The sequence below is a fragment of the Anomalospiza imberbis genome, chromosome 9 (assembly GCF_031753505.1).
Source record: "Anomalospiza imberbis isolate Cuckoo-Finch-1a 21T00152 chromosome 9, ASM3175350v1, whole genome shotgun sequence".
NCBI classification, from domain to species: domain Eukaryota; kingdom Metazoa; phylum Chordata; class Aves; order Passeriformes; family Viduidae; genus Anomalospiza; species Anomalospiza imberbis.
In genome coordinates, this window is record NC_089689.1 from 30,428,235 (window position 1) to 30,542,746 (window position 114,512).

Sequence of the window (114,512 nt, forward strand, 5' to 3'; positions counted from 1 at the left end):
GACGCCGCGCGGGGATTGGCCGCCAGCAAGGGCGCCGCCGATTGGTCGGCGCGCGGCGCGCGGGCCGCGCCGTGCTCGCGGCCGCAGCCCCGGGCCGTGCCCGGCCCCGGTTCGGGTCCCGCCCCCGCCCCGTGTCACCGAACCGGCGCTGCCCGCGCCCGCCGCGACACCGCCCCGCCGGCGGCTCGGCCTTCCCGCGGGGGATTCACCCCTGAGTCAGCAAAGTCGCGCCCGCCGGTTCTTTCGGCGCCGCCCGCGGGGACCGTGTGAGGGTCGGGGATGCGGCTCCTCGGAGGAGGCGCCGGGCGTGCGTGAGCCGCGCGGCTCTGCAGGGGCACGGCGGAGGCGTTCCGCCCCGGCCGGGGCCGCGGTGTCCTCGCTGTGACACGGCCGCGATGCCCGGCGGGCGCGCCGGGCGCTGCCCCGCGCCGGCCCGGGGACGGCGCTGAGCCGGGCAGGTGAGGCACCGGGGCTGCAGGGAGGACACGGTCAACCGCCGCTGGTCCTGGATCTTTGTTCTGGTTTGTCGGGGCGGTGTTTCGGGTGTTACGTGTAACCTAGGGCTGTTACTGTGTCCCCCAAGAGCCTCGCGCCCAGCAAGAGCCCCCGTGCCCCGCGGAGCCCCCGTTCGCCTCACGGCCGATGAGACACCCCCCGCGCCTCTGCGGCTCCCCGCGTGAGTACGGCGGCCGCGGCCGGGCCGGAGGGGGGGGAGCGGCAGCGCGGAGCGGGGCGATGATCCGGGCCGGGAGCACTCGGGGCCGTGAGGGGCCGCGGCGAGCGGGAGGCTCCGCGGCGAGCGGGAGGCTCCGCGGCGAGCGGGAGGCTCCGCGGCGAGCGGGAGGCTCCGCACCGGCCGGGGCGCGGCCCGGGCAGGGAATGGGCTCGCAGGGGGCGTGGCCTCCGCCTGATTGCCAGCTGGGGGGCGCGGCTTGTTCCTTGAGTGACGCTTGGGGGCGTGGCTTGCGCCGAATGACATATATGGGCATGAGGGGCCGCGGCGGCCGCGCCTCGGCGCGGTGGGGGCGTGGCCTTGCGTTCTGAGTGACAGGCGGGGCTGGTGGCATCGGTGACAGAGGAGGGGGCGTGGCCTGTGCGCTGAGTGGCAGGCGGTGGGGAGCGGTGTGCGCTTTGATTGACGTGTAAGGAGGTGGCCTTAGACTTTGAGTGACAGATGGTGCCTTGCCTGTGCATTGAGTGACAGGCGAGGGCGTGGCCCATCCCCAAGTGACAGGAGGGGGGGCGTGTCCTCCACCCTGACTGACAGGTTGGGCCAACACTATATGACATACGAGGGGGCGTGTCCTTCCGTTGACTGACAGGGTTTGTGGGCGTGGCCTCCCCTGACTGACAGCCGCCGCACGCGCCCTGCCCGCTTCCCGCGGTGCGCGGTGACGTCGTGCGTAACGTGGCCACGCCCCTCCCGCCCCGCCGCCGCTCCCGGTCCCGTCCCCGCGGCTCCCGCCGCTCCCACCGGGACCCGGCGGCGCTTCCCGGCGATGTGACCCTTTCCCGGGAATACCAGCGATCATGGCTGAGGTGAGAGCGGCGCGGGCCTGCCCGGGAACTTGTTGCGCGGGGCCGCAAGTTTGTTGTGGGGACCGGAGGCCCGCGGGCACCGGCGGTCCCGCCCGCTCCCCTCAGGGGCCGTTCGGGGCCGTCCCGGGGGCTGAAGGCCCCTGAGGGGAGCGGGCGGGACCGAGCGCGGCGCCTCCCTGTTTTTATAGGACCGCATATGCCAAAGCATCGCTTTATTTCCTTTAAATATCTTTTTTTTTTAAATCGTTAAAACAAAGGGGAATTGCTTAAAAGGTAGCCCGGGAGAGCTGCCTGGAATTCCCAGGGGGTGGGGGGGTTATTTGGGGATAATGGGAGTTACGTTGTGGGATGTAATGTGATAATGATAGGGAAATAATGGGGAAATGGAAAAAAGCCTCTTTATCGCAGGGTTGGGTTGGTGGGGGGTGGATTTGCCCGTCCCAATAGGATCGGCTCTTTCCCTTTTAGGAGGGGAATTGGGACTGACGAGTGGCTATTCCGTGAAGTTTTCCTCGAATTATCCCCAGATCCCAATCTCGAGGCTGTTTGCTGCTCCAGCAGTATTGACAAATGTGTTGGGAATGAAAATTTGAAAAGTATGCTTGGGAAAAGTAAAATCTGTGGGACAGGTGTTGCTCCCCGGGCAAGCTGGAAGTGTCAAGATCAGATTTTACAGATGAAGCTTCTCCCCTTGAAATTCCTGAATTATATGGGGCTTTTCCCTTAAATTATTTTCACTTTTCCTTCCAACCCAAACCTTTAATGGAGTAGTCTTCCTGTTGTTGGGACAACACGTCCTGAGCTAATCTTGGAAGTCCTAAGAACCTGCCTGGGTGGTTTTGTACCTCCAGAGGGAATCACAGGTCTGATCCCAAAAAACGTGGGTATGAAGCCCACTTCTACAAAGCTGGAGACACAGCGGGGCCTTTGCTGCGGGCAGAGTATTCGGGACGTTTGGTGGAGTTTTTGTCCGTTTTTTGGGGAATTAACCCCGATATCCCGTGCCCATCCCAGTGTTCCGCGGGCTCCGTGTCCTGTGGGGCTGAGCTGGGATCACCTCCTGCTCGCTGTCACACCAGGTCACAGCAGTGCCAGCCCCCAGGGCAGCGAGATCCCGCCGGGGTGTGGGGCTGGGCGCCTCTGGCTTTTCCCCTGTGCACGTTGTTCCTGTGGCTGAGGCCTCTGCCGGGTGGCAGTCTCGGTGTCACACTCAGGGGTTTAATCCTGGCTTTTTTGGAGGTGAATTCCTTGTCCTGCTTGGGGTGAAGGGGCAGGGGGAGCGTTTGATCCGCCTGTGGATGAGTTCAGGAGCAGCAGCACCTCGGGTTCATCCCCAGGCAACTGTTGCATGGAGAAACAGTAATAATTTTTAAAAATTGATACTCTGAGTGATTTAAGGTCCTGGATACACTTCCCAGTTCAGTTTGTGTCCCTGCCCCTGGCAAAGAGTTGGAGCTGGATGGTCTTTAGGGTTCCTTCCAGCCCAAACCATCCCAGGATTTAATGAATTTAAGAAATACATAGGGAACAGAGTGGGAATTCTCCTTAGCATGGCATTTCCTCGTAGGTCTGGTGTCAGCCACCAGCCTGGAGGAACTGCAGATGACCAAAATATGGATGGGAAGGTGGCAGACCGATGCCTCTTTCCCCTCCTTCTGTCCCGGTGGAGAACCTCGTGCTGACTGTTCTGAAGGGGTGCACAGGAGCTCATCCTGCCCTCGGCAGCAATCCTAGAACGTTGTGTTGCAGAGGATCAGCGACAGGCACAGCCCTCCAAGCCCAGTGTAACTCTGAAACTTGTTGGGTTGCACAGGAAGGCTCTTCAGAAGGCAGGGCTGGAGGCCAGAAAATGAAACTAAATTCACCAAAAGTGCTGCTTCGCTTTTGCAGAAGCTATTTGAATACAGGACAGACAAAAGCGGGGGGGAAAAAGAGAGAGATTTTGAATATATATTAAATTTGGGATTAATAACCTGTGTTAGGGATCTTTTTACTTTTACCTGATTCCTTATATTCCAAGGTGTCAGAAGTTTGTTCCAGACATAAACTGGAAAGAAAATATCTCTAACTTAAGATCAGCTGAAGCTTTGTGACTGTTACAGTATCCTGCATTAAGCTGCTTAGGGGTGTTTTTGGTGGAGGGAATGCTGATACACGGAGATTTTCCTCCAAAATAAGTATTTTAATGCCTCCTGAGAAGAAAAGGTTGGGGCTGAAAAGCTTGGTTAGCAGCTGAAAGAGAATGGGTTTTGTTAATTCAGCTTTTAGAATGTTGGAGTGAAATGTAAGTGAGAGAATGAGATCTTCTGATCCCAAAACTGGAAGAGCTGGGGTCAGACTTTTGTGTTGAACAGAGGCAGCTCAGTACCTGCTGTAATTCCCAGAAGTGCCCAATTCCTGCTGTTCCTTTTGTTCCATGAAGGGATGCACCAGTCAAGTTGCTGCAGGATATCACTTGCCAGGATACTGAGCATGCAAAACTAAAGGGAACAAGATGAGGATTTGGGGTTTTTTGTTGTTGTTCACTGAATTAGGAGGAGTACCAGGGCTGCTGTGTGGGAAAGAGGGTGGGCATGTGTGGTCAGAGGTGAGGTGGGAGCATTGGGGACTAAATATCCCTGATTTTTGGTTGGCATAGCTTGGAATTAACTGCAGGCTGGTTTAGTTCTGGGTTGAGGGGGTCTGACAGGTCCTGAAAGGGGAGATCCTGCTCCTCCTGCTGCTTTTGTGTCATGTCCCTGAGCTTCCATGAGTAGATCAATCTCTGGCTGAGAACCTAAAAGCTTCCTGCAGGGCAAGCAGGGAAAGATCCCACAGGAGCTGGAAGGGGGCAGCAGGACCAGGCTGGGGACCAGCAGATCCCCAGGAGGCTCAGGGGCCCTTGTGGCTCTGCACAGCTCCTGACAGGAGGGGACAGCCGGGGGGTCGGGCTCTGCTCCAGGGAACAGGGACAGGAGGAGAGGGAACGGCCCCAGGCTGGGCCAGGGCAGGCTCAGGGTGGACATTGGGAAAATTCCTTCCTGGAAAGGTTCTCCAGCCCTGGCACAGCTGCCCAGGGCATGGTGGAGTCCCCATCCCTGGAGGGATTTAAAATCCATGTGGATGTGGCACCTGGGGACACGGGGCAGTCATGGCCTTGGGAGTGGTTGGAATGGATGGTCTTGGAGATGTTTTCCAACCTAAAGGATTCCGTGATCCCCTTCCCCGTGACTGATGCTGGAACATAATTCCTGTTTCTTCCAAACCTCCAGCAGAGAGCTGAGCAGCTCCTTGTGGTTCTCACCCAGAACCTCTGAGCTTCCTCAATTTTCTGACCTGCTGAAATAAGAACTTAAAGTTTTGCTTCCGCAGAGCGAATTTCTGAGGGGTTAAAATATCTGGACTGGCATTTTATGGTGTTGGGAAAGTATGGGAAAAAGCAGGAACTGTCTTGGAGCAGGACCTCTCTCTCTTGTGGTGTCAGTGCACAAATAAATGTCTCAGTCTAATTTCTTTGAGTGCACTTTAATGTTTTTAGGTTTCTGAAAGTTTAGTTGTTTTCAACCAAAAAATCGGTTTATTTAACATGGTGTGCTTTAAGAAGTCATCTATAAATTCCTATTGTCTGGGAAAATTTCCATTTTCCTCAATGTTCTGCTTCTTTCAACTGAAGAATTTTAAACTTTGGGAATATCACTGAATTCTGTTTTCATCTTTGGAACATTACTTTCTGATTTCTGTTTTGGAGCAGCTTCAGGACGGAATGCGGAAGGAATACGTGACCCGATAACTGTTCTTAGTAACCTTTTTACTTTCCTAGTGTTTTTATTGAGCTAAGGTGGTGTAGGAAGCGGCAGTAAAGTTCCCGCAGTCACTGATGTGTTTGCTAATTGAGCTGTTTGAACAGAGTTTTTGAGGTGCTCCTGGATACAAGGTCAAAATAGATTAAATCCGGGTTTCCTACTGATCTAAATCACCATTAAAATCAGGGACTGACAGCAGTCAATCGTATTTTTCCTGGTTTGATCTTAGCTGTAACTAACTGGGGGTTTTTGTGTCATTTTGAGCAGTGTTTGTAGAATCCTGCACTGAGGTATCAGTGAATCTAAAGGAGAGCTGGGAATTCTGGTTTTTCCCTTCCTCGGTGAGGGAATAGACCCTGAAGTGGTTGGTTATAGGCACTGCTTAGATTCCCTCAAGGGAATTGCAGGGAATACAGCGGCACTCTGCCTTTCTCATCTTTAAAAGAGGGTGGCCCCTTGAGTTCTTTTGTCATAATAAAAGAGTTTTGAGGATATTTTTTACTTGTGATAAAACATTGATGTTTGTGGGCTTCCAGTCAGGACTTCAAGTCCTTCCTGACGCAGCAGAGGGATTTAGGCAGACGCTGGAATTGTTGTAAAGTTGTTTCTTTTTGAGCCTTTTCCTGGCCAGAAGCCCCAGGCTGCATTGATATTTCCCTCCTAATCCATTCACGTCACAAATTGTCCATAGGAATGTTTCCTTGTGCTGCCTGGCATGTGACTGGGGCTGGTTGCTTCTGGAATTCTATAGCAGGATCCAATCACTCCATAAAATACCAGCTTTCTTAGCACGATATTTTAGATTATTACAGGAAGTAAAGGAAGATGCTGGAGTGAAAATAAATAGGAAACGGGGAAGTGTGGAACTGTGTCCTTCAGGTAGGGCAGGTGGAGTGCTGATTGCCTGTGGTGTGGTGCTCCAGAATTCTCTTGGATTGGGATGTTCTCCTGGGGAAGCTGCCGGGAGCATCATCTCCTGTCCCTCCAGCAGCTTCCTCAGCCTGGAGCACCAGCACTTCCCTGAGGGCCCGATCCCCTGGGAAGTGCCTGCCTGGTGGTTCTGCAGTGGCACCTTGGACAGAAGCCGTTGTCAGCATCCTGGAGTTCCCTGTCCCTTGCTGTGCCTCGGTGCCCCAGGAACTGCAGGGTGTGCAGAGCTCTGAGCTCCCCCTGGGAGGGATTTCAGGCTGGGATGGACCCGAGTCCTTCAGTGCAGGGATCCAAGGGGGATCAGCTGCTGTCCTGGCCCTCTGATGTCACTGTCACCTGTCTGTCCTGCCCTGTCCCTGCTGGAGACCTCAGAGCCCCTGGCAGGGCCTGAAGGGGCTCCAGGAGAGCTGGAGAGGGACTGGGGACAGGGCAGGGAGGGACAGGACACAGGGAATGGCTGTAAGCTGAAAGTGGGAAGATTTAGGAGGATATTGGAAAGGAATTCCTGGCTGGGAGGTGGGCAGGCCCTGGCACAGGCTGCCCAGAGCAGCAGTGGCTGCCCCTGGATCCCTGGGAGTGCCCAAGGCCAGGCTGGGCTTGGAGCAGCCTGGGACAGTGGGAGGTGTCCCTGCCATGGCAGGGGTGGCACTGGATGGGATTTAAGCTCTCCTCTCCAGGCTGAACACCCACAGCTCTCTCAGAAGTCTCAAAACTCAGCACTGTGGGATGATTTGGGGTGGAAGGCAGCTCAGGAGGTCTCTGGTGTGACCTTCTCTGCTCTCAGGTCTCCCAGGCTTGCTCGGGGCTGTCTCCAGCCTGGTCTTGTAGACTTCCAAAGAAAAAACACTGGGAAAAAGTCCTCTGGATACAGGGATCAAATCTCAGAAGGGAATGGCCAAGCCAGGGCAGCTTTGCTGGGGTAGAAGCTACAAGGCTTTGATGTTCACATTTGGGGTCTGTGGGTTCAAACACTGCACTTGATCCTTGTCTGCTGGAAGCGCAGGAATTTTCTCATGTAGCCACCAAAGTAAAAAAGTAAAAATCTATGGATGTAAAGGCTTCCATTTGAGGGATGTCACTGCAGTTTGGGCATTGCAAGTGCTCACATGTAGGACTGGAAAAGAGGACCACAAGTGTTTTTTTCTTTTTTCCTTGCTTCAATATATTGCTATTTTCTCCCCAAGATAAAAACGTGGCTTTTTAAAAATATATTTTAACACAAGTTAATTTGTAACACAACACACAGAGAGGGGCAGGCTGGGACTGTAGCCTTCCTCTTATGGAAAGGGACACATTCCCTCTGGAAAATGAGATGTTATTCCTTCTTTTATGCAGTTCTTTTCTCCAGGCCCAACTCACAGGAGAGTTTATTCACTTTGGGATATTTTCCTGTTGCAGAGTTCAAGACCTAAACAAATTGATGGGCTTGTCAGGCATATTGCTATCAATATAAAGAGAATTTAATTCTAATTTTTAATTGTTTTATGTAACACTCCAAGAGCTATTAAAGATAACTGAATCAATTTGGACAGGATGTGTATTTGTCTTGTAGACACTGCAGATTACTCTGCAAATTTTAAGATGTTTCATTATTCATCAGTTGTGTTAAACAGTGTGAAAGGTGTCAGCAAAGACAACAGTTTTGTGGGTAGGAGGGAAGCTGCAGTGTCCTGTTGCTTCTGTTTAGGTGGTTGTGCTGTAGGGGAAAGAAAGAAAGCTCAGTGCATCCCGCCTGGAGTATCCCAGTCCATTCCACCTGCTGGAATCAGACCTGGCTGTCTCCTGCCAGCATGCAGCACTGGGAATTGCCTGGAATAAACTGGGCAAGGCTGCTGCTTCCTGAACTAAGTAAACTGTCACAGTGCCAGCTCAGTGGGGTTGTGTCATTGCCATCCCAAATGATGGGATGAGACAGATGCCAGAGTCCAGGCAGATGTTTTAGGGGAATGCTGGGGGTGTTTCCAAGTCTGACACATCTCTGCTGCTTTTGCCTCTTGGCAGTCACAGGTGTCTGAGGGAGACTGGCCAGCTTCAGTCCATCTATTCCATATCCATTTATTCCACATCTGGGGAATGGATGGGATGGGATCTGTCCTGTCTATCCCATATCCACACCTGGGGAATGGCCTGGGTGGGATCTGTCCCATTGGATGGGATCTGTCCCATCTGTTCCTTATTCATACCTGGGGAATGGACTGGGTGGGATCTGTCCCATTGGATGGGATCTGTCCCATCTGTTCCATATCCACACCTGGGGAATGGACTGGGTGGGATCTGTCCCATTGGATGGGATCTGTCCCATCTGTTCCTTATTCATACCTGGGGAATGGACTGGGTGGGATCTGTCCCATTGGATGGGATCTGTCCCATTGGATGGGATCTGTCCCATCTGTTCCTTATTCATACCTGGGGAATGGACTGGGTGGGATCTGTCCCATTGGATGGGATCTGTCCCATCTGTTCCTTATTCATACCTGGGGAATGGACTGGGTGGGATCTGTCCCATCTATTCTATATCCATACCTAGGGAATGGATTGACTGGGATCTGTCCCATTGGATGGGATCTGTCCCATCTGTTCCTTATTCATACCTGGGGAATGGATTGACTGGGATCTGTCCCATTGGATGGGATCTGTCCCATTGGATGGGATCTGTCCCATCTGTTCCTTATCCATACCTGGGGAATGGATTGGATGGGATCTGTCCCATTGGATGGGATCTGTCCCATCTCTTCTGTATCCAGTCCTGGGGAATGGATTGGATGGGATCAGTCCCATCTATCCCATGTCCTATTGGATACGTACTGGAAATACACTGGATGTGACCTCGTGGCTGATTGTTGCTGCCACCATCCCTTGGAGGCACGGAATGGGAATGACCAAGCCTTGCAGGCGTTGTCTTGGAACAGCTCTTCAGCCACAGGATGCTCCTTCACCCTCTGTGCTGCCAGCCTGGCACTGAAGGGTTTTCCAGTTCTCCCTTTCCACAGCCTGTCCCTGTCCAGCCTCAAACTGGAGTTTGCAGCACAGCTGGCACTCGCAGAGGCCTGGGATAAAGTCAGGGAGAGGCTGGAAAAGTGGTGCCAGTCACCTTGGGGATGGTGTTGCTGAGCCAGCACTCCCCGGGGGCTGGGCTGGCACAGCTGGCACTGGAGTGGTGGCAAGAGGTCAGGGCTGCTTTTGGCAGCAGCTGGGCATTAATAAAGATGAGCTGAGTGTGACACTGCTCAGAGCTGGAAATAGAAGCAGGGAATGATTGGCAGCTCATCCCAGACTGGAAAGCCAGGAAATGCAGACAGGAGAATCCACAGGCAGGGCAGATGTCCCTGGCAAAGCCTGGGAGAAGGGGCAGAGAGCCAGAGGCAGCTTTTGGGGCTGGGTTTTGGAGCCATGGCCCCCTGAGCTCCCTTATCCCTGCTTTATGTCCTGTTTTTCCTCCTGCATCAAGGCCTTTCCCAGAGTTCCCTTCCCAGGCTGAAGCTGAGGTGGGTCAGCCCCTCGGGCATGGGCCAGCCAGAATTCCCCATGGATTACCACCAAATCAAGACTGGCACTACTGATTGATAAATCCATCAACTGCCTTGCAACTGAGACCTCCTCACAACTCCTCTGTTGCAGCAAAAATTATCCAGGGAAGCAGGGAATGTTTTGGAAAGAGTTTTTTATGGCAAAGTGAATGTTAATTTGTAGAAGAGGCTCCCAATAACAGCACATTGTAATGGCTTTAATAATGGCTTTTCCCTCATTCCATGAGGAATTTTCATTGTGGTTTGGGATTCCTTTAAAAAGCGTGTCCCTGGATTGAAGGAGAGCAGGGAATTTGTGCTCAGCTTCAAATGGGAATAATTTCTCTTGGACTGGGACTCACTGGCAGTGGAATCTGGGATATCCCTGGGCTGTGGAAAGGGGGATTTATACCTGGAGTTACATCAGAGCTAATGCTTTAATAATTTTAATTTAAGAGGAGTTCTAAAATGATATTTGCAGAATTTATTGTTTACTAAGGAAAACATTGTATCTCTCAAAATAAATTCTCCTCAGGCCTCTCCAGGCCTTTGAATCCAGCTCTGTTCCTTGGAGGGCAGAGTCATTGCTGGAATCATTTTCCATCCTGGAATTAAGGTTGGAAAAGATTTTTTAAGATCATGGAGTCCCTCCCATCAGTCCATGTCCCCAGGGGCCAGCTGCACCTGGTTTGGGACACTTCCAGGGGTGCTGATCCCAGCCCTTCCCTGGGCAGCTGCTCCAGTGGGTCACAGCCATGAGGAGAAGGGGAGGCTCTCCATGGCTTTTTCCCTGGCCTGGGAAGGTTGGATTCATTTGGTTTCCTGTGGGAATTGAATTTGTAGAGAAATGTTAAAGTTTGATACAAGGTTCACATAGTGTGTATTTGTATGCAAATCTTGGGATAAGAAATGTTGGTTTAGAAATGGAATAGGACAGACATTGTTGAGAGAGAAGTGGAATTAGAAAAAAGTTTTAAAGGGTGGTTTTGTTAAAAAGGTGAGATATTTTGGAGAAATAGAATTATGAAAGATGGATTGTAGTAGAATTTACAGGGGGTAATTTGAGATTATTGGTTTTAAGGTATTTTTAATATAGTGTGATTAAAGTTGGTAGGTTAAGAAGTGCTTATAGTGTATTGTAATTAGGAAATAGTTGGGTCACACTTTAAGATTTCTCTACAAATTAATTTCCCACCATTCCCAACAGCAGACACTGCTGCAATAATCACATCAAGACTTCATTAATTTGTATTAATGATGATGTATTGCGTTCTGTTAATTATCCAGGTTCATCAGACAAACAAAACACCAAATAAAGACCAGTCCAGGCTGGCTGATCCTGATACTCAGCTCCAGATCAGGAGTACTGGACTCTGGAATTTGTTAAGATAATCTTTGCAAATAAAGACTTTTTTTGGGTGTAGTGATTAGCAAAACTTCCCCTGGTGTTGTGCAACGATCTGCAAAAACGTTTGTGGTGTTTCCCCATTAATGTGAATTTGTGTGGGAATCCTGAGGGGCCCCAGGAGAGCTGGGGAGGGACTGGGGACAAGGGGACACAGGGAATGGCTCCTCACTGCCAGAGGGCAGGGATGGATGGGATGTTGGCAGGGAATTCAGTGTTTGTCTTCTGTACCTTCCTAATTCTGGGCACTTCTGGAGTTCATTTACACACTGGAGACTCCCGCAAAGGGAGGCAGACCTGTAAGGGAAATTACTCCCTAAGAAGGTCTCTTTCTTCTCACTTTGAGGAGCTTTTGATAGAAAAGAACTTCAAATCAGACAGAATTTTTCTGGTTTTATCTTTTGCTTTGCTGTGTCACTAGGCTGAGTTGAGAAGGAGGCAAGGAGAAGGAAAATCCAAGTTTTTCCTTGAGGACAGCATTATACATTAATTAATATAACAAAATCCACGGAGCCAAACAATATCTGAGTTTGCAGGAGGTGACAGGAGCACCGTGGGGAAAATTCAGTTTTCCTGCCTTGGAAATAAACATTTCATTACTGTGTGCCTGAAAAGAGTGGGAACATTTGCTTGAATTATCAAAACAAATGAGCTTTGAATGGCTGACATGCAAATTTCCCCCAGGAGGTTCAGGACTGGCACAGGGAAAGGATTTTATGGGAGAATTTTTTGTGGAGGTTATAAAGACCGGGTTGCCAAATTTTGGGCCAAAGAGGGCCTCTGGTACCTGGATTATTGGGGAATAATTTTCTTTCTCTCTCTCAAAAATAATATTTTCTAGTGGTGTTTTTTTGTTTTTTCCTCACTGCTGGGTTGGAGATTAAATTGATTTTTCCTTTATTCTGTAAGGAATTCTTATTATGATTTGGGATTCATTTTAAAAGCGTGTCCCTGAATTGAAGGAGAACAGAGAATTTGTGCTCAGCTTCCTCTTAAATAATTCCTTAATAATTCCTCTTAAATTAGGACTCACTGGCAGTGGAATCTGGGATATCCCTGGGTTGTGGAAAAGGGCATTTATACCTGCAGTTAGATGACAGCTAAAGTATTATTTACCTTGGTGCTTTATTTATAAATTTAATTATTATTTATAAATACATTTTTCTGAAGTGAGTTGTTCTGTATCAGCTAAATCATTTGATTTATACAGGTTCAACACAGCAAAAGTAATTTCCTTTCTTTTCTTTTTTTTAGCCTTCTGTTGAGTCTTCAAGCCCAGGTAAATATTTTTAATAATTTCCAAGGGTTTTGGCATCCTTTGAGTGGAAAAACTTCCCAGGAGTTCCTTCAGCTGGAATTTTTGTTGCCTCTTGAGATTTTATTTCTTTCAGAGAAATAATTAAGTGCTTCATAATTAAATTTTAGAGTCACTCCTCCCTGTCACACCCTCACTGTGGGGGCAAGGTTTGGAAAATGGAATTTAAATTGTCCAGGGAAAAAAGGGGAAAAATATGAGCAGGGTTGGGATGAAAAATCAGAAAAGGGGGAAAGAAAAGAGCAGGGTTGGGATTAAAAATCAGGAGAGAAGGGAAAATATGAGCAGGGTTGGGATGAAAAATCAGGAGAGAAGGGAAAATATGAGCAGGGTTGGGATGAAAAATCAGAAAAGGGGGAAAGAAAAGAGCAGGGTTGGGATTAAAAATCAGGAGAGAAGGGAAAATATGAGCAGGGTTGGGATTAAAAATCAGGAGAGAAGGGGAAATATGAGCAGGGTTGGGATTAAAAATCAAAAAAGGGGGAAAGAAAAGAGCAGGGTTGGGATGAAAAATTAGAAAAGGGGGAAAGAAAAGAGCAGGGTTGGGATTAAAAATCAGGAGAGAAGGGGAAATATGAGCAGGGTTGGGATGAAAAATCAGAAAAGGGGGAAAGAAAAGAGCAGGGTTGGGATGAAAAATCAGGAGAGAAGGGAAAATATGAGCAGGGTTGGGATTAAAAATCAGGAGAGAAGGGGAAATATGAGCAGGGTTGGGATGAAAAATCAGAAAAGGGGGAAAGAAAAGAGCAGGGTTGGGATTAAAAATCAGGAGAGAAGGGAAAATATGAGCAGGGTTGGGATTAAAAATCAGGAGAGAAGGGGAAATATGAGCAGGGTTGGGATTAAAAATCAAAAAAGGGGGAAAGAAAAGAGCAGGGTTGGGATGAAAAATTAGAAAAGGGGGAAAGAAAAGAGCAGGGTTGGGATTAAAAATCAGGAGAGAAGGGGAAATATGAGCAGGGTTGGGATGAAAAATCAGAAAAGGGGGAAAGAAAAGAGCAGGGTTGGGATGAAAAATCAGGAGAGAAGGGAAAATATGAGCAGGGTTGGGATTAAAAATCAGGAGAGAAGGGGAAATATGAGCAGGGTTGGGATGAAAAATCAGAAAAGGGGGAAAGAAAAGAGCAGGGTTGGGATTAAAAATCAGGAGAGAAGGGAAAATATGAGCAGGGTTGGGATTAAAAATCAGAAAAGGGGGAAAGAAAAGAGCAGGGTTGGGATGAAAAATCAGGAGAGAAGGGAAAATATGAGCAGGGTAGGGATTAAAAATCAGGAGAGAAGGGAAAATATGAGCAGGGTTGGGATGAAAAATCAGGAGAGAAGGGGAAATATGAGCAGGGTTGGGATGAAAAATCAGAAAAGGGGGAAAGAAAAGAGCAGGGTTGGGATGAAAAATCAGGAGAGAAGGGGAAATATGAGCAGGGTTGGGATGAAAAATCAGGAGAGAAGGGAAAATATGAGCAGGGTTGGGATGAAAAATTAGAAAAGGGGGAAAGAAAAGAGCAGGGTTGGGATGACAAATCAGCAATTGCTGAGAGACATCTGCCGAACGTTTCCTGCACTCACTGTCACCAAATGGAGCCCGAGCAGTGCGGGAGAACTCCTCCGAATGAGAATCTGCCGGGCTGGACGCTGGGCAGGGACGATGGCAAAGGCGCGTGATGTGCTGCAGCTGTGGGTGAGGAACGTGCCCACCGATAAACGAGCGGTGATTGCCTGGGGGCTTCTCTGGGAGCTCTTCACTTGGGAGTTTTTATTCGGGGTTTTGTTTTGTTTGGTGGGTTTTTATTTGTGAATTTTTATTTATTTTATTTGATGAGTTTTTATTTGTGAATTTTTATTTATTTTATTTGATGAGTTTTTATTTGTGAGTTTTTATTTCTTTTATTTGATGAGTTTATTTATTTTTATTTGGTGAGTTTTTATTTGGTGAGTTTTTATTTGGTGAGTTTTTATTTGGTGAGTTTTTATTTCTTTTATTTGATGAGTTTATTTATTTTTATTTGTGAATTTTTATTTGATGAGTTTTTATTCGGGGGTTTTTGTTTTGTTTGATGAGTTTTTATTTGTGAATTTTTATTTATTTTATTTGGTGAGTTTATTTATTTTTATTTGTGAGTTTTTATTTGTGAGTTTTTATTTGTGAGTTTTTATTCGGGGGTTTTTGTTTTGTTTGATGAGTTTTTATTTGTGAATTTTTATTTATTTTATTTGTGAGTTTTTATTTGTGAGTTTTTATTTCTTTTATTTGATGAGTTTATTTATTTTTATTTGTGAGTTTTTATTTGATGAGTTTTTATTTATTTTTATTTGTGAGTTTTTATTTAATTTTATTTGTGAGTTTTTATTTGATGAGTTTTTATTTGTGAGTTTTTATTTATTTTATTTGATGAGTTTATTTATTTTTATTCGTGAGTTTTTATTTGATGAGTTTTTATTTCTTTTTATTTGTGAGTTTTTATTTGTGAATTTTTATTTTATTTGATGAGTTTATTTATTTTTATTTGATGAGTTTTTATTTGGGAGTTTTTTGTTTTATTTGATGAGTTTCTATTTGTGAATATTTATTTTTATTTGATGCGTTTTTATTTGATGAGTTTTTATTTATTTTTATTTGTGAGTTTTTATTTAATTTTATTTGTGAGTTTTTATTTGTGAGTTTTTATTTGGGAGTTTTTTGTTTTATTTGATGAGTTTTTATTTGATGAGTTTTTATTTATTTTTATTTGTGAGTTTTTATTTAATTTTATTCGTGAGTTTTTATTTGTGAGTTTTTATTTGTGAGTTTTTTTGTTTTATTTGCTGAGTTTTTATTTGCGAGTTTTTATTTACTGAGCTTTTTTTTGTTTTTATTTGATGTGTTTTTATTTGTGAGTTTTTATTTGATGCATTTTTATTTGATGTGTTTTTATTTGATGTGTTTTTATTTGTGAGTTTTTATTTGTGAGTTTTTATTTGTTTTTATTTGTGAGTTTTTATTTGTGAGTTTTTATTTGTGAGTTTTTTTGTTTTATTTGATGAGTTTTTATTTGCTGAGCTTTTGTTTATTTTTATTTGATGCATTTTTATTTGTGAGTTTTAATTTGATGCATTTTTATTTGTGAGTTTTAATTTGATGCGTTTTTATTTGTTTTTATTTGATGCGTTTTTATTTGTTTTAATTTGATGCGTTTTTATTTGTGAGTTTTTATTTGATGCGTTTTTATTTGTGAGTTTTAATTTGATGCATTTTTATTTGTGAGTTTTTATTTGATGCGTTTTTATTTGTTTTTATTTGATGTGTTTTTATTTGTTTTTATTTGATGCGTTTTTATTTGTGAGTTTTAATTTGATGCGTTTTTATTTGTTTTTATTTGATGCGTTTTTATTTGTTTTAATTTGATGCGTTTTTATTTGTGAGTTTTTATTTGATGCATTTTTATTTGTGAGTTTTAATTTGATGCATTTTTATTTGTGAGTTTTTATTTGATGCGTTTTTATTTGTTTTTATTTGATGCGTTTTTATTTGTTTTTATTTGATGCGTTTTTATTTGTGAGTTTTTATTTGATGCGTTTTTATTTGTTTTTATTTGATGTGTTTTTATTTGTTTTTATTTGATGCGTTTTTATTTGTGAGTTTTAATTTGATGTGTTTTTATTTGTTCTTATTTGATGTGTTTTTATTTGTTCTTATTTGATGCGTTTTTATTTGTTTTTATTTGATGAGTTTTTATTTGTTTTTATTTGATGTGTTTTTATTTGCGAGTTCCTATTTGATGCGTTTTTATTTGCGAGTTCCTATTTGATGCGTTTTTATTTGCGAGTTCCTATTTGATGCGTTTTTATTTGCGAGTTCCTATTTGATGCGTTTTTATTTGCGAGTTCCTATTTGATGCGTTTTTGTGAGTTTTTATTTGATGCGTTTTTATTTGCGAGTTCCTATTTGATGCGTTTTTATTTGCGAGTTCCTATTTGATGCGTTTTTATTTGCGAGTTCCTATTTGATGCGTTTTTATTTGCGAGTTCCTATTTGATGCGTTTTTGTGAGTTTTTATTTGATGTGTTTTTATTTGCGAGTTCCTATTTGATGCGTTTTTATTTGCGAGTTCCTATTTGATGCGTTTTTATTTGCGAGTTCCTATTTGATGCGTTTTTATTTGCGAGTTCCTATCTGTGAGTTTTTGCTCTCTGTAGAGCTTGGTGAGGCAGGTTGTGATTACTGAAGGGTGAAGGGCCCGCAGACAGAACTTTCCAGGCTGTGCAGAAGGAGGGACCTGGTCCTTCCTGCCAGGATCTCCCCACAAAGGGAATTTCCCTGCACAGCCAGGCACAGACAGCGGAGCCAGGGACAAGAGCTGGAATTTTTGCTGACAGTTCTGCCTGGAGCCTCACCTAAAGAAACAGCTTGAAAAACCCAGCTGTGGGAGGCGTGGTGGAGCTAAAATGTTGCTGGGAATGTTCCCACCAGGAGGTTCAGCAGCATCTGATGACCATGAGTTTGACCCATCGGCTGATATGCTGGTGCACGACTTCGATGATGAGCGGACATTAGAAGAGGAGGAAATGATGGAAGGAGAAACCAACTTCAGATCTGAAATAGAGGATCTTAACAGGGTAGGTGGCCCGAAGGGATGCCAAACCACACCCACAAAACATGCAGGAATTTAAAAAAAAATCACCGCAAACCCTGTAATAAATAAATTGTAAAGAGGGGGGGAAAGGCTGAATAAATTTACCAGGAATTTGGGAAAAGAAATGCTACATAAATATTAATAATGTGCTTGGTTAGTGGCTTTTTGCATCTACGGGATGTGAATTTTAGAACTAATGTGAATTAAAATATCATCTGACTGAACTGTATTCCAGCTGCACCTGAGTGGTGCTTGTAGATTCTTATTTTAAAACAAGACCCCTCATAATTCACATTTCTTGTGCATTTTGATACAGATATCTGTCTACTAGTGGAGCACTCAGGAACAGCCTCATTTAAAGGAAGATGCAGAGGAAATGATGTCCAAACCCTATTTAGCATGAATGATTATGCCAATAGCACTTTAAATTAATTTGGTGCATTTAATCAATATTTCCAGTGTAAATGCTAATTTCCTTCTGGTTCTGCTGTCACTTCTGCATTGTCTTCAGTTATTTCTCAGGCAGGAATAATATTCTTAAATTACCAAGAAGGTTCATTATAAATGCAAAGTACTTTAGATCCTGTCTGTGGCCTTGTTGGCCTCCAGAACAGATCATTAATGATTCACAGATGAATATTTGATGTACAAATCCTGTTTAGCTTAAGTGATTCTGCCAATAGGACTTGAAATTAATTTGCTCCATTTAATCTGTATTTCCAGTGGAAATGATCTTTTTTTTTTTAATCTGCTAATTTCTAGGTTGATACTCAATGGCAAACATAAAGATAAATGAATAGTTGGTGAATGTAAATGTGCTTCATGTAGGTTAAATGAGGAATGGAGCTCCACATGTCTCTCATGTGGGGTTTAAAATGAAAATTGGCTTTTTTCCCTTCATATTTCGTGTAACTTTCTCACCACATTACAACCCTTCCGTTTATCCCCTCATATCCAGTGGTTACCTCTAGCTGTGGGTAAATAACAGATAGATATATTCATTTTTAACCTTTTCCATTTTTGCAATGCCTTGAAGCAATGAAGAAATCCCAGTTTTTGTTTTCTCTTGGGGAGTTGCTGGTCCCTGGAGCTCCTGGAATTGCAATGGTCTATTTGAAGTTAAGAGGCTTAACCTGAGAAAATATTATAAATACAAACCTCCTTTGCTGGGTAACACAGGGTCAGCGATATTCCTGTTCCATAATTCCTTAAAAACTACAAATTGCAGTCCAATTTTTCATTTTTAATTCTCAGCTCTATGGGGTAGGAGTGCGTAAAGGCAGGATATTCCTTTCTGAAATGTCCTGGAGAACATTTGGATGCATCAAATATGATTTTTCTGCTAGCTCTACTGCCAGGTTTAATTACGAGCACAGGCCTTTCATCTTGTCTGTGTCAGTAAAATATTAATTCCCCACCAAGTGACACGATGGGGACCAGGGGCTCAACATTAATTCCATGGTTTTTGTATGACTGGGTGTAAAGCTTAACAAAGAGTAGGGGAACGAGAGGTGGAATGGCTTAGTTTTTGAAATGAAATGAAATGAAATGAAATGAAATGAAATGAAATAAAATAATAAAATAAAATCACAGATAAGATGGGCTGATAAACCCTGTCACTCTTGTTTTTACAGAGCACAACCAACTCCCCTTTTGTCATTGGGATTATTGGGATGTTTCCAGAAATTAGATCAGTGCAGGCCCTTAGGATAGGAAGTCTAAGGTCAGCCAATAACTAAAAATATCTGATTATCAGCCAACATGTGCATTACATACTAAGAAAAAACTATTTAGAGCAAGCACACAACTCCAAATAATAAAAACAGGATTTGATGCTTTGAGAGAGAATTTTTAAATGATCCCTGAGAATTTCTGCTCTGAAAAATCTTAGGGATGATTGTCCTGAAGGCTGGACACTGAGGATTAAAAGTAATAAAGGAATTAATTAGCAGAGCCAGCAGTGTTATTAATAGTATTTATTAATAAAATTTAATTTAAAGTATTTATTAATAGTATGTATTAGTAATTTTTCTTAATAAAGGTGAGAGTTTGGGAGCCTGTGTTGTACTTGAATTAATTTGAGGACTTACAGTATAAATTGAAATATCTCCTCAGAATGGACCAGATTTTAACAATTTTTAAATAAATTTTTTTAAGGTTTTAGCAGATTTGTTTCCAGCTGGGGGTGGCTTTGGAACTAAGCAGCTTCAAATAAATGGGAAATAAAAATTCCTGCTGTCCTGCCCTGGGTATCAGGGATCCCTCACCCCATCCAAGCTCTCGGAAAAAGGAGAGGTCAGGGACTCTGAGAGGAGCCTTTTGGGTGGAATTTTATATTCCAGAATTGTGGAACTCTGTGGAATTGTCCCTGGAGCACAACTTCCCCTGAAAGGTGGAATTCCATGTTCCAGCCAGGTGTTGTGATTGAGCAGAATTCTGGGAGTCACTCAGGAATTGCTGCTACACACGTCTCGCCCATTTTCCCACCAGTTTGTACTAAACACCACCATTTTCCAGCTGGTTTTGGGCAGCGCAGGGAATACCAATGAATATTCCAGTATTTGCTCTGGGTGCTGAAGGTGTTTGATAAAACCAAACCCTTTTAATGAGCTTGATGGCCCCTTGGAGATCCTCTTGGGGTGGGAGTTCTGCTGCAAATAAATCAAGGATTAGGAAATAAATTACCCAGCAGAAGAAAAAACCCACATTTTCCTTAGGAGCCCAGACTTCCCGTTTTGCCAGTCCATCCCTTTTGGGATGGCCATTCTTGCTGTGGGTGCCCTGGTCCCTGTGGTTTGTGGGGAAGTGCTCACCTTCATGCTGCAGAGCAATTCCTGTGAAACATCCCTGTTAATTCCCAGTTTTTGTTTGGATTTTGCCCAGGAAAGCAACGTGCCCTTCCAGGAGATCCTGTTGGGGTGGGAGGTCTGCTGCAAATAAATCAAGGATTGGGCAGTAAATTGTCCTGCTCAAAAACCCCACACATTTTTCTCAGGAGCCCAAGCTTCCAGTTTTGACAGTCCATCCCTTTTGGGATTGCCATTCTTGGTGTGGGTGCCCTGATCCCTGTGGTTTGTGGAGAGCCTTGATGCTGTGGAGGAATTCCTGTGGAAATATCCCTGTGAAATCCCAGGGTTTTTGCCCAGGAAAGCAACATGCCCATCCAGGAGATCCTGTTGGGGTGGGAGTTCTGCTGCAAATAAATCAAGGATTGGGAAATAAATTACCCAGCAGAAGAAAAAACCCACATTTTCCTTAGGAGCCCAGACTTCCCATTTTGCCGGTCCATCCCTTTTGGGATGGCCATTCTTGCTGTGGGTGCCCTGGTCCCTGTGGTTTGTGGGGAAGAGCTCACCTTCATGCTGCAGAGCAATTCCTGTGAAACATCCCTGTTAATTCCCAGTTTTTGTTTGGATTTTGCCCAGGAAAGCAACGTGCCCTTCCAGGAGATCCTGTTGGGGTGGGAGGTCTGCTGCAAATAAATCAAGGATTGGGCAGTAAATTGTCCTGCTCAAAAACCCCACACATTTTTCTCAGGAGCCCAAGCTTCCAGTTTTGACAGTCCATCCCTTTTGGGATTGCCATTCTTGGTGTGGGTGCCCTGATCCCTGTGGTTTGTGGAGAGCCTTGATGCTGTGGAGGAATTCCTGTGGAAATATCCCTGTGAAATCTCAGGGTTTTTGCCCAGGAAAGCAACATGCCCATCCAGGAGATCCTCTTGGGGTGGGAGTTCTGCTGCAAATAAATCAAGGATTAGGAAATAAATTACCCAGCAGAAGAAAAAACCCACATTTTCCTTAGGAGCCCAGACTTCCCGTTTTGCCAGTCCATCCCTTTTGGGATGGCCATTCTTGCTGTGGGTGCCCTGGTCCCTGTGGTTTGTGGGGAAGAGCTCACCTTCATGCTGCAGAGCAATTCCTGTGAAACATCCCTGTTAATTCCCAGTTTTTATTTGGATTTTGCCCAGGAAAGCAACGTGCTCATCCAGGAGATCCTGTTGGGGTGGGAGGTCTGCTGGAAATAAATCAAGGATTGGGAAATAAACTATCCTGCAGGAAAAAAGCCCCACATTTTCCTTAGGAGCCCGAACTTCCCATTTTGCCAGTCCACAGTGGCCGTTCTTGGTGTGGGTGCCCTGATCCCTGTGGTTTGGTGAGAACCTTGGTGCTGCAGAGCAGTTCCTGTGGGATATCCCAGTTAACTGGCAGTTTTTGTTGGGATTTGCCCAGGAAAGTGACATGCCCATCCAGGAGCTGCTGAGCCGCTACGGCTACGATGGCACCGTGCCCCTGCAGGAGGAGGAGGAGGAGGAGGAGGAAGAAGAGGAGGAGGAGGAGGGAGAAGATGATGATGATGTCGATAACGATGACAACAGCGGCTGCAGTGGGGAAAACAAGGTAAATGTGTGCTCGTTTGCATATGTAAATTTGTGATTTGCATACCCACACTAGTCAGTGGCCCAGGTCGTGACAGAGCTATACTAAGGTTTATTCTTTATTACCAATCTGTATTTCTCTTAATTGCTCTTACTTCCATCTCTCTCATCCCAAACAGAGGCAATTGAAAATCCCTGGATGCAGCATCATGTGAGGGATGGGAATTGTCCTTCAGAGCCTCAGCACTGACATTTTAAATGCCTGCAGACACCTTTAGAGATACAGCTGAACACTTACTTGGAGTAGAAAAGCTGATTATTGAAACTGCACAAGTGTGGAGTTGGATTAAATGTGGCTCTGAGTCTTGGAAATCCTGCAAGTTTTCCAGCTTGAGCCTTTTAAATTGTATTTTTCCAGCCTGGTTGTACTTGAATTAACTGAACCTAATGCTTCAAGTATCTTTGCCAAATGTTTAGTTTTGAGCTTAGCATCTTCAAACTCCTTTTCTGTGTTCTCTTCAAATAGTTTTCTGATTTTGAAAGAGATTTTTCTACTTGGAATGTGGAGTCCTGTCATGGGCACAGCTGCTGCATCCTGGATTCCATTAAGATACAAACCCCTAGGAATTGTCAGGGACACAAAAGCTGAGGCATTAGAGGATGTTTCATTTCCTAATGTGGCTTTAAAAGAGATCCATTCTGGGCTTTTGGTACCTTTACCTATTTGGGAATCCCTGGAATGGCACCCAGGGATGAGGAATGGCACATCTGAGTCAGGAACTGAAGTTCCTGGGATTTACAAGCTGCCTTGGCAGGTGCTGGAGAAGATTGTTCTTTGTGGGGGTTGAACAGTTCAGAAGGAAGATCCAGAGTGAGATTGGAGCAGGAAAGGTTCAGGGGAGGGGGAGAAGCTTATGTAACATGAAGGCTGCAGGGAGAATTCTTTCAGGAGAATTTCCTCATGGAAAGGGTGGTCAGGCTTTGCACGGGGCTGGAGTGTCCAGGGAACCTCTGGACGTGACACTTGGTGCTCTGGGCTGGTGACAGGGTGGGGATGGGTCCCAGCTTGGACTGGGTGATCCTGGAGGGCTTTTCCAACCTCGGTAATCCTGTGCAGAATCAAACCGAGGCGCAAATGTTCGTTTTGTTGAGCTTGGTGCTGCTCCTGAAGTGCCACTTCCTCCTGTGCCCTCACTGCTCGGTCCCCTCCTGGCACAAATGGCATCCTGGATGTCCTCGGGGCTCTCAGCAGCTGACTGCAGGCGCTGCCTGTGCTGTCCCTGTGTCCCCCACAGGAGACACCCCTGTCCCCTGCAGGGGACAGTGCAGGGCTGGCACCTCCTGCCCCTCAGCAGCACTGGCCCAGCTCACCCCAGTTCAGCCCTGCACTGGGAGCAAGGACCCCCCAGTCCCATCCCAGTTCACCCCAGTTCAGCCCAGTGCTGGGAGCAAGGACCCCCCAGTCCCAGCCCAGCTCACCCCAGTTCAGCCCGGCCCAGTGCTGGGAGCAGGCACCCCCCAGTCCCATCCCAGCTCACTCCAGTTCACCCCAGTGCTGGGAGCAGGCACGCCCCAGTCCCATCCCAGTTCACACCAGTTCAGCCCTGCACTGGGAGCAAGGACCCCCCAGTCCCATCCCAGCTCACTCCAGTTCACCCCAGTGCTGGGAGCAGCCTCCCAGTCCCATCCCAGCTCACCCCAGTTCAGCCTGCACTGGGAGCAGCCTCCCAGTCCATCCCAGTTCACCCCAGTTCAGCCCAGCACTGGGAGCAGCCTCCCAGTCCCATCCCAGCTCACACCAGTTCAGCCCTGCACTGGGAGCAAGGATCCCCCAGTCCCATCCCAGTTCACACCAGTTCAGCCCAGCACTGGGAGCAAGGATCCCCCAGTCCCATCCCAGCTCACCCCAGTTCAGCCCAGCACTGGGAGCAAGGATCCCCCAGTCGCAGCCCATCTCACCCCAGTTCAGCCCAGCACTGGGAGCAAGGATCCCCCAGTCCCATCCCAGCTCACCCCAGTTCAGCCCAGCCTGCACTGGGAGCAGGCACCCCCCAGTCCCATCCCAGCTCACCCCAGTTCAGCCCTGCACTGGGAGCAGCCTCCCAGTCCCATCCCAGTTCACCCCAGTTCAGCCTGCACTGGGAGCAGCCTCCCAGTCCCATCCCAGTTCACCCCAGTTCAGCCTGCACTGGGAGCAGCCTCCCAGTCCCATCCCAGTTCACCCCAGTTCAGCCCAGCACTGGGAGCAGGCACCCCCCCAGTCCATCCCAGCTCACCCCAGTTCAGCCCAGCGCTGGGAGCAAGGATCCCCCAGTCCCATCCCAGTTCACCCCAGTTCAGCCTGCACTGGGAGCAAGGACCCCCCAGTCCCATCCCAGTTCACCCCAGTTCAGCCTGCACTGGGAGCAAGGACCCCCCAGTCCCATCCCAGTTCACCCCAGTTCAGCCCAGCCTGCACTGGGAGCAAGGATCCCCCAGTCCCATCCCAGCTCACCCCAGTTCAGCCCAGCACTGGGAGCAAGGATCCCCCAGTCCCATCCCAGCTCACCCCAGTTCAGCCCAGCACTGGGAGCAAGGATCCCCCAGTCCATCCCAGTTCAGCCCAGTGCTGGGAGCAGGCACCCCCCAGTCCCATCCCAGTTCACCCCAGTTCAGCCCAGCACTGGGAGCAAGGACCCCCCAGTCCCATCCCAGTTCACACCAGTTCAGCCCTGCACTGGGAGCAGCCTCCCAGTCCATCCCAGCTCACCCCAGTTCAGCCTGCACTGGGAGCAGCCTCCCAGTCCATCCCAGTTCACCCCAGTTCAGCCTGCACTGGGAGCAGGCACCCCCCAGTCCCATCCCAGCTCACACCAGTTCAGCCCAGCCTGCACTGGGAGCAGCCTCCCAGTCCATCCCAGCTCACCCCAGTTCAGCCCAGTGCTGGGAGCAGGCACCCCCCAGTCCCATCCCAGTTCACACCAGTTCAGCCCGGCACTGGGAGCAAGGACCCCCCAGTCCCATCCCAGTTCACCCCAGTTCAGCCCAGCCTGCACTGGGAGCAGGCACCCCCCAGTCCCATCCCAGCTCACCCCAGTTCAGCCCTGCACTGGGAGCAGCCTCCCAGTCCATCCCAGTTCACCCCAGTTCAGCCCAGCACTGGGAGCAGCCTCCCAGTCCCATCCCAGCTCACCCCAGTTCAGCCTGCACTGGGAGCAGCCTCCCAGTCCCATCCCAGTTCACCCCAGTTCAGCCTGCACTGGGAGCAGGCACCCCCCAGTCCCATCCCAGTTCACCCCAGTTCAGCCCAGCACTGGGAGCAGCCTCCCAGTCCCATCCCAGCTCACCCCAGTTCAGCCCAGCCTGCACTGGGAGCAGCCTCCCAGTCCCATCCCAGCTCACCCCAGTTCAGCCTGCACTGGGAGCAGCCTCCCAGTCCCATCCCAGTTCACCCCAGTTCAGCCTGCACTGGGAGCAGGCACCCCCCAGTCCCATCCCAGCTCACCCCAGTTCAGCCTGCACTGGGAGCAGCCTCCCAGTCCCATCCCAGTTCACACCAGTTCAGCCCAGCCTGCACTGGGAGCAGCCTCCCAGTCCATCCCAGCTCACCCCAGTTCAGCCTGCACTGGGAGCAGCCTCCCAGTCCATCCCAGTTCACCCCAGTTCAGCCTGCACTGGGAGCAAGGATCCCCCAGTCCATCCCAGCTCACCCCAGTTCAGCCTGCACTGGGAGCAGCCTCCCAGTCCCATCCCAGTTCACCCCAGTTCAGCCTGCACTGGGAGCAGCCTCCCAGTCCCATCCCAGTTCACCCCAGTTCAGCCTGCACTGGGAGCAGCCTCCCAGTCCCATCCCAGTTCACCCCAGTTCAGCCTGCACTGGGAGCAGCCTCCCAGTCCCATCCCAGTTCACCCCAGTTCAGCCTGCACTGGGAGCAGCCTCCCAGTCCCATCCCAGTTCACCCCAGTTCAGCCTGCACTGGGAGCAGCCTCCCAGTCCCATCCCAGTTCACCCCAGTTCAGCCTGCACTGGGAGCAGCCTCCCAGTCCATCCCAGTTCACCCCAGTTCAGCCTGCACTGGGAGCAAGGACCCCCCAGTCCCATCCCAGTTCACCCCAGTTCAGCCCAGCCTGCACTGGGAGCAAGGATCCCCCAGTCCCATCCCAGCTCACCCCAGTTCAGCCCAGTGCTGGGAGCAGGCACCCCCCAGTCCATCCCAGTTCACCCCAGTTCAGCCCAGCACTGGGAGCAGCCTCCCAGTCCATCCCAGCTCACCCCAGTTCAGCCTGCACTGGGAGCAGCCTCCCAGTCCCATCCCAGTTCACCCCAGTTCAGCCTGCACTGGGAGCAGCCTCCCAGTCCCATCCCAGTTCACCCCAGTTCAGCCTGCACTGGGAGCAGCCTCCCAGTCCATCCCGGTTGGGTTTTAGGGCCCTGGGCTGTGCCGGGCTCTGAGCTGCGGGTGCTGCAGGCTGTGGGGGTGGAATTACTGTGGACTCATTGAGGCTCTCCTGCTCCATCTCTGCTCAGCCCATTTAGCTCCCTGCACTTAGCTGGTTTCTATTTTTGACCTGCTCTAAGCTGCACATGTGAGCGTGCTCTGGTGGCTGCTGGAGGTGCACGGCCATGTGCGCTGGGCCTGGTGCTCCAAACAGCCACCGTGTGTCCAGCAGAAAACACCAAATGTGCAAACAGCAGCCTTGGGAGCACAGAAAATCCATTTTAAAAAAATATTTGTAATTTTCATTTTCTCTGCCTGAAGTAATTCCTGTAGTTGTGGTGGTTTGTCTACAAATTAAGGAATTTATTTGGATTTTTGGCTCAATGTACTGAGACAACCCCGTTCTTCCTGTGGGGTTGAACCACTCTGTTCACATGGATTTTTATGGCAGGTGCCATTTCCATCTAAATCCCATCTAAATCCCCCCACCTTTTTATTGAAAATTCCTAAGAAAGGGCTTTGGAGACCAAAGGAAAATTTCATTGAAATGAAATTCAATAAAAACCACGAGGATTAAAAAAAGCAAAGTTTAAGATTTCATTTGGGTTCATATTTCTGATTCTTTACAGTCTGGCCGTTCTATTGATCTGCTCAAAAACAACCTCAGAGTATGTTTACGCATTAAAATGTTACTAATAAAGGAATTTATTCTAATAAAGGAATTTATTCCTATTTTTGGTCTTGACTCAATGTACTGAGCCAGGCCTGCTGTTCCTGTGGGGTTGAACCACTCAATTCATATGGATTTTTATGGCAGGTACCATTTCCATCTAAATCCCTCCCCTTTTTATTGAAAATTTCTAAGAAAGGATTTTAAGACCAAAGTAAAATTTTATTGAAATGAAATTCAATAAAAACCACGAGAATTTTAAAAAGCAAGGATTTAATTTTTACCTGCTTAAAAAACAACGTCAAAATATGTTCACACATTAAAAAGTTACATTTGTGGTGGCTCAGCCTGGACAAACCACAAATAAAAGAGATCTGGGGTTCATCTGTTGATAAAATACTGCTAAAATCAGATTTTTCACTGCCAGGGATACCTGATTTTTTTTTCCCTAATTGATTTTGGTTTGCTGCTGTGGCAGGAGGAGACCATCAAGGATTCCTCAGGGCAGGAAGATGAGACCCAATCCTCCAACGATGACCCAGCCCCGTCTGTTGCTTCTCAAGACCCCCAGGAGATCATTCGCCCTCGGCGCTGTAAATATTTTGATACCAGTAAGTCCAGTTTAATCAGCCCCAACATCTGTGCCAGAAATGCATTTTGAGCCCTAAAAATACTGAGTTTTCCTCTTCATGGCACTGCTGTTGATGAGAATTATGCTGAAAACAAAGAAGGAAAGTCCTGGTTTTAGCTGAGGGCTGAAGCTGCTCTGCTGGTCTGTGGAAGGACAGGAGATAATCTCTGATTTTACAAGAAAGGAGGAGATCTGGCGGGAAATTGACACATTGAAATTGAAAATTGAAGTTTTACAGGTTAAAATTAATTGGTGTGCTCTGGTTATTTGCCAAAGGCTGGGCTCTGTCCTCCTCCGAAGGAGCTCAGAGTCCACCTGAAGGGAAAAATCAACTGAAATTCCCTGCAAATAAAACACAGATTTCCCCAGGAATAGAAAAGCAATAAAATCTGGGAAAGGCCGAGAACTGCTAACCCTGAAATAGTGGAACAGGGAGGGCTCACAAAGAAGAAAATTTGCTTCAAGAATTCCAGTTTTGGTCCTGTTGCCAGCACTGAACTGATCACTTTCATTCTTGTGTTGTTTACAAACTGATTTTGCATCCACTGAACTCTGATTTCCCTGGAGTCTCCCCTGGTGGGATCTGACCCTTTTGGGCTGCTTGGGACAGCAGATATTTTATCTTTCTTCAATAAACCTGGCTGTTGCTATTTGAATTGCTTCTGTTCTGTGTTTGAACAAATAAAAGGTTCCTCACCATACCTTACACTTGATAATTATTAGTTATGAAGCTGTAAATATGCAGGTTTTAATTTGTGGTTTATTTAAATCCAAAATTGCCAAGGAACCTTTAAATTTAAATGAACAATTGTCAAGTGTGTAGCTGTGCAGAGAATTGCAAATATCTTCAATAAATTCCTATTTTTAAGCACAGAATTAACTTAATTGGAGTGTATTGCATTAGATTTGGGTTTTTTTACAGCTTTCAGCTGTGTATAAAATATAATTTAACGTATAAATAACTTTAATGCTGCTGTATCACATCCTGTACAGAAACCAGCATCTTGTGAAAGGCAGCTGGCCTATACCATAAAGAGCTTAACATTCCTGCCAGTCCTTATCCCAAATAATCTCCTGGAAGTGCTGCAGGGCATCCCAGGCTCCTAAATCCCAGGAGGAAACACTCTCAGATTTCTGCTGAGATCTACCTGAAATTCCCTGGAAAAGAACAGCAGCAACTAAGCCAGGAGCTGATGGAAAAGGAGTTGAAACCCACAAAAATATTCCCACAAATTTAGAATAAACTTGGATGGGAATCCTTCAAAGCTGAGGGGAAAGAAATTTGAATTTAGGAACAAAATTTAGGGATGTTTTTATTTATGTCTTAATTTCTCAGAGCCTGCCTTGTATCTTAATCCAAATGTGGGTGGGTCATTTTTTAATCTTGTCACTGCTGAGCCATGAATGTTGTCCCCAAAAGTGTCCCTGAGATAAGGGGGGAGGGAGGGAGGAAGCAGGGCTGAGGCTGCTGGGCTCTGCCAGCCCTGCTCCTCTGGGCTCAAATGTCTGCAAAATTCCTTGCAGATAGTGAAATAGAGGAGGAATCTGAAGAAGATGAAGATTATATTCCCTCAGAAGACTGGAAAAAGGTAAATATGCAGCCCACATTTCATGAATAATTAATTAATCTGTTACTGGGTAACTCTGAGCTCTGTGGAGCACCTAAATCCTCTGCAGTTTTTTCCTCATAAATAGGAGAGTTTTGGTAATGAGAAGTCTTTAAATCCTCCCCAAACAGTCAAAAATCCATTTCCATATAGTTGCCTTCAATTTTGAGCCTGTTAATTGCATTTTTAGATTTTAAATAATGAAAGTTTTAAGAGGGGAGGAAAAAAGATGTGGTCATGCTCCTGTTTGCTAACAAAAAATCTCAGGGTGGCTTCTCTTCTTTTTATTCCAATCAGGAAATCATGGTGGGCTCTATGTTCCAAGCTGAAATTCCAGCTGGCACCTGCAAATACAAAGAGAATGAAAAAGGTGAGATTTGACCATTTATTGCTGTTTGGGATTAATGTCTGATTAGGAGAAAGGAAAGATTGGATTGATGTCATGTGTCTTAATCAATGAGTGACAATTAGAGCCACCATCATCAAATTAGAGCTCATCCTGTGCTTCAGCAGAGCTGGAGGAAGAGGAAAAGAAGGATTTTATTCTTGGCCTGGTGCCTCTTGAACCCTTGGATTCTGATTTAGTGATCCACACAAGCTGCAGCCTCTTCACTTATGGATTTCTTTCATGTAAAATGAAACAGCTAATGCAGAAATTGTACTGCTAGAACTGGATTATCACATTAAAAAGGGCAAAATTGTACCAGCAGCTTTGGTTTTGACATTTTGTGCCTCTTCAGTCAGGAGTAAGAAGTTCTGCTTTTGTGGATTTTTTATTCCCCAGCAATTTTTCCCCTCATCCCAAGCAGAGGCTTTGGCTGGATGCTGTCAGAAAAAGCAGGTCCAGTTTAAACCCAGCTGGGAACAGAAAAAGGAAACTTTCCTGCTCATTCAGCCCACTCCTAAGGATTTGCTCACACTGCAGGTCAATGAGAATGGATTTCTTTGTAGTTTGGTGGAATGTAATTTTTAAATAACCACCACAAAGCCTGGAGCCTTCCTAGAATCCAAGTTTTTGCTGAAATATCTCATTGGCCAAGGAGGTGGTGGATTCCCCTGGCTCCCTGGAAGCTCCCAGGCCAGGCTGGACAGGGCTTGGAGCACCCTGGGACAGTGGAACTCCCTCCTCCCCGTGGAATCCATGGAACTGGATGATTTTTAAGCTCCCTTCCAACCCAAACCATTCCAGGATTCTCTGAGGGTTCCTAGAACTCTTTTGTTTCTTGAGTGAGCAGCCAAACATCAGCTGAGTTGGAAGCTCTGAAACAAAACCCCAGAAAACTCCTGGGAGCTGTTCCCAAAGCGTGTCCTGGGCGAAATGAAGCTGCTTTCTTTGCAAGACATTTCATCATTCTTTACCACTTTTGGGGGTTTATTTGTATTTATCTCCATGATAAATTACTTTTTCCAAGTAGACACTGATCTCTGAACCCCCTGAGCTTCCCCCACACCTCCCTTCCTGTGCTGGCTGTGCTTTCCCAAGCATTCCTCTTGGAATGAGTGCTCAAATTCCTTCCTTGCTGCTCTTCCTCAGGTTGTTGGAGCCCTCAGACAAGGTCTGGATATTTTCCTACTTTAATAGCCAGAATTTCACTTTATTTTGCTACAGGCCAAAGCCTGGCTCTTCCAAAATAAAACTCTCCCAAAATAATCAGGGGATATCTCACTTGGCCCACATTTCTCCTTTAATTTCAGTTTACTGTGGCTTCCCTGCCCTCAAACTCCTGCGAAAGCTCTGGAAAAGGTGGAGCTTAGAATTCTGGAGCTGCAGGATGAGTTCTATAATCCAGAACCCAGCTCATGCCAGGATTTGAAGGCAAAGTCCAAAACCCAAGTCGTTTGGATTTCTGCATCCATGAGGTTTTACCTGCTTCCCAGATTAATGGTGCTCCCGTGATCTCCCAAGGTTGATCAGAGACAATAATTACCTTTATAATGATTTCCTTTGATTATAATGATGTCATTTTCTTGTGCTCTCCCTGGGGTTTATCCAGTGTATGAAAATGATGACCAGCTGCTCTGGAATCCTGACTTTTTACCAGAGGATAAAGTCATAGAATTCCTCAACGAAGCCTCGAGGCGCACGGGAGAGGAGAAGGGCCTGGATGCAATTCCTGAGGGCTCCCACATTAAAGACAATGAGCAGGTATAAAAAAATAACCACAATATGCAGTTTATTTTCTAGAATTAATCATCTTCTTTTTTTTTTTTTTTAATTTTTTAATTTTACTCCCAAGAGGTGAAATTGGGTTTGAAGTTTTATTGTTCCTTGTGGAAATAGAGATTTGATGAGGATTTTACCTCTCAGAGAATATTAAACTGTTAACTTGGGCTTAATGTTGCTTTATATAAAAGAAATTTATCATAGAAAATAAGTAAGATCTTTATATATATATATGTATATAAATCTGTATGAATTAATTCTCTCAGGGACAGAATTTTTCAATGATAAACTTCTTTATGAATGCACACTTAATTTTTTCTTCATACCCAAAAGAAAACCCTACACATCAATTTTACAAATGTGTGTAGTGGATGAAAAAGCTTCCCAAAAAATCCTCCATGTGTTTTACAAATGCGTGCGGTGGATGGAAGAGGTGCAGTGCTCTGCTTGGGTATTTCCTTGGTCTGTAAAGAGAGATTTGGAGATGTGAGCTGGTTCTAGGCGGCACTGCGTTCCTCCCGAGGGTTTCTGTAACCTGAAGGGGTGTCCGGGCTTTCCTGGCGTGCTGCTGTGGCAGGCCTGGCGCGCTCGTGCAGTGGTGACTGTGTGCCTTTTCCTCTGGGCAGGCGCTCTACGAGCTGGTGAAGTGCAGTTTTGACACCGAGGAGTCCTTGCGGAGGCTGAGGTTTAACGTCAAAGCGGCCAGAGGTGAGCGTGCCCTGAGAAGGAGCTTCAGCTCCTCATTTCCATTTGCTTTCCCAGCCAGCCGTTGGGATTTGCTGTCAGCAGGCTGGGCAGGTGGAGTCACGCTTCGCTGAAACGCAGCCTCGGTGAATGTCTCCTTGTTCTCCGGGAGGATGGAATTGGCAGATGTGGAAATTCCCTTCCTGGCCATATTTGATACAAATGTCTGGGCCTTCAAACTGGGAATTACCTCTTAACTCAGCTGGGCTTTTTTCAGGTACTTTATTGTGCTCTTCTAGACCTCTCAGTCATCAGAGTGAATATAACAAACACGAGACATGAAATAATCCTAAATAAAGGAGCAAATAAAACTTCTGTTCTACAAAAATAACATTAAAAACACTGATTCAATTCCAAATGAATTAATTCTAAATAAAGGAGAAAATTAATTTTTTTAACAGAGTGTAGCATTAAAAATCCTGATACATAAAATGAATTAATTTTAAATAAGGGAGCAAATTAATTTTTTTATTTTACAGAGTGTAGCATTAAAAACCCTGATATGTAAAATGAAATAATCCTAAATAAAGAAGCAAATAAACCTTTTCTTTTACAAAGTATAACATTACAAATCCTGCTACATAAAATGAATTAATTCTAAATAAAGGAGCAAATTAACCTTTTATTTCACAAAGTATAAGGTTAAAAACCCTGATACATTAAATGAAATAATCCTAAATAAAGGAGCAAATGACCTGTTATTTTACAAAATACAGTATTTAAAACCCTGATACAGAGAATGAAATAATTCTCAATAAAGGAGCAAATTAACCTTTTATTTTACAGAGTATAAAGTTACAAACCCTGCTAAATAAAATGAATTCATTCTTAACAAAGGAGAAAATTAATTTTTTAATTTACAGAGTGTAGCATTTAAAACCCTAATATATAAAATGAAATAATCCTAAATAAAGGAGCAAATTAACTTTTATTTTACAAAATATAATATTTAAAACCCTGCTACATAAAATGAATTAATTCTAAATAAAGGAGCAAATTAACTTTCTATTTTACAAAATATAGCATTAAAAACCCTGATACAGAAAATGAAACAATTCTCAATAAAGGAGCAAATTAACCTTTTATTTTACAGAATATAAAGTTACAAACCCTGCTACACAAAATGAATTAATTCTAAAGAAAGGAGAAATTAAAATAATATCTAAATAAAGAAGATTTTTTTTAATTTTACAGAGTGTAGCATTTAAAACCCTGATATGTACAATGAAATAATCCTTAATAAAAGAGCAACGCCGCAGGGCAGGGATGATCCAGTAAATGAGATTATTTTGCTCTCCCACTGTTTTATTTACTGGTGAGCTGAGGGATCAGTGGGGCCAGATCAGATTTTGTTTACAGCAGTCCCCACAAACCAGCTGCTCCTGTGCCCAGCCTTGTCCTTCAAAGGGAGAATTCCCATTTTTCTACCAAAGAGTGAAATTCCTGGGGCTGGCTCCTATGGAGAAAGGACCCAGATCTTTTCTGTCCCTTCAGCTGCCTTTTAGTGGCTTTTTTAATTAACTCTTTTCTTTACTGCTTTTATTTTTGATTTTCCTGCAGAAGAGTTGTCTGTTTGGACAGAAGAGGAATGCAGGAACTTTGAGCAAGGGCTGAAAGTCTATGGCAAGGATTTCCACGTGATTCAGGCAAATAAGGTAAACTTCAAGTGCAATTCCCACTTTTTACATTTTAAAACAAAGTAATTACAAATAAATTTTGTCCTTCATAAAGAAATGGACAAAATTATTTCATTTTTGCTGTAGAATCACAGAATCCTGGAATGCTTTGGGTTGGAAGGGACCTTAAGGATCCCATGGGCAGGGACAGTTCCACTCTCCCAGCTTGCTCCAGCCTGGCCTTGAACCCTTCCAGGGTTGGATCCAGGGAGGAATTTTTCCTCCTCAATTTTTCCCCAATACTTTCATCCAGACTGGTTTCTCAAAGCCCAGCATTTGTAACTGGAAGTGCAGAAACCCTGCAGAAATCCTGTGGGAAGAGCTGCTTCCCTGGAGCCTGACTCTGCACACCCCTGGAATTTTCCTTCCTTCCTTCCTCCCATGAGATCTCCAATATTTTTACAAGCACCCTTAACTTCCCTCTCACTTTTGAAATGTTACACCAAGAATTTCCACTCTTCCAAGCGGCTTTGACTTGGAACTTCACGCTCTTTGCTACAAATGCTGGATGGTTTTTTTGGACCAGAAATGCCTTGAGACTGACCCAGAGTTGCTTGGCTCCGCTGCCAGGTGCGGACCCGCTCCGTGGGGGAATGTGTGGCTTTTTACTACATGTGGAAAAAGTCGGAACGTTACGATTTCTTCGCTCAGCAGACCCGGTTTGGGAAGAAGAAGTACAACCTGCACCCTGGGGTCACGTAAGATGTGCCTGATTTCATCATTCTGGGGTTCAGTCTTTATTTTATCCTGCTCTCAGCTGGAAAATCCGGGATTCAGAGCCTAATGTGCAGCAGGAAAACAGCCAAAGTGTAAAAAAAAAAAGTCATAAGTGTGTATAAATAATGTGTAAAATACATTTATTTGGGGTAAGGCCAACACTTTGCACTGAGGGGCACTTTGAGTTTTGTTAGAATTCGATTGGTTTACTTTTAAATGTTAATAGGTTTTTCCTTTAAATGCCTGTTTTAATTAAATATATTTTCTACAAAAGCATGAATCCCAAGTTCCAGGTGGAATTTGTGGTGCATTGTTTGTCCATCATTCTGGCCAGCACAACACCAAATCCCAGGGGATTTTGGGCTCTCCAAAGCTCTTTTGCCATTCCCATCCTTGCTGAGGAAAGAGGGAATGTGTGAGCAGAGCTGCCCTCCCAGCTTGTTCTGCTGCCCTTCATTCCAAAGCTCTGATTTGCCAGTCCCACTCTTTCCACTGCCTCCTGCCAAGCTTTTTACTATTATTTTCATTCCTCATTTCTTCCTGGCTCCTCTGTTCGTCCTTCTTTGGAATATTATTGTTTCTCCAAACATTTCAGAGCTCTGGGAGTTGCCATCAGGGACTTTGTGGGTGCTACAGAGAGTTTCTTACCTGGCAGGAACTGCCTGGCTCCCCCTTTCCTTCCATCTCTTGGTGGGTTTTTCCCCCCTATTTTCCATTTTCCCCCCATTTTCCATTTTCCCCTATTATCCATTTCCCCCCCTATTTTCCATTTCCCCCCCTATTTTCCTTTCCCCCCCCCCCCCGTTTTCCATTTCCTCCTATTTTCCATTTTCCCCCTCTTTTCCATTTTCCCCTATTTTCCATTTCCCCCCTATTTTCCATTTTCCCCTATTTTCCATTTTCCCCTATTTTCCATTTCCCCCCTATTTTCCATTTCCCCCCTATTTTCCATTTCCTCCTATTTTCCATTTCCCCCCTATTTTCCATTTCCCCCCTATTTTCCATTTCCCCCCTATTTTTCATTTCCCCCCTATTTTCCATTTCCCCCCTATTTTCCATTTTCCCCCTATTTTCCATTTCCCCTATTTTCCATTTTCCCCCTCTTTTCCATTTTCCCTTATTTTCCATTTCTCCCCCTATTTTCCATTTTCCCCTATTTTCCATTTTCCCCTATTTTCCATTTCCCCTATTTTCCATTTCTCCCCCTATTTTCCATTTCCCCCCTATTTTCCATTTCCCCCCTATTTTCCATTTTCCCCCTATTTTCCATTCCCCCCTGTTTTCCATTTTCCCCTATTTTCCATTTCCTCCTATTTTCCATTTCCCCCCTATTTTCCATTTCCCCCCTATTTTCCATTTCCCCCCTATTTTCCATTTCCCCCCTATTTTCCATTTTCCCCTATTTTCCATTCCCCCCTATTTTCCATTCCCCCCTATTTTCCATTTCCCCCCCTATTTTCCATTTTCCCCCCCCCCCCCCCGTTTTTCCATTTCCTCCTATTTTCCATTTCCCCCCTATTTTCCATTTTCCCCTATTTTCCATTTTCCCCTATTTTCCATTTTTCCCCAAATTAGACGTTTTTGGTGTCTCTTCCTGCTGTTGGGTGCAGCAGCAGTGGCATTAAGGATTGGACTTGTCTGTTCTTGAATGATTTTGCAGGTAAATTCAGGGAATTCAGGGTGGAATTCCAGGATAATTACGTGTCAGGAGAAGTTTCTGGGGTTATTCCAGCCTTCCCACCACATCCAAGGGTTTCCTCCACCAGCTCCCTTTGCTTCCATCTTCATTCCTGCCCTAAACGGGAGCTCTGGAATAAATGGCACAGCTGGGAATGTCTTGGGCTCTGGAGTCTTTCACTCGGTTTTAGCTGGACCCCTTTGGGGTTCTTGTGCACAAATGGGATTTATATTTAGTGGAACGGTTTGGTATTGGTGGCTCAGCAAATTCCAAGGGTTTAGTGCCTGAAGGGATCCCCTGGAAGCACAGGGCAGACATCAAGGGTTTGGAATCATGGAGTGGTTTGGGTTGGGAGGGAGCTCAAGCCCATCCAGTGGGCAGGCATGGGGGACAGAGGACACTGCCAGGCTGCTCCCAGCCCCATCCAGCCTGGCCCTGGACACTCACAGGGACCCAGGGGCAGCCACAGCTGCTCCGGGAATTCCATCGCAGGGAGCAGTTCCTTCCCAGCCCCATCCATCCCTGGCCTGTCAGTGGAAAGCCTTTCCACGGCTGCAGTGCGTGCAGGAGCATGCAGCTCCTGTCCCTCCTGGGGGTGGGTGTGTGTCACAGGGAATCCTTGGATCCTCGGGGTGTGTGTCTGTGTGTCTGTGTGTCTGTGTGTCACAGGGATTCCATGGATCCTCGGGGTGTGTGTCTGTGTGTCTGTGTGTCTGTGTGTCTGTGTGTCACAGGGAATCCATGGATCCTCGGGGTGTGTGTCTGTGTGTCTGTGTGTCTGTGTGTCTGTGTGTCACAGGGAATCCATGGATCCTCGGGGTGTGTGTCTGTGTGTCACAGGGAATCCTTGGATCCTCGGGGTGTGTGTCTGTGTGTCCTGCAGGGATTCCATGGATCCTCTGGGTGTGTGTCTGTGTGTCTGTGTGTCTGTGTGTCTGTGTGTCACAGGGAATCCTTGGATCCTCGGGGTGTGTGTCTGTGTGTCTGTGTGTCTGAGTGTCACAGGGAATCCTTGGATCCTCGGGGTGTGTGTCTGTGTGTCTGTGTGTCTGTGTGTCACAGGGAATCCATGGATCCTCGGGGTGTGTGTCTGTGTGTCACAGGGAATCCTTGGATCCTCGGGGTGTGTGTCTGTGTGTCCTGCAGGGATTCCATGGATCCTCTGGGTGTGTGTCTGTGTGTCTGTGTGTCTGTGTGTCTGTGTGTCACAGGGAATCCTTGGATCCTCGGGGTGTGTGTCTGTGTGTCTGTGTGTCTGAGTGTCACAGGGAATCCTTGGATCCTCGGGGTGTGTGTCTGTGTGTCTGTGTGTCTGTGTGTCACAGGGAATCCATGGATCCTCGGGGTGTGTGTCTGTGTGTCACAGGGAATCCTTGGATCCTCGGGGTGTGTGTCTGTGTGTCCTGCAGGGATTCCATGGATCCTCTGGGTGTGTGTCTGTGTGTCTGTGTGTCACAGGGAATCCTTGGATCCTCGGGGTGTGTGTCTGTGTGTCTGTGTGTCTGTGTGTCCCGCAGGGATTCCATGGATCCTCTGTGTGTGTGTCTGTGTGTCTGTGTGTCCCGCAGGGATTCCATGGATCCTCGGGGTGTGTGTCTGTGTGTCCCACAGGGATTCCATGGATCCTCTGGGTGTGTGTCTGTGTGTCCCGCTGGGATATCATGGCTGTGTCTGTCTGTCTGTCCCGCAGGGATTCCATGGATCCTGTCCCAGCTCTGTGTCTGTGTGTCCCGCTGGGATATCATGGCTGTGTCTGTCTGTCTGTCCCGCAGGGATTCCATGGATGGGTCCCAGCTCTGTGTCTGTGTGTCCCGCAGGGATCCCATGGCTGTGTCTGTCTGTCTGTCCTGCAGGGATTCCATGGATCCTGTCCCAGCTCTGTGTCTGTCTGTCCCGCAGGGATCCCATGGCTGTGTCTGTCTGTCTGTCCCGCAGGGATTCCATGGCTGTGTCTGTCTGTCTGTCCCGCAGGGATCCCATGGCTGTGTCTGTCTGTCTGTCCCGCAGGGATCCCATGGATGTGTCTGTCTGTCCCGCAGGGATTCCATGGCTGTGTCCCAGCTCTGTGTCTGTGTGTCCCGCAGGGATCCCATGGATGTGTCTGTCTGTCTGTCCCGCAGGGATTCCATGGCTGTGTCCCAGCTCTGTGTCTGTGTGTCCCGCAGGGATCCCATGGCTGAGTCTGTCTGTCTGTCCCGCAGGGATCCCATGGCTGTGTCCCAGCTCTGTGTCTGTGTGTCCCGCAGGGATCCCATGGATGTGTCTGTCTGTCTGTCCCGCAGGGATTCCATGGCTGTGTCCCAGCTCTGTGTCTGTGTGTCCCGCAGGGATCCCATGGCTGTGTCTGTCTGTCTGTCCCGCAGGGATTACATGGACCGCCTCCTGGACGAGAGCGAGAGCGCCGCCTCCAGCCGGGCCCCGTCGCCGCCGCCCACGGCCTCCAACAGCAGCGCCAGCCAGTCCGAGAGGGACGAGAGCACCTCCAGCGGCGCCCAGAACGGTGAGGGCGCCTGGCTGCCCCTGGCCCGCCATCCCGGGCTGCCTTGGCCCGGAGAGCCCATCCCTGCCGTGCCAGGGACGCCTCCCGCCATCCCGGGCTGCCTTGGCCCGGAGAGCCCATCCCTGCCGTGCCAGGGACGCCTCCCGCCATCCCGGGCTGCCTTGGCCCGGAGAGCCCATCCCTGCCGTGCCAGGGACGCCTCCCGCCATCCCAGGCTGCCTTGGCCCGGAGAGCCCATCCCTGCCGTGCCAGGGACGCCTCCCGCCATCCCGGGCTGCCTTGGCCCGGAGAGCCCATCCCTGCCGTGCCAGGGACGCCTCCCGCCATCCCGGGCTGCCTTGGCCCGGAGAGCCCATCCCTGCCGTGCCAGGGACGCCTCCCGCCATCCCGGGCTGCTCCGAGCCAGCCTCGGGCACTGCCAGGCATGGAGCAGCCCCAGCTGCTCTGGGAATTCCATCCCAGCCCCTCCCCACCCTCCCAGGCTGGTCCTGTTCCTCTTTCCCCATATCCCATCTGTCCCTGGCCTTTTGCCAGTTTAATGCCATTCCCTGTGTCCTGTCCCAAGTCGCTCTCCTGGAGCCCCTTTAGGTCCTGGAAATGGCTCTGAGCTCTCCCAAAGCCTGCTCTTCTCCAGGTGAGCACCCCCGGAGACAAGCAGCCTATTTCAAGTTAAAACTGGTTTTTAAAAGCCCCTCCATGTTTGCATTTAGGCAGGGGCCTTGTCTGGAAGAGAAATCCCCCCTGGAATTTCCTGTTAACTGAGGTTTGTGAGTTCCCGTGTGCCCCGTGCCACGCGGAGATGGAATTCCAGTGCTGTGGGGAGTCCTGAGCAGGGCACTGAGCCCCTGGGCTGGGAGCTGGGCTCAGGGGAGCTCCTGCTGCTCCTCAGGAGCTGTTCCTGAGGGCTGGGAAGGGAGCTGGGGATGGGAGAGGAGCCAGGAAGCCAAGCCGAGGGAGGAGCTGGGGACTCACTCAGCCTGGAAATCACCTGGAAGCTGCACAGAGTGCCCAGGTGAGGAGAGCCCACCTGCAGCCCCTGCATCCTGGGATTCCAGGACATCCTCTGCTCCTTTTAAATACTTCCATGAACTCCCTGTGCCCTTTGTGTGCACATCAGTCGCGCACTGAGGAGAAGGAGAAAAACTCTGGATTTTGAATGCATTTTGAGTTCAGTCTCTGCTTTCCTGAGGCAGCCCAGGCTGTTGTGCTGCTGCTGAGCTTTGCTGATGGGGTTTCTCTCCAACCCAGGTGTCTCTGCCAACGGCCCAGGGGAGGTGCCAGGGAAGGAGGAGGCAAAGCTGGAGGGACTGCACGTCAATGGACCCTGCAGTGGGAAGAAAACACCTCACACAGAGCTGGATACAAACGGCTATGAACCCGAAAACCTCTCCAGTGAGCCCAAACTTGCTCATTCAGCCTCAAGGAACGAGCCTGAGCTGGAAGAAAAGAGTGAGAGACCTCTGAAAAGAAGAAGAATTAACAGCAGTGGGAAGGAGAGCCCGGGTGCTTCAGAGTTCTTCCAGGAAACCAACTCCCACGGGAAGCTGGAGGAGCTGGAAACTTTGGATGACTGAGTGCTGGGAGCTGATTTTATTCCTTGGAGTAAATTCTGGGTGTCTAAAATTTTCAGGGTTGATGGGTTACCTTCCAAAGTCCAGTTCCATAAACAATCTGAGCTTTTTTTTGTTGTTGTTTCCTGAGACCTTGTAGTTGGCTCTAAAGATCCGATGATTTGGTTTTCTTCAGTGCTGAAAAGCAGCAGGAGAATGTTGAATTTCTCAGAGCTGGCAGCTGCAGTTCTGGGATAAAAGGCTCTTAAATTTTTAAGGAACAAAGCAGCGAGTTGCTGCAAAAATATTCCCAGCCTGATACATTAAAGAATGTGTTAATACAGCATTTAATGTATAAAACAGCATTTAATCAGTGCACAAGTGAACAAAGCATTTGGGGCTTTGCAGGAAGTTAAAATAAAACAGGAAAAGCCAAGACAGAGCAGGCACAGAGACTTCCACTCCTGCTGGAGAGAGGAAAATGTCATCCCATCACTAAGGAACCCTCATGAATCCTGAAAGTTATGAGCACAACTATTTTTATATATAGAAGTTTTAAAAGGTAAATAAATAAACCAGGTCAGGTTTGTCTATGTAAAATTGTTGACATCAATGATGTCTTTCCATATTCTTTATCTGGGCTAAAGAAATACATTCTGTATTTTTCCAGATTTCTTTGTAGCCTTTGCAAGATTTTTACAGTACTTATGTCTTGATTGAACTGTCCTTTCTTAAAACAAAAGCTTGTATAATTTTCTTACCTTGTACAGTTGGTAAACTTTTATGAGAGAGTTGATACCCTGAGTCTAATGTCAGCTTCCTTTTATTTTGCTGAAGTCTTTTCTAAAAAAAAAACCAACAAAAAAAACCCCAAACCAAACCAAACCAATGTGGTTAAAAATCAATCACCAACGTGTTAATTTTCTTCCCAGAAACTGGTAAATAATTAACATAAGAATGGTTAGGAGGCATTTGATTTTGGAAACGTGTTTTCTTTTTTCCTTGTTTTATGGCAAATAATGATGTTGAAGTTTTTGTTCAGCGTGCTGCTTGCATTGCAGACATTTCCTTGCTTTCTTTCTCCCTCTGTTTGGAACTCAGAGAAATTTCACGGCAGTCAAATTCTCGAGCTGACTGAACCTTCTTCGGGTTCAGCTGCTCCATCGTGCCCTGGTTTGCTGTCAGCCTGGGCCCTGCCAGGTTTCAGGGAGCACAGCAGGGGCTGGGCTGAGGCTGGACTGGCTGGAAAAGCAGCTGGCAGCTGCTGCTGGCTGGAATTCCTGAGCAGCACAGGATGGCTGCAGTGGGAGCAGCACACACGGGCACAGGTTGCACCTGATGATCCCAAAGGTCTTTTCCAGCCTAGAAAACCCTGGGATTCTGTGCTGCTGCACAGGGACACGCTCCCCTGGAGAAGGGAGAGCGGGAATTTCAGATTGAGCTGCGGAGAACTAATTCCAGTGTGAAAACCAAAAATTCCTCCTAAGTAAATGGGCACAGGGTGATGCTCACCCCGCCAGCAGCACCTCTGAAAAGTTGTGGGTGTAGGAGTTACACCCAGCAATCAGGAACGTTTGGAATCCCAATTCATTTCGGTTTGTTTGGTTGTTTTCTTCAGCCCAGCTCCACTTCTGCTCTGTTAAAATCCAGGAAAATTGTTGATTTGTGTCACTGCTAACCCTGGGTCCTCCTCCTCCTCCTCACAGGTGTGCTGTTCATCCTTCATTGGTTGTTTTCTCTGCAGGTTTGTGCTCTTTATGGTTCCAGTTGAACGGAATGGTTTGAAATGGATGTTTCAACCCAAACCCCACTGCTGAGGGCTTGGGCTGATTTGGTTTCTTCTCCACTGAACTTTCCTTGGACTTTGTGATCAGCAACGAGCCAAGCCTCGGGATGAGGATGGGTTATGGATGCAGGAACCCTGGGGAATGATCAGCTCTGCCTGCCAGCCCTGCTCCTGGAGAGCCTCTGGGTGAGGCTCGTTAATTAAGGCCTGTGTTAATTAAGGAATGCAGTGAGTAATGCCTGAGGCAGAGGTTGCTGTTAACTCTTCCCCTCTGGTTATGAGCAGAACCTCAAAGACGGTTCCACACAAGCAGAATCCTATTTTCAGTTTTATTTTGATGCTCTTTGGTTTTGGTTGAAAGTTGGAAATACTTCCAAAAATCCATAGGAAAGTTTCCAAACTAATTGTCTCAGGCTCATGTGAAATCCAGCACTGTGTATATTTTCAGGAATGTTGCTTTGTTTTTTATCTTTCCTTATTTTTTTTTTTTGTGATACTTAGAAGAGACCTGACATTCCATAATCCACTATGTAATGCTCAGCTAGACTTTAAGAATATTTAATTCTAATTTACCTTTTGTTTATGCTGGTGTTTTATACAATACTTTGTTCATGTTTCAAACTGCAGCCACTGTAACTCGATGAGTCATTGCACTACTAAAGCTATTGAAAATCCTGGAAATCGCCTAACTTTGCTTTCATTTTCCAAGCCTTCTGTACAGTTGGGAGCCCAGTCCAACAGGAAATCCTTGGGCTTCCCAAAGGGTTCAGTGTGCTATAAAATCCCCCTACACACAAACCCTACAGAGTAGTTTGATACATTTTTTCCACACAGTATTTTGCACTGTCAGTAATTCCCTCCTCTTACTCCCCTTCTCCGTCTGCAATTCTGGAAAAGCTTATTAAAATATTTTTAAACTTACTGTCTGCATCCAAAATTCCTGACTTTCTTTGCTCCAGAGGGGAGGAATATTCCCTCTCAGAGGATGGGAGAGCAGTGACTGTTACTCTGCAGTGAAACCCATGGAAACAAAACCCATTTTTCTGGATCAACTTCCAGCTGTTTCCTTCACTCCCCAGAATGTTTCCCAAATCCCTTCTCAAGGAATATTCAAAGCTGGAAACCCAGAATCGCCCCACCCTCACCCTGCTGGGACTGGGGGCTGTGAAGAGCCCCCCAAATCCCTGATTTATCCACCCCAGCATTCCCATCCTCTCCAGCCAGGGAAGAGGCAGGAGCAGCTTTGGTTCATTGGTTTATTGGAAGCAAATACAAAAATACAGAGGCACATAAATCCTTTCTGCTCTCATTCCCCACATCCACAGCCTGCCACACATTCAGATTTTCATCACTAAAATGCTCATTTTGTAAATAGATTCTCTATAGAAAACATTTTTTTTAATCAATTAATAGCATAGAAAATACTGTTAGAGGAATTCTTGGCTTTCCCAGTGTTTAGGATCCAGCAGGATCCCAGCATGGACAAAATAAGCTTTAAAAATCCTTCCCTGTCAGGACTGCAAATCTAACCAGTAGATTCAAAACCAAACAGAAAATCATAAAAACCCCTCTGGCAGAATCGCCCTCCTGCCTGTGACCTCAGCACGGCGGGGTCGGAGCACACGGGGGAGGAAAAAGGGATTTGGGAATGCTGCAGCAAGGGCCAGGAGCTGGGTACTGGGAACCAGCACAGAACCAGAACCAGAACCAGTACAGGGACCAGGACAGAACCAGTACAAAACCATCACAGGGACCAGCAACCCCATCTGGGCTGGGACTGGGGGGCTTCTGCACGCCAGGAAGGGTTTGTGACCCTCCCTCTGCCGGACAAAGCCGAGCTTTTACTGGAATTTTGGGAGACAAAATAACCAGGGATTTCTTTTTTACTGTGCTCAGAGGGGCAATGTGCTGAGGGGCTGCTCCAGGACACCCCAACTGCCCCTTGTCGCTACAGTCACCACAAAATCCCACAAAAGAAGGGGGAATTGTGGCTCTGGAATTGCTCCAGGAGCGGGATGTTGGAGCAGGCAGCAGCTGACACTCTCCACACCTTCCCCAGCACACCAGGCTGGAGCTGCACCCTCACAGAAAATCTCCTTCCCCTCCAAAAACTCCCGGTAAACTCCAACAAATGCAGCTTTGCCCAACAGCAGTTCCAGTTTAAGCAAGTATCTCCTGAAAAACCCCACTGTCAGTGTCTAGAGAAGCTGTGAGGGTACAAAAATCTCTAAACACATTACTTTACTAAAAGTTTTTTTTTTAACCAAGCTTAAAAACAATTCTTTTAAAACCAAAAGACAAACCAAGGAGACCTGGAAAGAGGTGCCGGGTAAGACAGCCTTTAAAAATCACTGGACACTGGCCAGTGTGGGTCACAAACCCAGGGTGATTCATTCCATGGAAAACAAGAATTAGGGGGCCCCCTGTACTTGCCCAAAAAGAAGATTTAAGTCCTTGTGCCTCTTCCAGGGGTGGGAGCTGCAGCCCCTGCAGATTCCCTGGATGGGCTGTGATCCCAGGGCTTCTCCCTGGTGGATCTCCCCAGTAAGGGCAGCAGCTTTCCCAAAGCCACGGCTGGATCCAAGGGAGGCTGCAGAGCTCAGCAGGGGCAGGAAAACCCTTCCTGCTGGGAACGTCGCCAAGCCTCAAAGACAGAGGTGGATGCAGGGCTCTGATAAACCCAGGGGGGCAAACCCAGCTTGAAAAGTGGGTCAATGGACCAAACAAACAGAAAATAAACTGAAAACAGCTAAAAATTAAGTCCAGAGAGCAGTGAACATTCACCCAGGAGGTCTTGGCCCAGCCCAGGAGCAGCTCCCAGGGAACCCCTCGGCATTCCCGTGTTCCAGAGGGAGCAGGCTGGGCACGGAGCCGGTCCCAGCCTTCCACCCCGCTGGGATGAGCAGATCCAGGGACCCCAGGGAGCAGATCCAGCCAGGGCCACCCCTGGGGGCAGAACTGCCAGCCCCCGCCCTGCCCGTGCCCACCTCCGCTGCCAACTCCCAGCTTGATTAGAAACCCGTTAATTCCTCCCGATCAGGCTTAATTAGGCTCATCCTTCCCCGTGCAGGCTGGATGGATCTCCCCAAGGATTTGTGAAGGCAGCAATCTCAGCTGTGCAAATCAAGAGCAGCCCGTGGCTCCCGGGTCGCTGCCCACGTTCTGCCCGCGTCAGGCGAGCAGAAGAGGTCGGCTCCCAAGAAAAGCCTCTCCCTGCTCACACCGAGCTCTTCCCCTTAATATCCATCTTGCTGCCAGCATCCGACTCCTTGCTCATCTGCTCCTCGGTGAAGGTGATGTAGGAGTACACCAGGCTTCCAGCAATACTGCAAGAGATTCAGGGAACACGTGGGCAACGAGCCTGGCTCCTGGATCAGCCACACAGCCAGGAAAAGCCAGAGCCACGGCACAAGGATCTGCTGGCAGCATCCATCCCATTCCCACGAGAATTCCCAGCTTTCCTCCTAAACCCAGCTGTTTTAATTCCAGATCTGTTCCACAAGGATCTGCTGGCAGCATCCATCCCATTCCCACGAGAATTCCCAGCTTCCCTCCTAAACCCAGCTGTTTTAATTCCAGCTCTGTTCCACAAGGATCTGCTGGCAGCATCCATCCCATTCCCACGAGAATTCCCAGCTTCCCTCCTAAACCCAGCTGTTTTAATTCCAGATCTGTTCCACCCCCAAAGGGATCCTGCAGGAGGACAGGAGCGACCCCCACAACACAGCCCAGAAAGGAGACTTTTCCAAAAGATGAATAATAAAAAACACCAGGTGAAATAATCCCCAAAATTCTTCTTTTGCTGCCTTAATTCCATGACTCTGCTTGGTAACTCGGGGAAATTCAATTTTCCTGCTAAAATACCCCTGTGGATTCTCCTGGCTTTAAAAAAAAAACAAGTTTGGGAACATCCCACAAAGCCTAAGCACAAAACCCAAGCACAAGCACAAAACAACCAAGAACAATATCCCAAATCCATGGGGTTTTTTTGGGGGATAAAAATCCATTAAATCTGTAAAATCGTTTTGGTTTCACCCCAGTTTTCACCGACAAGTCATAAATAAACCTCTGCTCTTACCTGATATTTAGACCAATGAAGTTCATCCATGTAAAAATATAATCTCCTCCAAAAAACATCCCAATATAGGTTATTAAAATATTCTGCAAAGGAACAAGATGGGAGGAACAAACAGCCTGAGACAAGGGAATTGTATGGAAAATGGAATTTATGGAAAAGGAAATGCAGGGGGTGGAACATGAAGGGTTAATGCAATTCCCAAGGGATAACTGAGGGGTTTTTTTGGGGAGCAGGGAATGCCACTCACCTTAATGCAGCCAACTATTGTAGTTGTAAGAGCCGAGTTGTACTGAGTGCAAAGAACCGTGGAATACATCAAAATAAACCTGTGGAGAAGAGCCAACGTCAGGGACAACAGCTTGGGAACCACCTCAGGCCACCACCCTGGCCTTGGAAGGGGTCCCTGCCCTTCAGGCAACGAGGAGAGCCTGAGGTGGCTCCCAAGCCAAAGCACTCCAGGATGCCAGGGTCCATTCCCATCCTTGTTTTCCCACGTTTCCAGCTAAACCCGCACTTGGAGGAGGGTGGGAGATAATTCCACCCACCAGAGCTCTCAGGGATGGTCTCCCCAGCAGGACTGAGGATTTATGATGGCTTTTAAATAACACCGGGGCACCACAATTCCCAGTTTCTGGGATGGAGATGCCCTCCCTGCTCCCAGCCCAGCAGCCCAGTCCTTACCCCATCACACAGGACAGCGTGAACTGCACGAGGAAGAACGCGTCTGCCCAGCCCTGGTACTCCACTGCCTGCAGGAACAGCAGCTTTAGAGCCTTGGGAAGCACAGAATTCCCAGCAAGACAAGGAACAACCCCCCCCAGCATCGGCTGCCACCTCACAGCAGGAAAAACCAACCTAATTCCAAGCCTGGAATGACATCCCGAGGCTGGGGGTCCCACTGGCAGCACCTCCAGCCTCAGCACTCAGCTCAGCCCTTCTGGAAAAAGCAGGGAATGAGTGTCACAAGCCAGAGGGCTCAGGAGAGGCATCTCCCAGCTGGCTGTTCCCCAGAATTGGATCATTCCGGAATCCACTCCCTGCAAACCACAACACTCATCCCAAGGGAGCTGTGACCTCTGGAGATGCTGCCGAGAGTGGATGAGGCAGCCTGGATTTCAGGGAAGGGCTTTTCCCCCGGGCTTTTGGGGTTTGGGGAGCACCTGGAGGGCTGGATCCAGTGCCACAGAGAGTCCAGAGGGGCCACCAAGATCCTGCAGGGACCGGAGCATCCCTGAGGAGAGCTCAGGGCTCTCACCCAGGAGCCAGGCTCTGCCAGAGGTGCCCAGGGACAGGATCACGGAGCCAGGGGCACACAGGGACACACAGGAAGGTCCCTCTGGACGTCTGCAGACACCTGGAGAGGGGCAGAGGTTGCCCAGGGAAGAGGGGGAGTCTCCACCCTTGGAGACACCCAGAATCCAGGTGGAATCCAGAGGGAGCAGAGGCGGCTCAGCCCCAGGGCAGGAGCTGCTTGCCTCAGTGCCCTCCCAGCTGGGCAGGGAATGCCAGAGCAGCCAGGGCTCCTGCCAGGCAGCTGGGAATGCCCTTCCCCCAGGGACACCCAACTCCAGCCCTGGGGGGCCCCTCCTGCAGCTCCTGCAGCCCTTTCTTTCCCCAGGAGCTGTGCCCAGAGCAGGCTGTGTGAGCTGGGATGCCTCCAGGGGAACCACAGGAGCTCCCAGGTCCACAGGCCCCCAGCCCCCCCAGCCCTTCCCGGGGGGTTTTCCTGGCGCTGCCACGGCGGAGTTTCCCGGCAGCAGCCCCGGCACACAGCACATCTTTGTGCAGCCCAGAAAGGAGTCGATTCAGGGGAAAAGCAAATCAAAAAAAGCCATTTCTCTCTCCGGGCTGAACAGAGGCTGCTCACAGCCACGTTTTCCTGCCCAGGCCCAGCTCTGCTCCTGAATGAGCACTTTTATCCCAAACGCAGCCCGTGGAGCTGCTCTGGAGGGCGCTGAGCCACCTTCACCCCCTCCTGCCGTCCCTGCTAAGCCCAGCTCATTGTCCCGCTCCTGACGAGGACAAAGCCACCAGGCTGGGGGACAGAGGGGCTGGCAGGGCCCCCAGGGCCACCCCCAGGGTGGGCGACACCTCCAGCCTTTGGAGGGGAGACTTTATCTGAATTCCCCGCACATGGAGAGGATTTCCGAAAAACAGGCAGGAAAAAGGAATCTGCTGCTCAGGAGAGCCAGCTGCACATCAACGAGTGCAACAACAACAACAATAAATAATATTATTAATAATATTAACATTATTAATAATAACATTCACAATAATATTCACAGTATTGATATGAGTAACAATAATTAATAATTTCATGTATGCAGAACCACAGGCAAATAATCATAATCATAGTAGTAATAATCAAGAAAAAATTTCATGTATGCAGAACCATAGGTAAATTATTATTATTGTTATTATTACTATTATTATTACTATTACTGCTATATTTATTTTTAAATTATTATTATTATTATTATTATTATTATTATTATTATTATTATTATTATTATCATCTCCAGGACCACAGCCCCAGCAGGGCACCACAAGCAAAGGGAACCCACACAGCAACTCCACAAAACTGCCCCAGCAAGAGGGGAAGGACATTAAAAAATAGTTTGAAGAAACTCATTGATCCTAAAGTTACTCAGCCTCTTTTAAATAATATTTGGTTTAAATAATTCTTCTTTAAATAATATTTGGGTTTTCTTCTTGCTCTCCACTTCCCCATTCCTCAGGCATTGCCAAAATGCTCCTGAATGGAGCAACTCTGTGGGTTTAAATTCAACGTCGAAGTTGCAGCTCCCTTCTGCTGAGGTGGTTTTGGGGCACCACCCCTGCCCCACGCTGCCCATGTGCCGGTGTGCCACAAAACCCATGGATTTTGGGATGGTGTCCTACCTTCTGTGCATCTCCAGTGACGTAGGCAATGGCCAGGGTGGGGAGGATCATGAACAGTGCATTGTAATAGAGCAGACCGTACTTCCCCAGCTCCTGGAAACGGGAAACAGCCAGGGGCTTGAGTGGGAACAGAAACTCCTGCTCACACTGCCACTGGGACTGGCCTGGAGCTGACTCCAGGTGGGATTCTCCCAGGCAGAGGAGCTGCAGGGCGGCACTTCTGGCATCTCATGGAATTCCAGTCTGGTTTGGGTTGGGAGGGGCCTTAAATCCCATCCAGTCCCTGTCCCAGGGGGCTCCAGCCTGGCCTTGGGCACTGCCAGGGATCCAGGGGCAGCCCCAGCGGCTCTGGGAATTCCAGCCCAGCCCCTGCCCACCCTCCCAGCCAGGAATTCCATCCCAGTCTCCCCTCCATCCCTGCCCTCTGGAAGCCATTCCCTGTGGCCTGTCCCTCCATGCCTTGTCCCCAGCCCCTCTCCAGCTCTGCACAGATTTTGGGAATGGGATGGCTGAGCCTCCCCCCTCTGACCTCACAGGAACCAATCCCAAAATCCCAACATCCCAAAGGAAGCCAAAGCCCAGCCCACCTTGGAATCCAGCTTCTGTTTCACGTAGGCACCGTTTGCAGCTGTTAAGGCGTCGTTAATGAGGATAAAAATATATCCCTCCAGGTCGAATGCCAAGTCAGCACTGGGGAGGGGAAAACCGGGAGTTAAAGCTCTGGGCTGTGCAGGGACAACGCTTGGAAGGTTCCTTCCACCTTCTGTGGAGCCAGCAAGTTGTCAGGGAAAGTTAATCATGGGAGGAGGGGTTGGGATTTGGGTCAGGAAAACATTCTTTCCTACTAGAGAGCACGTCTGAGGGGGGGAAAGCCAGTGTTTAATCCCTCTGCTCTTGGGACACACCAGGGAACTCCATTCCCACTGGCACGGACCCTCCGGGATACGGGAATGGGGACAGCTCACCTGGCAGCCACAAATGCACCAAAGATCATGGCAAATACTGTCATCTGAATGCTCCAGGAAAACTTCTTCCTGGAAAACAGAGGCAGCGGGACACGGCGTCAGCCACTGCTCAGTCCTTGGGAACACTCTGAGCAGGGAGCAGCTTTTCTTCCTGAGGAAAGGGGGAAAAACCCCAACCCAACCCCAACCCAACCCCAACCCCAACCCCAACCCAACCCCAACCCCAACCCAACCCCAACCCCAACCCCAACCCAACCCCAACCCCAACCCAACCCCAACCCAACCCCAACCCCAACCCCAACCCCAACCCAACCCCAACCCAACCGAGCAGTGCAGGAGCTGCGAGCAAAGACACTCTTGGACAATTCTCTGTGGTTTTTTTAGGAGATAAAGAACTCAGCCTCGGGGAGCTGGGAGCTCATGGGGAGCTGCAGCTCTGCCTGGGGCAGGGCAGGCAGGGCGCTGCCGGGCACGGAGCAGCTCCAGCCAGGGGAAGGGGCTGTGGGCACTCCGGGAGTGCGGGAACTGGGGCCAGGAGCACTCACTTGAGCAAGAATCCCTCGGCAAACATCGTAAACAGGATGGAAAACCTCCGCAGGACCGTGAACATGGGCAGGCTGCGGGAGGAAGGGGCAGCGGGGTGAGAGGCTGCCCCCCTTCCCCGCACCCCAAACGAGCAGGGACATGGGATCAGAGCAGGGACATGGGATCGGAGCAGGGACGTGGGATCGGAGCAGGGACATGGGACTGGAGCAGGGACATGGGACCGGAGCGGGGAGATGGGATCGGAGCAGGGACGTGGGATCGGAGCAGGGACATGGGACTGGAGCAGGGACATGGGATCGGAGCGGGGACATGGGACCGGAGCGGGGACATGGGACCGGAGCAGGGACATGGGACCGGAGCAGGGACATGGGACCGGAGCAGGGACGTGGGATCGGAGCAGGGACGTGGGATCAGAACAGGGATATGGGACCGGAACAGGGACGTGGGATCAGAACAGGGATATGGGACCGGAGCAGGGACATGGGACCGGAGCAGGGACATGGGACCGGAGCAGGGACATGGGACCGGAGCAGGGACGTGGGACCGGAGCAGGGACGTGGGACCGGAGCAGGGACATGGGACCGGAGCAGGGAGATGGGACCGGAGCAGGGACCTGGGACCGGAGCGGGGACATGGGACCGGAGCAGGGAGATGGGACCGGAGCAGGGAGATGGGACCGGAGTGGGGAGATGGGACCGGAGCGGGGACATGGGACCGGAGCAGGGACATGGGATCAGCCTGCCCCTGCCCTGAGGGGGGAATTCCCTTCTGGGAATGGCACTGCTCCCACACCCCCTTGGATCTGGGCCTGCCGGGCTGGGGGACCCGCAGGGACACCCCCAGACCTCACCCCATGGTTAAGGGCCAGCCCCGAGTCCCTCCCTGCCCGCGGGGAGCATTTGGGAACACGCACGTGGCACATCCCGGCGTGGGCAGGGAGGGAAGGAAGGAAGGGAAGTGCAGGGCCCCGAGCGGCTCCTGCCCCATCACCCAGAGCCCCGGGGCCCGGCAGGGCTCCCTGGCAACCCTGGAAACCCCCAAGGAACGGTGAAAGCCTCCCCGTGCAGGAAACCCATCCCTACTTCAGTTTCTTTGTGCTGAACAGTCCTGTGATCTGGTTCCCGAAGTACAGGAGAGGTAGAGGAAATGTCTGGAAAGAAGAGGGATAGGGCTGTGGGAGCGAGCCGGGGGCTCCCCGAGCAGCCTCGGGGGATAAAAAGAGAAAAAAATCGAGTGGAATTATTCCCACCCGCCATGGAAACCTTCACACACACACACACACACACACAATCACACACGTCCCGGAGCTGCAGGATCCCGGGAACGGGCACGGGCATCCCCAAGAGCCCATGCTGGGGCAGGGACCCCGGGCTGGGGAAAGCAGCCCGGGGAGGGGAGCTGGGATGGGGATTTGGGTGCGTGGGAAGGGGAATCGGGTACGCGGGAAAGGGAGCCGGGTGCTTGGGAAGGGGAGTCGGGTGCCCGAGGAGGGGATTTGGGTGCCCGAGGAGGGGAGCCAGCTGCTGGGGAGAGGATGTGGGTGCCCGGGAGGGGATTTGGGTGCCCGAGGAGGGGAGCCAGCTGCTGGGGAGAGGATTTGGGTGCCCGGGAGGGGATTTGGGTGCCCGAGGAGGGGTCTCACCCGCCGGGGGATGTGTCTGTCCAGGTCAGGGAACTTGACCACCCGCAGCGCCTTCCCCGCCCAGAGCACGGCCACCGTGGCCAGCATCTGCAAGAGAGCAGGGGGTCACCCCACGGCCCCCCAGAGCACGGCGTGCGGGGACACGGCGGGGTCCCACTCACCTGGCCCAGCCCCACGCACAGCGAGGACGGGAACCTGCGGGAGCAGAGCACAGATCAGGGGGGCACCCAGGCCGGGGGTCCCACAGCACCCCACGCGGGGGGCCGCGGGGGACACCGGGGCCGGGCAGCGGGGAGGACGGGGCGGGGGGCGGCAGCAGGGGCGTGCCAGGGGCTGGCCAGGACCCGGGGCAGGGGGGCGACACAGCGGGTACCCGAGCCCAGCGCCGGCAGCGAATGGCGGGGTCCCCATCGCCGTCCCACGGGGGGTCCCCACGCTGATCCCGGGGGGACTCCCGATCCCGGGGGGACTCCCGATCCCGGGGGGGTATCCCGATCCTAGGGGGGATACCCCGATCCTAGGGGGGCATCCCGATCCTAGGGGGCATTCCCGATCCTAGGGGGGATACCCCGATCCCGGGGGGGGTATCCCGATCCTAGGGGGGATACCCCGATCCTAGGGGGGAATACCCCGATCCTAGGGGGGGACTCCCGATCCCGGGGGGGGTATCCCGATCCTAGGGGGCATTCCCGATCCTAGGGGGTATACCCCGATCCTAGGGGGGATTCCCGATCCCCGGGGGGTACCCCGATCCCGGGGGGGGTATACCGATCCTAGGGGGTATGCCCCGATCCCGGGGCGGGTACCCCGATCCCGGGGCGGGTACCCCGATCCCGGGGGGATCCCGCCGGCGCGGCCGTACCCGTAGGTGGTGAGGACGCTCTTGTTGACGACGACGATGAGGAAGGAGCTGAGGCCGTAGAAGGCGGCGGCCAGCAGGCGCAGGCAGAGCGGCGGGGCCGCCATGCCCCGCTCCGCATCGCCGGGCGCGGGGGCTCCGGCGGGGGCTCCCCCCTCGGCCGCCCCCTCGGGCCCCCCCCCGGCCGCGGCCGCGGGGCGTCTGCGCGGGGCCGACATGGCTGGGGCGGGGCCGGCGGCGCGCACCGCGCATGCGCCCGCCGCGGGGCGGGGCCGCGGCCCGGGAGCGGGACGGGCACCGGAGACGGGAACGGGACGGGATGGGGACAGGGACGGGCACCGGAGACGGGAACGGGACGGGACGGGCACCGGAGACGGGAACGGGACGGGATGGGGACAGGGACGGGCACCGGAGACGGGAACGGGACGGGACGGGCACCGGAGACGGGAACGGGACGGGACGGGGACAGGGACGGGCACCGGAGACGGGAACGGGACGGGACGGGGACAGGGACGGGCACCGGAGACGGGAACGGGACGGGACGGGGACAGGGACGGGCACCGGAGACGGGAACGGGACGGGACGGGGACAGGGACGGGCACCGGAGACGGGAACGGGACGGGACGGGGACAGGGACGGGCACCGGAGACGGGAACGGGACGGGACGGGGACAGGGACGGGCACCGGAGACGGGAACGGGACGGGATGGGGACAGGGACGGGCACCGGAGACGGGAACGGGACGGGATGGGGACAGGGACGGGCACCGGAGACGGCAACGGGACGGGATGGGGACAGGGACGGGCACCGCAGACGGGGATGGGGACAGGGACGGGCACCGCAGACGGGAACGGGACGGGACGGGGACAGGGACGGGCACCGGAGACGGGAACGGGACGGGATGGGGACAGGGACGGGCACCGGAGACGGGAACGGGACGGGATAGGGACAGGGACGGGACGGGACGGGACGGGGACGGGACGGGATGGGACGGGATGGGATGGGGACAGGGATGGAGACTGGAGACAGGGAATGGGACAGGGAATGGGATGGGGACCGGAGACAGGGATGGGGACCGGAGACAGGGATGGGGACAGGGAGACAGGGATGGGGACCGGAGACAGGGATGGGGACACGGTACTGGGGACAGGGCACTGGGGGCACGGATGAGGACAGGGATGGGGACACGGCACTGGGGGGTGGGATGGGGGACAGGGATAGGGGACATCGCACAGGGGGCTGGGACGGGGACAGTGATGGGGTGGTGGCACAGAGGGCAGCGCTGGGGTGGTGGCATTGATGGCGGGAGGACGTGATGGGGGCTGGGACGGGGGCTTTGGGACAGGGGGATGCTGCCAGGGGAGGGCATCTCCCGGGGGACGGGTTGGGGACACTGCGGGGAGGGGTGGGCATGGCACGGGGACCGGTGGGGGGGCACTGATGGGGGTGTGGGGGCACAGCAAGGGGGCATCGCACGGGGGTTCGGGATGGGCAGCACTGACGAGGGGAACCCCCGGGTGTGGCACGGGGGCCATGAGGAGGGGAAGGGCGGCGTAGGTGAGGTCACACATGGGGTGGCACCGGCCACTGAGGGACAAGGGGACACCAAACGCGTGTCCCCTGTGCGGGCAGGGGGACAGGGCTCCCTCCGCCCCTCCCCACGGCACAACTGGGCGGTCAGGGCCGTGCTGGCACCGCTGTCCCTGGCACGGTGGCCCCGGGGGCCCAGCACCCTGCCGGGTGTTGCCCTCGGGTGACCCCGCACGCAGGATTTTGGCACCAGCCCTTCCCTTTCAGAGATTAAATCTTCCCCTCCGGGCTATGCTGTGCCAAGTGGAAAAATCCCAAAACAAGGCGGCTCGGAGCACAAAGACGCCTCCGCCCTACGGGACGCGGTGAACGCGTTGAGAGCTGGGGGACGAGGGTGACACGCACACCTCAGTGTCAGCGCTGGGAATCCGCTCCCATCAGCCCGGTCCCGCCTGGGCACAGCTCAGTCCCCACAGTGTCCTGGAGCCCCCGAGGGGACAGGACACGGGTGCAGGGACAAAGCTGCAGCCACGGGAAAGCTGCACCGCTGGTGGGGGGGAACGGGGGGTGGTGCAGGGGGATGAGGGAGCAGCTCAGCTTGGAAACAGCAGCACTTCCATAAAACCTTGGATCATTTAGGTTGGAAAAGCCCTCCAAGACCATCCAGTCCAACCATTCCGGCACTGCCAAGGCCACTCCTCTCCCATGTGCATCCCCACGGCTTTTAAACCCCTGCAGGGCTGATCTGGGGATCTCTCCCGAAGTGAGGAGGGAAGGCAGCAGCGGGACATTCATTGCCCGTGGCCATGGCTGTGTTTACAGCCCCTTTTGGGAAGGGTTATTCCCAATTTTCTCTCTGCCATGACCTGCCCGGGCGCAGCCAGGGCCTGCAGCCTCCGGAGGGAAGCGGGGCATGGTGGCCCCGCGGGCAGGAGCCGCCGCTCGCCCCGGCACGCTCGGCTCGCCCCGGCACGCTCCCCTCGCGGGGAAAAGCAAACCCTGCCCGAACTTTCCTTTTCCCGGCGGATTCATGTCCGTGCTGCTGCCCTGCTCGCAGCAAAGGAGCAGGGGCTGCTCCCTGGCACGGCTCACAGGAAGGACAAACTGACTTTAAAGTCCGGGACCAGCTTCCCCATATCTCGGGTGCCCTTTTACCCCAGCCAAAAATCACAGTCAAATCCCCTTTGACATTGGCATCACCTTCCTTGTTCCTGCAGCGAGCCCCGGCAGTCCGAGCCCGCAGCGGAGCTTGGACTGGGGAATATTTACTGCTCCAGCGGCACAGAGAAACCTAATCCTGCCCGCAGCGCCGTGCCAGCGGCACTGACGCAAGCAGCGCTGATTCCCTGTCCCTCTGGCATGTCCCTGTCCCCGGGATCCCCCACCGGGGGGACAGGGAAGCCCCCGTGGGCACATGTCCTCAGCCACGGCTCAGGTGCCACCGCGGCGGTTTCAAGATCAAATACCCGGTGTCCCCTCGCGGAGCTGCCAGCAGGGCGACAAGGGGACGAGCCTGTGCCACACCTGTGTCCCCCGCGGCGGGCACAGCTCTGGGGGTGACACAAGAGCTCCGCTCTGGGCACCAGAGCCGCGTCCGTCGCGACCTCCCCTTCCCTGCCCACAAAGGTAACAAATGTGCCCTTCAGCCGCTCTCATCCCCCTGCAAACCTGGCCCAGGCTGGGGACAGGGCTCCGGAGCCCGGCAGCGGCAGGGCACGGGGCACAGCGGAGGGGGCACGGAGGTGGTGGCAGCAGCCGGTGACAGTGGCAGGGGCAGGGGCAGCGCCGCGGAGATGCCATCGCTGGCGCGGGGGCGCTGGGGAAGCACGGCACAGCCCCGGGGAGCGGGGCCCCCAAAACCGGAGCGCTGCTGGGGGGACTGAGCCCAGCCCCGTGCCAGGCGGGGATCCAAGGCACCTTCCCGGCTGTGCTGGGAGGAGCTGCGGGGCCGTGCCAGCCTCGGGAGGGGCTCTCTGCAGGGCACCAGCGTGCTGGAAAGGCGTTTCCACCTCTGCACAGAGGATCACAGAATGCTGGCATGGTTTGGGCTGGAGGGGAGCACAAACCTCACCTTGTTCCACCTTCCACTGTCCCAGGCTGCTCCAAGCCCTGTCCAGCCTGGCCCTGGACACTGCAGGGGTCCAAGGGCAGCCACAGCTGCTCTGGGCCTCCTCACCCTCACAGGGAGGAATTTCTCCCTAAACCCAGCCTAACCTGCCTCAGTTTCCATCAGGCTCTGAGGAATATCTGAGCAAAGCGCAGAGAGCCCCAGACGCGAGGAGGGTTGGAAAGTCGGGGCAGTGTAGCTGCCTCAGAGGAAGGCGACAGCAGCTGAGGTTCCTGAGCAGGGGAAAGAGAAATCTGAGGGAAAGAGCCGGGTGTGAGCCCCGCCTCTGCTGCCCTGCTGCCCCCGGAGCTCTGAGCTGCAGCTCCGGGTGCTCAGGAAGAGATAAGAGGTAAGAGATAAGAGCTAAGGACGCATCAGTCAAACGGCAGCGGGAGAGCGGGGGCCTGGGAAACGCAGGGACCCGCAGCTCCGAGGGGCTCTGACACCTGTCCTGGGAAAGCTGCACAGCCACCGCACCGTGCCAGCTCCAGATGTGCTGCCCTGGCTCCAGCTGTGCCACCTGGGCCCAGATGTGCTTGTCTTTGGTGCTGGCCCAGCCCCGGATGAGATGAGCCGGCTCCAGATGTGCACGCTGGCCGTGCAGCCGCAGCTGTGTGAACATTCCCAGAGCATCCCAAAGCTGAAATTCCCACTGAACGCCCCCAGTCCTGCTCGGGGTGTGTGTAACCACACAAACACAGACGTTCCTACCACCACACAGGCACGTTACACGCATTATATACATTACATAACCGCACACCCAGCGAGGCTGCACCCCGCCGTGCTGGCAGGCTCCTGCTCTCCCTTCCACAAAAAATCCCCGTGGATCAGCCAAAACCCGGAGCAGCCAGGGCTTGCTGGCAGCGGGAGGCTCTGCCTTTCCCCGGGGGGGTAAATTCTGTTCCCCGACATTTCCTCCTGCGAGGCAGAGGCTGGAGCGGTGCGGGGTTTCCTGTGGTTGCAGTGTCTAATGAGGTTAACACTGTTTTTGAGGTTTAACTCTTCAAGCGACACGGGGAAGGAAGAGCCGGACTCTGCCGAGCCGGGTTGTGGGAGCAGCAGAGGGAGCGGCGGGGTGGAGAGCGCCGGAGCATCCCTGGAGCATCCCTTGGATCTCCCAGCGCCGGGAATGCGCTGCCTGTGACATCCCTCGGTCGGCTGGGGACCAGCAGGAGCACAGAGGGGGTGACAGAGGGTGTCACGGAGGGGGTGACACTCAGCGCTGGTGAAAACAACCCCATTCCTTAGGGACTTTCCATTGCATGCCTCTGGGATGGGCAGGAGATGTTCTTTCCCTGGCAGCACCCAGGACCCGGCTGTGCTCCCAACGAGATCGTAACAACCCCCCGGGGATGGGCTCAGCTCCGCCAGGGTGAGCCCAAATCCTGCCAGAACTTTGAGGCGCCCCTTCCCCCGAGGCTGCTGCTCGAAGGGATGCTGGGATTTCCCATGGACTGACTCAGACCGGGAGGAAAACTCGGGTGCTCTATGTAGGTCAGCCCCACACTGCTGCTGCAGCTCCGGCCACAGCGGCTGCAGGAGGCTCCCATGGAGGTGCCACACGTCCTGAGCACTGCCAAGGTAAGGACTCCCTGCTTTCCCCAGCTCCCAGCCCCCTGCATTTAACCCCAAAATGTCCCAGCTGCTGCTCCTCGCCAGCTGCTCCTGCGTTTATCCTTCCTGGCACAGCCACCAGGGAAGGTTCCGTGGGATTTGGGTTGGCACCGTGGAGCAGCTTCTCCCTTCTTTGTCGAATTCCCATTTCTTTAGCCCTAATGCACGAGGAGGCTTCACCAGAGACAAGCTCAAAGCCCAGCATCTCCAAATGGCCTCTCTCCTTTGGCTTTGGCGTCTGCAAACGCCTCTAAATTGGAATAAAAACACGAATGTGATTCCAGAGGAGGCAGATCCTCGCAGAGCTGGGCAGATTTAGAGTTTTCAGCTCTTCTCCTAGGAACCCAAGTGCATTTTTTCATTTGCTCTGGTTTGCAGAAGGCTCGTGGGCACTTGGGAACTGACAGCTTCTCTTTGTAGGTCAGGTAATGGGGAGGCACTTGAGGTTTGACTCACCCGTGATGAATACTTGATCAGCCCTAAAAGCAAACCAGGTCACCTCACCCCGCACGAGAAGCACCGAAGCACTCGCTGCTGCTGGCCTGGTTTGGGTTGAAAACCAGCATTTTGAAGCTTTTACTGAGGACTCTGGCCTCCCTCCAGGGAAACTTGCCATTCCTGCCAGCAGGTATTGCATGGGGAAGGGAAAGGAGGGAGGGTGGGCTTGGCTGGGTGTGCAGCCCCGGGCAGGAGAAGGGGGGTGGCAGGGCTGGTTCAGGGTCTGCTCTGTGACCCCAGAGGGGCCTGTGGGGATGCTGGAGCCACCCCAGCTCCAGGGTGGTGCTTCCAGGGGGGTGCTTTCTTGGAAAAGAGCAATTTCCCCCGGGAGCTGCATCTCCCTGTTCCTCACCAGTCTGTGCCGTGGTTGCTGGTTCCAGCCCCACATCCAAGCCCACAAGGCTGGTGAGGCTGGGCTTGCTTTCCTGGGTTGTGGGAATCCTCCCAAAGAGTCTGTGGAGAGAGGCAAAGGGAGCAGGGAAAAATTTAAGCAGCTGTGGGATGCAGGCACAAGGGTGACTCCTCGGGGACGGGTGGGAAGGCCTGGCCTGGGATTTTGGGGCTGTCCCAAGGGGTTCACTGCTGGGAAGAGCCTGGCTCAGCCTGGGCAGAATCTGCGGGAAAGATGTTATGGAAACAGGGATTTCTATCCCATTAAACCGTGTCTGAGCATCCCCAGGCATGGAGACTGCAGGACAAGCCCTCAGGGCAGCAGCCCCACTCTGGGCACCTTTAAAGAGCTTTGTTTTTATGTTTAGCTGGAATTTCCTGAGTTCCTGGCCGCATTGCCTCCTGTCCTGTCCCTGGGCCACGCCAGGAGGAGTTTGGCTCCCTCACCTTTGCTCCCCCACCAGACATCCATCCCCAAGGATCTGCCCCCCTCGAGCCCCCTCCTCTCCAGGACGAGCAGCTCCCCCAGCCTTCCCACTCTTCCCAGGTGCTCCTGACCCTCAGGCACCTCTGGTGGGCTCATTCCTGAGTGCCCACATCTCTCCTGCCCCCGAGGGAGCCCAGCCCTGCAGCCAACACTCGGGGTGGCTCTGGGCAGATGGACAGCACCCCCTGCCCCCCAATCCCATCTTCTCCAGGGCTCAGATTCCCCTGCCACAAACCCGCATTGCCTTGCCCCCTCCTGCTCCTCCCGGCAGGATTTGCTCCGTGGCTTTTTCTCCCTCAGACTATGCCGCAGTCCAGCCCATGGCGGGGTCCGGCCAGGCTTTGGTGCTGCCCGTCCTGCTCTGCTGCCTGTGCCCAGGTGAGTGACGGGGACAGGGCCACCACGCTGGTGGCAGCCGAGCAACGCCCTGGACCTGCGGGGATTTGGGGGGGGAATAGGACAATTACAGAGCTGTGGGGTTTGAGGGGAACATTGCAGGGGGGTCCCGTGCCCTGTACCTCCTTCCCTTCCCTCTCCCTTCCTTGGAGCGGGGCCATCCCCAGGCTCCCGGGGCCATCCCCAGGCGCCTGCAGCCCCTGTGCCGAGCTCTGCCCCTGCAGCCCCGCAGCCGGGGCACAGCCCTGCCCTTTCCAGGAAGAGCAGATGGAGCCGATAGCGCCTGAGAGCTGGGGCTGCTGCAGAGCTTCATCTGATAGGGAAGGGCAGCGCCCCCGCCGCCCTAATCTTGGGGATCAGAGCTCTCGAGAGCGCAGGTTATTTCCCTGCAGTCATTTAAACATTAGAGCAAAAGCTAAAATCGGTGAAACTGGCGAAACGGGCTGTTTCTGATCGCCTGGGATGAGTCAGCGGGGCCGGGCGCTGCTGCGGGCGGGGGGTTCATCCCAGCCCCGGCCTGGTTTGGGCTGGGAGGGACCTCGGAGCTCACCCAGTCCCAGACAGTGCTCCCAGTCCTAGCCAGCCTGGCTTTGGACACTTCCAAAGTGTCCAGGAGCAGCCACAGCTCCTCTGGACACCCTGTGCCAGGGCCTGCCCACCCTCGGGGGGGGGCAATTTCCCCCTGGCATTGCTCGTGCCCCCCGGTTTACCCGCGGCCCATGCGGCTGAAGGTGAGCAGGGCGGGCTGTAATCCCCTCGCTGCGGGATCCCAGGGAGCGGAGCAGCTCCCTGCCGAGCCCTGCGGCCCCGGGGTAGCCCCGGAGCCCACCCGCTTTGGCGCAGGTGCTGCGAGCATCGAGTGCAAGGGGCGCGTCTGGATCGAGCCCGCGCCGGTGGTGCGGATGGGCTCCGACATCTCCATCGGCTGCCAGTCCTGGCTGGGCTGCCCCTCGGCGCAGCTCCTCATCCTCCTCAACTACAACCCCGCCGAGGGGACCCCGCTGGCCCTGCCCGGCGGCGCCGTGCGGCTCCGGCTGCGGCGTTTCCAGATGCCCTTCGCCACCGTCACCTGCTTCTCCCGCTGCGCCCGGAGGGACCGCCTGGTGTGCGGCACGGAGCTCCGGGCGGGCTGTGAGTGCCCCGGGCCCCTCAGCCCTGCCGAGCCCCGCGGAGCTGGGGCTGGCTCCTGCCGGGGTGGCCGTGCCCTCACCCGGCCTCGCCCCCGCAGACCCTCCGGACCCCCCCGGCAACCTGAGCTGCGCCATCGCCGAGGGCTCGGAGCGCCTGGAGTGCGGCTGGGATGAGGGACGGCTCACCCACCTGCCCACCCGGAGCAGCCTCCACCTGCGCAGGTGAGGCCTCGGGGGGTGGCAGCCCCGGTGGCGGCAGGGCTGCCGTGCCCCAGTTCCACTTCCTACCGCTCACGTTTTGTCACCTCCTGCCCGAGAGCCGCACGCTTCACTCAGGGTGACGCTTCACCTCTGCAGGACGGAGCCCTGGCCATGCCCCCGCTCACGTCCCATCGTGCCCCACCACAGGGGAGCGGCAGCTTCCAGCTGCTGGGGCTCCCTCCGGGATAAAGAGAGGGTGAACCTAGCGCTGCCCAAACCCCAAAACCCAGAGCCCAGCTTGAAGCTGAAGCAGAGGTGCTGGCTGCTGCATGGTGTGCCACAGTCCCACCCTGGAGTGCTCCGTGTCACCAAGGTCCCCATGGCACCACCTGGCACGTCACACCCCATCCCAGGATGCCATGGCTGGTCCCCATGGCACCAGCCTGGCAGGCTTTCGGTTCTTCTGACTCAGTTTTAAGGACATTAAATCCCGTAATATGGAATATTTGTGAGGAGAAGGGACAAAGCTCCTGCCTAAATTTGCTTGGGGTCAAACTGTACCATGCAGCCAGAAAGGAAGGAAAGAATTCCCTTCCCACTGTGAAAATATAAATCCCAGCAGCAGTGTCAGGAAAGGGAATTAGTTTCCAGCTTGCTTTAGGGCTGACAAAAGCCAAGTTTGGAGGTGGCCATGCCCTGGTCACAAGCTGGGACACCTCAGGAGCCAGAGTGGCCGTGCTAGCAGGGGTGTGGTGCTGGGACGGGCACTGACAGGGCTGCCTTCTGCTTCCAGGGTGCTGGCACAGGATGAGGAGGATGAGGAAGATGAGGAAGAAAAGATCTTCCCTGCAGACTCACCTGTGCTGCTGAGAGAGCTGCACAATGACAGCCACTACTCAGTGTGGGTGCAGGCCAGCAACGCGCTGGGCACTGCCCGCTCGGCCCCTCAGCACCTCAGCCTGCAGGAGATAGGTATGGCCATCCATCCATCTGTCCATCCCTCCTTCATCCATCTATTGATCCTTCCATCCATGCTTCCATCCATGCCTCCATCTGTCCATCCATCATCCCTCCATCCCTTCCTCTGTCCCCCCATGAGCAGCATGGCATGCCGGGGCTGTGCGTGGCCACCCTGCCCTGCAGCATCACTTTAGGGACACCCCTGAGCACACGGACAGCCCCCACCCCACCCCTTCCCTCCTGTCCCCACAGTGGTCCCCACTCTGCCCGAGGTCATCGGCGCCGAGACGACGGAGACGTCCCCTGCCAGCACCACCACGCGCTGGAGGAGCCGGAGCCAGCTGAGGAACGTGCACTGCGAGGAGAGGCACAGAGCCACGGGCACCCCGACGTGGCACGTGAGACCCCCGGCACCCCCAAACCTCCCCTTGCCTGCCCCCGGTAAAGAGAGGCCAGGCCCGTTCCTGCTGGAGACCCTGTGGGCAATGGGAATATTTGGAGTCATTCCAAACCCACCCCAGGACAAGGCACAAAATCCTGGGGGATGCTCAGCACACACCCCAGACAAAACCACGCAGGACAGGGATGGAAACACCCCTGAGTGCTGCCAGGACTGAGCCTGGACCCCAGGTGCCACAGGAGCCCCAAAATCTCCGTGGTGGCACAACCCCAGCGCGGCTGGGGGCTCTGGCTGTGCCCCGCAGGGCGGCCCTGGAGGGGACAGGGTGGGTGCCGCCCGCCCCGGCCCATCCCGGGGGTGGCGGTGGCAGTGGGGACACGCTGGGTCCCGCTCCCCCAGCGCCCCGCTTCCCTTGCAGGTGGAGCTGTGCGACAAGGTGGCACTGGAGGGTCCCCGCTGGCGGCACGAGCTGCAGAGCGACACCGAGTTCGTGTTCCAGGCCAGGTGCCGGCTCGGCACCGCCCACAGCCCCTGGAGCGCCTGGAGCCCCCCCTTCCTCTACCGCACCCCCGAGGCAGGTGGGCTCAGCGCCGGTGACACCCGCGCGTGGCATTCGTCAGCCCTGGCACAGCTGTCCCCACCCTGGAGGGGTTTCAAAGTGCCTGCGATGTGGCACTTGGGGACATGGGCCGGCGGTGGCCTCGGCAGCGCTGGGGATGGTTGGGCTGGATGTTCTCAGATTCCACGATCCTTAGTGGCTTGCTTTGCTGCCCCGGGTGGAAAAATCACATCAGCCCAGGTGTGGCGACAAATCCCGGTCACCCTGAGCCAGCTCCGCCCATCCGTGCCAGCTGCTGGCCTCGGCATGAGCCCGGCTCGGCCATCCCGGGCTGCCCGGGGAGCGCTGCCCTCCCGTCCCGGTGCCAGCGGTGCTCTCCATCTGCGCCCGCCGGTGCTCTCCGTCTGCGCCCTTTCCTCTGCCAGCCGCAGAGCCCCGGTCGGGAGGGGCTTCCTTGGGGGGCTGCGGGTGTGTGGGAGCCCCGGGTGCCCTCCGCTGTGTCCCGGTGTCCCCTCGGGCTGCCCTCCGGTGCGTCACGGTGTCCCCGCTCCTCCCGCAGCCCCCGCCGCCGCTCCCGCCGTGTGGCGGCGCCTGGGCCCGGCCCTGCCCAACGGCAGCCACGAGGTGACGGTCTTGATCAAGGTAAGGAGCTTCTGGGCAGCCTCCGCGAGGTTTTGGCTCCGCTGCTCCTCCCCGAGCAGCCGCAGGTGCCGCCCGCCCTGAGGAGCCCTTTGGCCGCGGGCACGGCAGGAAAACGCCAGCCCAGCCCGGAGCCCGACCCCTCCGTCCTTGTCAAACGTGCCACCGGCCGGGGGCACAGCTGTCCTGGCCGGGCGTCTCGGTGGCACGCCGCACAGATCTGCGCCCCTGTCGCCCCTCGCAGCCGCTGGCGGCCCGGGACGCCCGCGGGAGGATCCTGGGCTACGCCGTGAGCGCCGAGAGCCCCGCGGGAGCGCGGCTGCTGTGCCGCACCTCCGGCACCGAGTGCACGGTGCTGGTGCCGCCGGGAGCCCGCAGCCTCCTCGTCACCGCCCGCAACTCCAAAGGGGCTTCCAGCCCCGCCAGCATCCCCCTAACCCGGGCTGCGGCTCAGGAAGGTAGGGTGGCACCACAGGGAATGCATCGTACCCGGATTGCAGGGAAATGCAGGGATGGGCAGGGGAAGAGCCCTGGCACAGCTCTGCCACCTCCACCGAGGGGGCACAGAGTCCTCCAGACAAGTCTCCTGGAGATGCTCCCCAGCTGGGTGTGGAATCATGGGATTCTGGAGTGGTTTGGGTTGAGAGAGACCTTAAAGGCCAGCTCATTCCATTGTCCCACGGCAGGGACATCTCCCACTGTCCCAGGCTGCTCTAAACCCACCCAGCCTGGCCGTGGGCACTGCCAGGGATCCAGGGGCAGCCACAGCTGCTCTGGGAATTCCATCCCAGCCCCTGCCAGGGAACAATTCCCAATTCCCAATGTCCCATCCATCCCTGCCCTCTGGCAGTGAAGCCATTCCCCGTGTCCTGTCCCTCCCTGCCCTGTCCCCAGTCCCTCTGCAGCTCTCCTGGAGCCCCTTCAGGCTCTGGAATCTCAGCCTTTCACCTCCTAAGGCTGCAGCAACAAACTTATTTTTAAGTTTGCCCTGCCACTGTTGTCTGGCAAAGCAAAGGGTGCCAGGCTGCTCCCCCGCTCCAGAACAGCTCCTGCAGCCTCTGCCAACCCCCACTGGGAGCTGGGTCCTTTCAAACTGAAAAAGAAGGGGGGAAAATCCTTTCTAAATCTTTTTAGGACCACCTTAGGGTCCCTGTGCCCTGGGCTGTGGTTTTCCCCACAGCCACACTTTGCTAGTTCTGAAATATGTCTCTGAATGAGCAATGGGAGAGGAAAGTCCCATTCAAGCAGAGGACAAACACATGACTAAAAAGAAACTGAAGAGAAGTAAGGTGGAAAAACCTCTCTAAGCTCTGATGCTTATCAGAACCGTGCACGTTTCTGGTAAGCAGTGACAGGTGACGTGACAGAGCTGATGCTGTGGGTTTTGAGATTCGCAGGCGCAGAGCTCCACATCTGGCTGGGGATGAGCACAGCTGGCCAGGAGGGCCACGGGCACCTGGGCTGTGCCAGCCACAGCGTGGGCACAGCCCCAGGGCAGTGCCCGTCCCCTGTGCTGGCACTGCTGGGGACAGCTCTGAGGTCACCACTCCATGAAGGACACTGAGGGGCTGGGAGCATGGCCAGGGCAGGAACGGAGCTGGGGAGGGGCTGGAGAATCCCTGATGGAGCTGGGAAGGGGCTCAGCCTGGAGAAGAGGAGGCTCAGGGGCCCTTGTGGCTCTGCACAGCTCCTGACAGGAGGGGACAGCCGGGGGGTCGGGCTGTGCTCCAGGGAACAGGGACAGGAGGAGAGGGAACGGCCCCAGGCTGGGCCAGGGCAGGCTCAGGGTGGGTATTGGGAAAATTCCTTCCTGGAAAGGTTCTCCAGCCCTGGCACAGCTGCCCAGGGCATGGTGGAGTCCCCATCCCTGGAGGGATTTAATAGCCATGTGGATGTGGCACTTGGGGACACGGGGCAGTGGTGGCCTTGATCTTTAAGGTCTTTTCCAACCTAAAAAATTCTATGAAATACAGATCAATACATAAACACACATTTATATATATATATATATACACAGTGTGTTTATATACAAACCCACCATATTCTATAATTCCCTACTCACCCTTCAGTTTTCAAACCCTTCCAGGAAAACCACATTTGTCCTGGGCTGGGCTGACCCTTCCCAGTCTCCAAGGATGAGTTTGGGGTGACAGCCCCCTGCCCTCTTTCTCCACAGAGTTCCCAGCCCCAGAGGCCGTGGAGGTGAAGGCTGAGCAGCAGAGCAGGTTCCTGGTCCAGTGGCAGCCCCCCCAGCAGAGCCGGAGCCCCCCGCTCTGGTTCATCCTGGAGTGGGTCTCCAGCTCCCAGCACGGCCAGCAGGAGCAGTACAGCTGGGAGAGAGTGCCGCACCAGGAAACACACACCTACATCCAAGGTAGGACAGCCCAGGAATCCCTTTTGTGCGTGGCACAGCTCATCAGGACCTTATCAATCCAAATCAGGGCCTTATCAATCCAAATGAGGCTATCAAGGCAGCTTCGTTTGAGTTTGAGCCCCTGCCCACTTGTTTTTGGGGGGCAGCGGGGCCATGAAGAAGGGAAGGAGGAGGAGATTTGAGGGCAGACAGTGGGATTTGGGTGCCTGGGTGAAGATGACAGGGGAAGGAGGGGATGGGGAGGGAAAGAAAATGAATTTAAAATCAGCCGGGGGGCCAGGAGCGCCACCAGAGCCACAAAGGCCAGCCCAGCTGCTCTCAGCACCCAGTAAGAAGCCCCTGGGCGAGCCGAGAGCCGTGGCAGCAGCCAGACCCGCCGTGCTGAAGGCACACGTGGCTTCTCCCGGCAGGACCGGCGGCGGGAGCTGCCCCACGCGTGTGGCTGTTCGCGGTGTACCCCGGCGGGATCAGCGCGCCCGCCTGCAGCCCAGGTGAGCCCGCCCGGGGAAAGCTGCTGCTGCTGCTGCTCCCCGCCGCCCCAGCTGCGGGGCACTCCCGGGCTTAGGAGCTGGGCAAAGCCTCCCCAGGGCAGGGCAGGAAAAGAGAGGGCTTCATCGACGGATTTGTGTGAAACCCGTCTCTAGCTGGTCTTTGCTGCCCTGCACAGACCCGAAGCACCCAAGAACCTCATTTTCCTTCAGCAGATGCCCCAGTGGAGTCGTTGTCCCTTTCCATGGCAGAAAAGTGAGGCTGCACATGCAGAACTCCCAATAAAGGGTTACAGATAAACCAAAATACAGCAATCAGCTTTTCCAGAGGGCAGCTGGGCAGACCCAGCCTGCCCTTCCTACCTGGAATGGGAGTCACAGAACGCCTTGGAAGAGACGTCTCCAGCTGGATCAGGCAGCTTCAGTGCTGGAAGGGGTTTGGGGAAAGGCACGAGCCAGCCTGCAAAGGAACAGCACCACCTGCATCACTGGGGGGGCTTTGGGTGCCCTCCAGAGCCAGGCAGGTTCTCAGGAGGGTGAGGCCAAGCTGTGACACCAGAGCAGGGTGTGACCTCCAGAGCTGCCCCAGCACAGCCCAGGCAGGGGCTGAGGGCCTGGGCTGGGCTTAAATAGAGCCCGGCCTGGGCAGGGGTGGGTGGAGGGGCCAGGTGGGGCTGGGCAGGGCCATTAAGGGCTGTCAGAGCCAGAGGGAGCTGCAGGTGACACCTGAGGTGACATCCTCAGCTCCTGGCTCCCATGGCACCTGAGATGGGTCCTCTGCAGCTGCTCAGGGACTTCTCCTGGGCCAGAGCAGCTCCGTGGCTCTGGAGAAGCCCTTGGAGAAGGGCAGTTGTTCCCAAGAAACGGAAGCAGACATTCCTGGCTGGGTGTCCCGTGGTCAGCCCTGGCTGTTGGGTGTTGTCCTCGGGGCAGGGCCCTCCTCTGTGGCACCAAATCAAGGACAGGGGATCCCGAGGGAATTGCTGACCTTGGCCAGGATCACAGCTGGCTGCTTGTTTCAGCAGAAGGAGGCTTCTTGCCATGGCAGGGCCTTCAGCTGCAGACCCTCCCTCACTGCAGGGAAATAATCAGGAAATTCATTCCCAAGGGGTTCAGGCACCTTGGGAATCACAGAATCCCAGACTGGGTTGGGTTGGGAGGGACCCAAAGCCCACCCAGTGCCACCCCTGCCCTGGCAGGGACAGCTCCCACTGTCCCAGGCTGCTCCAAGCCCAGTGTCCAGCCTGGCCTTGGGCACTGCCACAACTTCTCTGGAAAAGCTGCTGAACAACCTGGGAGTGCTGGTGGAAAACGATGGGGTTCCCCAGGGGGACTAAATCCTTGTTTTGGGTGCTGAGGGGAGGGAGGGAGGTGCAGGGAAGATGTTCTGTGGGTGGGGACAGGAGCTGATCAACGTCTCATTTAATTGTGGGGACGTTGTGGAGAGCCCAGGCAGAGCTGGAGTTACTCATTACTACAGGGAGCTGAATTGTTCTCATCACACCATTGTTTATTTTTCTAAAAAGAAAGAACCAAGCCAGGTTTTGTGTCACCCCCAGCCCTCTAAATGAACCACAGGCACCTGTTCTCCCTCTCTGTTCCAGCCCCTGCAGAGGAGCCGCTCCTGGGCAGCACCTACGGCGAGATGTCCCAGGGTAAGGAGGGCAGCTCGGCCTTGCTAAGCCAGGCTTTCTCCTGGCCACAGGCGGGAGGTTTAACCCCAGCAGCTCCTGGCAGTGGGAATTGAGAGCTCCCGGATGCTTTGGGGAGGTCGGAGCCAATAAAGGAGATTTTCCCCGCGTGCAGGGAAGGCATGGTGCTCTCAGGGATGAGCAGCACCCACAGAATGCATGCTTTGAGTTTTGCTTTCTAATGAGGTTAAAACACCACGTGCAGTCCAAGGGGGAGGTGCCAAAACCAGGAGAATATCAAATTAACCTATGCAAGAGGCTGATTCCATCCCACAGTTGGAACCAGGGACTTGTTTCAGCATTTCCCACCCATTTGGGGATGCTCTGCTTGCACATCCTCTGCTAAAGGTCACGATCTGTCACAGCTCTTAAACCAAAAGCAAAACCAGCCCGGGCTGAGGAACTCACGTCAGCATTTCTGGCAGCTGGGGTGGGAAATGGCGAGTGACTGAAACACTGAGGCCATGACCTCCTCCCTCTCCGTCCTCCTGCAGATGATGACATCAGAGTTTTCCTGGGACTGAGCCTCAGCGTGGTCGGGTTATCAGCTCTTTTTGCAATTGTGATGTTTAAAAAATCAGTCAGGAAAAGGTATTCCTTTCTCCTCCATATCTTCTTTCCTTATTTCTAGTTCATAATTTTTTTACCCTTTTTTTTTGGGGTTTTTCTGGGGGGTTTTTTGATGTTTTTTGGGGGTTTTTTTGGGGGTTTTTTTTGTGTGTTTTTTTGTTTGTTTTTTTGTTTGTTTTTTTTTTTTTTTTTTTTTTTTTTTTTTGTTGGTTTTTTTTTTTTTTTTGTATATAGAAGAAATATAAAATTTCTTCTGGGATGTTTTAAAATCAGCTACAGAGTCCTTTCCACCTCAGCCTGAGGGCAATGTCACACATTTATCAGGCTGTCATATGCAAATACTTTTGGTGCTCTACAGTAAGACAGAGACCAACAAAAAAAAGTCAAATAAACATGAAATTGGTGAAATTAAAGAGTGGGGAACCCGGAGTTTCCAAGCCCCACTCCAAGGCTGGGTGTTCTTCATGTGTCCTTCCTACCCAGGCAGTTTCGTGCTGCCTGAGGAATATCTGAATAATACATTGGAGTAACATTTGGGGTTTGTTGTTTCCCTTTTGGTGAAGGATCAAGGCCACCCTTGTGTCCCTCTTGCCAAAGTGGCTGTTTGAAGACTTTCCCCACATGGAGAACAGCACCGTGGTGCGGTCACTCCAGGTGAGGGCAGAGTTATCTCCTGGCTTTGCTTCCCCTCAGATTAAAGCTCTGAGGCTTTACAGAATTCTCCAGGTTGGAAAATCCCTCTGAGACCATCGAGTCCAACCGTCCCCCAGCAGTGCCAAGGCCACCACTGCCCCGTGTCCCCAGGTGCCACATCCACAGGGGTTTTAAATCCCTGCAGGAATGGGGATTCCACCCCTGTGCCAGGGCTGGACAGCCCTTTCCACAGAAAAAAACTTCCCTAAAAATCCAACCTAAAGCTCCCCTGGCACGACTTGAGGCCATCTCCTCTGGTAATATTCCCTGCTAGCTGGGAGAAGGCAGCTTGTGCGAGGAACAGGGATGGGGAGAGGTTTCTGAGGTACTGGGAACTGCCCAGGAATCATTTCCCAGGGGTGTGGGAGCCTGGCTCGGCTGAGGTCTTTAAACCTGAATTCCACATTCTCTGCGTTCCGTGGCCACAGCTGCCCCGGGCTGGGAGCGACCTTGCAGCTCATCCCATCCCACCCCCTGGGCCAGGCTGCTCCAGGCCCTCGTGACAGCTCTCCTGTTAACAAAATCTGCCCTCACTTTCCCCCAGGACAAGGCTGACTTCCCCAGTGACAGCCTCCAGGAGCCGTTCCTGGCCTCCGCTGACCCCGCAGTCACGGAGGTCGAGGAGGTGCCGGCGCAGGAGCAGCGCCAGAGCCCGGACGCCAAGGCCAGGGCAGAGGTGCCCGAGCCCAGGGAGCCCCCAAGGACCGCGGTGGCCCCCAGCACCCCGGCCCCAGGGCAGCTGGGTGCCTACAAACCCCAGCTCTTCGACGGGAACGCTTTGGGATACGTCGCTGCCGGAATCTACCAGGCGCAGCCGCCCGCGGCGATCCCGCAGCCAGAGGAGGGAATCTTCTCCCAGGACTACACCAGCCCCGTGCCCCAGCTGTGGGACCAGCAGGGAGGGACACCCCAGGTGTGCCTGCTGGAGAAGATCAACCTCGTTCTCAACAGCAGCCTGGAATTCCCGGGGCAGGCGGGACACGGATCCGTCCCGGAGCAGCGCTGGGAGCCGCCCGGCGAAGGCCCCCAGCAGATGCTGGTCCCCGAGGAGCTGCTGTCCTGCCTGAGAGCCACCAACAGGGAGTCTGTGGATGCAAATCCCCACAGAGCATGGGAGGGCTGTCCTGAGAGGAGCTGGAACTGGGGATAAAGCCCTGGAGCAGCGACCGAGGCAGTGCCAGCACCGGGATTGCCAGTGGAAGAGCCAGAGCAGAACTCCCGACTGGAATTTTGCCCTCTTACTCCACTGCAGGTTCTTGTGGCTGCCTGGGAATCTTGAGCCAGCAAATCCCAATTTAACCTTACCTCACACTGGCAGAAGCAAAAAAAAACCCATAAAGCTTGGATTCCTGGAATGCCAAGCAGGAGATTCCTGCAGGCATAATAATAACACAATAACTTCAATTACTGCTCAGCATCATCTCTTGTTAAAGGTTTGGAGCACTTCATTCCCAAATGTTTGGAGCACTTCATTCCTGGAGCTACTTGCAGTTCAAATGGATAAAAAAAATCCCTCAGACATCCTGGCAGAGAAGTGGAAAATATTTTGGGATTGCTCCTGATGAACAGACCAAGGAGGATTTACGAGTCACACGGGTACCAAGAATGTGGAATCTTTCCTGTATTTCATTTTCCTCCCATTCCCAATAAAAACCCACTCGGGTAAGAACAAACCTCCACCTCCTGCCAGGCTGATTTAAAATCCCTCTGAACTGGTCACTGGCCTTCCCTTTGGGTGAGGGATTTTTCATCTCACAGCGCTTTGTCACACTCAGCCTCGCTGTGGGAAGGGCAGTGTGGCACAGGAAAATGGGATTTATCAGGCACATGAGCATGGATTTGGATCTTTGGGCACCCAAAAGGTGAAACACAGCAGTCTCCTTCCTTCAGCAGCCCTGAAACCATTTCCATGTGTTCTGGGACTTACAAAATATTCCCAAATCTGTTTTGTTTTTTTTTTTTTATTTTTCCTAGGCAATGTGAGCATTTCTCCATCAGCTGTTGCACAAATGGATTAATTTTGTGGTTTGTCCTCAATCCTTCCAAACCTCCCTCGTGTGTGCCGCGCTTGTTCCTTCCCCAGGAACCTGTCACTGTTTCCAGAGGAGCAGTGGCCTGGCAAGGAGGGGAGGATTCTTCTTCAGAGCAGCAAACAAACACAGAAATGTGAGTGTGGCACGGCAGGGAGCCTAAAATTCAATTAGAGAGTGCTGCCTGGGCAGGAAGGAAGTTGTACAAGAGCACCACACGACTTTGAGCAGCCCGGGCTGCTGTGAGGTGGGGAAGGTTTTTTTTTTCCAGTGTCCACATCCTGAGACTTGTGCTGCTTTCACCTGAGCTGCTAAACCTCTGGGGGGGAGATGCTCCTCTGGCCAGCAAACAGGGCTGGTCCTGCACTCCAGGGAGCTGCTGGGTGCATTTCCAGCCCCAGGAGGGATCCCTGCAAGCAGAGCAGGGGGCAGAGGAGCACAGCTCCTGCTCTCCCAGCAGCGGGGCAGGGATGGAGAATTCCCAGCTCCCACCGTGGATGGACACCAGAGAGCCACCAGTACCACCCTCCCCCTCATCCCTGGGAAAAAGGGAATATTTCTGCTAATAAAGGGAATATTTCTGCTAAAGGAAATATCTCACAGGGTGCCCAGAGCAGCTGGGGCTGCCCCTGGATCCCTGGCAGTGCCCAAGGCCAGGCTGGACACTGGGGCTGGAGCAGCCTGGGACAGTGGGAAGTGTGGGATTGGATGGGATTTAAGGCCAAACCTGAACCATTCTGGGATTCTGTGATCCCAAACACCATCCCAGGCTGCTCCAAACCCCATCCAACCCGGCCTGGAACACTTCCAGGGATGGGGCATCCCATGAATCCAATCACAAAGTCACTCCCAGCTGATTTATTTTAACTTCTCAGGGTTCCCTTCCCTCAAATATTACAAACCCCCTCATTTTCAATACCAGGATTTTCTATCCCCTGTTTTAAGCTTGGTTTTACCCTTGGCAGTTGAATCCAGTGCCAGAGATCCTCACTTGTTGTTTATCAGCTCAGGAATGAATTCCATGATTTTCACGACCCACAGAGATGCACCACGGCGCTGTCTCATCACTACCAAAGTTCTCACCAAAAAAGGTCTTTTTATTTAAAGGGAAGGAGGGAACCAGTTAAAAGAAACAAGAAATTGGGTGCAGGCAGTTCAGAGGGGTTGGAGGACAGAGAGAACCACCCACCCCTGCTCTGAGCTCCAGCCCATCAGAGCAGGGGGTGTCTACCAGGGGGGAGCTCAGGGTGCAAGGAGCTCCCACCACCACCGGAGACCAGCCAGAGACTCCCCTGTGGGACTTGTTTACCTCTTCAAAGTCAGCTCGGGGATTTAACCTGAATTTAACAGGGATTTAACCTGAAACAAGACCAAAGAAACAATAAATAAATGTAACACATAAGGAATGATGTTTTAAATGTGCAACTGCGTTGCAGTTTGAAACCCTTCATGCCATTGCCGTGCAGGAGGACGTGGAATTCATTCTGGTTTGAGGTTGGCAGCACAGAGAGCTGGGTTTAGGCTCAGCTTAGTCACCAACCGATGGCGTGACCTTTATTTGCTTATCTGCAGAGTCTGGGTTACTGCAGCTGGTAAAGCCCCAGGATCAAAGGATAAAAGCACCTTAAACCCTTCGGGAAGAGCAGCAGGACCAGGAGATGATAGAAACCTGCTCTGAGTAACCTTGTGCTGCTGGTTTTACTCCGAGTTTGCACCCACCAGCCCACCCCGTGCTGGAAGCCCTGCCAGGCTTTGGTTGTCAGTAAAATGTGGAGAGATTGGGTGGCAGATAAAGGCACTGCAGGGGCTAAAATTGGATTTCAGGCTGGGAGGTTTCACAGAGCTCAGTAACACCCCAGACCTTGGGGGATTTCTGAGCGCACAGAGCAGAGATCAAAGCCCAGATTGTGACCAAGGCTCGTGCAAAGCTGCAGAGAAGTGCCTGGCTCAGCAGAACCCTTCTGAAAACACGGCAGGGCAAAACCAGCAGCAGCTGGGATGGCCTCACAACAAAACTGGGGATAATCATTAAAAATGATGGGACCTGGGGGAGCCTCTCCCATCCCTGAGCCTTTGTGGGCTTTGGGGAGGAGGATGAGGAGTCCTGCCCAGGGCTGAGCTCAGTGGCACAGACTGGAACCAGGCTGGCATTTCAGAGCAGAGGATGTGAGAGCTGAGGCTGTGGTTGGGTCTCACCAGGCTCCCCATCAGTGCCAGCCCCCAGTGCCACCTTCCCAGGGCAAATCCCATGAGAATGGCACCGGGAAAGCCGTGGGAGCAGGGCTGGAATGAAGGAGCAGAGCTGGACACAGTGAATAGAAAATTAATTACAGATTTGAGTGAATGAATAGATTATATTCTGTGATTGCTGCTCCCCAAGCCAGCCAAGCCTTCCCTGAGCAGAGAGGAGTTAATCTTGCCACAAGCACAGAGAAAAGCCCACGGGCTGATCTCTGGAGGATACAGCTGTCGATGTGTTTTGTGCACCATCCGATTTCCCAGAGCAGCCCTGCTGGACCCAAACTCTCCCGTGGGACCTCCCTCGGCTCGGCTCAGCTCCGGGGGAAGCAGAACAATGGGATTTTCCAGGCTGAGTGACTCATTCCATCCTGCTGGGGACAGCAGAGCCACGGAGAGTCACCGGCACACAAAGGGGTGGGAAACGCCGAGCCACTGCAGAGGGGACCCTAAAGCAGCCACCTGCAGGGAGGGATGGCTCATTCTGCTGCTGCAGCCGGGCTTCAGCTCTGCCCGGCCACACTTCCGTGGTCCAGGCGCCAAGGAAGCAGAGATGGACACCAGAAGGAAGTTATGGAGCTGCTGCAGGGCTGGAGCGCCTCTGGAGCCAGGCTGGGAGAGCTGGGAATGCCCAGCCTGGAGAGGAGAAGGATCCAGGGAGAGCTCAGAGCCCCTGGCAGGGCCTGAAGGGGCTCCAGGAGAGCTGCAGAGGGACTGGGGACAGGACAGGGAGGGACAGGACACGGGGAATGGCTTCACTGCCAGAGGGCAGGGATGGATGGGACATTGGGAATTGGGAATTGTTCCCTGGGAGGGTGGGCAGGGGCTGGGATGGAATTCCCAGAGCAGCTGGGGCTGCCCCTGGGTCCCTGGCAGTGCCCAAGGCCAGGCTGGACACTGGGGCTGGAGCACCTGGGACAGTGGGAGGTGTCCCTGCCAGGGCAGGGGTGGCACGGGGTGGGATTTAAGGTCCTTTCCATCCCAAACCATTCCGGAATTCGGGATTCTGTCACTCCCCCCCCCCTCCCCTGCTCTCCCGCACATCCCGGGCTGTGCTCACTGCTCCCGGCGCTGCTGCGGCTCCGCTTCCCCCGAGCGCCCGGAGGCGACACCGGGAGCCCCTGGCGGTGTCCCCAGCCTCGGTGTCCCCAGCCTCGATATCCCCAGCCTCGGTGTCCCCAGCCCCGGTGTCCCCAGCCTCGATATCCCCAGCCCCGGTGTCCCCAGCCTCGATATCCCCAGCCTCGATGTCCCCAGCCCCGGTGTCCCCAGCCTCGGTGTCCCCAGCCCCGGTGTCCCCAGCCTCGATATCCCCAGCCTCGGTGTCCCCAGCCTCGGTGTCCCCAGCCCCGGTGTCCCCAGCCTCGGTGTCCCCAGCCCCGGTGTCCCCAGCCCCGGTGTCCCCAGCCTCGGTGTCCCCAGCCCCGGTGTCCCCAGCCTCGATATCCCCAGCCTCGGTGTCCCGCACGGCGCTGCCGCCCCCAGACCCGACACGTTGGTGCTGCCGGGGCTTTCCCAGCGCCACCCCCGGGGGACACGCGGGGACTCCGGACTTCCCCCGGCACTGCCCGGGCACCGGCCGGAGCCGGCAGCCCCTGCTCTGCCTCTCCTCCCGCGGCCGAGAGCATCAGGAGACACCTGAGCGGAGGGAACACGAGATTCCCGCCGTGCTGTGTCCGTGCCACCGGCTCCTTCCTGCTTTTGCTGGAGTTCTGTGGTCAGCAGGAGTCAATGAAGAGGGAATCGTAGGAAAAAGCAGAGCTCGGTGCTTAAAATTATGGGAGAGGGGAAAGCAGGAGAGGAAAAAGGGGGAAAAAAGAAAAGGAAACAGATAAAAGAGAAAGGGAAAAATATTTTTAAAATTATAAAAAAGATTTAAAATATGATAAAAATATAAAAAATGATAAAAAATATAAAATATTATAAAAAAGATAAAAAGGGGAAAAGAAAATATGAAAAGGGAAAAGGGAAAAACAGAAAAGCAGAGAAAAAAGGGGGAAAAAAGGACAAAGAAAAGGGAGAAAAATGAAAACAAGACAAAGGCAAAGGAAATATACGAAAGAAAAAAAAAGAGAATGGGGAAAAGAAAAAGAAAAGTGGAAAACAAATATATAAAGGGAATGAAATAAATTTTTTATAAAGCCTTTTTAAAGAAGAAGAAAAAGGAAATAAGAAAAAAAATCGAAGCAAAAAGGAAGCAACTGGTGGACTGGTGATTTCCTCCTGCCCGTCACTAGAAGACGAAGCTGATCACCTGGGCCGTCCATCAGCATCTTCCCCCACGCGTCCCGGCTGAGCGGAGCGGCCCCGGCCCCGCTCGGTCCCGGTGATGCCGGCGGAGCTCCGGGACTGAGCGTTCCCGGGAAACCAGCGGCGACGCGCGGGAAGGACGGGACTGGCTTCCCAGAACTCCGCGGAGCCCTGCTCTGAACCCGTCCGAGCCCCGCTGCGGCAGGAGCTGCAGCTGAGCTGGGAAGGCTCTGGAAAAGGGGAAGTGCCACGGGAACTGATGAAGGCAGAGGGGAAGGAAGAGGTAAAAAGGAGCGTTTGATATTCGGAATTTTGTGGGGTATCAACACCCCCAGCTTCCCCACCCCCCAGCAAATGAATAATAATTATTGGCAGCTCTGAAAAGGAGCCCAAATGTTGCTCCTGGCTTTGGGAGGGAGGAAAAGCAGCTGGAGGCTCAAAGGCAAAATTTGGGATTCCTGGAGGCTGCAAATGTGTCCCCTCATTTCTAGAGCTGCCTCTGACATACCTGAGGTGCCCGAGGTAAGAAAACTGATCACAGTCAGGCAGAAAAACTGAGTTTATGTCGTTGATGGCCTGAAAAGAGAAGGAACAACAATAGCAAGATATTCATTCGTTTCAAACTCTGTTAAATGTGGCAGTGGGTTGTGGGGGTGCTGAAAACATGAGAGAAAGCAAAAACCGTCTTACAGAGAAGCTAAAATGAGAGTGGATGTGCCTCTGACGAGCCCCTCGCTCTGAGCAAGGTGGGCTGGGCTGCATTTTATTTTATATTTCCTCTTCCTCTCCCTCCCCTTCCCTTTTTCCCTCTCCCTTCTCTTCCCTTCCTTTCCCGTCCCGAGCATCCCCCGGGCCGGGCGGGGCCGGGCCGGGCTGCGGCACTCGCGGAGCTCGGAGCGGCCGGGGGCTCGGGGTGAGAAACCCCGGCCGGGACAGCGGGGGGTGCCGGGGGAGCCCCCCGAGCCTGGCGGGGCTGGGGATCCCCCGGTGCCGAGGGGCGAGTCCCGACCGCGGGCAGCGGGGAACGGCGGCGCCGCGCGGGATGCTGCCGCCCGGGAAGATGCTGCTCTGGGATTTTCAGTGCTGCTGCCCTGGGGTGCTCCGGCACCGGGATTTTCTTTGCCTCGGGATGCTGCCGCCCGGGAAGATGCTGCTCTGGGATTTTCAGTGCTGCTGCCCTGGGGTGCTCCGGCACCGGGATGTTCCTGCACCGGGATTTTCCTTGCCTCGGGATGCTGCTGTCCCGGGAAGATGCTGCTCTGGGATTTTCAGTGCTGCTGCCCTGGGGTGCTCCTGCTCTGGGATGTTCCTGCACCGGGATTTTCTTTGCCTCGGGATGCTGCCGCCCGGGAAGATGCTGCTCTGGGATTTTCAGTGCTGCTGCCCTGGGGTGCTCCTGCTCCGGGATGTTCCTGCACCGGGATTTTCTTTGCCTCGGGATGCTGCTGTCCTGGGATTTTCACTGCTTTGGGGTGCTGCTGTTCTGGGATGTTCAATGTTTTGGGATGCTCCTGCCCTGAGATTCTGCTGCCCTGAGATGCTTCTAACTCGAGATTTTCTCTGCCGTGAGATGCTCTTGTCCTGGGGCTTTCCTGCCCTGGGATGCTGCTGCCTCGAGATTTTCTTTGTCCTGGGATTTTCCCGTCCCGGGATTTTCCTGCCCCGGGATCCGTGTTTTCCTGGCGATGCTGCTGTCCTGGAATGACGATTTCCCGGGAGATGCCTGCCCTGGGGTGCTGCTGCCCAGGAATTCTCACTATCCCAGCTATTCCCTGCATGCTGGGACGGAGCAGCCCAAGCAGAGCAGTGCCCAAGGCCCATCCTGAACAGCGCTGTCCCCTGAGCTCTGATTCAATCCCCCACTGCTGGCAGCTTTGGGGCAGAGCCCCCGGCTCGGGTGGGACAGTCCTGAGGTTTGGGATGACCTGGGGTGTCACTGTCCTCACAGAGCTTCCCTAAAAACTCAGCCAGTGCCAGCAAGTGGGGATGTGTGAGATTCAGGGCACAAATAGTCGGGTTTTTTCTGCCTGAAATGACTGAGATGTTCCTCTTTCCTCTGCTGACCAGGTGTTTGTTGTTTCTGCCAGTTCTCGGAAAGCACAACAGAGAGCTTTTAGGGAGAATTGGGGTTGAACGCCAGCTCTGAGCTGTGGTGCTTCACAGCTGCTTTCATTTCAGAGCTGGAGGGACAGCCAGAGTCCCTGTGGCACATCCACGGGGTGGCAGAGAGGGTGGCCTGTGGCCCTGATGAGATTTTGGGAGTAAGAGCATGAACAGGCCCAGGCTGGAACCCCACAGACACCCCCTGTGTATTTCAGTACAATGTCCTGGGGGTATTTCAGTGCCCTCCAACCAGCAATGCTGATTTCCCTCCCTGCTGTGCAACCTGGGGTGGGGGGGGGGTCCCCCATTAATTTCCCCCTATTAATTCCCCTTAATTTCCCATTAACCTCCCTTTTTCTCAGCTCTGAGCTGGAGTTGTTCCTCAGCAGTTCCTCATCCTTTACTCCCATCGCAGTTCACATCCTCTGACCGAAGGCTTTGAAGCAGGCTGCTTTTGGGGCTGCTTTTGGGGCTGCTTTTGCCCGTTTTCTCGGGTGTTTCGGGCACTTGGCTGTCAGCAGCAGCTGTTTGCAGGCTGTTGACACAGCCCCCAGGCTTAGTGGAAGGCAGAGCATTTCCCTGAAGAAGCTGCTGAGATTGCTCATCCCGGCACTTACGAATCACCTACAGAAGGCACCACATGAAGAGCTGAGCTGAGGCACTGCTGCAAGGCTGAAGGCCACAGACCCTGGATTTAAACAAAACCAGGGAATGCTCATTAGAAAGGTCTCGCAAAATGAGCATTTGGGGTTTTCTGAAAAAACCTTTTTTCTACTTTACAGTAAAGTACAGTAGAAAGTAGTAAAGAGGGGGAAAAGTAGAAAACCCAAAGATCTGTACATACTATCCCCACTTTTTAGAGCTGGCAAAAGGAATTCCTCTCTCTGCAGGCACCAAAATGCCATTTCCATGGATCGTGCCCTCAGCACTTTGGTTGGTGCTGCACCTCACAGCAGGTAAGAGAGGTTTCTTCCTACGCAGCAGTTCTCTCTCAGATGAAGCACTCAGGCTAAGGAGGGTGGGGTTTTTCCAGCTTCTACTCCAAATGCCAGTGAACACCTTCCTTTCTGGAGTTAATAAGTGATGCAGGGAGTGTGTTTGGTTTTCAGTTCAAGGTAGAGCTCTTTGTTTTGTGAGAAAAGGCACCGGTACAGGCGGAGCTCATGAACAGGGAAAATGTCACAGAATCCCAGAATTTGGGTTTGGGTTGGAAGGACCTTAAAGCTCACCCAGTGCCACCCCTGCCATGGCAGGGACACCTCCCACTGTCCCAGGCTGCTCCAGACCCCAGCCCGGCCGTGGGCACTGCCAGGGATCCAGGGGCAGCCCCAGCTGCTCTGGGAATTCCATCCCAGCCCCTGCCCACCCTGCCAGGGAACAATTCCCAATTCCCAATGTCCCACCCATCCCTGCCCTCTGGCAGTGAAGCCATTCCCCGTGTGCTGTCCCTCCCTGCCCTGTCCCCAGTCCCTCTGCAGCTCTCCTGGAGCCCCTTCAGGCCCTGCCAGGGGCTCTGAGCTCTCCCTGGATCCTTCTCCTCTCCAGGTGAGCACCCCCAGCTCTCCCAGCCTGGCTCCAGCCCTGGAGCAGCTCCAGGTCCTTGCTGCACCTCCTGCCACAGCTCTGCTGACACAGGCACTTTCCCAGTCCCCAGCAAAAGGAGGGTTCTGGTAGTTTTTACCTGGGGTTGTCTGGGTTTTTGGGGACTGGGAGCGATCCCGTGGCTGCAGATCCCAGACAGGTCCCACGAGTTCCTGCGCAGAGCCCGGAATTTCTCCCCCAGTCATGCGGGGAGGCTCTTGCTCCTGTCCTGCGGCAGGTGGGGGGCTCCTGCCTGAGGCTGTTTCGCCCTTCTCTCGCAGGATCCTGCAGGAAGGGAGCGGTGAGTGCCAGCAGAGCCGCCCGCGGCGCCGCGCAGCTCTGCGACAGGGGGCAAATGACAGCCAGCCCCTGCTGTGCCCTCCCTGGTGGCACCAGCGTCACCCTGTCCTGCCAGCTGACAGCCCCATGGGGCTGGTGCTGGGCAGCGATTTTCCTCAACAGCTCTGAGCAAATCCGAGCCCAGGGAGGCTCAGTGAGCAAAACCTTCCTGGTCACTGCCTACGGCAGACACAACTTCATCTGCAAATGTATCTGTGGAGACAAGAAAAAAATCGTCTGCGGAATCGATATCCACTGTGGAAGTAAGGAAAATCCCTTCTTAATCACTGCTCCAAGTTCTTAATTACTTCTTACAGCCCCCCTGTGGGAGAGGGAAGCCGGTTAGGCACTGCCAGGGGGTGGCTTTGTCCAGGACTGCTGCTGTCTCTTCCCACAGGGAATATTCCTGGCTGGAATTGTGCAGCTCTGTTATTCCTGAAGGGAGAGAGGCTCAACAAATCTGCCCGACCAGAGCAAACAACACCCTCCCTGCCCAGCATCCCCTAAAATGCCTCCTACCCACATCTCTGGGGAAGAGCCACTGGAGCCACTGGGCAGCCTGCTCTGGCTGGAGATGTTGGACTGAAGGGCCCTGAAAGGTCCAACCCAAACCAGGCTGGCATGTCAGCACTGACAGGAATGTCTGTTTCAGATCCTCCAGACGAGCCCAGGAACGTGTCCTGTATCCAGAAGGGGACACGGGGACATGCCACCTGCAGCTGGCAAAAAGGCAGGCTCACCTACCTCCACACTGCCTACAGGATAGAGTGAGTGATGGCTGTAATACAATTAGTGCCTAATTATCCCCTGCAGCAGCTTTCTCACCATGCCCTGCAGCTCCCTCGGGGTCCAGTAAAGAGGCTGCACCAATCCATCCCTTTGGAAAGGGAACCCTGTCCCCACACCCCCAGGATGTCCTGGGGTGACTCCCTAAACCAGGACACCCCACACCCCCAGGACTGACCCTGTCCCCAACCCCCAGGGCTGGCCTTTCTTCCTCAGAAAACCAACCAAACCTTTCCTCCTGCTGCAGGCTCTCCAATGGGACCGATGCCTTTTCCTTTCCGGAAGAAACTCCCAGTCAGGATTTTGGCTCTGGGGCTCTGAGCAAGCTGGATTTTGACTCCAACTACACCGTGGTGGTTTCTGCCTCCAATCAATTAGGAAATGCCTCTTCCCAGCCGCTCACCTTCATGCTGATAGACATAGGTAAAGCACCACTCCTCACCTCTCGGTCAGCCCCAGACCTTGGGGAGACATGGAAATATTCAGGACCTCTTGGAAAAAACATTAAACCTCTTGGAAAAACCATCCATCCAGCCTAAAGCTATAACCCTACTTTCCACCTAACTCCCCTTCTGAGCTGCCTCTCTGAGCCCTGCTTGTTTCTCTGTTTTGGTGCCAGTGAAGCCACACCCTCCCGACTTCTCGGTGGAATTTGATGATTCCTCTGCCACCAACTGCACCCTTTGGTGGCACGATGAAGCACGAGCACAGCACTACAGGCTGAGGTATCGTCCCCTCGGCAGGCACAGCTGGAGCACGGTAATCCCTCTGGGATTCAGGGACCTATGGAGCTGCTGGGGAGGAAAAAGCTCAGGGCAGAGCTCAGAGCCCCTGGCAGGGCCTGAAGGGGCTCCAGGAGAGCTGCAGAGGGACTGGGGACAGGGCAGGGAGGGACAGGACACGGGGAATGGCTGGAAGTTGAAAGAAGGCAGATTGAGGTGGGATATTGGGAAGGAATTCCTGGCTGGGAGGGTGGGCAGGGGCTGGGATGGAATTCCCAGAGCAGCTGTGGCTGTCCCTGGATCCCTGGCAGTGCCCAAGGCCAGGCTGGACACTGGGGCTGGAGCAGCCTGGGACAGTGGGAGGTGTCCCTGCCAGGGCAGGGGTGGCACGGGGTGGGTTTTAAACTCCCTCCCAACCCAAACATTTCATATTCCATGAAGTTTTTAGTGTAAGTGGCAAAAAGAACATTTTGCTGGGAGCTGAGCACGGCACCCAAACAGAGATTTTGTTATTGGCACGTAAGAAATGAGGGATTTTTCAGATGAAGCCCTGCAGGTCTGATGATTCCTTTGAGTTTCTGGGGCTGCCTCAGCTCAGGGATTCTCTGCTGTTTTTAAATCTGTGTCTGAATTTGTAACTCAGCCTCTCGCTGCCTGCAGCCCTTGTTTCCTTGGGAGTGTAATACCAATTTCTTCATCCCCACTGAAGGTCGAGAGCTTCAGCAGGGAGAAATATCATCTCCAGGGGCTGGAGCCCGACACAGCCTACGAGTTCCAGGTGAGCTGCAGGATCCTGCCCGGCCGAGGGCTCTGGAGTGACTGGAGCAGCAGCCAGGGCAGCACCCCAGCAGCAGGTAAAGAACTGCCCTGCCCTAAACCCAGCTTGGGGCTCTGCAGCCACGGCAAACTCCAGCTCAGGAGGCCAAACTGCTGCTGGGCTCTTCTGGGCAAACTCCAGGTGCAGACCTGGAGCCAAGAGGGAGAAGTTTCTGTAAGAAAATTGCCTTTTTAATGAGCAAACAGCGAAGCTGTTCCAAAACAGGAGTTTCCAGAGCTCCCTGAGAACAGCTGGAGGATTTGGGGGTTGGAATGAGATGATCTTCAAGGTGCCATGCAAACCCTGTAATTCTGTGGTTCTCTGCTCTCCTGCTTGGCTTTGGCTGCTCTTTTTTGTGAATTACTGCCAGCCCATGGGGCTGGTGCTGTTCTGACTCACCCGTTTCCCCTTTCCCCCGTGACAGCAGCAGTTTCTATAAGAGGCATTGATTGATTTGGGAGGTGTGAACTTTTCCCTGCCTCCCCCACCTTCCTCTCAACAGTTTTCTCCCCTTTTCGTTGCACCCTGAGTTTGTGGCCGTCACCCCCACCCTGCCCGTGGGATTTTTAGCTGATCTTTGTGCCCTCAGAGCAGGTGACAGCAAGGGGAGCAGCAGCTCTGGGTGCATCCTCACCGCTCTGTGTTGCAGGAGCTGAAGTTCTCCACAAGTTGTCTCCTTGCAAGCCCAAAATTAAACCTTTCAAAGGAGAAATTCCTGTTCCTGCTCCTTTTTGTGCGAACTGCCAAAAACCTCGTTCACGTGGTGCACAGGCTTTCAAATCCAGGCTGGAGGGCACCAGGTGCAACCCCATATTCAGGTTTTTCTGCTCTGAGCAGTCAATGCTCTGGTTTTATTTCTGCTGCTGCTCCTGCTTCTTGCTTCTGCTCCAGTCACTCTCTGCAGTCACTCCAGGACAAACATGCTGACCTGGAGGGGTTTGTGTCCCTGCTCCAGCCCTGGCTGTTCATCAGCTGCCCCCTGCTCCAGCTAGTAACAACTGGCAATAGAATTGATGAGTTTGTGCTGCTCAGGGTCCTTGAGGAGCAACGCTCTGCCATCCTCTGTCACCTCAGCTTTCCTTACCCACTCATCTCTGAGTCTGGGTTTCGGGAGCTCATCCACCAGCCAGATCTTCCTGTTAATGTCATTTTGGGAGGTTTCTTCAAAATACCAAGAGTTTCCAGTCAGAACTGTGGAAGGAACGGGGGTTTAAGCTGCCTCAGACAAGCTGTTAAAGGCATTTATTAGACAGGAAAATCCCACACGTCCCCCACATGCCCTAATCCAAGGCTGCCTGTTGTTCCAGGATTGATGGAGGCAAGCCCAAGGACCTTCATAAGCCTCAAATTTATGCAAAGACAGGAGCTAATGCTGTGCTTTGATGTGTGGGTTCCCTTGGGAGCCATCCAGATTACTGAGGTCAGGACAAAGCCACCAGCAGATCCAAACTCCTCTGCCTGGGTTTATGGCTTGTTCTCCTCCTGATCTCCACCCTCAAAGCAGCCAAACAACAGTAAACCTGGGTTATCACACCCTGCAGCATTTCAGGGACATTTAAAAGATTAAATTTTAAATTTCTCAGTGGTTTTTACCTCTTCATTTGTTGGCTCCAAACCCCAACCATTCCCACTGCTCCCCTCTTCCTTCCCACCAGTGCCAAGAGTGACCCTGGATGTCTGGTACCGGCAGCAGGAGCTGGACTCTGGGCACCAGAACCTTTCCCTTTTCTGGAAGGTGAGTTCAGTGAAACCCCATGTCTTGGTTTGAACAGACAGGTGTCTGCTAAGGAGGGCAGGAGCCTCCCCTGAAATGGAAAATGCAAACCCCCTTCCTCTGAATTGTTATAATTTTGAAATTAAGGGGTTCTCAGGCAGAGATATGAGAGCAGGAATAACAGCTCCTTACTAGGGAAAAAATAAAAATAAAATAAAAATGCAGTAATGCAAACAGCACTGCCAGAGTCAGAGCAGGCCCTGGCAGCCTGTGTGTCAGGGGGGTGGCAGCAGTCCCATTCCATGGTGGCTCAGCCCTCCTGCAGTGCCAGCTGTGCTTCTGCTGGAGCAGGGATCCTGCACAAGGCTGGAGTTTTCCTCTGAAGCTCCAGGGCTGCTGGAGATGGGCCTGGGCTTCCTCTGGGAATGCAGTGGGGCAGAAAGCTGCTCCTCTGGGAATGCAGTGGGGCAGAAAGCTGCTCCTCTGGGAATGCAATGGGGCAGAAAGCTGCTCCTCTGGGAATGCAGTGGGGCAGAAAGCTGCTTCTCTGGGAATGCAGTGGAGAAGAAAGCTGCTCCTCTGGGAATGCAGTGGAGAAGAAAGCTGCTCCTCTGGGAATGCAGTGGCAAAGGCTGCTGTGGTGTCCCAAAATCTCAGATTGTATCCAGGTAGGAATGCTTGGCTCCTCCCCTGGGCGGAGCATCTCCCCATGGGATGATGGAATGTTCTCAGCCATGCAGGGACACTCAGTGGCCATGAACAGAAGATAATTAATAATTAATGGCCCATGAACAGCAGAGATCTCCTGGAGGGAGGATTGGCTGTGGCAGAGATAAAACTGCCCGATGAACAGCAGATACCTGCCCCAGCTCTGACAGATGGGGATGGAGCACACACCCCAGCCACATCTTGTAACCCAGGATAGCCCAGCAGAGGCAGCCAAACCCAGCCAGGTGAGAGAGGAAATGAAACCAGAGCCAGGTGAGAGGAGAAATGATGATTTTTAGGATGGCAGGGAAGGACTGAACCCTGGCAGAGCACAAAGGTTTCACCAGTTCCCAGGGACAGGGACACGGACCAAGGGTCCCCTCCCTACTCTTCCTGTTATTCATCAGCATTTTTCTACCTGCAATTTCATGGAATGCCAGAATTATTTGGATGGGGAGGGATCCTGAATGTCATCCTGTTCCATGGCAGGGACACCTCCCACTGTCCCAGGCTGCTCCCAGCCCCATCCAGCCTGGCCTTGGGCACTGCCAGGGATCCAGGGGCAGCCCCAGCTGCTCTGGGAATTCCAGCCCAGCCCCTGCCCACCCTGCCAGGGAACAATTCCCAATTCCCAATGTCCCATCCATCCCTGCCCTCTGGCACTGGGAGCCATTCCCTGTGTCCTGTCCCTCCCTCCCTCCCTTTATCCCAAGCCCCTCTCCAGATCCCCCAGCTGACGGCATTTTTGGGGTCTGCTGGGCAGAGCTGGGGGCTGGGACCCCACAGGGAGCATTCCACACCGAATTTGGTTTAAAACCCACCAGAGCTGGGTAAATAAATTCACTGTGTTCCCCCCCCACATACCAACAAGCACTACGCTGCAAGTGAAAGCAGAATTCTCATGAGATTCTGTGACCCCAGAGGTTGTGGCTTCAGCTTTCAGACCTTTATCTTGCAGCACTTTCTTTATCAGGGGTGACTTCCTGCAGCATCATTCATAAAATGGGGTAATAAGCTGTCTTTAGAAGTTTCACAGCAGCTCTCAAGCCAGGCTGACACTCGGGACCACTTCCTACCAAGGGTGTGCTCTTGTTCTGAGACACACACCCAGAAAAAGGACTGAAAATTTAATTTCAGCAGGTTTCCAGTGCCGCCGCAGTGAGCTGCTGCCAAAGCACTGCAAACATTTTGGTTTGTGCTTTGTGCTTTGTTTCGTTATGACAAAAATCAGCCAAACAAATGAATTAATCTCACAGAAACATCAGGAAACTGAGAGTACAACTGCAGGCAGCCTGACCAGGGTGCGGTGCTCCACAGACTGTCAGAGATGTGTGCTCTGAGTGGTTCAGTTTAAAGAATTCTTTATGGTGGCTTTAAGTAAAATCCAACGTTTTCTTTCCAAGCAAAACCTGCTCATTTTGACAAATCCAGCTGAGCAGTTGATCATTTTTTTTTCCGTCCCTTGTGAAAAATGTGGCTTTCAGTGGGAAAAAAAAAAAAAAAAGTTTGAATTCAGCCTCAGGGCAGGAAGGGTTTCAGTGTCCCCAGCTGTGCTGCTGCTGCTGGAGCAGTCAGCATCTCACAGCAAATCTGGAACTGAGTGGGAAAAATAAATCCTGGAATGGTTTGGGTTGGGATGGACCTTAAATGTCATCCCATCCCACCGCTGCCATGGCAGGGACACCTCCCACTGTCCCAGGCTGCTCCCAGCCCCAGTGTCCAGCCTGGCCTGGGGCACTGCCAGGGATCTGGGGGCAGCCCCAGCTGCTCTGGGCACCTGCCCACCCTCCCAGGGAGGAATTCCTTCCCAATATCCCATCTAACCCTGCCCTGTGTCCATGTAAAGCCATTCCCCGTGTCCTGTCCCTGCATCCCTCATCCCTAGTCCCTCCCCAGCATTCCCAGCTGGCAGCACCTTGCTCAAAGCCGGTGACAGACGCACTTTCCCCGCAGGCTCTGAGCAGGTGGGAGGCAGGAGGGAGAGTCCTGGGCTACACCGTGACCCTGGAAGCCCTGGAGCAGGGGAAGCTCCCGGCACAATCCCACCGGACCACCCAGACCAGCTTCTCCAGGGTCACCCCCAGGGCGGGCCACAGGGTCACGGTGACCGCCCACAACCCGCGGGGCAGCTCTGCCCCCGCGGCCGTCCTGACCCACCCGGGCAGCCCAGGTAAGGCTCCCGCGGGCTCGGGATCCCCGCGAGCACAGCTCGGCTCCGCGCCACACCCCTGCAGGTGTTGTGGTCCCTCCGCCTTGCGCTCAGCTCAGTGAGCTTCGGGGATCTGCAGATCCGCTTTTCCCTGTGGTTCCTGCAGGTGAGCAGCCCCAGCTCTCCCAGCCAGAGGGGCTCCAGTCCTTGGGATATCCCCGGTCCTCCCCTGGAATCACTGCAGCAGCTCCACATCCTCGCGCTTCCATCGGGGCAGGGTGTTGGGGTGTGCTGTGCCAGCACCTGCCAGGGCCGAGCTGTGGGTGTCCCATCCATGAGAAAAGCCAGGAATGTCACTGTTCCTGCCCGCAAGCCCTCACCCTCCCATCAGCGCCTCCTCTTCAATTACAGTCCACTTTCATCCTTCCCACGGTGCCAAAGTGCAGGAGACCCAGCAAACCCCACGCACCGAAGGCCCCGGTTTGATTGAGGCTGCAAGAACCTTGTGCTGACAGCGGGTTTTGCTCTCCCCTGCCAGATCTGCCCCCTCCCCAGCGGGTCTGTGCCGTGGGCCTGGGGAACGGCAGCATCCTGGTGAGCTGGAGCCCCCCTGCTGGAGCCGCCCTGCCCGTCGGGGGCTACGTGGTGGAGTGGGCACAGCCCTGGAGGGAGCCACGCCTGCAGCCCCAGCGCGGCTGGGTGAAGCTGCCCCCGTCCCACCTGTCCACTGTGATAGCAGGTAAATGCCACCCCCGGGCTGGCCACGGCACCAGCTTGCTTGGAAAATATTCTTAGCAACAAGTCAGGTGGGAATTTGGGCTCCAAGGCCAGGCTGGATGGGGCTGGGAGCAGCCTGGGACGGTGGGAGGTGTCCCTGCCATGGCAGGGGTGGCACTGGGTGGGCTTTGAGGTCCCTCCCAGTCTGGGATTCTATATTTCTACATATTTCTACATATTTCTACATATTTCTACATATTTTCTATCTATTTCTGTATTTTTTACTAAAATCACTTCCAGGGCTCCAGGGGCAGCCACACCTTCTCTGGGAACCCCGTGCCAGGGCCTGCCACCCTCCCAGGGAACACTTCCTTCCCAATATCCCATTTATCCCTTTCCTCTGGCAATGGGGAGCCATCAATTTTCTGTTTAAAGCACAGTAAGGCTCTGCCAGGCTCAGTAGATCAGGGAAAATTTCTTTCCCTTCTTTATGAAAGATCTATCAATAATCACAAGATTTATCTCAGATTTAAGCAGCTGCTGCAATATTTCTGTCCTGACTGCAAATCCTTGAACAAGCAACTCTGCATCTGTGATTTCTCCCTCCAGAGCACATCAGAGATAACGTCTGCTATCAGATCCACGTGTCTGCACTTTATCAGGACAGAGCTGGGCAGGCAGCTTCAGTCCGGGGAAACTCCACAGCACAAGGTAAACACCAGGAATGTTGTCCAGGTGTTTGTAAGGCATTTTAAGCTCAGCTCTAACACCAGTCCTGTGTCTTGCAGCCCCATCGGCTGGGCCCCAGATGTTCGCAACCCCCTGGGCCAGCGGCGTCCTGGTTTCCTGGGAGGAGATCCCAGTCCCCCAGCAGAGGGGCTGCATCACGGGGTACCACATCTACCTCCACAGGAGGGATGGGCAGGGCCAGCCCGAGGTCCATGGTGGGTGCCTGGGGCTGGAAATGCTTCCCCTGCTCCCCTGTCATTGCTGAAGGTCTCCAGTGGGATCACTCCAAGTCATTTTCAGTCAGAGACTATCAGATTTATCCCTGCTTCTTCTCCCTCCTCCTCTTATTCTTCTTCCTCCTCTTATTCCTCTTTATCTTTTTCTTCCTTATCTTCCTTGTCTTCTCTTATTTTTCTCCCTTCTCCTCTTATTCCTATTCTTATTCTTCTTTCTTCCTCTTCTTCTTCCTATTCCTCCTCTTATTCATCTTCTTATTCTTCTTTCTTCCTCTTCTTCTTCCTATTCCTCCTCTTATTCATCTTCCTCTTATTTTTTTTCTCTTAGTCTTCTTCCTTTTCTTTTTCCTTATTCCTCCTCCTCTTCTTTGTCCTCTTCTTCCTATTCCTCCTTTTATTCATCTTCCTCTTATTCTTTTTTTTCTCATACTCGTCTTCCTTTTCTTTTTCCTTAATCCTCTTCCTCCTCCTTTTTCCTCTTATTCTTCTTCCTTTTCTTTTTCCTCATTCCTCCTCCTCCCCTTCCTGCCTTTACTCAGAGCCCCGCTCCAGCTGCAGGCAGTAAGATCCCGTGCCAGGCTCTCCATCTGCATCCCCGTTTTCCCCCCAGCCGTTCCGGCCGGGAAGGCTCCTCGCTCCCTGCACCTCCCTCACCTGGAGCCCGGCGAGCACCACGACCTCTGGATGACAGCGGCGACAGCGGCCGGGGAGGGGCCCCGGGGCAACAGCGACAGCGTCTGCCTGGAGAGTAAGGAAGAGGTGCCAGGGCGGTCCTTGCCCTGGGATCCCCTTTCCCACACTCCGGGAATGCTTTTCCTGCTCCTCTGCAGTCACTGGAGCTCTCCAAGCGTTCTGAAGATCTCTTGGTGCTGAAGATTTGCAGTTTCAGCCGGGTTTAGGATGTGGAATCTTTTTCTTTGCCTTTAAGCTCCCTTTAAGCTGTGCTGCTGTTTCCTCAGTGGTGGAGGGTGGTTTGTTCACGGAGCACAGAAAGATTTGGGGTTTTTTTCATCTTTTTGATGGAGCTGAATGGTGGCTGCTCTGCATTCCAGGTGCTGGGGGCTGGGTGACCCTGGTGCTCATCTGCAGCTTCTTCATCCTCTCAGCCTGCCTTTGTTCCGTGCCTCCAGCAAGGAGAGTGTGAGTGGATCCATCAGCTGAGCCCCAATAAAACCAGGACACTTATCAGGAGGGGTTAAATCCCACAATGGTTTGGGTTGAAAGAGATCTTAAAGCCCACCCAGTGCCACCCCTGCCATGGCAGGGACACCTCCCACTGTCCCAGGCTGCTCCAAGCCTCATCCAGCCTGGCCTTGGGCACTGCCAGGGATCCAGGGGCAGCCACAGCTGCTCTGGGCACCCTGTGCCAGTGCATTTTAAAAATCTTCACTCCCATCTAATCTAAATCAACCCTCTTTTAGTTTAAAACCATTTTCCCTTGTCCTACAGGATGGTCATGTCCCTTCATAAGCATGGAACAGTGAGGATTGCTCAAAATGAAGGTTTCAGAGTACATGAATGATAATGAAAACATGATAATAAAACAAGGCTCTGAGCTTAAACGACACCTGTAGCCCATAGATACTGTGAATTTTTAACCAGATCTTGAAACCAAACTGAAGGGGAGCAATCCCTGGGAATTATCCCCACCCAGCCAAGAGCTCTGCAGGTCCCTCTGAGGGCGGATCCACAATCACCCCTGGGTTAATTCCACACCCGAGCAGCACAAGGGTGCTGCAGGTCTCACCATTCACGTTTTTAATTGCATTTATCCCCCCTGCAGGTTCCAGTGGCTCCTGTCCCTCCTCCTGCCACAGTGGCAGAGCAAAGCAATTCCCGACCCTGCCAACGCCACGTGGGCCAAGAGCTTAGCAGCTACCAAGGTAAATTAGAGGGGTTTTTCCTTCTAATCCCACAGCCTTCATTAAAAAGAAGCAATTGGAGCCATGCGAGCCAGTAATCTCCTAAAGCAGCAAATCCAGCAATCTCTGGCAGCAGATAATCTCCGCTGGAGGATGTGCTGGGCGAGTGAAGTCCAGAAGAATGCCGAGATCTCCCGTTTCCAGCGGGATGAGCGGCTGTGGGGAGCGGGTCCCGGGAGATCCGTGCCGGGATTCAGTCCGTGTCCCCCCCGCAGGCGGAGCTGAGCGCTCCCTCCAGCCCCTTCCTGCCCTGCGGCTTCGAGGAGCCCGAAACGAGCCCGGTGGAGGAAACCTCGGCTCACCCGGAGCCCCCCATCCCCGGGGACAAGCTGGTGGTGGGCAGCGCCGGCAGCAGGGCCCACGGCGACTGGGCACAGGAGAGCTCGGCAGAGGAGCAGCAGCTCCCGGAGCTGTACCGGAGGCTGCTGGTGGAGGCGCTGGAGCCCCCCGAGCCCGAGCCCGAGTACATCTCCAACCCCGGCACCCTGTCCCCGCAGCCGGACCCTGCCCCCGAGCCCGAGTACATCTCCAACCCCGGCACCCTGTCCCCGCAGCCGGATCCTGCCCCGGAGCCCGAGTACATCTCCAACCCCGGCACCCTGTCCCCGCAGCCGGACCCTGCCCCGGAGCCCGAGTACATCTCCAGCCCCGGCACCCTGTCCCCGCAGCCGGACCCTGCCCCCGAGCCCGAGCCCGAGTACATCTCCAGCCCCGGCACCCTGTCCCCGCAGCCGGACCCTGCCCCCGAGCCCGAGCCCGAGTACATCTCCAGCCCCGGCACCCTGTCCCCGCAGCCGGACCCTGCCCCGGAGCCCGAGTACATCTCCAGCCCCGGCACCCTGTTCCCGCAGCCGGACCCTGCCCCCGAGCCCGAGTACATCTCCAGCCCCGGCACCCTGTCCCCGCAGCCGGACCCTGCCCCCGAGCCCGAGTACATCTCCAGCCCCGGCACCCTGTCCCCGCAGCCGGACCCTGCCCCGGAGCCCGAGTACATCTCCAGCCCCGGCACCCTGTCCCCGCAGCCGGACCCTGCCCCGGAGCCCGAGCCCGAGTACATCTCCAACCCCGGCACCCTGTCCCCGCAGCCGGACCCTGCCCCCGAGCCCGAGCCCGAGTACATCTCCAGCCCCGGCACCCTGTCCCCGCAGCCGGACCCTGCCCCCGAGCCCGAGCCCAGCCCCCTCTCCGCCTTCCCAGCCGCGTTCCTGCCTCCTGCCCTCTGCTGCCAAGGGAATCTGACTTTGGATCGAGTGAAGCTCAGCGGCGGCTCCTTCCCGAGGTAGGCAGGGGGCGATGTGAGCCCGGCAAGAATTTTGGCACTTTACGGAGTATTTCGGTGTCTCGAGGTGAGCCCGGCAGGAATTTCGGCACTTTACAAAGCATTTCAGTGTTTCAATGCGAGCTCAGCCTGGATTTTGGCACCTTGCAGAGTATTTTGGTGTTTCAACGCGAGCTCAGCCTGGATTTTGGCACTTTACAAAGCATTTCAGAGTTTCAATGTGAGCTCAGCCTGGGTTTTGGCACCTTACAGAGTATGTCGGTGTGTTTTGATGTGAGCCTAGCCTGGATTTTGGCATTTAGGAGATATTTCAGTGTTTCAGCACAGCCAGTCCAGTCCCTCACATGTAACACCTCCGAGCGACAAAACCTTTCCCCGGCCACACCTCACCGTAGGACACGGCTGCTCCTCTGCACACTCTGCAGTCAGAGGCACAGCTGGGGATGCCAGAGCTGGATTTTGGGAGCCCTGCCTGCAGCCTGGGCTGCCTCAAGCCCTGTGCCACGGCCCAGCCCAGGATCAGAGCTGGAAATCATCACTTCCAGCAGAAAGAGCAAGGAACTGCAAAAGGGAAGGATGGAGCAGATCAGCGCCTCTTGTTCCTCCCCTGGCACCAGGTCACAGAGTCCCCAGTGTCACCACGAGGGACACAGCACCAGAGCCAGGGCCCCTTCCTTGCCTCAGTTCAGGGCAGGAAAATTCCTCACCAGAACTAAAAGCAGCAGGCAGCATCTGCACTCAGTCAAATGGATTGTCAAGAGGAATTTAAGTGATTTATTGGAGTGCTCTAATTACAGGCTGCAAGGGTGTTACACATTTAATGACTTTGTTTACCAGATGTGTGTATATAAATAAAATGTTGGAAATCTGAACTTGGCTTCCTGTTGTTTTCTCTGGTCAAGCTCCAGCTTTACACAGAACAATTAAATATTAAAAATAAAGCTGAAACATTGCAGTTAGAGATGGAGTAGTCCAGGTATGGACTTACCTGGAGCATCCTCTGCATCCCCAAGCAGGGGCACGAGCTGCTGCCGCCACCATTCAAGTGCAGATTTGGGTATTGCCAAATACCAGCTCAGCTCACTGTGGGCTTCTGAGTTCTGGTCCCACCTGTGTCACCTGGCTGGGTGACATCGAAGGAAAACATCTCCCTCAGAACTGGGTCAGACATCCAAAAAACCAGAACTTGCTGCCTGCTCTCCACACCCTGCCTGGGAGCCACAACTCAGCCCCTCCAGTCAGCTCTGCAAACCAAACTGAACCAGAAAGGCAGATTAGATGCCAAAAAAGGTTTTTGTTTTGTTTTTTTCATAAAGCACTATTTTGCCATTCATCTTTTTCTGAATGCTGATTTTCTAGCTCAACCTAAGGATAAGAGAACACTGGAATTCATTTTGTCCTCGCTCCACAAATCTCCAAATCTATCTAAATGTGAGGATTCATGTCCAGCCTCACTCCAAGAGACAAGGACCAGACTTCTGTAACTCCAGCCTGGAAGTCTCCCAGTGATGTCCCTGAGCATCCCAGGAGGCGATTCCCCCCTAAGGACACCCTTTCCAGCAGGAATGCCAGGTTTGGCTGTCCTGGGGACACCCCGAGTGTGGAACCTGGCTGAGGAAGAGCAGCCCAGAGTGCCCAAGGCAGGGAGTTTGGTCCTTGGAATGACTCCGGGAAAGCAGCAGGCTGGCACAGCTGGGAGAGGCACAGCTGGGAGAGGCACAGCTGGAAGAGGCACAGCTGGAAGAGGCACAGCTGGCTGCCAGCGCTGGGTTTATTAAACCAGAGCTCTGTCTTTGCAAAGCCATCCCTGAGGGCACAGTTACAGGTGAGGGTGGGCTCAGCTCCTCCAACTGCTGCCGCCACACATTCCCTCTGATTCCTGACATTCCAGGAGAATCCATGTCCTTTCCCACACAGCTAACTCTTGGAACTGATCAATCAATCCATCCCACCATTCCAGCTCTGAGATCAACTCCCCTGCTCAAACCTTGCCCTTGCTCATTCCAAAGCCAATTTGCTCCACACCACCAACTTCCTCTGCTCTTTTTTCAAAGGATCAGAATTTAAAAGTTGCAGTCCCCTAGATTTGGTGTGACAGCAGGAGCAAGCAAGAGGACAGAAAATGTTACTAAAAGCAAGTTCATTAATCATAAATAACCTACTCGGGAGATGCTTTTCCAAGGCAAAATCCATCCTAAGAGTGGGAATGCAAGCTGCACTTCCTGGGACAGACCCTAGATGAGCCACTATGAACCTCAGTGGTTTCATTTCCATGTGGTTTTCAGGACATTGTTTTTAAAAGAGCATGAAAATAAGCCTTTATTTCAGTTAACACCCACCAATATTAAAGATAAATGTTCACAGTTTTAGTTCTTGACACAAATGGATTGAAAGAGGTGAATTTACATCTAGCAGAACAGCAGAAGGACCAATTTGAAGTTACAAGCTGTGTTGAAAATCACTCTAGGTGCCATTTGGGAATGCCCTAGAGCAGGAAAAGGGAAAATCCAGCCAGCAAAACCACCTGGGTGGCACCCGGAACAGCAGTTTGGATCAGGGAAGGGCTGTGCTCCAGGGAAAGCTTTGCTCCACCTGTTTCTGTGTTCCCCAGGCTGTCCCCAAGGCTGGAAGGGCAGCACATCCCACCAGACAATGGGAGAGGGAGAAGGAACAGCTCTGCTCAGACAACAGCCCCACTCTGAGAGCAGACTCAGGAGAGGAGAACCAAGGGATTTTCCCACCTTCTGGTGGAAAATCTGCCTCCTCCCCCTGCCTGGGGCTGGAAATCCAGGTGAGGGAACTGATCCATGATACAGTGGGTCACAACAGGAGCTCTCGTGAAAACAGCTCAGGAAAAGCAAAGGCAGCTGCTAACACCCCAGCTGAGCAGGCTGGTATTCCACACTCCAAGGTCGCCAACACTTCCTGCCTGTCCTGTACAGTTTTTATAAAAATAGGGTGTTACCTTTAGTTTTCTACCTACCTACAAAACTACAAATATGTTCTAAGCTGGCCGAAGAGGAAAACATGAAATAAAGTGAGAGATTGGTTCCTATTCTCCTAACAAATGCTGGTAAAACCCCTAGGAAATCCTCTTTATTAGCCGTTCACTCAACTCCTTTTGTGTATTGAAGGGATACACGGGGATGAAATGGAACCTGTGGTGGGATTTTGACGGGGGAGAAGGAATTTCTTACAATCATTCTCTGGGAAAAACATTCCTTGGTGATGTCCCAGGCAGATCCCGAGCACTGCACCGAGCCAGAGCTGCAGCTGGGTGGAGAGGGAAGTGTTGAGGTTTTGGGGTGAATTTTTGGTGTCCCATGCACAGATTGCCACTGCCCCAGTCCGAAGCCATGAGCCACGACTCCCTCCTGAGCCAGCCCAGCTCCCTCCTGGGAACACCTGGAGCAGTGCTGGGAATGCCTCAGGGACTGCTGCACCTCTGTGGCAACCCCACATCCCACCTGGAATCCACCTGGGCTTCCAGAGCCACAGCTGCCACCCTCCCCCCGCTCCAACAATTCCCCCAAACTCATGGGATGCCAGCTCCAAGGACAGGAATTGCCCCAAACTCATGGAATCCCAGCTCCAAGGACAGGAATTCCCTGTATTTACTCATGGAATCCCAGCTCCAAGGACAGGAATTCCCCCAAACTCAAGGAATCTCAGCTCCAAGGACAGGAATTCCCTGTATTTACTCATGGAATGCCAGCTCCAAGGACAGGAATTGCCCCAAACTCATGGGATGCCAGCTCCAAGGACAGGAATTCCATCTCTTTCAGGGCATCCCAGCTCCAAGGACAGGAATTCCCTGTATTTCAGGGTATCCCAGCTCCAAGGACAGGAATTGCCCCAAACTCATGGAATGCCAGCTCCAAGGACAGGAATTCCCTCTATTTCAGGGTATCCCAGCTCCAAGGACAGGAATTGCCCCAAACTCATGGAATCCCAGCTCCAAGGACAGGAATTCCCTCTATTTCAGGATATCCTCTCAAACAAAAAGCAAAGGTAATTAAAAAACCTTTTTTTTTTTTTTTTGCCAAAAAAGCAACTTGTTCTGTTGAAGGAAGAGGAAATAAAGGTCCAAAGGGGGAGTGCAAGGTGGGATACAGGAATTTTAAAAACCTGGTTTTCAGACCAGTTACCCATTGCTGGATCCATACGCAGGTGTTGAATCATAAACCCATGTGCTTTGAATCTTGATTTCAAGTATCTGCTTTCAATTTCCTAGAAAGATTTTGTGTAAACAAACTACCCAACAGAGATGAAAAATTTTCTGGTTTTCCATGTTGGAAGTGAAGCATTAAAACTTTAGTACTCCAGGAGTTCATTCCATACAGCACTAACAGTCTGCCAAATGAATATTTCACTAATTCCATGGGCTGAGAAAAAAATCTGCCAAAGAGGAATTAAAGAAACTGAAGTAGTGTGCAATAATTAAAACCTAATTTGGAGTTTGGGGGGAGGAAGGGGGGGAAGTCTAAAATCCTGACTTTAAATTAAAAAAAAAGAACACAAATGAAGGGAAAGCTTTTAACTGGTACACACTGTTCACACCTATATTTCAAGTTTGGAAACGCATATTTTCAAGCAGCAATACAAAAAAGTATCCATGAAGAATGCATAATCTCTGAAAAAATTATGAAAACATCCCTGCTACCATTACATTTCTAGATACAAAACTTGACTACCATATTGTTGCTTCTGTGTAGCGAGAGAAGTTCATTTTCAAAACAGATAAAATTCAGTCTTTAGGTGTGAATGGTATGAATGACAGTCTCTTTTTTTTTTGTTTTTGTTTTGTTTTGTTTTTTTTTTCAATTTCTTAGTTGTTTTAGGATCCTTAAGCATGCAAGCCTCGGAGAGGAAGGCCCGACCAGGGCAGGGTTGGCTTTATGACATCCAGTTTAGGACAGAGCTGGGAAAGCCTCTGGGTCATCTACGTCAGGAGCAGAAGCACTTGACTGAAAGAGAAACATCACAGAGTTATTGCCTGGAGGCAGAGGTGGCAGCACTTTGGGGCTGGAGGAATCACTACAAAAACAACCCTTTTTTTATTTATTCCAAGCATTACAAAGCCTCCTACACTGTTTTTGGAATCCAAGCTGTGTGGAGAGAAACTGTAAGCAAATCGATGTTTGCACATCGTTATTGCACAATTCTCTTTTTAAAGAGATCTCAGAATGGTCTGGGTTGGAGGGGACCTTAAAGACCACGGAGCTCCAACCTCCTGCCATGGGCTGATCCCTCCCTGTGAACCAATCCTTACTGAGGGACACCACTGACATGTTACAGAAAAGGCCCTTTCTGGAGCAAAAATTAAGTGTCTCTAATGTTTTAAATTTTCCCACTCAGAAACCAGACGCTGATGAAAGTAATTTTTGTGCCAAATTTTTAGCCCTAAAAATTCATGCATTAGCCAAGGATCTCCTCAGTAGCTTTCTGAAAGGCTCTGCACCACATCCAAAATTGCAGAAATTAAGAATTTCATGCTCTTCACTTGGTCCTTGGAGAAGAATGGGAAGAGCCAAGACAGTGGAACTTCCTGTCATGGTATTAATTTATCAACAGTTATATTTAAAATGAGTGTTGCATCAACACCTGTAGCTGCAGAGGCTCTGCCTTGCCGAAGACTCCACAGGCCACAAACCAGAATTAAAAAGTAACAGCAGGGCTTAAGCTACAGGCTCAGCATCTCCAGTTGCTCAGCACACGAGAGCAGTAACAGCCAAAAAAAGGAAGGAAGTTGTGGTCCCTGATCCCAGGGAATGCTCATGCAGAGCTCACCCACCTGGTTGGGCGTGTGGATCACATCAAACTCCTTGACCAACTGCAAGGAAACAAAAGCAACACAAAGTCAGGTGCAGGAAAGCTTGGAATTACTTTATGGCAGCATTCTTGAAGAGTATTAGTGAAACAACTCTGACCAAACCACCACTGTTTCATTTCAATTCCTTAAAATATTCTGATACTGCTGTCAGGAGAGGGCTTCCCAACTAATAAACTAAAATTTGTGAAGTCTGTGTCTGCTAGAAGGGACAAAACCAAGCAAATCTGTGTGAAGAAAACTACAGCACACAGACTGAGCTCATTTTCCAACTAGTAACAATTTGCTTGATGCCTTTAAGGCAAGTAAGTGATTCATAATAAATCAAATCTTCACTGTAGCTACACTGCAGTGCTTGAACTTCACATATTCTCTCCCAAACCCCATTCAGTATTTTTTCAGGATGTTCCCCTGGTGCCTTAGCACCAAAGAAGGGAAAAACATGACTGGAGGTTAGAGAAAAACGAGTAAGAGCCCTGTTTCTAAGTGGAAAATCTGAATTCCTCAGGTTCAAGATGTGACATGCAGCTGTGCAACCAGTCCTTCACCCCCAGCAGGTCACAGTGCACACAGAGTGTCCTGGCTGTGGCTGCAAATAACCAGCCCAGCACTTGTGGCTCTGCTCTGGCACCACCTCGGGCAGCTCATGGTACATTCAGATCTGCCCACACTGCAAAGCCATTCTTCAGGTTCAGACATAAAGACAGGCACTTTTAAAAAATTCACCCTCCCTTTCACGTGCTTGGTGGCAGCCCTGCTCAAACATTCATCCTTTTGTCCTAACCAGGGGGTTTCAAGGCAGCTTTGCACTCGGGTTTTCACGTGGCATTAAAACACACTGTTTGCTGCTGGGGCATCTCCCCCAGGGACAAGGAAGATGCCAGCAGGATGGAAGTGAGGGGTGAGTGGTCTCAGCCGGGGGTGCTGCTCACCTTGTCAGTTCTGCCTCCACGGCTGGCCCTGCCCCCGCGGCCCCGGCCCCCCCGGCCCCCTCTGCCGCCGCGCCCGGGGCGGCCCAGGTCTCCAAAGTTGATCTCCAGCTGGGATGTGATGTCGTTGGCGGGCTTGCGGAAGTGGTGATCCATGACCGAGTCCTCAGCGTGAGCCTGCAACCAGCAGTTCTCCATCAGCAAGGCCAGGGCACCAAAATCCCCTCCTGGGCCAGCACAGCCCCCGCTCACACAGTCCCACCATCCACTCCTGGTTTTCCCTCGGGAAACTTGGAATTTCGTAGGAACCAAAGTATTTTGCCTTTCCAAGAGGATTTATGAGTTCACACAATCGCTGAGGTTGGAAAAGTCCTCCAGGACTGAGTCCAACCTGTGCCCAATCCCCTCCTTGTCACCAGCCCATGTCCAGTCCTTCCCTGGACAGCTCCTTCCAATGCCTGAACACCCGTTCCATGGAGAAACGCTTCCCAAAATCCCATCAGAGCAACACGTCCTTAATCCCAGACCAGACTGACTATTACCAAGCCAGTAGAGAAACTCACGTTGTAGCAATTCTCATTTTGTGTCCCGGTTCCACCAATTCCTTCCATTCTTTTTCCACTCTTGGTCACCCATCCTTATTTTGCTCCCTGAGGATTTACACTTTTTTTGTTTTAGCCCTCGATAAATACTGAGAATCCCTCACTGCTCTGCATTCACTGTAACAGCAAATGAGGCCAAAAAGCTCAAACACAAGGAGCTGAAGGAGCTAAAACACAACCAGTCTCACCAGTGACACTGGAAAATGTGGATCTCAGCACCTTTGCCAGGACATTCCCTTACTGGTTTGTTCCCAGTGCATTTGGTGAAACCCAAGCCTGGAGGAGCAAGGGATGCTCCCAGGAGTTACCAACACCAGCAACCTTGGAAAATTCCAGTTACACACTGAACCCCAGCAGGTGTTTTTAAAGCAGTTATTTCTCCTATTTTATACAAATATTTTTCCACGTGCAAGCCAGTTTTTGGCATCCAGGATAACATGAAGAATGTAAAAACCTGCCCATTACAGCTCAGCCATGGTGTTTTGGAAACATGACAACACTTTCCTTCCCTCCAAGCCCCCAATTCCTGGCACAGCACTCATCAATTTCCTGGTTTTCCTACACAAATGCCACGTGCAGGTTCAAGCTTCCCAACTCCAACTGACTTTTCTGCTGCAGTTACACAACATTTGAACTTTCAAAGGCAACACATTGCTCAATTAAGCCCTGTGATCTTTAATTACCATTTGTGGAGCCTTCACAAGGCCGCCAGGAGATGGAGAGGTCTGGAGCCAAAGCTGCTGCCAGGGATTCCATGGGTCCTTCCCAATATCCCATCTATCCCTGCCATTCCCCTTTGTCCTCTCCCTCCATCCCAAATTTGATTCAAAATACCCCCTGCATGCTGCTTTATTTCCAACACATTCCACTGGGATGTATCCCACAGAACAGCTGGTCCCTACTTCACTCCTGATTTTATTTTTCCTCCCTTTTGCCAAACTTAGGAAGTTTGTCTCAACAAAGAAAAGTATTCCACACCTCAGCCTGACATGGCACTACTCAAACCTAACACTAACAATCTGTAAAACATCTCTTAGAGATGTTTTAAATCCCTTTCTTACTATTTAGTTTTTTATCACTGCAGGGTACTGAGATTCTATTTCCAACTACTGGTAGCCTAGTGGTAATTCCCTTTTCTGAGTGGTGGGATCAGTGGATTTGTACAGAATTTCTGTCCCTGTGCTGTTTTTATTTAAAAATAAACCACTACAGTTTACCAAATGTCATTGTATCTCCACAATTTGTTTTTGGTATAACCAGTGAACCAACAAATTGCAAATTCCCTACGTAACCTGATGATTTTTCTATCCGAAGTAATTAAGGGTCATTTAAAACTCCAACAAAAGACTTGGCACATTCTCCTCAGCCTCTTCCATCACTGGGGTGATAAGTCAGACATACTGAACAAGCTGCTTATCCTGAAAAACCCCGGGAAACATTAGATTTCTATGTATTGGTGACTCAACAGTGCTCTGATTTAATAACTGCTCACTTCTTGAAGGCAGCGCTGCACTTAAGGGTCTTGGGAAAGGCTGTCAAAAATGAAGAACAAACTGCCAAGAGAGCCAAAGCAGACAGGGAGAGATGGAAAAACAGCAGCAACAAAAAAATAGAGACTCGTGATAGAAGCTCTTATGATAAGGTTTGAAATAAGCAGGATGAGGAACAAGAGGACTAAAACCATGCTGGGTGCTGATGGTGCACAGTGAGACAACAGGCATGGACAGAAAAGCTCCATGTTCAATAAAATTCTTTCTTTTGGTGCGGTTTTAATATCCAAACGTTCCCTGCTGAAGGGGCTGATGTTAACACCAGGTATCACCACTGACAGAGAAAGGATCAGTACCTCATTTGAATCCAGCAGACTCCCCTGCATTTCTGTCATCGCCTTTGTCTGGTGACAGTTGTGTGTCCACGCCAAAGTGACAAAAGGAACAGAGGGAGAAAACAAAAGGAAGAAATGAGACTCAACTACATACAGGAACAACAGGTAATCAGGTCACAGGAGCTGCTGGGTACAGATGGCACCGAGCACATGGAGCAGCACAGGGAGGAGGGAGCAGCTGTGCAAGCAGCCAGAGACAGCACAGGATGGATGTGCCAAGTGTGGAGACAAGAGAAAGCTCAGATGGACACCAAAACAAAGCTCAGATGGACACCAAAAAGGAGCTCAGGTGGACACCAAAAAGGAGCTCAGGTGGACACCAAAAAGGAGCTCAGGTGGACACCAAAACAAAGCTCAGGTGGATGGACAACAAGAAAAAGCTCAGGTGGACGGGCACCAACCAAAAAGCTCAGGTGGACGGACACCAACCAAAAAGCTCAGGTGGACGGACACCAACCAAAAAGCTCAGGTGGACGGGCACCAGGAAGTTGCCCAGGAGATGCTGGAAGCCCTGGCAGAGACCACACATGCAGGCTGGTCTCCAGCATGGCCACACGTCAGGCACGGAGATGGGAAGAGCTGGGATGTTTGAATCACTGTTCATGGAAATCTTCCTGCAGAGCCTTCATTCAAGAGTCATTCCTCCCATCTTTGAGGAGATCAATCATTCTTTTCCAAAATACATTTCCTCATCTCCCAGTGCAACCTCCTCTAAGGAAGGGATTGGATTAGTGAGGAGGTTTGAAGAGGCACAGCAGGGACAGAGGTATGAGTTTTTATCCAGGAGTCCTGGATTCCACTTTTGGGATGAATTTTAGGATCTGTCCACAATATAACTCCTTCCTGTTTTTTGTAGGAACTGAAGACTCAAGCCACTAAAACAGCTGCAGAGAAAAAGAGGAACTCTGTTTTATGGCATAAACCCATGTCCTGGGAAGAGGCTCCTTGGACCAGGGCTGCTGATGGCCCTGGATGTCAGATTAAAGCAGCAAGAACCTGAGACAGAACTGAGTTCATTCTGTCACTACCTGCAGAGTACATGGGAACAAGAGGACAGACCTCAGGCAGGGCCGAGCATTTCAGCCCTCAGCCAGGAGGACAAGCAGGAGAACGAGGAGGACAGCTCTTCCCCAAGACTGAGCAGCATCAGATCCTCACTCTCCCTTTTCCCAGACTCCTGGGGCATTCTCCAAGAAGTTCCCAAGGCACAGGGATGCAGGTGCTCATCACAACACTTCAGATTTCTGACAGATCTATTGGGGCACGCAGGGTTTTTCAGCCGTAAGAGTACAGAAGATTTGGGGCTAAAACCCAAAATTTACCTATAAACCAAATCACTTCCACACATCATCTCCTTCTTACCAATAAGAATCAGAGAATTTCTTGACCCCTAAGTGCATCCAGGAGGACAAAGGGAGGAAAAAGCAGGTGATTGCTGTTTTTTAAAATATGTTGCCTTCTACAGCTGCTCACAAAGAAGCTGCAGTGGAAGCTTTCCTAAGGCCTGTATTATAGAGCTATTCTCCTATAATCCTGAGAGAAAATCCCCACACTGCTTCCCATGGGATCAGGGAACAATGAAGAAGGGAGATGGGGAGACACATCTGCTGGATGGACAATAAAGCAGGCTAAAAGCAGCTCAATTTGAAGGCAGATTTGTTAATACCTCACTTTCATGCTTACGCAGCAAGAGGCTGTTATCTTCGTATGTGATGGTGCTAAAAATATCCAACTTGTTCATTTGAGAAGTTCACCTCTTAAACAGAACAATCTACTAATTATGTCAGGTCTTCCATGGAAGTAATTTAATTATTGACAGTTTTTGTTCAGATTTTTTGTTATTGTTTTTTGCTTGGTTGTTTTGTTAGGTTTGTTTTTTTTTTGGTTTTTTTTTTTTTTCTGAGTTAACTGATTCAGTTTTCAAATGGAAAATATGAGTCTGGATCTTTCTAGCCTCTAAATTTCTCACAAGTAGCATCACCTTTACTATCATATATGTTCATACCTTAAGAAAGAGTGCCCTCAGATGAGTAAATGTCAAATAAATGTGATTCAGAGAGACTGAGGGAATTTGAAGAACTACAGGTTTAGTAAATCTTGGCAAAGTACATAAATACTTCTGTTTAATACGTACTTTCAGCACACAGCAACATTAAATGTAACTCAAATTCCCTTTTCTAGCCAAGCCAGAGAAATTTAATGAACACTTCAGTGAACGGCCCAAAGGAGACACAGCCATGCAATCACTTCAAGAACTGAACTACCCCACACAGCAAGAACACAGCCTGATCTGTGACCAAGTCAACCTCACTGGGAGCTCAGGGCAGAAACGGAGCTTTCACTGGAACACTGAGCAGTGCCCCCCACCCACGGATTACATCCCAGCTCCCAGGATAAAAACTGGCAAGGTGTGGAAAAGCAGGAATACATTCTAGGAGAGCAAACAGAGTATTACACACTATCCAGTCACTTCAAAGGACTCAGTACCATCAGTACACGAAGTTGCTGCCACCAACCTCTTAAGTGAGCTACTTAACATTACAGAGTGTTAAAAACAAAGATTAGAGGTAAAGATTAGCACAGCCCTGCATTACAAAACAAGAGCTCTCGGCACTTCCCTCCCCTGTGCATGTCCCCTTGCCACCCTTGGAACAGAATAATGAACATTATGCAATGCCTGAAATGAGAAACTACAAATTTAAAACAATTCTACAGCAGCTAAGCTGAGTGTCACTGGAGCACATAAATCATTCCAACTGCCTTCCCAAGAGCTCGTCTGTGTCACAGCACTAAGTGAGGAGACACCCACACCACAAATTTCAGATGCACAGTTTGGGTTTAAGGTCTCTGAGGCATGACCAGTCTTCCTTGAAGCTGACATCATTTAGCAAGCACCATGAACCTGTGTACTGCACAACAGATGCTAAATAACACAAGCTGCCTTTTTTAGAAAGCAAACTTGACAACATTCCCCTAAAACTCTCACCAAGAGGCAATTCTTACAAACCTAAGGGCACAGCTCAGCTCCTGAACCCAACCACAGTCAGAATGGCCACTTGTGCTACTGCAGAAGTTCAATTCTGCTAAAGGAATGGTGCTCAAATGAACAAGAATGAAGTTCAAATTTTAAAAAATGCTGTTCCCACTTTCGAAACTTCCAACTAAAAGGTCTCCCAGAATGGAGCTTCCACTCCCAAAAATGCTCATCAACAACAAAACCTTTACAAAGTGGGCGCTCTGAGAATGGAAAGGCACTTTACCTCCTCACTCTTTGACTTGTGGAGCACAAATCCTTTTTTCCACTGCCCATCAGCTCCCTCGTTTGGTTTGCGGATGTTGAACTCGACTTTTGCACGATCCTTGCTTTGAATGGCTTTCCACTCATCCAGGGTCATCTCCTTGGGGCCTTCTTCCTTAACTTCTTCAACCTCATTCTCTCTGTGGTGAATTCATGCAGATTATGATCACAACTAAGGATTTACGCTCTGGATACAATTTCAAAATCGTTTGCTGGCTGGTACCAGGTTATAAATTGAACTTTGTCAAGGATTTAGCAGTTAAGGGGTGAAAATACGAACACTCGCTTCCACCACAGGAAAATTCATCTCCTTTAGAGGGAGTGCCAAAAAAATGACACCCAGCCACCTCTGAGCACAGCAAAATGTTAAAATTAAAACTGACCCATGCCATCAAATCTCCACATTACTGGCAATTTTATTTCCAAATCTGAAAGCCCAACTTCTGGCATCACTTGTTTGGAGCTCCTTCTCCCCTTTTTGAAATGTATCTCTCATAAACATTCAAGGCAAGGCAGTGAGAACTCGTTCTTCCCACAGTTTTCAAGCTTTTTAGTATTTTAAAAACCAGAATTTAAGCAGCTTCGGATAATTTGCTTACTTTGTTGAACCGAAGACAATTATTCAATCAAATTTAATTCCAGCTAATTTGAAAAAGTAACAGCATACACCTTATTTATGAGATACAGCACATCTACCTTGTGCCAAAGGCTATTTTTAAGTAAAACACACAACCACCGTACTCAGTAACAGATCATACTCCAGCTACTGGAAGCCTCTGGTCATTGTTCAGTGTGTTTATGCAACTGAATTTCTGATTTATAGGAAACCAATGCTGTGTATGCGCAGCAAAAAGATCACAAAAGCCTCAGTTTCAAAGGTTTTCATTTGACAGCCATTAATTTTGAACAATGATGCATAGGTTTTATGTCAAAGCAACTGCATTTCAACTTTTTCTCACTGTGTAGGAGAGAATGATTTTTGACAAGGGATGCAATCAGAATGTGTTTTGTTCAGGGCAAAGATTTTACTGCAGTAGAACATCCTACAGTTCTGCTGAAACACTGAGAGCAAAGATCCACATAAAACCAAACAATTAAAAAGTTACCCATGTGGAGATGCTTTTCTATAGAGAAACTTTTCAGTGAGGCAACCAGGCCATGGCAAACACATAAGGAATCACCAGGAACAAGTACTTCAAAATTCTGTTTGCCATTTATTGAGTCCTCTACAAAGCCCACTCCTCATTAAAATACAACATTAGTCACACTAGGCTACCATAAAAATTTGTATTGTATTTTTACATCAACTCGGTATCAGTAAGGCTCCTTCTGCTTCTCTGGTGACTCCTTCATTCACCCAGTCCCTGGCTCCTTCTGTAACTGCGTCCAAGTGAGATGGGAACAGACCCAGGTAACTTTGAAAACTGCCTGGAGAATGAAAGATACAACCCTTCTCCTACAGCTCAGGCACACAGTCTCCAAAGCTGTTCTGGAAAATTAAGTTTAAAAAGTTGCCTTCCACTGGCACCTCTGTCCCATTTGCTTGGTGCTTCTACCCAGCCTGAGCCCAGATGCTTTGGGGTTTGGAATTTGGAGTTGCAATCCCAAGACCCAAAGTGTATTAGAAATGATCATTAATAAATAAATCTGAAAGAGCCTGCAGGACACCAAGAAATGGTTTAAAGCCAACAATTTCCAGACACAAGGTTTTTAAGGAGACTCATTCAGCAGCACTGTGGATCATCTATTGATAATCTGAGTTTGGCCAAACAGATGTGGGAATAAACAGCAGAGGTTAAAGAGAATGCAACAGCACCTCTAAAGCAACCCAGGAGCACGGAGAGGGGTGGTACTCACTTATTTTCAGAATCAGCAGGCGGATGCTCCTCTCCCTCCGGCGTTTCCTCAGTTACAGCTGACTGATCCAATTCACTGCAATTACATAACGTTGGGAGTTGGGGCTTTTTTACAACTTCATCCCTCTTTAAAGCTATGTAAGATTAACAATCAAGATCTACTGTGGATTTACTGTTTCAGTAAGGACTGGTGCTCTCTGTGCCTTTTAAACTCTATGCTTTTCACTTAGCTAATGGTTTTCCCCAATGCTTCCTACTACCCCTCCTGAAAGGCTCCCACCGTCCCTTCCAACACAAAATGGATTTGGGCATTAAAAACAGATTTCAACGGGAGCTCAATTTTTGTAACACAAAATGCATGCTTATCAAAAATTACTAAAAACAGAACAGTTAAATTTTAACAAAGAATTACCAAACCAGCACACGACCTCTCAAACTTCCCCAAAACTCTGGTTGAACAACGAAGCTACTCTTATGCTACAAGAAATTGCTGAGGTTTTAAACTCTGCAGAAGCGTGGCAAATATCACAGAGATCGAAGGCAAAAAGGCAGCTAAATCTGGGTGTTCTGCAAGCCATAATTAGGGCTGATTAACACAGTGCTAATGGTTTTCTGAACAGTGACAGGTTACTAACGTTAGCTCGTCTTTGACGGTTCCCCAGTTGTGTGATCCGCTGCCACCGCGCTTGTCCTCGTGCTTTAGGCCGCTGAAATGTGAATGTGAAACAGAACTAACAAAACTGAGTTAACATTATAGTGTCCAGACACAGAAATTCAAAAGATCAATTTCAATCGGGGGGGCAGAGCGGTAAAGGAGAGCCACAAGGGATAGGAAAAGGTAAAGACTCACGATCTATCGCTGCCACTGTGTCTGTCAAATTCCCGCTTGCCACGAGAGTCAAACCCATCTCCTCGGCCCATCCCGCGCCCGCGGCCACGGCCCCGGCCCAGGCCTCCACGTCCACGCATGGGTCGGTCCAGGATGGGTCTGGCATGGAACAGCCACAGGTCAGGGATCCACTCCAGAAACAGAGAGCATTTCGTGTTCTTGTCCTCTCTGAGGATTTTATTTACTTGGGTTTGCTTTAATTACTGTTTGTAAGCTGGGTCAAGCGATTCGCCTTCAAAAATGTACAGCGTCTTTCATGGTTCCTTTCCTCTCTGAGAACTTTATTTACTTGTTTTTCCTTTGATAGTTAGTTTGTAGCTGGGTTCAGGCTCTAATTTCAAGAAAGTCACTCCCCCATTCCTGGAAGTGTCCAAGGCCAGGTTGGAAGGGCTTGGAATAACCTGGGATAGTGGAAGGTCCTTGTAGAAGGATAGCAGAAGGTCCCTGCCCATGCTATAGGTTGGAACCGGATCACCTTTGAGGTCCCTTCCAACCCAAACCATTATGTGGTTCCATGATTTTAGAATCTGGAAACAAATGCTCAGGATTGTTGTTTGTTTGCACCTTCTGGCATTAATTCCAAAATTTAATCTTTGTATTGTGTTACACAATTAAATAATGCTAAAACTTCAACTAAACTCACTTTCATACAACTTACTTTTAAAAGGATTTAAACTTTGACAAATAAAACTTTAATATTTGAACATTACTCGAATTCTGGCTGCCACACAATGCTCAAGACAGTTTAAATGTCATGCAGATCTAAGATGGCTTCACCACTTCCAGGTCTGAAGCCGTTGCAGCCAGGGTGCAAACACCTACATGGACAAACTTTTGCTGGCTTTAAATCAGCTGTGGAAATTAAAGCCACAGCTGTAACAGCAAACAAATCTCATCCTGCAGGAAACAGCTATGCTTGGGTTCCCTTCCTGAGCTATTCGCTACAGATGTAGAAAAATATGGTGAGTATCTTGATTTAAACCATAATTCAGTTACACCTATGAACCTGTTCATGCACATCACTCCCAGCCTAAAACCCGAGTAAAGTTTGCAAACAAAACCATGGAAAAGGGAAGTGTTATTGTCTGCATGACAGGAATTCAACCTCGATTCAATCAGCTTTTTTACCTGAGCAGCAGAAGGCAGCCCTGCCTGTCAAAGCTGGGAAAGCTGTTTATCAGCAAGACAAAACTCTTACTTATCCACAGAGAACTCTCCTCCCTCGCCCTTCTCCTCGGCGGGTTTCTCGAAGCGGCGCTCGCGGGGAGGTCGTCGCTCGGGTCTCCTGTCGATGGGCTTGCCTTCGCCCTGCTGCTGTTGCTGCTGCTGCTGATCAGGCCTCCTGCCAATCCTCCTTATCCCTGAAACATCAGGCCAGACACATCAACGGAATGTGGAGTGCTCCGGGACAGATACCACCCCCACCCCCGGCAAGCAAGCGGGAAGAGAAGCTTTACTGCTGCAGAAGCTGAGCAGCCCCACTTCCACCTGACTCTTCTCAGTCCCTTTTTTACCCAGGATTTCAAATTGGGTTTGACTGAAAACTTAAGTAATCCCTGCTGAAATGACAGGGTCAACTTTCAAACAAAGATCAAGGTAAGCAGGATTTTATCACTGTTTTTTTTTTTCTCTGGAAAATGCTTTTCAGGTAAAACAAGTGGGTTTTATTTGAAGAACACCCAAACCAAGTGAGCATCACCTCAGTGGCCCTAAGACAGTCAATCCTGCGCTCCCTAAGAGTCACTCCTGTGCTGTTCTAACAGCTGGACCCCGTGACCTTGGAGGTGTTTTCCAACCTAAGTGATCCTGGGATTCTGTTCTTGGAAACTCTTCTGGGCAGCAGTGCCACCACCTGTACCAGACAGGTGTCACCTACAGGTACTGGTCAGTGACTAACTGGGGTCCTCACCCACATGGACCCTCCCAGTCCAGCATTCCCTGACAAAGATTCTCCTTCTCGCGCACTTCTCAAAATATCTTAATAATCCACAGTGCCACCGAGCTGCCCAGCGTTCTTCCTCCCTGCTAGGCCTCCTAAAAGGCCTTTTTATTTGCAATAAAAACCTCCCGTGGGCATTCTCTTCTTCACCAAGCCCTCTCTAAGACCTAACACAGTTTTCCTTTCCACTCATGTGAAAGGCCTTATTTACTCTTCTTTAAAAGATGAGGACAAACACATTTCTTATGCCATTTTCTTGCCAAAACACTGGCTCCAAAATTACAAACCAGCTTTTAAATTCAAAGCTGATTTTTAATTATTTTTTAAAGAACTGTGTTCCTGCCTAGCAAGCAATGTCAAATTTGGGTGGGGCTACAGAAGTTGCAGTTGTAATGATATCCAAGCCAACACACCCAGATGAACAATGTCTCCCTCACCTTCCCAGCTGTGTTTAACATGAAGTTTGCATGGCACACATAGCTCCCGAAGCATTCCCGCCTCCCTGAGGAAACAAGGGGTTAAACCCAGCAGCCTGCACTGGGAGAAGGGCTCTCCAGTGGGGACAGGCATTCCATGTGAGCAGGAGAAGCAGGGAGAGGAGCAGGCATGCTGCAGAACTGGAATGGAACAGCCACGGCTTTTGAATTTCGAGTTCAACGCCCTGCACTCAGAAAAACCCGGTTCCTGCTGAAGCCTAACCCAAAATACGAGTTATTTCTCAGCATCACCAAGCTTTGAACTGCTAATTCAGCAGGCAAATCACTTGCAGCCTTATGGAGTACTGGAATAGCTTAAAATACATTCACACAGGAAACAAACCCTGGCATCGAGCACCTTTATGATGCCAGAACTGCAAAAACAGCCACGCACAAAAATAGACATTTTCAAACTGGAAACTGACTTTGTTTACCACACTGCAGCCCCGACTTTCTCTGTTTCACTACCATAACAAACCACGAAGACAGTTATTCTTCACACTGCTCTTGAAAACAAGACGTGAAAATCGGAAGGTGAAGAAGAGGGGCTGCCCAAAGCCCTCCTGTGGTGCCAAAGGCTCTGCCATGTCCCAGGCGGATCTCGTGGGGGAATCCTGCACCTCACCGAGGCTTCCAGAGGACACTGGTTTGGCGAACTGGGACCCCTGACAAATCATTGCACCCCTCACACGGAAAACACTCCTAACCTTAATGAGCACAAGATCCACAAGCAAAGAGTATTTCTACCGTCACTCCTAAATTCGTCTTCTCACAAGGTGCTTTCGAATAACATTTACAACACCCACTTCCCAAAACAAACACCACACTAAAATTATTCCTTTCTTTAACAGCATAAACCAGTGGAAAATCAGCATCACCTGGTAACATAAATGCAGAAGCATTAAGATGCTCTCACGTAGCACCGTGCTCTGTGAAAAGCTTGTTGAAATCGCAGTTCACCTGTTATTCCCTTGCTCCCACGTCATCTGCTGTCACCACACTCTGATGTTTTTTTTTCCCCAAGGATTCCTTTGAACCCGAGCTGTGACCCACCTGCCGAGCGCCGAAGTTTGGGCGCGGTGGAGCTGCTGCCCGCACGGGACGCCATGTGCCTACATCCCTCCCCATCCATGTGCGGCCCCGGCCTCCTAATTCCCAAAGCATGTTCTTCTGTCTGTTTATACTTCAGTTTCTTTTTTCCAAAGTTTTTCCATGTAGGATGTCTTAGAAATTTAGGGAAAACTAACAATTCGTGCAAGTTATTATTTAAATATATATGAAAACAAGAAGATGGCTATCAACGCCGTTCCCCTGGAAAATGACCCAAACAGATCTTGGAAAGCACAGGAACTTCCAGATATCCGGTCAAATCCATCGGACCCCCTGAAACACGAGTCAAGCTCAGGATACAAGGCTGGACGAGGCTTGGAGCAACCTGGTCTAGTGGAAGGTGGCCCTGCCCATGGCAGGGGGTGAACGCGAAGGGCCTTTCCAACCCGAACCACTGCACGACTCCATGCGCCGGTTTAGATGGGACACTGGGCAGGAACCGTTCCCTCTGAGGGTGGGCAGGCCCTGGCACAGGGTGCCCAGAGCAGCTGTGGCTGCCCCTGGATCCCTGGAAGTGTCCAAGGCCAGGCTGGACGGGGCTGGGAGCAGCCTGGGACAGCGGAAGGTGCCCCATGGCAGGGGTGGAAGGGGATGGCCTTTCAGGTCCCTTCCAACACGAGCCACTCCACGACTCTCCTCGCTGCGGGCATTTCCCATTTCGCGTTACTCCTCTCCCTCCCGCCGGCACCGAGGCAGCTCCGGTCGCCCCGCACGCCCGCCTCCATTTTGCGCGGGCCGAGCCGCGGGACACGTGGGGCCGGGCGAGCCGGGCGCCGCCGCCGCCGGCCCCGCGGCCGCCCCGGGCCGGCTCCGCGGGCGGGCTCCGCCATGCGCGGCCCCACGTGCGGCTCGGCCCTGCCCGGACCCCTCCGTGCGGCCCGGGCCGACCCTCCCCGCCGACCCCCCGGGCCGCTCACCCTCCTTCCGCAGCGGCGCTCCGGGCTGGCCCCCGCCATCCTCCCGGCGGTCCCCGCCGGCGAAGGGCGGCAGCGGGTTCTTGCGCTCCTTCTGCGACTCCCTGCGCAGCTGCTTGGCCGCGCTGCCCGCGCCGCCGCCCGCCTGGCCCGCTCCGCCGGCCCCGCCCGAGGAGCCGCTCTGGGCGCCCGCCGGGCCGCGGGCCCCGCCGCCCGCTTGGCTCCCGCCGCCGCCGCCGCCGCTCTCCTTCCTCCGGCTCTCCGCCGCGCGCAGCACCTCGAAGGGGTCGGACTCGTCATCGAAGAGCTGATCGAAGCGGTTGGTGACGACGCACCCGAAGCCCTCCTGCAGGTGTCCGGGCATGATGGGCCCCCGTCGGCGGGATCCTGCGCGGATGCTACCGGGCCCCCCGCGCCCTGCTCGCTGCCGCACAAGATGGCGGGCCCTGAGGAGACGCGCTTCTCTTCCGGCGCGGCCACATCCGGGCACCCCCGCGGGGCGGGCGCTGCAGCGCCGCCAGCGGCCGCGCCGCGAACTGCGCGCGCATTGTGTGAGGCGGGCGCCGGGTTTCCCGCCGCGGGCTCTACCATCGGCCAGAGCGGGGGGGAACGGGTCGGCGGGGGAGGCGGAGCCCCGCACCGCGCCCCCCCCCGCCTCCCCCGGCGACCCCCGCGCCTCGCCCGCCCGGTGGTACATCCCGCGTGAGGGCTCCCTCAGAAATCAAGCCTGAATGAGGCGGAATTAAGAGATTTGGCGTCATTAGCTAATAAAAGTTGGTTTCCAGGCCTTGATCGGAAAGTTCTAACGGGATTTCCCGCTTTCTTGGGCATTTCTGCTCGTCTAATTAGCGGGGAGGCGTAGCAGGCAGGTGTCAAGTGGAGGTGGGAGATGTTTGCGGTATTAATGTATATTAACATATTATTAATTTAGCAACATACAGTGTAAATAAATACTGTATATTTCTATATATAATAATATGTAATGTATGGTATAATATCTATGGTAATGTATATAATATGTAATAACAATCTGTCATGCATAATACGTAACATGCAATGTACACTTAATGTTAACATTAATTTAATAAATACTATATATTAATCGTAATGTAATTAAATCGTACTATATATTAATCGTGATGTAATTCAATGTCAGCATACCACTATATTGTATTGGTATAATATATATACTAGTATCAGATTGTAACCAAAAGGCATTATATCAAGAGATAGATATAATATATATAAAAAGCATAATAAACAGGCACAGGTTTGGCATGTCCTTCAAAACACAATTTGATTGCTCACAGTTTATATCTCTTAAGTCATCAGAGCATTTTGGCACCTGCTACAAAATAAACTTCGTGCTCAGCAAGTATGTTATTTCCAATATTTGCTTTGCCTGCTCCCAGAAGCTTGAAATAATTGCTTTAAAAATTAATTTAATTACATTCGTTCATCTCTTGAATGCGTATTGCTCATAAATTCAAGACTGGTTTGGAGAAATCCGAAGTTTAGTTTCTCCAAATGAATGAAAAATTTTTGGTTTCATGCATTGTTCTTCGTATATTATATAGTCTATATGTTATATGTTATATGTGTTATATATTTTATATTATATATTATGTATTATATATTATGTATTGTCTATATGATACATTATATATAATATATACTATATGTTATATGTTATACGTTATGTGTTATATGTTATATGTTATATATGTTACATATTATATATGTTATATATTATATTTCCCTGCAGTCCCACAGCTCCCTGTGCTCGCTTTTGGGGAGGTTTTTGAGGCAACCCCTCCTGCAGTGACTCTGAGGGGGATTGCAGCAGCTCCCCCCCTTCCTGGGGCATGAATAATCACCATAAACGACGCCCTAAGAACTGAGCTCATCCTCTCAGAGCCCTTTAGGGATGAATCAAACGGCACCAAGCAACACCTAATCAAAACGGCGTTCCCAGGAAAAGCCTGGGCGCCCCGGCACGCACTCCGGGGCGCGTTGCACCGCACGCGCGTTTTATGGACAAAACGCGAGCCGTTCCCGCTCGGATCCCTGCCGGGCTTCTGCCAGATGGCACCGGCAGCTTTATGGGAGGGGATTTGCTCTCGGAAATGGGCTCCGAGGGCTGGGATTTGCAGCTCCGAGGGAAGGCAGAGCGCCTGCCTTTTGTTGCTTTCGAAGGGGCTCGGCATGTCCGGCCGCCCTGTGCTGCTGGTGTCCGCTCAGGATTCCACAGTTCTCCAAGGGTAAAAGGTTTGGGGCGGCGCTTTGGATTAAACCCGCGCCAAGCACGGGGCACGGGGAATGGCTTCCCGCTGCCAGGTGGGATTCTGGGGAGGAATTCCTGGCTGTGAGCGTGGGCAGGCCCTGGCACAGGCTGCCCAGAGCAGCTCTGGCTGCCCCTGGATCCCTGGAATGTCCAAGGCCAGGCCGGAGCAGCCTGGGACAGTGGAAGGCGTCCCTGCCCATGGCAGGGGCTAGAACCAGACGGTCTGTGAGGTCCTTTCCAAGCCAAACCATTCCATTCCCTGATGAAAACAGACTGGAAGTATTTCGTACACAGAGGGAGATCGATCACCACGTGAAACACGATCAGCAGATTTGTGTGTTCTGTGCAGCAGGAAGCGGGAATTGCAGCCTGCAGGAAGCTCCAGCTCCGCTCTGGAGTGTCACACGCCGTGCTTGCACGCTGCTGCTTGCATTAAAACAGCCCCACAATCAGCCACACGGGTCAAAAGTCCAAGAGACAGCGTTGTCCGTGAGTCTGATTCACAGTTTTCAGGCACTTCCGGCCTCAAGACAATATTACCATTTCTGACCTTAAAAGAAGAGTGTTTAAAATATTTAAACTAAAAGGAGGCCTTTACACCAAGGGAAGATCCTAGTGCTGCACCCACACAAGAGCCGTTCCTCATGCGAAGGACCGGGGCAGGACAGAAGTCACCCGTGTTTAGGCCTAACTTGAAAATCAACTCATTAACTGGCCCATTGAAATGGATGAGTTTTCCCCAGGGGACAGGCACAGCCTTGCAGGAATCCCAGCCCACACCGGATCAGGACACAGATCCCACTGCAGCCAGCCAGGGGGAGGATGGGTGGCAAGGGCTGCGCTCAGACAGCGAGGGAGTG

General features: G+C 51.9%; 5 protein-coding genes across 10 annotated transcripts; 3 read left to right on the forward strand and 2 right to left on the reverse strand.

Moving 5' to 3' along the window:
• The first annotated feature begins 592 nt into the window (after positions 1-592).
• Positions 593-42,525, forward strand: MIER1 (MIER1 transcriptional regulator). Of its 2 annotated transcripts, none has more exons than XM_068199025.1 (13): positions 593-676; positions 12,417-12,441; positions 16,925-17,070; positions 21,317-21,484; positions 27,029-27,161; positions 28,706-28,770; positions 29,086-29,158; positions 30,783-30,934; positions 31,579-31,660; positions 33,257-33,351; positions 33,943-34,070; positions 38,131-38,267; positions 39,516-42,525. In XM_068199025.1, the coding sequence occupies exons 3-13, from the start codon at positions 16,972-16,974 to the stop codon at positions 39,839-39,841; spliced, it is 1,458 nt and encodes a 485-aa protein (XP_068055126.1). In that variant the 5' UTR covers positions 593-676; positions 12,417-12,441; positions 16,925-16,971; the 3' UTR covers positions 39,842-42,525. The 2 variants fall into 2 exon arrangements, with proteins under 2 accessions (XP_068055126.1, XP_068055125.1); XM_068199024.1 differs by lacking the exon at positions 593-676 and adding an exon at positions 1,340-1,539.
• Positions 42,526-42,845: 320 nt separating this feature from the next.
• Positions 42,846-52,815, reverse strand: SLC35D1 (solute carrier family 35 member D1). 2 transcript variants are annotated; one of them, XM_068199037.1, is made up of 12 exons: positions 52,598-52,815; positions 51,897-51,930; positions 51,736-51,822; positions 51,176-51,243; positions 50,093-50,164; positions 49,548-49,616; positions 49,170-49,272; positions 48,583-48,675; positions 46,363-46,430; positions 45,929-46,007; positions 45,682-45,764; positions 42,846-44,929 (listed from the first exon to the last, which is right to left on the reverse strand). In XM_068199037.1, exons 1-12 carry the CDS (start codon positions 52,810-52,812, stop codon positions 44,821-44,823), a joined length of 1,080 nt encoding a protein of 359 aa, XP_068055138.1. In that variant the 5' UTR covers positions 52,813-52,815; the 3' UTR covers positions 42,846-44,820. The 2 variants fall into 2 exon arrangements, with proteins under 2 accessions (XP_068055138.1, XP_068055139.1); XM_068199038.1 differs by lacking the exon at positions 48,583-48,675.
• A 5,402-nt stretch (positions 52,816-58,217) lies between these two features.
• Positions 58,218-70,933, forward strand: IL23R (interleukin 23 receptor). The gene is made up of 15 exons (XM_068199164.1): positions 58,218-58,472; positions 59,520-59,597; positions 60,459-60,746; positions 60,844-60,967; positions 61,740-61,918; positions 62,159-62,304; positions 62,725-62,884; positions 63,425-63,507; positions 63,749-63,962; positions 65,681-65,878; positions 66,289-66,369; positions 67,971-68,021; positions 68,552-68,648; positions 69,191-69,281; positions 69,865-70,933. Exons 2-15 carry the CDS (start codon positions 59,540-59,542, stop codon positions 70,468-70,470), a joined length of 2,376 nt encoding a protein of 791 aa, XP_068055265.1. The 5' UTR covers positions 58,218-58,472; positions 59,520-59,539; the 3' UTR covers positions 70,471-70,933.
• Positions 70,934-78,835: 7,902 nt separating this feature from the next.
• IL12RB2 (interleukin 12 receptor subunit beta 2) lies at positions 78,836-90,747 on the forward strand (the record flags this gene model as incomplete). The annotated part of the gene is made up of 15 exons (XM_068199165.1): positions 78,836-78,897; positions 79,804-80,124; positions 80,514-80,628; positions 80,895-81,070; positions 81,267-81,406; positions 82,079-82,223; positions 83,842-83,921; positions 86,562-86,778; positions 87,296-87,496; positions 88,084-88,185; positions 88,263-88,418; positions 89,050-89,187; positions 89,492-89,579; positions 90,223-90,322; positions 90,577-90,747. Coding segments are annotated over exons 1-15 (2,208 nt in total), but the record flags the coding sequence as incomplete, so codon positions are not given.
• A 5,427-nt stretch (positions 90,748-96,174) lies between these two features.
• On the reverse strand, positions 96,175-111,902 carry SERBP1 (SERPINE1 mRNA binding protein 1). 4 transcript variants are annotated; one of them, XM_068198965.1, is made up of 10 exons: positions 111,372-111,902; positions 108,128-108,290; positions 106,891-107,028; positions 106,676-106,747; positions 106,042-106,116; positions 104,147-104,324; positions 100,848-100,895; positions 98,403-98,576; positions 97,435-97,473; positions 96,175-96,607 (listed from the first exon to the last, which is right to left on the reverse strand). In XM_068198965.1, the coding sequence occupies exons 1-10, from the start codon at positions 111,730-111,732 to the stop codon at positions 96,551-96,553; spliced, it is 1,305 nt and encodes a 434-aa protein (XP_068055066.1). In that variant the 5' UTR covers positions 111,733-111,902; the 3' UTR covers positions 96,175-96,550. The 4 variants fall into 4 exon arrangements, with proteins under 4 accessions (XP_068055066.1, XP_068055065.1, XP_068055069.1 ...); XM_068198964.1 differs by having other exon boundaries at positions 106,676-106,771; XM_068198968.1 differs by lacking the exon at positions 100,848-100,895 and having other exon boundaries at positions 111,372-111,882.
• Between the last annotated feature and the right edge of the window lie 2,610 nt (positions 111,903-114,512).

What these genes read in the sequence shown, in the direction of transcription:
- MIER1 (XM_068199024.1), top strand. An exon ending in CTGTAAATATTTTGATACCA is followed by an intron (nt 27,162 to 28,705) that starts GTAAGTCCAGTT and finishes AATTCCTTGCAG; the next exon opens with ATAGTGAAATAGAGGAGGAA. An exon ending in CTCCAGCGGCGCCCAGAACG is followed by an intron (nt 38,268 to 39,515) that starts GTGAGGGCGCCT and finishes TCTCCAACCCAG; the next exon opens with GTGTCTCTGCCAACGGCCCA.
- SERBP1 (XM_068198964.1), bottom strand. Translation starts at nt 111,732, where the DNA reads ATGCCCGGACACCTGCAGGAGGGCTTCGGGTGCGTCGTCACCAACCGC. An exon ending in ACCGTCAAAGACGAGCTAAC is followed by an intron (nt 106,117 to 106,675) that starts GTTAGTAACCTG and finishes ATGTAATTGCAG; the next exon opens with TGAATTGGATCAGTCAGCTG. An exon ending in GTCTGCTGGATTCAAATGAG is followed by an intron (nt 98,577 to 100,847) that starts GTACTGATCCTT and finishes TGCTGGTTGCAG; the next exon opens with GCTCACGCTGAGGACTCGGT.
- IL23R (XM_068199164.1), top strand. Translation starts at nt 59,540, where the DNA reads ATGGCGGGGTCCGGCCAGGCTTTGGTGCTGCCCGTCCTGCTCTGCTGC. An exon ending in CTACCGCACCCCCGAGGCAG is followed by an intron (nt 62,885 to 63,424) that starts GTGGGCTCAGCG and finishes CTCCTCCCGCAG; the next exon opens with CCCCCGCCGCCGCTCCCGCC. An exon ending in CCGTGGTGCGGTCACTCCAG is followed by an intron (nt 69,282 to 69,864) that starts GTGAGGGCAGAG and finishes ACTTTCCCCCAG; the next exon opens with GACAAGGCTGACTTCCCCAG.
- SLC35D1 (XM_068199037.1), bottom strand. Translation starts at nt 52,812, where the DNA reads ATGTCGGCCCCGCGCAGACGCCCCGCGGCCGCGGCCGGGGGGGGGCCC. An exon ending in TGTGCGTGGGGCTGGGCCAG is followed by an intron (nt 51,823 to 51,896) that starts GTGAGTGGGACC and finishes GCTCTCTTGCAG; the next exon opens with ATGCTGGCCACGGTGGCCGT. An exon ending in TCACTGGAGATGCACAGAAG is followed by an intron (nt 46,431 to 48,582) that starts GTAGGACACCAT and finishes CTGTTCCTGCAG; the next exon opens with GCAGTGGAGTACCAGGGCTG.